At 39.5% G+C, this 115186-nt stretch overlaps 3 protein-coding genes and 2 long non-coding RNA genes across 7 annotated transcripts in view; 4 read left to right on the top strand and 1 right to left on the bottom strand.

The window, feature by feature from the left end:
* The window catches only part of LOC307004367, a 19325-nt gene extending 19116 nt beyond the window's left edge, over positions 1 to 209 (top strand). Inside the window, exon 3 of the long non-coding RNA XR_013799018.1 lies at positions 1 to 209. This exon is cut by the window's left edge and continues 3488 nt beyond it. This is a non-coding gene — a long non-coding RNA (uncharacterized lncRNA).
* A 32478-nt stretch (positions 210 to 32687) lies between these two features.
* LOC307004915 (uncharacterized protein) lies at positions 32688 to 50033 on the top strand. Of its 2 annotated transcripts, none has more exons than XM_079624512.1 (3): positions 32688 to 32757; positions 33321 to 33554; positions 46195 to 50033. In XM_079624512.1, exons 2-3 carry the CDS (start codon positions 33380 to 33382, stop codon positions 47580 to 47582), a joined length of 1563 nt encoding a protein of 520 aa, XP_079480638.1. In that variant the 5' UTR covers positions 32688 to 32757; positions 33321 to 33379; the 3' UTR covers positions 47583 to 50033. The 2 variants fall into 2 exon arrangements, with proteins under 2 accessions (XP_079480638.1, XP_079480639.1); XM_079624513.1 differs by having other exon boundaries at positions 32715 to 33197.
* Positions 50034 to 52702: 2669 nt separating this feature from the next.
* LOC307004219 lies at positions 52703 to 54455 on the bottom strand. Its single transcript, XR_013798944.1, has 3 exons — positions 54336 to 54455; positions 53930 to 54061; positions 52703 to 53566 (listed from the first exon to the last, which is right to left on the bottom strand). It is a non-coding gene; the product is annotated as an uncharacterized lncRNA (long non-coding RNA).
* A 7936-nt stretch (positions 54456 to 62391) lies between these two features.
* Positions 62392 to 83761, top strand: LOC307004919 (uncharacterized protein). Its single transcript, XM_079624518.1, has 10 exons — positions 62392 to 62521; positions 63109 to 63330; positions 71839 to 71949; positions 73094 to 73238; positions 75822 to 76011; positions 77277 to 77348; positions 78280 to 80359; positions 80584 to 80664; positions 83199 to 83237; positions 83321 to 83761. Exons 2-10 carry the CDS (start codon positions 63153 to 63155, stop codon positions 83542 to 83544), a joined length of 3120 nt encoding a protein of 1039 aa, XP_079480644.1. The 5' UTR covers positions 62392 to 62521; positions 63109 to 63152; the 3' UTR covers positions 83545 to 83761.
* A 6739-nt stretch (positions 83762 to 90500) lies between these two features.
* LOC307004071 (uncharacterized protein) lies at positions 90501 to 100681 on the top strand. 2 transcript variants are annotated; one of them, XM_079623013.1, is made up of 3 exons: positions 90501 to 90673; positions 91345 to 91475; positions 99057 to 100681. In XM_079623013.1, the coding sequence occupies exons 2-3, from the start codon at positions 91391 to 91393 to the stop codon at positions 99983 to 99985; spliced, it is 1014 nt and encodes a 337-aa protein (XP_079479139.1). In that variant the 5' UTR covers positions 90501 to 90673; positions 91345 to 91390; the 3' UTR covers positions 99986 to 100681. The 2 variants fall into 2 exon arrangements, with proteins under 2 accessions (XP_079479139.1, XP_079479140.1); XM_079623014.1 differs by lacking the exon at positions 90501 to 90673 and adding an exon at positions 90728 to 90857.
* Positions 100682 to 115186: the final 14505 nt, after the last annotated feature.

Consider the following 115186-nt stretch of genomic DNA (forward strand, 5'->3'; position numbering starts at 1 on the left):
GGCTCAGCCCTGCTTAGCTTCAGTGGGCAACCAGTCTTGGGCTACTGGGTGATATAGCTGCGGTATCTGATATGAATAACACATGTAGAGATTAAGCTGAATTCTTGTTTTTCTTTTCTTTATTTCTTTTGAAAACATTTTTTTAAACAAAACAGGTGTTTTTCTATTTTAATAAAAATCTAAATACAAATGATCTAATGATTTATTTTCTTGTGAAGTGTGTGGCATATCTCAAGTATGGTGAGGAGTACCTTTCAAATAATTAACAATGCTAACTTTCGTTAACCAATTACAGCAAAAGTTTTTCTTAAGAGAAAAAGAAGATCTGAAATTTGGGTCCATTTTCTTTAAAAAAGTTGAGGCTAAACTAAAACATTCCTTTATATCTGAAGGACAGCAATGTCAACACATTATCTAGAAATAATACAACAAACCTCAAGCAGCATATGAAGGCTTACCACAAAGAAACTGAGGAAGGTTGACATTTAGGTGGTAAAGGTTTTACTATGTAGGATATTTTATAGCTAAACCAAATCCATTAAGCCAGGGACGCTGAATCCTGTTCTTGGAGATCTACCAACCAGTGAGTTTCAACACTGATGTCTTTGGAAGCGGCAATAATAATCCTTTCCATTATAATTAGACGACAAGTTTTATTCATATCAGATATACATTCTGTAAGTAACTTTAAAGTTTACTCTATTCTTCTCCCAGTTCACTGAACACTTATTTTCATGTATTTTGGGAGAAGTGGATGAACTAACGTGTTGTACATCCTACAGATCCGATTCTCGGAACTTTGGCACAAACAAACATGGCGGCGCCAATGCACATACAGCTCAAATAACGTGATTGTTATAAAGGTGTTTAAACGAAACACATCCACTAGCACATATTTGACAATCGGAATATCAGATATTTCATGCTATAGCTAACAAATTTGTGAAGATTTTGAATGACATAAAAGCAGATCATCGTTCATTCAGCGCTGTTATGGCTGCAGTGTGTCACGTGACAAGCAATGACGCGTCACCATGGAAACATTAAAGTACACGTTCTAAATAACGGTTGCCTTGAAAAACTCACGCTGGAGGGTCAGCCAGAATATTTTAAACTTAGGTGTGTAATGCCTGGTTACGATTACACAATTGTTTTGTCTGTTACAATAGTCACTGTGTCAGATTACTCGATTTTGACTCCTAAAATCTTGTTGTGGACAAGAAACATGTCAGAATACACGTTGCTTCCTGACCAGTCATCGTGTGCCGTTTTTAAACGTCGCGCGTGATAACATCGAGAAGGCAAAACTAGTAGCAACTGACTTCCGGAAACGAACGTAACTAAACAGTGGATGAAGTGGTGAGTTTTGTATTGGCTGTCTTGTATTCAGAAAAACTCAAAAAAAGAAAGATACCGTACTCTGAGAGTATTGCGTAGCTAATACGCAGTGGGGGAAACTCCTTTTCCTCAAAATGAATAAAGACTAAAATGTAAAACGCATTTGCAGCTGCACAGCTAGCACAGAGAGTGTCTGGCTCACTCATTGGCTGTGCTGAGACACACGTCAGAGACCGCCAAATTGGCCGTGGTCTAGATCTATATTATCGCCCGAATAATGGTTATGATTCATAACACCATCATCTATAGGCTTAAATCACAATTATAAAAATTGCAATACCATTTCCTTGGCCTAATTTTTTTTGTATTGTTTTGAAGTTTTGCATTATGTCCCTTATGTGAAGGTTTAAAAGTTAAACATTGCTTTGGGCTAAAACCAAACAACAAGTTTTTTCTATATACACTGTAGGGCAGTGACAGGAAGGGTTTTCGTGATCTGCTTAGGATGGATGTGGAGGATTTCAGCTACTTGTTTGGCAAAGTTACACCATTTATCTAAAGAAGGGACAAAAAAACTGAGAAGAGCAATCAGTGCAAGAATGAGGCTGTCACTTACGCTACGATTCCTTGCAACCGGTAAAAAGTCCATTTAAAAAAATAATATGACCCTGGTTTCACAGACAAAATTTAAGCTAGTCCCAGACTAAAATGCTTGTTTGAGCTGTTTAAACTAAAAGCAATTTGCACTGACTTATCTTAAAATATGTCAGTGACAGTGTTTTGTCTCAAGATGCACACCAGTAATGTTTTTAAGGCAAGTTTATAAATGCCCTAATTAATGTAATGCCTAATCCTTGCTTAATCTTAGCCGTGTCTGTGAAACCAGGCCATGGTGTATTATACACCTTATACACATGCTCCCTTCCACTGGACAGGAGAGACGTTTAGATCTCTGAGCTTCCAGTAATGGATCGACCGTAGTACAGGTGCTGGTCATATTAGAATATCATCAAAAAGTTGATTTATTTCAAGAATTCAACTTAACAGGTGAAACTAATATATTATATAGACTCATTACATGCAAAATTAGATATTTCAAGCCTTTATTTGTTATAATTTTTAATCAAAATTATAACAAATAAAGGCTTGAAATATCTCAATTTTCAAAAATCAATTTTTTTTGATGATTATGGCTTACAGCTTATGAAACCCATGAAATCAAAATCCCAGCAACCTGGGCTCTCATAACACCTGAGCAGTGCCACAGACAGATCGACTCCATGCCATGCCGCATTGCTGCAGTAATTCAGGCAAAAGGAGCCGCAACTAGTTATTGAGTGCTGTACATGCTCATACTTTTCATGTTCATACTTTTCAGTTGGTCAGAATTTCTAAAAATCCTTTTTTTGTATTGGTCTTAAGTAATATTCAAATTTTCTGAGATACTGAATTTGGGATTTTCATTAGTTGTCAGTTATAATCATGAAAATTAAAAGAAATAAACATTTGAAATAAATCAGTCTCTGTAATGAATGAATATGATATACAAGTTTCACTTTTTGAATGGAATTACTGAATTAAATAAACTTTTTCCATGATATTCTAATTATATGACCAGCACCTGTACTATAAGAGAGATAGTAATGGATACTATGTCAAGCCTTGTATGGAATCTTAAAGGATGATCATTTAAAGGTAAGTCATTTGATGTAAATAACAGACAGATGTACATTTCACAACAGTGGCTGGACACACAAAGAGAAGCCTTTACTGGAGAAGTCCCAAAACCAAGTGTTTTAACCAGAGAGTCAAAAAATTTTTTTTTAACTATATCATAACCTCTGTAAAAATGAGAGAACATTACATGTATTAATTATATATGGTGTTTCTTTTTTCAGACTCCTACAATAACCTCTGTAAAAATGAGAGAACATTACATGTATTAATTATATATGGTGTTTCTTTTTTCAGACTCCTACAACGGAGGCAGAGTGGAGAGAGGTGGTAATGGGATTTGAAAACAAGTGGCAATTTCCTAATTGCTTAGGAGCCACAGGCTGCGTTTACACTTTGGCATTAACATGCGATCACCGTGATCATAATCCAATCAGAACACGGTGTGTTTACACCTGTCCACATCAAGTGGCTTCTGTATCTGGATAACAGATCGGATCTCACATCCAGTGGGAAAAAAAAAAGGATGGCTCCGGTGCAAAGTTGACCTGAAGTTGTGGGTTTTCTTTTAAAAACAGTTTTCAGTCTGGGGACATTTTACAAATTTAGCAAAATGAGGAGGATGAAGAGGCTGCAGGTAGGCTACTAATAATGTGTATGGATGCCGTAATGGAAACGGTACAGAGAAATGTATTAGTCCGAAAATGTTGCCAGCTGTAGTGGAAAAAATGTACGTTCTTTACAGAAAATGAATGGTGGTGGTGGACATGCTGATCGGATAACATTCTGATCAGAAACGCGTTTACATTCGTCTTTTCAATGTGTATGTGGACAACATCCAGATACAGGTCGCATGTTAATGCCAAGTGTAAACGCAGCCATAGATGGAAAGCACATCTACATCCAGCCACCTGGAAACTCTGGAAGTACTTACCACAACTACAAGTCCAGATTTTCTGTTGTACTCATGGCAGTAGTCAATGCCGATTACAAATGTATGTATGCCAATGTTGGCGTACAAGGAAGAGTGTCAGATGGAGGAATATTTGGCCAGTCAGACCTCCGAGCTACCATGGACAGAGATCTGCTTAATTTCCCACCCCCAGAGCCACTACCAGGGAGTAACATATCTTTGCCCTATGCATTGGTTGGTGATGAAGCTTTCCCTCTCTGAATCGACCTGATGAAGCCATACTCCTTCCGAAATCTGGACCATGGGCAGCAAATATTCAACTACAGGCTATCAAGGGCAAGGCGTACAGTTGTAAACGCATTTGGAATTTTGGCCAGTAGACTCTGGGGTTTCCTTTCCAACATTGCACTGGAGCCTGAGAAAGTGACAACAGTTACTCTAGCTGCACAACCTCCTGAGGAAGAAGGCATCAGATGTGTACCTGCCTTCAGCCTTTGCAGATGTAGAAGATGACAATCACAGCACAATCAGAGAGACAATTTAAAGGCATATTTTCTTTCACCTGCTGGATCTGTTTCTTGGCTGGAAAATATGATTTAAACATGGACACCAACTGATAAATCTTTTCAAATTGACTATTTTTGCAAGACATAAAGAACACTTGCTCAGAAGGACTTCCTGTTATTTTTTTTATTTTACACTATACACAAATCCGGTGAAACACGGAAGTAAAGCAGCGCCGCCATTACTGCGTGCCTTGCTGCTAAGGAAGTAGCGGAAGTAGCGTTGATCCCGTATGCGGCTGTAGCAGATGTTAGCTGTTACTGCACGAAATTGTATTTATTTATTTATTTATTTTTTAGTACGTATGCTGTCCAGTGATGCCGGGAAGAGCATGTTGTGTGGTTGGCTGTTTTAACAACAGCACAAAACTACAAGCCTGGAATAAAACTGTTCACGAACCTTTGCTGCACATTGACTGTCCATGTTTACGGCCATACGGATTACACAGAGTTCCTGGTCTAGCGGAGGACCAAGATGTGCGTCAAAAGTTTATACAAAATACACCATGCTCTTCTTCAAATTGACATTAATCCACAACGTCGCTCTAGATGTGTAAAAACAAGTGGAAAGCGCGGGCGCGTCGCTGTCTCCTTTCCACAAGCGCTTGCTCTCCCGTGGCGTCTGTCGTTGCTATGCAACCATGACCTGCGCTCTCCATGATGACAAGGAAGTATCAGCAAAAGAATAATTGATTTCTAGCCCTTGCATTAGCTTTACTACAAGATATATTTATGGAGATTAAAAATAATAAGGCGCCCTGATCAGCTGTTCGGCCGAGCATTCAATGTTGTTACGCTGCAAGCTGATCAGTTGGTTCGTTGCTGCCGCGCTCTATCACTCGCTCACCAGAGAAAATTTTTTTTTAATGTTTCAATTTCGTGATTAAAATGACATAATTTGGAAGCGGACAATTTATTCACAAACAGCTCATTATGACTCAAAATGTTAGAATGCCGCACCTACACTCGATAGTGTGAAAAAGATCAGCGCAACGCAGACCACTGCACTGACAGCGTGAAACATATGATCTGTCTACAGCCAGGGCTCAGCGGAAGACAGAGAATGCCGGTCCAGCGCTGATGGAGGAATTAAAATTAGAAAATAAAAGACAGTTTGACATCTTTTTTTCTCGCATCTGTGTATTTATTTTTTAATCATTTGTTCTGAGATGAAGCAAATATATTTGTGCGGGAATTTCTTGCACTATAAAAGCTAACCTTGCGGGAATGGTTTAAATTATGCGCTATCCCCGCATTCCCACCGAAATTCAAACCCTGCATTACATTTGGCTGACGCATTTTACATTAATACATTATGTTGTCAATAAATTACCTTTATCGTTAAGTTTTGGCCACTGCCTGACATCATCAACCCAATGTTCCGTTTTAAATTTTATTTCACCAGACATTTTCTTTCATGATCAGGATCCGCTTTCATTGAAATGTCATTAGAGGGTATTCTTCACCACACTTCGCAGGCACGCAGTAATGGCGGCAGGCAAGATGGCGGCGCCCATAGAGTTTGCGGCGGATTTGTGTATACAAATGTTATTAGTACAATATACAACCAACAGAAAGGTTGAAAACTTTAGTAAAATGTTAAGGGATAGTTCACCCAAAAATGTAACTCTGTCATTAATTATATGTCGTTCCAAACCTGTAAAACCTTCATTCATCTTCGGAACACAAATTAAGATATTTTTGAATATCTTAAATTGTGTTCCGAAGATGAACAAAGGGCTTGTGGGTTTGGAACGACATGAGGCTGCACTTTTATTAGAGTGGCCTTTTATTGTGGCCAGCCTAAGGCACACCTGTGCAATAATTACTGTATGCTGTCTAATCAGCATCTTGATATTCCACACCTGTGAGGTGGATGGATTATCTAGGCAAGATAACCCAAGATAACCCTCTGCCCTAACCCTTGTTTTTGCACGTTCTTGTGTAGGGGTAGGGTGTCCCAATACTCTTAAGAGCTAGGGGGAGTGCTATTCTCCCCTTAAAATCAACCCTCAAAACATAGTGTGGTTCGCTGCAGGCTTAAAACGAAGTGGAAGATGAAATTAGGATACCTTGCGGACTAAGCAAGCCGGTAATTTTTTTTAAACGAGATGGCGGACACCGCTGGAAAGGGACAATTGAATTGTAAGTATATTTTCGCAAATAAGCATGTTAAAATTTCTATGGAATATGGAATATGTTAGTTTGATGCACATCCAATGGTTTGTTAAGTTTTGAACACTAATGTTAGAAAATATTTCACGAAGCTATCTATCTGGCGATGTTCATGATATCTGCCGAGTGCTTCGAGAGAGTCTGCCCATCAAATATACATCTGATCTGGGTAGTTCATCTAATTTTATTTTCGATTTTGGCTTCCAAGGATTATAAAAAGAAGATGTGAGGTAAAACTATTAATAACTAGCCGCGTTCGTCTAAGTTAGTGTTTCATCTTTTTCTTCACAGCGCGCTGTCACTTCTCCCTAATGTTAAACCCAAACAGCACTGAACACAATCAGTGATTGTTGTAAAATGCAGTGTCTGCTGATTCTAAATTGCGGGAGGTGTTTTATTGTAAAAAAGAGCTATTATAAGCACAATGATCCGTGCAAGAGACGTTGACCCTGTTCCCATAGATGTGATGGCCGAGTGCGAGCGCGGGCAGTAATGCACTCACTATGTGTGTGCAGGCTGCGGGAGAACAAAACGATTAAATAAAAAAATATCTATGAATAAAACATATAAAAACTAATAAATTGTTATTCATCTGTTGCAGAAAAGCAACAAGAACAACTAAAACAAAATAGAAATGATTTACAGGCCAGAGTTTCCTTTTGGAACATGTTTGCAGCGTTGAGCGATGTAGCCAATCAGAGACATATGTGTTGATTTCTTGAACGCAATGGCCAATCAGAAGCATTTAAAATAGAATCCCCTCACCGCTCAAAGAATCCCCTCACCGCTTTTTGTTCAGTGCTGAATTCTGCATGCTGGCAAATCCTCGGATTATAAAAGATATTATGAAAGATGAAAGATCATTATTCAGTCAGCTTCATTGATAATAACAGAGATGTATGAGATTGCGATGAACTGATGTCAGCTTTTTAGGAATTATTAAGGGAGCGCGCATTCAGTCATGGCAAACCATGCACGCAGCCTGCTTGCTTTTATGTTAAGTTAACAGTGGTTTGTGAATGTTAATGCTTTAATAACAGATAATTTATCTGGAGCATTTATGCTGATGTGTATGGTGGCGACACGTAGGCTAACACAAAGTTAAGTTACACCTTAACTAACACATTTTCTGCGGGAAACCCTACACAATAGCATAAAGAACGTATACCTGGGAGGCTGAATAGGCTAAATTAACATAAGCCAGCGAGTACAACAAGTTACCGGTAAGCAAGTTCACCAAGCTCCCGATCTCATTCCACAACTCTGAATCCATTGAATTCTTCCTCGGTGTCGCTTCTGAACAACTGCGCTAGCTAGAGCGCCCTCTCACGGCTGGAGACGGTAATGTTTTCTCTTGGATCATCTCAGTCAGTATGAATTAATTTTGATATATAAGTCGCACCTGACTATAAGTCGCAGGACCAGCAAACCTATGAAAAAAAGTGCGACTTATAGTCAGGAAAATAAATTATTTTGTTCTAACGAGGCACTCAAGTACAAAAATAGATTTTTTTTTCACTTTTAGACTCAATGAACACACACACAATATTCACTCCACAAATGATTGGGATTTCACAGCAAACAAAATGCACTGTACACTCAAACACTGATTCACAACAATGGTAGGAAGAAGGATCAAACTGAGTTAAACAGGCAAAGGTGTAACACAGCCAGTCAGCCGCCTGTTAACTTGAGCTAACCACAGGTCCAATAAATCACTGGTCCCGTGTGAAAAGGGAGCCGGGTACTACGAAAATCCGTGAACAAAACGTACCGTGGAAAGCAAAAGCAAAGCAGCAGATGTTTGGCGCCGATGTCGCCAACTGGCGGCTGCACCCCGGCTAGATAGCAGCACTCCCTGAAATACACAGAATGTGTACTTATAAACGGATCCCACAGTAACATACAACTATTACTCAGTGTAGTCACATACCTATGATTAACAGCGTTGAGTCTTCGGCCTTCAGCTCTAATCGCCAATAACAGGTGCACACTCAGCTGGTAAAAGGGCTACTACAGCACCGGGATTCTAAAACACGAAACATTCCTTATAAGCCCAAGTTATAAAGTCAAACGAGTGGAAAGAGAAACAAAGCTAGTCATACCTGCGGCGCTACAATAAAATGGATGACCAAGGCAGACATCAGATCGCTAGGCAGGTAAACAAGACAAAATTTGCGTGTTGGTTATGTCATTTGTCAAAAGAAAAGTCCCGGTTTATAAAGGGGCTTAGCCATCGCGGTTGGCTCACAGTTAACTGCCCAGAGCCACTCACAGCACTTATACCCCTTTCCCCTTCGTCTTCCCCTAACCCTTCGCCTTCCCCTTCCCCTTGACCCTTGAAACAGAGTGGCAAGGCGTAGGGGTGAAAATATTCGTATTAGTATATATGGGGATGATTAGGAGGCCATGATGGACAGAGGCCACTGGGAAAATTTGGCCGGGATGCCAGGGCTACACCCTTGCTCTTTCGAAAGATATCCTGGGATTTTTAATGACCACAGAGGGTCAGATCCTCGGTTTTACATATACTGGAGCATTAGGACACACACAGACCACAGGGTGAGCGCCCCCTACTGGCCTCACTAACACCTCTTCCATCAGCAACCTGGTTTCCTCAGGAGGTCTCCCATCCAGGTACTAACCAGGCTCAGCCCTGCTTAGCTTCAGTGGGCAACCAGTCTTGGGCTACTGGGTGATATAGCTGCGGTATCTGATATGAATAACACATGTAGAGATTAAGCTGAATTCTTGTTTTTCTTTTCTTTATTTCTTTTGAAAACATTTTTTTAAACAAAACAGGTGTTTTTCTATTTTAATAAAAATCTAAATACAAATGATCTAATGATTTATTTTCTTGTGAAGTGTGTGGCATATCTCAAGTATGGTGAGGAGTACCTTTCAAATAATTAACAATGCTAACTTTCGTTAACCAATTACAGCAAAAGTTTTTCTTAAGAGAAAAAGAAGATCTGAAATTTGGGTCCATTTTCTTTAAAAAAGTTGAGGCTAAACTAAAACATTCCTTTATATCTGAAGGACAGCAATGTCAACACATTATCTAGAAATAATACAACAAACCTCAAGCAGCATATGAAGGCTTACCACAAAGAAACTGAGGAAGGTTGACATTTAGGTGGTAAAGGTTTTACTATGTAGGATATTTTATAGCTAAACCAAATCCATTAAGCCAGGGACGCTGAATCCTGTTCTTGGAGATCTACCAACCAGTGAGTTTCAACACTGATGTCTTTGGAAGCGGCAATAATAATCCTTTCCATTATAATTAGACGACAAGTTTTATTCATATCAGATATACATTCTGTAAGTAACTTTAAAGTTTACTCTATTCTTCTCCCAGTTCACTGAACACTTATTTTCATGTATTTTGGGAGAAGTGGATGAACTAACGTGTTGTACATCCTACAGATCCGATTCTCGGAACTTTGGCACAAACAAACATGGCGGCGCCAATGCACATACAGCTCAAATAACGTGATTGTTATAAAGGTGTTTAAACGAAACACATCCACTAGCACATATTTGACAATCGGAATATCAGATATTTCATGCTATAGCTAACAAATTTGTGAAGATTTTGAATGACATAAAAGCAGATCATCGTTCATTCAGCGCTGTTATGGCTGCAGTGTGTCACGTGACAAGCAATGACGCGTCACCATGGAAACATTAAAGTACACGTTCTAAATAACGGTTGCCTTGAAAAACTCACGCTGGAGGGTCAGCCAGAATATTTTAAACTTAGGTGTGTAATGCCTGGTTACGATTACACAATTGTTTTGTCTGTTACAATAGTCACTGTGTCAGATTACTCGATTTTGACTCCTAAAATCTTGTTGTGGACAAGAAACATGTCAGAATACACGTTGCTTCCTGACCAGTCATCGTGTGCCGTTTTTAAACGTCGCGCGTGATAACATCGAGAAGGCAAAACTAGTAGCAACTGACTTCCGGAAACGAACGTAACTAAACAGTGGATGAAGTGGTGAGTTTTGTATTGGCTGTCTTGTATTCAGAAAAACTCAAAAAAAGAAAGATACCGTACTCTGAGAGTATTGCGTAGCTAATACGCAGTGGGGGAAACTCCTTTTCCTCAAAATGAATAAAGACTAAAATGTAAAACGCATTTGCAGCTGCACAGCTAGCACAGAGAGTGTCTGGCTCACTCATTGGCTGTGCTGAGACACACGTCAGAGACCGCCAAATTGGCCGTGGTCTAGATCTATATTATCGCCCGAATAATGGTTATGATTCATAACACCATCATCTATAGGCTTAAATCACAATTATAAAAATTGCAATACCATTTCCTTGGCCTAATTTTTTTTGTATTGTTTTGAAGTTTTGCATTATGTCCCTTATGTGAAGGTTTAAAAGTTAAACATTGCTTTGGGCTAAAACCAAACAACAAGTTTTTTCTATATACACTGTAGGGCAGTGACAGGAAGGGTTTTCGTGATCTGCTTAGGATGGATGTGGAGGATTTCAGCTACTTGTTTGGCAAAGTTACACCATTTATCTAAAGAAGGGACAAAAAAACTGAGAAGAGCAATCAGTGCAAGAATGAGGCTGTCACTTACGCTACGATTCCTTGCAACCGGTAAAAAGTCCATTTAAAAAAATAATATGACCCTGGTTTCACAGACAAAATTTAAGCTAGTCCCAGACTAAAATGCTTGTTTGAGCTGTTTAAACTAAAAGCAATTTGCACTGACTTATCTTAAAATATGTCAGTGACAGTGTTTTGTCTCAAGATGCACACCAGTAATGTTTTTAAGGCAAGTTTATAAATGCCCTAATTAATGTAATGCCTAATCCTTGCTTAATCTTAGCCGTGTCTGTGAAACCAGGCCATGGTGTATTATACACCTTATACACATGCTCCCTTCCACTGGACAGGAGAGACGTTTAGATCTCTGAGCTTCCAGTAATGGATCGACCGTAGTACAGGTGCTGGTCATATTAGAATATCATCAAAAAGTTGATTTATTTCAAGAATTCAACTTAACAGGTGAAACTAATATATTATATAGACTCATTACATGCAAAATTAGATATTTCAAGCCTTTATTTGTTATAATTTTTAATCAAAATTATAACAAATAAAGGCTTGAAATATCTCAATTTTCAAAAATCAATTTTTTTTGATGATTATGGCTTACAGCTTATGAAACCCATGAAATCAAAATCCCAGCAACCTGGGCTCTCATAACACCTGAGCAGTGCCACAGACAGATCGACTCCATGCCATGCCGCATTGCTGCAGTAATTCAGGCAAAAGGAGCCGCAACTAGTTATTGAGTGCTGTACATGCTCATACTTTTCATGTTCATACTTTTCAGTTGGTCAGAATTTCTAAAAATCCTTTTTTTGTATTGGTCTTAAGTAATATTCAAATTTTCTGAGATACTGAATTTGGGATTTTCATTAGTTGTCAGTTATAATCATGAAAATTAAAAGAAATAAACATTTGAAATAAATCAGTCTCTGTAATGAATGAATATGATATACAAGTTTCACTTTTTGAATGGAATTACTGAATTAAATAAACTTTTTCCATGATATTCTAATTATATGACCAGCACCTGTACTATAAGAGAGATAGTAATGGATACTATGTCAAGCCTTGTATGGAATCTTAAAGGATGATCATTTAAAGGTAAGTCATTTGATGTAAATAACAGACAGATGTACATTTCACAACAGTGGCTGGACACACAAAGAGAAGCCTTTACTGGAGAAGTCCCAAAACCAAGTGTTTTAACCAGAGAGTCAAAAATTTTTTTTTTAACTATATCATAACCTCTGTAAAAATGAGAGAACATTACATGTATTAATTATATATGGTGTTTCTTTTTTCAGACTCCTACAATAACCTCTGTAAAAATGAGAGAACATTACATGTATTAATTATATATGGTGTTTCTTTTTTCAGACTCCTACAACGGAGGCAGAGTGGAGAGAGGTGGTAATGGGATTTGAAAACAAGTGGCAATTTCCTAATTGCTTAGGAGCCACAGGCTGCGTTTACACTTTGGCATTAACATGCGATCACCGTGATCATAATCCAATCAGAACACGGTGTGTTTACACCTGTCCACATCAAGTGGCTTCTGTATCTGGATAACAGATCGGATCTCACATCCAGTGGGAAAAAAAAAAGGATGGCTCCGGTGCAAAGTTGACCTGAAGTTGTGGGTTTTCTTTTAAAAACAGTTTTCAGTCTGGGGACATTTTACAAATTTAGCAAAATGAGGAGGATGAAGAGGCTGCAGGTAGGCTACTAATAATGTGTATGGATGCCGTAATGGAAACGGTACAGAGAAATGTATTAGTCCGAAAATGTTGCCAGCTGTAGTGGAAAAAATGTACGTTCTTTACAGAAAATGAATGGTGGTGGTGGACATGCTGATCGGATAACATTCTGATCAGAAACGCGTTTACATTCGTCTTTTCAATGTGTATGTGGACAACATCCAGATACAGGTCGCATGTTAATGCCAAGTGTAAACGCAGCCATAGATGGAAAGCACATCTACATCCAGCCACCTGGAAACTCTGGAAGTACTTACCACAACTACAAGTCCAGATTTTCTGTTGTACTCATGGCAGTAGTCAATGCCGATTACAAATGTATGTATGCCAATGTTGGCGTACAAGGAAGAGTGTCAGATGGAGGAATATTTGGCCAGTCAGACCTCCGAGCTACCATGGACAGAGATCTGCTTAATTTCCCACCCCCAGAGCCACTACCAGGGAGTAACATATCTTTGCCCTATGCATTGGTTGGTGATGAAGCTTTCCCTCTCTGAATCGACCTGATGAAGCCATACTCCTTCCGAAATCTGGACCATGGGCAGCAAATATTCAACTACAGGCTATCAAGGGCAAGGCGTACAGTTGTAAACGCATTTGGAATTTTGGCCAGTAGACTCTGGGGTTTCCTTTCCAACATTGCACTGGAGCCTGAGAAAGTGACAACAGTTACTCTAGCTGCACAACCTCCTGAGGAAGAAGGCATCAGATGTGTACCTGCCTTCAGCCTTTGCAGATGTAGAAGATGACAATCACAGCACAATCAGAGAGACAATTTAAAGGCATATTTTCTTTCACCTGCTGGATCTGTTTCTTGGCTGGAAAATATGATTTAAACATGGACACCAACTGATAAATCTTTTCAAATTGACTATTTTTGCAAGACATAAAGAACACTTGCTCAGAAGGACTTCCTGTTATTTTTTTTATTTTACACTATACACAAATCCGGTGAAACACGGAAGTAAAGCAGCGCCGCCATTACTGCGTGCCTTGCTGCTAAGGAAGTAGCGGAAGTAGCGTTGATCCCGTATGCGGCTGTAGCAGATGTTAGCTGTTACTGCACGAAATTGTATTTATTTATTTATTTATTTTTTAGTACGTATGCTGTCCAGTGATGCCGGGAAGAGCATGTTGTGTGGTTGGCTGTTTTAACAACAGCACAAAACTACAAGCCTGGAATAAAACTGTTCACGAACCTTTGCTGCACATTGACTGTCCATGTTTACGGCCATACGGATTACACAGAGTTCCTGGTCTAGCGGAGGACCAAGATGTGCGTCAAAAGTTTATACAAAATACACCATGCTCTTCTTCAAATTGACATTAATCCACAACGTCGCTCTAGATGTGTAAAAACAAGTGGAAAGCGCGGGCGCGTCGCTGTCTCCTTTCCACAAGCGCTTGCTCTCCCGTGGCGTCTGTCGTTGCTATGCAACCATGACCTGCGCTCTCCATGATGACAAGGAAGTATCAGCAAAAGAATAATTGATTTCTAGCCCTTGCATTAGCTTTACTACAAGATATATTTATGGAGATTAAAAATAATAAGGCGCCCTGATCAGCTGTTCGGCCGAGCATTCAATGTTGTTACGCTGCAAGCTGATCAGTTGGTTCGTTGCTGCCGCGCTCTATCACTCGCTCACCAGAGAAAATTTTTTTTTAATGTTTCAATTTCGTGATTAAAATGACATAATTTGGAAGCGGACAATTTATTCACAAACAGCTCATTATGACTCAAAATGTTAGAATGCCGCACCTACACTCGATAGTGTGAAAAAGATCAGCGCAACGCAGACCACTGCACTGACAGCGTGAAACATATGATCTGTCTACAGCCAGGGCTCAGCGGAAGACAGAGAATGCCGGTCCAGCGCTGATGGAGGAATTAAAATTAGAAAATAAAAGACAGTTTGACATCTTTTTTTCTCGCATCTGTGTATTTATTTTTTAATCATTTGTTCTGAGATGAAGCAAATATATTTGTGCGGGAATTTCTTGCACTATAAAAGCTAACCTTGCGGGAATGGTTTAAATTATGCGCTATCCCCGCATTCCCACCGAAATTCAAACCCTGCATTACATTTGGCTGACGCATTTTACATTAATACATTATGTTGTCAATAAATTACCTTTATCGTTAAGTTTTGGCCACTGCCTGACATCATCAACCCAATGTTCCGTTTTAAATTTTATTTCACCAGACATTTTCTTTCATGATCAGGATCCGCTTTCATTGAAATGTCATTAGAGGGTATTCTTCACCACACTTCGCAGGCACGCAGTAATGGCGGCAGGCAAGATGGCGGCGCCCATAGAGTTTGCGGCGGATTTGTGTATACAAATGTTATTAGTACAATATACAACCAACAGAAAGGTTGAAAACTTTAGTAAAATGTTAAGGGATAGTTCACCCAAAAATGTAACTCTGTCATTAATTATATGTCGTTCCAAACCTGTAAAACCTTCATTCATCTTCGGAACACAAATTAAGATATTTTTGAATATCTTAAATTGTGTTCCGAAGATGAACAAAGGGCTTGTGGGTTTGGAACGACATGAGGCTGCACTTTTATTAGAGTGGCCTTTTATTGTGGCCAGCCTAAGGCACACCTGTGCAATAATTACTGTATGCTGTCTAATCAGCATCTTGATATTCCACACCTGTGAGGTGGATGGATTATCTAGGCAAGATAACCCAAGATAACCCTCTGCCCTAACCCTTGTTTTTGCACGTTCTTGTGTAGGGGTAGGGTGTCCCAATACTCTTAAGAGCTAGGGGGGAGTGCTATTCTCCCCTTAAAATCAACCCTCAAAACATAGTGTGGTTCGCTGCAGGCTTAAAACGAAGTGGAAGATGAAATTAGGATACCTTGCGGACTAAGCAAGCCGGTAATTTTTTTTAAACGAGATGGCGGACACCGCTGGAAAGGGACAATTGAATTGTAAGTATATTTTCGCAAATAAGCATGTTAAAATTTCTATGGAATATGGAATATGTTAGTTTGATGCACATCCAATGGTTTGTTAAGTTTTGAACACTAATGTTGAAAATATTTCACGAAGCTATCTATCTGGCGATGTTCATGATATCTGCCGAGTGCTTCGAGAGAGTCTGCCCATCAAATATACATCTGATCTGGGTAGTTCATCTAATTTTATTTTCGATTTTGGCTTCCAAGGATTATAAAAAGAAGATGTGAGGTAAAACTATTAATAACTAGCCGCGTTCGTCTAAGTTAGTGTTTCATCTTTTTCTTCACAGCGCGCTGTCACTTCTCCCTAATGTTAAACCCAAACAGCACTGAACACAATCAGTGATTGTTGTAAAATGCAGTGTCTGCTGATTCTAAATTGCGGGAGGTGTTTTATTGTAAAAAAGAGCTATTATAAGCACAATGATCCGTGCAAGAGACGTTGACCCTGTTCCCATAGATGTGATGGCCGAGTGCGAGCGCGGGCAGTAATGCACTCACTATGTGTGTGCAGGCTGCGGGAGAACAAAACGATTAAATAAAAAAATATCTATGAATAAAACATATAAAAACTAATAAATTGTTATTCATCTGTTGCAGAAAAGCAACAAGAACAACTAAAACAAAATAGAAATGATTTACAGGCCAGAGTTTCCTTTTGGAACATGTTTGCAGCGTTGAGCGATGTAGCCAATCAGAGACATATGTGTTGATTTCTTGAACGCAATGGCCAATCAGAAGCATTTAAAATAGAATCCCCTCACCGCTCAAAGAATCCCCTCACCGCTTTTTGTTCAGTGCTGAATTCTGCATGCTGGCAAATCCTCGGATTATAAAAGATATTATGAAAGATGAAAGATCATTATTCAGTCAGCTTCATTGATAATAACAGAGATGTATGAGATTGCGATGAACTGATGTCAGCTTTTTAGGAATTATTAAGGGAGCGCGCATTCAGTCATGGCAAACCATGCACGCAGCCTGCTTGCTTTTATGTTAAGTTAACAGTGGTTTGTGAATGTTAATGCTTTAATAACAGATAATTTATCTGGAGCATTTATGCTGATGTGTATGGTGGCGACACGTAGGCTAACACAAAGTTAAGTTACACCTTAACTAACACATTTTCTGCGGGAAACCCTACACAATAGCATAAAGAACGTATACCTGGGAGGCTGAATAGGCTAAATTAACATAAGCCAGCGAGTACAACAAGTTACCGGTAAGCAAGTTCACCAAGCTCCCGATCTCATTCCACAACTCTGAATCCATTGAATTCTTCCTCGGTGTCGCTTCTGAACAACTGCGCTAGCTAGAGCGCCCTCTCACGGCTGGAGACGGTAATGTTTTCTCTTGGATCATCTCAGTCAGTATGAATTAATTTTGATATATAAGTCGCACCTGACTATAAGTCGCAGGACCAGCAAACCTATGAAAAAAAGTGCGACTTATAGTCAGGAAAATAAATTATTTTGTTCTAACGAGGCACTCAAGTACAAAAATAGATTTTTTTTTCACTTTTAGACTCAATGAACACACACACAATATTCACTCCACAAATGATTGGGATTTCACAGCAAACAAAATGCACTGTACACTCAAACACTGATTCACAACAATGGTAGGAAGAAGGATCAAACTGAGTTAAACAGGCAAAGGTGTAACACAGCCAGTCAGCCGCCTGTTAACTTGAGCTAACCACAGGTCCAATAAATCACTGGTCCCGTGTGAAAAGGGAGCCGGGTACTACGAAAATCCGTGAACAAAACGTACCGTGGAAAGCAAAAGCAAAGCAGCAGATGTTTGGCGCCGATGTCGCCAACTGGCGGCTGCACCCCGGCTAGATAGCAGCACTCCCTGAAATACACAGAATGTGTACTTATAAACGGATCCCACAGTAACATACAACTATTACTCAGTGTAGTCACATACCTATGATTAACAGCGTTGAGTCTTCGGCCTTCAGCTCTAATCGCCAATAACAGGTGCACACTCAGCTGGTAAAAGGGCTACTACAGCACCGGGATTCTAAAACACGAAACATTCCTTATAAGCCCAAGTTATAAAGTCAAACGAGTGGAAAGAGAAACAAAGCTAGTCATACCTGCGGCGCTACAATAAAATGGATGACCAAGGCAGACATCAGATCGCTAGGCAGGTAAACAAGACAAAATTTGCGTGTTGGTTATGTCATTTGTCAAAAGAAAAGTCCCGGTTTATAAAGGGGCTTAGCCATCGCGGTTGGCTCACAGTTAACTGCCCAGAGCCACTCACAGCACTTATACCCCTTTCCCCTTCGTCTTCCCCTAACCCTTCGCCTTCCCCTTCCCCTTGACCCTTGAAACAGAGTGGCAAGGCGTAGGGGTGAAAATATTCCCCTAAGAAATGGGACACCACTACTACACCGTTACACGTCGTCATTAGCGCGTCACAGGAGATGCGCCGATGTTTATCACAAACTTCCAAGATGCACAGGACTTGTTCACAGGACTTGTATTCTGTGGTGTTGTATTAACACATTGGAGGTACAGACCTATGTTAGTATCCATTTATTTATTTACTGTGTGAAATGTTTACAGGGTTTATACGACTGAATAACCTCTTGAAGTTACTCAATCGTACGTGATAGCCTATTGCAGTATTGTAAGTTGTGTTTACGACGGCAGGTGTGTTCAAGTCACTTTCATCGGAGTTTAATTTAAATTAATACACAAAAATACAGCAAGGGTTTTAAACTCTAGTTCTTAAAGAAAATCCCGAGCTTCCCACTCGTATTTACAACATTGCGTGGCGTTCATGTGCGTTCAACTCATAAATACGATCTTTACGAGATGACTTGAACGCACCAATAGCTTGTGTGCTTTGTTTGGGGGAGAGGAGATTTTTTTACAAACATTTCTTTGAAGGAACTGACCGTAAATATGAACACAAGATTGAATGTAACATAAAGCAAATCATTATTTTTCGTTAAAATACTTATTAAAGGCAATAATTCTTACATTTATGGGTCTCATTTTTTGCTTGGGCAGCCATTTTGTGTCTAGCCGGTGTATGCAGTGACACTACTCATACCCCTTCGTTTGAAGTGTGGTCCCGAAAAATCTTCGTTTGAAGGGCTATCTGGCCCTTCCCCTTAGCCCTCCCCCTCCAACCAAAAGAGAATCGAGACAGCCCTACCCCTTCACGTGCACGCGCAAAACAGAGGGGAAGTGGAAAGTGAAGGGGTAAGGGGTAGAATTGGGATTGGCCCTAAGTTAAATACCACTTGGGGAGGCATGAGCCAGACAGCTGCATCCTGCTACATAAGCATTAATCTATAATAAACTATGCTATGTTATTTTACATTTGATTACTTTATTAGATTTCTAGCATATTATTATGGATACTTATATCCTGATCATAAATGGGATAGTTATGTGCATGTATTCACACTCATCAGATTGTATTGACCAAAAATCTGTTTAGTTTTCTCCTGTTAATTTGCTATTTACTAAGCGGCAACTGGTCTCTTATTTCAGGGACTGTCGAGCAGACCTTTGGCCTCATCAGGTTCTGGACTGAGAATGAGGAGGAGAAGTTTACCAAAAAAATGTTTTGCCTCCAACCTGTTATGGGAGTGAGTGACCAGATTGTACAATTAAATAACTGATAACAATATCAATGTCTGATAATGTACAGGCAGCTACAATGCATTTTGACACAGCTATTCTCATATTTGTATTTTGGAAGGAAGGATTACATGAGAGAAGGCAGGCAAGAAGTGGGAGAATCTAAAGAAGCGTTACAAGGTAATTATTTGGATAGAGATCAGTTTCATGTCTTCATCACCTACATCTTACATCCTTCTAGGGCTGAACGATTTAAATAATTTAATTGCGATTATTCTTACCAATATTGCGATTGTGATTTAATATGCAATTATTTTTTAAGCTCTTTATCTTTTCTATTATTCAACAAAGGCAAGCAATAAATCATTGTAAAATATGGATGGGAATCTTTAGGCACCTCATGAGCCGATCAACTTTCTCATAAATTACATATGCAATTATAAGTAGGCTACTTTTTAAAATAATTACACATTAAAAAACAAAATGAATACAATTACATGTTAAGAATTTTAAACAGGCTATATAAATGTTAATCATCTGTTTCTCTTTTTCTTTTCTTTTTTTTTGTAGGACCTGAAAACACCAAAGACAGGCTCAGGTACAGAAAGCGGCGAAAAAGCAGTATCCAACTGGCGATACTTCGAGGCGATGCATGCCGTTTTTGGGGGGAAGGCCAGCGATAGATCCTCCCGTGATTGTGGCCTCTTTCAAGCCGGCAGAGGACCCCACATTATTGCTAAGTTGATAGGAGTAGGAACTATCACATTTTCAAAAATAACCTATAATTGGTGCAATACTTGTTCCCCCCATTTTAATACTGTATGAGCCAGCAAAAGGTTCTTTATATTAAAAAATGGCAGCAATGGAGAACAAGGCGAAAAAACTAAATTTCTCAGATACTGAAATAGAGGTTATTGTGACTGAGGTGGAGGAAAGAAAATGTATTTTGTTTGATAACTATAGCATTGGCATCATTAACAAACAAAAAAAAGTGTGGAATGGCAACATGTGACTGCAGTGGTGAATGCAGTTGGTTCGGCTAACAGGACGGCTCCTGAAATAAACAAGAAGTGGTCTGACATAAAGGTGGGGGCAAAAAAAAGGCTCGCCAGTCACCGACAGAGTGTGTCTGGGACCGGTGGGGGTCCTGCAACGCCCGATATGTCCCCCCTGGAGACCCGGCTGGCTTCTATAATAGGGAGACACAATTAAATAAAATAGAAATAGCACAATAGGTTATTGTGGCCTTGTTTTTTCCAGAGGGTGTGGGAGCACATGTTGGTGAGGAGACTGAGCGCTGAGTCTGCAGCAATTGTGGAGTGTCCGGAGGTCCCCAGCAGGATACCCATGACATGGTTGGAAGTGGCCGGGTGTTGACTGAGGCTGTCCTTCAGACAACTGAGGCAATTACAGTTATAGCAGATGAGCTAAAACAAATAAGGGTTGTGTTGCGTGACATTGCTTCTACATTAAAATATCTTGTTAAAAAATTAACCTTTGTGTTGTTGTCCCTTCAATAATGCAGTATTGTTTCCTCGCGGAGCCTTGCTCCCTGATGATGCCGTTCATGTTGGGGAGGGGGGTGTGGGTCAGGCTCCTCGTGCTGGAGGTAAGGGAGGTCAGGGGGGAGAGGGACACCATTCCTCTGTGCCATGTTGTGTAGAATGGCACATGTCATGATGATCTGGCAGACTTTTTTGGGTTGATATAAAAGTCTACCACCCGAAACATCAAGGCAATGCCATGTACACTTGAAGAGGCCAATGGCTCTCTCAACTACCGAGAATGAACTAATATCATTGTAATGCATTTGCTCTGCACTGGTTTGGAAATTGGGTGAGGAGCCAACATCTCAGGGGGTAACCACTGTCACCTGCCAGTCTAACATATTAATTTTCCAGTAGGCTTGAACTGTTAGAAAATAGACCACTATATGTAATTTTCACTTACCAAGAAGCCACCCATCGCGCACGGCACCTGCCTCAAGTCTATTCCCTACATGTGTTCATGTGTTGTGTCATGTGTCGTGTTGAACCAGGCTATCGCACCACAACATTTGTAAGTCATGCTGGCCTCGCAAATAACTTGCACATTTGTTTAACACATGGTTTTGATTCACAAAAATGAACTTGTTTTCATGAGGAGCCCTTATTGTCAGGATCCTGACCTGACAGTCTTGTCAGTCTTGTCCATGGTTAATGTGTCTATGTTTGTCTTGTGTTTGAGCATTGTCTCTGTATTTGTTTGTATTTGCCATGTGCTCCTCTTGTCTCGCCTTCTTGTTTCCTGTTACCACGCCCCCTTGTTTAGTCCACGGCTAGTCCTCGTTTCTCTAATTGGGCTCACCTGATCCTCATGTGCTCTGGTCCCTTTATATTGTGCTCCTTTCCCTCATGTCTCTGTTGGTTTGTTGCATGTGTGTTGTGGTTGAGATTATTGCTCGTCTACGGTTCTTTTAGACCAGGGGTGGGCAAACTTTTTGGCTCAAGGGCCACACTGGGTTTTAAAATTTGACAGAGGGCCGGCCCAGTAGCAGCAAACACATTTACATTGTGGGAACGTCTGCGCGACATTCAACAACTGAGAGACGACGTTTTGACAATAAATTTTTTATGCTATAGACAGGGGCGATTCTATAGGATTTTACACTTTAGTTTAGGCCTGGTCTAATGCTCACTATTAACTAGTTTCATTAACAGGCATATGGCAAGGTTTTATAATCACTGTCCTGAATGTGAGGTGGGCTAGTTAGGAAAATTTTGATTTCCACATATCTACATATGTGCATTTTAAGATGTTTTGAAGGCCAAAAAAATTGGATAACAACAGCTTTAAAATCATGTCAGTGGGCAGCTGATTATTTTTCTCTCATCAGCATCACACTCTTTTTTCTCTTTGGTTTTCTCTTGCCCTGGCTCTTCCCCTCCTAAAGCTGAGCTTTGACTGATAGGCTTTTATTTTTTTGTCTGTCAGTGAAGAAAGTAAACATATGGGTCAACTGATTGATTTTTAGCCTATGAATCATTTTCATTTAATTTCATCATTTTCTACCCGTTCATTTACTGAAAGCGACTAGGAAAGCTAGGTATATAACTTTATTAAATTAATTCACAATATAGGCTACACATTAATTATTGATCGTATATGCCTAATACAGGGCTTTATAATCAAATAGGTCCTAAATTTGAGGTTGTTGGGGGTTAAACATTTTTTATTTCTCTGATATGTGCATTTCAAGACGTTTGAAGGCCAAAAAAAGTATAAGAAATAGCTTTAAAACCATGTTAGCGGGCAGTAGATTATTTGTCAATGCCTGCTCTCTCCTCATTTCCATCACCCTTTCCTCTCAGTCTCCTCGTCTTGCCCTGTCTCTTCCCCTCCTAAAGCTGAGCTTTTTTTATTTACTGAAGGCTACAAATTGTATTATATTAATTCTCAATATGTACTCATTCATTATTAATCTTGTGCCTAACGTGATGAAAACGGCTTTGTTAATGTGTCTTTTCCCCTCATAATGACAGTAAACTAATTATTAGGCTACATTACATGAGTCACGTTGCATAGGCCTATTTTCAGTTCAAAATGGTGAAAATAGACAAAAGTTTATTAGTTTGCCTGATTATTTTTGTGATTCGTTTAAAGGACAAGTTCTGTATTTTACACTTAAAGCCCTGTTTTCAGATTGTTTCTGATGAAATAGAAAGGTTAAGCTTGAAATTTGGACACATGCTGCTGTCCCGAGAATTTTAGGTTTCTGTGGTAGCACCCCTCCACCTCCACAATGGCTGCATAGGTGCACTGGAACAATCCTTCCTAAAATGCATTAAACTTTCGTTTACAAAGACGTGAAACTCACCGAGTGGGGTGCTCACGTTAACCACAGAAACCGAAAATTCTCAGGCCAGCAGCATGTGTCCAAATTTCAATCTTAACCGTTCTATTTCATTAGAAACGATCTGAAAACAGGGCTTTACGTGTAAAATACAGAACTTGTCCTTTAACATTTATGACCTAAAAAAACTGTCAAATATGAAATGTTTAGTTTAGCTACTAACATCAATATCTCGCACTTGACCGTAAGCGCGTCGAGTCGCTCTGCTCAAATTCGCGCTCTGAAGCTTCTCTGAACATAAAGCCCGCCTACTTTGATTTGATTGGTCATCTCAAATATTCTGACATTGACGAGTAGTGACAGACCAATGAGGCTCATATGAACACACACACTGTCCTCTGTTTCTGACGTGCTCTGCGCCGCTGCGGATTGAAGATGAAGAACGCGCTGAATCTGATTATAACAAGACTGAAGCGAGTTCACTCGAATTTGTGTAGCCTACACTTAATCACAAATGTATATATATATATATATATATATATATATATATATATATATATATATATATATATATATATATATATATATAACGCAAAGTGTTGCAGGAAAAAGGCAAAATGAATGCGATCTTTAAGACAATTTTTTTAATACTCGACGGGCCGGATTAAACAGCCTAACGGGCCGTATGTGGCCCGCGGGCCGTAGTTTGCCCACCCCTGTTTTAGACAGTCTTCCTGCCAGTTCTATTTTGTGCATTTTATTGTTTTGAATTTGCTTTAGTCTAGTTCCAGTCATTTGTGCTAGGTAGTGGTGGGCAGATCGAGGCTTCGTGAAACAATGAAACAGTTGAAGCAAATGTGTCATATTGTGTCGAGGCTTCGTGAAACAATCCGACACCCGTCTCAACGGTGACACCTAGTGGTCATTTGCAGGTGTTGATCTGAAACAACCTTGATAACTAACCCATTAAAAAATTAGTTGTTTTTTTATTATTGTATTTTTATAATATGCGAAGCTTGTAACCTGTAGGCTCCTCACTGTGCATAATGTTATTTTGGTCATGACAAATGAATATTAATAAAAGAAATCAAGCCACAATGTCTAACTTTTTTATAGATTTTTATTCAAAAATATTAATTTCTCTGCTGTGGAAGGACTTAGCCTACTTACAGATAATTTCTCCAGCCTTTGAAAATATCCTCTCACAAGGGACACTTGTTGCTGGCATACAAATATATTTTTTTGCAAGGACAAACAAATGAGGAAGCCTATGTATCTATCTATTAATCTATGTATGTATCTATATATCTATCTATTAATCTATCTGTCTATATATTTCTATCTATGCATCTATTAATGTGTCACTATATGTATAATGTCTCTAGCCTATCAGTCAATGTGTAAATTTAAATGTAAGCCTAAATATAACATAACAAATCGCACTATAAATGTCACCATATCACCAAAAATCCGCTTTCTCAAAATCAAACTCCTCTCACAAAACCCACAAGGTCAAGATGCGTTGACTTCACTTTTATACAGATGTGCGCTTGTGTGTCAATCAAACGCTGATTCGGCGGATCACACCTGATGAAACACTTCGAGGCTTCGTTTGGCCATAGTCACGTGACATGGGTGTTTTGAATCACGCTTCGGATCAGTGTTTCGAAACATCTGCGCTTCGGGATCTCGCAAAGCTTCGGAACGACTGTTTCGCGTCAGCCACCCCTAGCGCTAGGTTTGTCAAGCCTTATTTTTTGGTTTCTATTTTGATTTGGCCTTTCTCTGTTGGTAGCTTCAGTTATTTATTCCTAGTATTTCTTTTGTTTATCATTTTTATTATTTTCTATTTTTAGTTAAATTAGTTAATTTCTTTTTGCTGTGCTGGGTCAGTTTTTATTTTGTTTAGCTTTTTCTTGTTGTTCTCTCTTGTTGTTTTTGTTCCTGTCCTCCATCCTGATCCATCCTGGCTGCTGCTTTCTAGACCAGGCAGTGAGACTTATACAGCTTCGGTTGCAGCTCAAAGTTTCCAAACTCTGGTTCCTCAAGCTACTGCCTAATCTCCAGTCATTATCTGGTGCTTCTCCATCTCCTCGATTCTCCTGCAAAGCCTTGCCCCTTGCTCTGACCTCATCTGTCTTCCCTTTCTCCTGTTGACTGCCCTGTCCTACTGTTTGGATCATCCTCACTCTTAACCATCCGTATTGTGAGTTGTCTTGTCAATACATTTCAACCCCTTGGTCATTCTGCATCTGGGTCCTCTTTCTCCATAAGACTTCTGTGACAACCTGACACTTATAGCAATATGAGTGCAGTCAATTGCACCGATTACATTTGGGAATCCAGACATTGCTGCAAATTGCCTTTTGATATTGGCCTGTTCCCAAATAGTATAAGGAAACTGTATCGATTTGTCATTGTTATAATCCCTTTCAAAACAGCAGGCATTAAGGAGCTCAGGGATGGCTGTGAAATCCCAGACTTATGTCATATGAACAGAATTCTAAGTTTCCACAAGAAGCTTTGCACAGAAAAAAAAAGCATCATATTTGTAAACTTAACTTGCCTATTGGCTAACTCCCGCTGGCCAAAAATCCTAAAACTGAAAGGACTTGGGTTGGTACCGGGATGGTGCGGTTTCGTGTAGTTGGCCTTTGTAATGTTGGCCCCAATTCAGCACACAGATCCAAGAGCATGGCTCTAGGGAACCTAAATCGGCTTATTAGCCAGTCATCATCGTGGGCCAGGAAATCTTCATGGTTTCTAAACACTCTTTCCCTCCTAAGTCTGCCATTGGCATAGTCCTCCAGCAATGCCAGTGCATCCATCATGCAATAGTACATTAGTACTACATGCAGAAGTGTCACCGTAGTATTTATGTAAACAGCGATCACATTCAATCCTTTACACCTTGTCATACCAATCAGACAATAGCTGTGTCCCATTGTGAAGGCTGCATTCTCCGAAGGCCGTATTTGAAGGCCGATTGGCCGTATTTGAAGGCCGATTGCGTCACTGCGGCGCAACGAAGGATGTCCCAATTCAAAGGCTGCACACTTTCAGAGGTTGCATTTAAAGGCCGGTTGCGTCATCGCGGCGCGACGAAGGTTACCCTTATTCAAAAGCGACGCCAAATGCACCCTTCATTTCCCCGTGAGAAGGATAAATCGCGCGCTGGTGACGACAGCATTTTTATTTTAAAAAATGGCTGCCGCGAGTTCTGTGGTGGGTGGAAAATTCACATTTAAATGCAAGTATTATGTTTTCATTTACTCAAATAGCTAGCGAAACCTTTCTTATACCTTTTTTCTTCCTTATAAACTTCATCTTAACTCCGTCACCATTGCGTGGATTCATTTGTCAGGTGTTTTGACGCAAAACTTGTGCTAATATTAGTTTAATAATTGTTTCAGGGAGCAAGGAGCAGACAGTTCAGTCCATCAAATTACGGTCGGAAAATTACCATTTATTTACCCGGGCGAAAAACTCCGCCAGAGTGGCTTGGAGGTAAGACAACAACCTATTTGCACTAGTCTGTTTCACTTGTGCCACCCGCAGCACCACGGAGAAAGCGGGATTATGAGGAGATGTTCAATTTAATAAGAGAGGACATGGCACTGCAAAGGGAGGCAGAGGAGAGCTCGAGAGAGCAGGGAGAGGATGGACATGCTTTTTGCTCTTCTTGAGTGAATGGTGGAGAAGTAGGTTTTTTTTTTTTTTGCTTTGTTTTTTTAGAAGAGGAAACTAAGTTCTGTACAGTTTATTTTTGTAATCTAAGTTAAATTAAATGAGGTATGTTATTTAAAATTAAATGAGAAAGCTAAGTTGTGTACAGTTTATTTAATTAGATAATAAACATTATTTTTGCTCCATTTCTGTGCATTGTTTATTGTTTAATAACTTCATGTGTTGGGATATGAAATAATATAGGAATAGTTCTGGACATTGCTTTTTTATTTATTTTTATGACAGGTGCAATTTGAAACAAACTTCAATAAAAAAATTGTAATAACATTTGAAAATTAAAATAAATGATATAGATAAATAAGTTTTAAAACTATTTAACTACCACACACCAGCCAGAAAAGAAATACCAAGGTCTCTATTGTTGCCGTTCACTTCTCAACAGGTCCAGCAGCGCTGCCAGGGCCTCCAGCTCAGCCGAAAATCAGGCCGTGTGTGTAACGGTCACCAGCTGGAGTGCCCTTGAGAGCCACCTGAGGGCACTCCACATCAAGACTATTATCATTCACTCACAGACTACATCTCCCATCATTCTCTGCCAGGACTCATCACCACTTGTCACTGATCACATTCACCTGTACCTCATTCACTGATTGCATTTCACCTGTGTCTCATCCTGTTAGTCTGTCTATTTATACCTTGTTCATTCATTCACTCACTGCGAAGTCTTGTTTTAGTGTCACACTGCATTTCTGAGCATTCTCCTGGTTTTCTTGTCTTTTGGTTTTTGGATATCTTGCCCTGTTCCCTGGATTACTCTCTTGCCTCTGGTCCCTGGATTACTCTCTTGCCTCTGGTCCCTGGATTACTCTCTTGCCTCTGGTCCCTGCCTGTTTTGTTTGTTTGTTTGTACGGACTGCCTTCCTGTGTTTGACCCTGCCTGTTCTTTGGATTTCCCCTTAAATAAAGCTGCGTTTGGATTCTCCACCTTCGTGTCTCGTCGCAGATTTTATTGAACTGGCACATCTCACGCCTATGAGCACCGAGTGCTTAATGATCTTTTTCCGCGGAGGATTATCTGAACCGCTCCGGTCATTGATGCCCGACCATGATCCTCACGGGACATTAGATCAATATATAGACCTGGCCCTGTTGTTGAGCGGTTCATCGTTTACTGTGGGCAAGGAGGAGAAGGAGCTCCGTGAACCTGCAGTATCCCCTCAGTCTGATCTTCACGTCACGTCTGCCCAGCCTGAGAATCTTCACATCACGCCAACCATAAAGCCTGCCACCAGATCGGTCAATGGGAGTCCAGGACTTTTTTCTAACATGACGGATCCACCGCTGATGTCAGTACGTACGGCCAAGAGGGCCGTCCGAACAGAGTCTCGTTCCGCCGAGACCACCATCCCAGGGTCTGGTCTTGCCGCGACCGCCGATCCAGAGACTGTCCACGTCACGTCTGCCGATCCAGAGACTGTCCACGTCACGTCTGCCGATCCAGAGACTGTCCACGTCACGTCTGCCGATCCAGAGACTGTCCACGTCACGTCTGCCGATCCAGAGACTGTCCACGTCACGTCTGCCTATCCAGAGACTGTCCACGTCACGTCTGCCGATCCAGAGACTGTCCACGTCACGTCTGCCGATCCAGAGACTGTCCACGTCACGTCTGCCGATCCAGAGACTGTCCACGTCACGTCTGCCGATCCAGAGACTGTCCACGTCACGTCTGCCGATCCAGAGACTGTCCACGTCACGTCTGCAGATCCAGAGACTGTCCACGTCACGTCTGCCGAACCAGAGACTGTCCACGTCAGTCCTGCCGAGCCAGAGCCAGAGCTTCACGTCAGTCCTGCCGAGCCAGAGCCAGAAGCCGATCCAGAGTCTCGTCCCGCCGAGACTGAATCTGTGCTTGAGCCTGAACCTGAATCTCTTCCTCTTTCTGAGCCTGTGTCTTCGGACAAGATGGCCGACTCCACGCCTGTGTCTTCGGACAAGATGGCCGACTCCACGCCTGTGTCTTCGGACAAGATGGCCGACTCCACGCCTGTGTCTTCGGACAAGATGGCCGACTCCACGCCTGTGTCTTCGGACAAGATGGTCGACTCCACGCCTGTGTCTTCGGACAAGATGGCCACCGCATCCCCAGAGCCCGTTCCTGAGCCGGTGCCTGTCCCTGTTCCGTGGTCTCCCGAGGGGTCGTCTCCGCCCCGGCCGCCCGAGGGGTCGTCACCGCCGTGGCCGCCCGAGGGGTCTTCACCGCCGTGGCCGCCCGAGGGGTCTTCACCGCCGTGGCCGCCCGAGGGGTCTTCACCGCCGTGGCCGCCCGAGGGGTCTTCACCGCCGTGGCCGCCCGAGGGGTCTTCACCGCCGTGGCCGCCCGAGGGGTCTTCACCGCCGTGGCCGCCCGAGGGGTCTTCACCGCCGTGGCCGCCCGAGGGGTCTTCACCGCCGTGGCCGCCCGAGGGGTCTTCACCGCCGTGGCCGCCCGAGGGGTCTTCACCGCCGTGGCCGCCCGAGGGGTCTTCACCGCCGTGGCCGCCCGAGGGGTCTTCACCGCCGTGGCCGCCCGAGGGGTCTTCACCGCCGTGGCCGCCCGAGGGGTCTTCACCGCCGTGGCCGCCCGAGGGGTCTTCAACGCCGTGGCCGCCCGAGGGGTCTTCAACGCCGTGGCCGCCCTGGTCGCCTGCACAGCCTGCTCCGCACTGGTCGCCTGCACAGCCTGCTCCGCACTGGTCGCCTGCACAGCCTGCTCCGCCCTGGTCGCCTGCACAGCCTGCTCCGCCCTGGTCGCCTGCACAGCCTGCTCCGCCCTGGTCGCCTGCACAGCCTGCTCCGCCCTGGTCGCCTGCACAGCCTGCTCCAGGCCCTCTTCCGCTCCACGGGCCTGGCCCTCCATCCCGCCCCCGGGTCCGCCTCCGCTCCACCTCCCTCCTGGACAGTTTTTGGAGCGTCTGGAATCCGCTCCTTAAAGGGGGGGCTATGTAACGGTCACCAGCTGGAGTGCCCTTGAGAGCCACCTGAGGGCACTCCACATCAAGACTATTATCATTCACTCACAGACTACATCTCCCATCATTCTCTGCCAGGACTCATCACCACTTGTCACTGATCACATTCACCTGTACCTCATTCACTGATTGCATTTCACCTGTGTCTCATCCTGTTAGTCTGTCTATTTATACCTTGTTCATTCATTCACTCACCGCGAAGTCTTGTTTTAGTGTCACACTGCATTTCTGAGCATTCTCCTGGTTTTCTTGTCTTTTGGTTTTTGGATATCTTGCCCTGTTCCCTGGATTACTCTCTTGCCTCTGGTCCCTGGATTACTCTCTTGCCTCTGGTCCCTGGATTACTCTCTTGCCTCTGGTCCCTGCCTGTTTTGTTTGTTTGTTTGTACGGACTGCCTTCCTGTGTTTGACCCTGCCTGTTCTTTGGATTTCCCCTTAAATAAAGCTGCGTTTGGATTCTCCACCTTCGTGTCTCGGAGCAGTTCATGACAGTGTGTCACAGTCATTAAAAAACCTGTCCAGCACTGGCACGCTCAGGTTTATCCTGCAGTACAGGGGTCTGGTCTGATTTAGGGAACCACACAAAAGAGAAATGGATTAGAGTTATGCCAAAGTAAATGTTGGAAGATATATCGTGACACTTTAGTAAACTACTTTTAGTAAGTATTAATGGCAACATTGGGGAAATATTACTAGTTATATTTAAAACCTTACTTATGTACAAGTGTTATAGGCCTATTGCATACTTGGACTGCATGTACTTAAGATATCAAGAGGAAAAGTAAAGTTATCTGCATTAAAAACCCTCCTTGTCATTTTTAGATATGATGTTGTTGCATTAATACTACAATTAATATTATTATATTGCGCTATGTGTATGTTGCATTTTAATTTGGAATATGTTGAAGGTTGTTCTATTTAAAGTGCTTTTCTGTCGAGTACTTTACTATACAACAATGCATCATATTGTAAAATACCATGTTTTTGTAGTGTTGCTCATAGATATCATATAATAAAGGCTATATGTCTCGTCCGCGCCACTGGCCAATGGAGGTCGACGTCCGCACATGGCAGCCATCTTGCCACAGGGGGCTTCCTCACTTGTAACATTGTTTTAATGGTGCAAGTACTTTTTGAATAACCATAACTTGCTCAATTTTCTACCGATTTTCAAACGGGTTGGTTTGTTATAAACGTCAGAGATGTAGTTATGACACAGCGTACTTATGAATAATTATAATATTATATATTTCAACATGTTCAAGCATCTAGAATTATAGCCACATTAATAATGTTTGTAAGAAACCAAACCGTTTGTAAATCTGTCAAGATTTCAGGGAGATAAGAGTATTTGTGTTTGTGAAGATCACACCTTACAGAAAGCTTCCCTGTGACAAGATGGCCACCGGGTGATGCCGTTCGAGACTCCGCCGTAAGACATCTAGCCTTTATTATGTATGTCTATGGTGTTGCTGTCCTGTGTGAGAGAAAAAACCCTCATGACTTCACATTTGTACGTGAATACTTAAATGTACTTGCTTACAGTCAACCACAGGTTATTTTGAAAATGAAACAAGCACAATTTATTGTCACAATATTAAGGAATTGTTGCTAACTACAGATGCGCCCCATATGAAAGGCTGCACCCGAAGGCGAGCGGGAGTACCGTTGCAGGATTGTTACAAAAAAGAGGTATATTTCAGTTTGTTTATTTATTGTTTTGGGTTTTATGCTTCAACTGCGTTAAAACAAAACACGCTGGAAACATGCCTAAATAAGATCACCAAGATCAAGAGAATAAACTCCATAAAAATCGCATCTTCGTAAGGTAGCCTATAAGTGAACATTTGAACAGCTTTATGTGTATTTTGTATTTTATCATTACATTACTCAAGTACACCCAATACTTATGTACATTTTAAAGTGTACTCTAGCAATTAAGGATGCAACTTCTGAATTGGGATGCAGCAAACCAGTTTACCTTACCTGGCCACGGTCTTGACCAAGCCGGAGATACATCACCCGGCGGCGGCTTCTTCTTCTTCTTTGGTGTTTATTGGCGGTTAGCAACCTAGCTTATTGGTGCATTACCGCCACCAACTGGAATGGAATATGGATCAGGTTATTTGCTTTTATACAAAATATAATTAGACATAAAAACCAAGCAAAACAAAAAAACATACTGGAAATTAAACAGAATAAATAAACAAAACGCTATATTCTTTTATATAATTTACTTTCTTTCACAAATTTAATAATTTCATCATACAATTTACTACTGTTTCCCTTAATAGACCTGATAAAGTAAAGTCATGATGTTTAATTTTCTTTACTGATTGAATAAGGTGACATCTCTCTTTGTTATATTTCCTACAATTGATTAATACATGCTCAACTGTTTCTTGTTGGCTACAGTGTATGCATTCCCCAGTTGAGTGTTTTCCAATTTTATATAGTACTGTTAAGTCCAGTATGACCTATTCTCACCCGAGTGATACTTCCTTCTCTTTGATTCCTGCTCTCACCCGGCGGCTTGATAGGGGGGACTTTTATTTTGGTGCGGAAATATGACGTCACATGTACGTGCCGCGCTCCTGCCTCTGTTGTTACCATACTGTCTATGGTTGTTACTCGGTTGAAGAAAGGTTTGAGTTTTAGACATTAAAGTGTTTAAATCGATGCAGACTGTTTGATCAATCTTATAGTTTTTAAGCAATGTGAAATGAACTATATTTTTTTGTTAAAAAAGTGCATTGTGAGTAACGGAAAAGGTGTTTCATTTCTCTTCATATGAATCATTTCATTATAAACACGTATTCAGTCTCTGGCAAGTAACGTTAGTGAAGGAAAAACAGCTTTTCTAAACTCTGGAGTCTAACGTTACTGGATCAGATATGCGTCTCAACATGATTCAGTGATTCGCACGGACGAAAACAGTGTACCGGTTAACGTTAACGTAAATGCAATAAGGACACAAAACATCTGTAATGACAACTTTAACAAACCAACTACTAATGTTCTCATGAAAACGTAATCTATTACATATATTATATAAATCAATAAATACCAAACGGAAAGAAGAAATGTAAATATGAACTTTATATATTTGTGTTGTTGTTGTTAATCAGAACTACTGAACTAGAGCTGGTTGAGAGGTACACATTTTGGATTTATTTTTCTTTCTGTTAATTATTCTCCTCTTAAACAGGACAGACACAGAAAAACTCCTGGTGAAGCGACTGAGATCCACGAGACACTATTATAAAGATGGCGTTTATTAAAGAGGAGATGGAAGACATGAAGATTGAAGAAACATTCAGCATAAAACAAGAAGATACTGAGGAAGAGGAACAAACAAAGATTGCATTTATTAATAAGGAGAGTGAAGACCTGAGAAGCGAAGTATTCAGTGTGAAACATGAAGATACTGAGGAACAAACAGGTGGGTTTCATTCTCAAAGCTGAACTCAGTCATTTGATCCTTATTGAAATGTCCAGGAAAATAATACATAAGTAGTATTATTTTGAATAAATTAAACCCAAAATGAAAACCATTAATTTCACTGACATTTTAATGAAAATAATGCAACTTCCGTTTAATGGCTGGCTAGAAATATGGCGGTGGCCACGATCAAATCTCACGTCAGGGGCCTCATGTATAAGACTTTAGTAGATTTTATCCTAGAAGTGTTTGAATGAACAGAAGCTAGATTTCAAACCGGTCAATGAACCGACCGTCCACAGAGCGAGTCCACAGATGCGAGTTCTGCTATGTAGAACACAATTTAAAGCAGAATTATCATGCGGCAAGCAATCCTCACTGTAGTTAAAACATTAAAACAGCAAGGGTTCAAAAGCAGCGCATTCACTACTTTTATAAATCAATATTTCTATAAAATATGAACATTTTTGGATAATATAAAAAAATCTGGATAATGAAATTTCAGTGCTAAACCTCAATTAATGGGTGGCATATTTAATCTAAATGTGTATGTCTGATGTAAAACAGAGTTTGAATCATTCTGTTTACTTCATTACTTCGCTTACTCCAGTAATATTGTATTAGACCTGTTTTATAATTTCAATAGGATATTAATTGATATTACAACCCCAATTCCAAAAAAGTTTGGACAGTATGGAAAATGCAAAAAAATAAAAAAGTTATTTCACCCTGTAATATATTGAAAACAAATTATTTGATGTTTTACCGTGTGAACTTAATTTATTTGTGAAAATATGCATTCAAAACTGATGACTGCAACACACTACGAAAAAAAAGTTGGGACCTTCTATCCATCTATCTATCTATCTATCTATCTATCTATCTATCTATCTATCTATCTATCTATATATATATATATATATATATATATATATATATTATAAACATTGTTTACCCGCCAGACTGATTGTGTACATTAATGGCTGGAAAAATGATCTACTAGCTTACTCATAAAGACAGTCCCTTGCTGCCACCTAGTGGCTTATCAATGTAACAAGCATATCCCTACTACTAACAGACTGATTTTCAAGGTAGGCCACTATTTATTTATTTTTATATATATATATATATATATATAAAAAATATAATTTATTGAACAATAATAGCCATTATACAAGTATAAAAAGGTTGTTAAAATATGAAATAGTCAAGAAAAATATGTAAGCAAATAAATCATGTGCTGATTAATCTAATCACAAATCAAAAAGATAATTTAGGCTAAAATACACACACAAACAACGGTTCTTTCTGGTTCTCGAATTTGATTGGCTGAGATTCTTTTTGAGCCATGTACGATGATATATGTTCTGTGTGTGTTTTTCAGTGCAATGCTTTGCAGGATTCGTGTTCTCCTTTACACAAATGATATCCTCTGACATCGGCTTTTTACAAAGATGCATATGTTATGTGATTTGAAAGCATAACTAAACTTTCAACAAAACGTCAATCAATTTAAAATAAATAAATAAATAGAGCTTAGTAATGCTTGACACGTTTTTTATCATTCAGTGTTTCTGTTAGAAAAAACTAACAATAATACTACTGCTAATTCTACTACTATTAGAAATATAAAATTCACTAAGGCAGTGGTTCTCAACTCCAATCCTCAGGACCCGCTGCTCTGCACTTGTCTCTCTTATCTGACGCAGGCTGTGTTTACACGGAAACAATCTGAAGAGGAAACGCAAAAGTGGTGTTGCGTTATCACTTTTTATTCTGCGTTTAGACGAGCGTTATGGGGGAAATCTGTGTGCATATGGTGACGCAAAAGTGTGTGAAATTCGGCGGCTAGGTGGCGATGTGAAGCACTGAAAGAGCCGGTAATACGGTAAAGCTGCTGCTTTAACCCTCGGTGCTCTTCGCGTGTCGCTCTTTTTTTTTTTTTTTTTTCAATGAAATTAATGCTATATTTTAGTTTGATAATGTTTTGTTATATTCCTGTACTGGCGCATGCCTGTGACGTTAACGCGTACGCGATGAGAGCAGATCGGTGCCTTCACTGTTTAGCAGACTTTTGCGTTTTTACCCTTTAGACGGGAACGCGACGTTGGAGCGTTTTTAAGATTTCCACTCTGGAAGGTGGTTTCACTTTTTTGCATTTTTAAGCCCCAAAAACCGGCGTCGCCGTCTAAACGAAAGGCACATCCGATAACATATTTGTACGTTTTCACCCGCGAGCGTTCTTGTGTAAACAGGGCCTTGGTTCAGTTCATGGAGCTCTCTCCTAATAAGCTTATGATCTGAATCAGGTGCGTTAAATAAGGACAACACAAAAGGTGCAGAGCAGTGGGTCCCCAGGACAGGAGTTGAGAACCACTGCACTAAGGTATGATAAGCTACTGGACTCTAGAATATTAATAATGTTGTTTGCATTCCCTTGAACTGATTTGCGAAAATTAAGACATTGATGTAATTGGTTAACGCTAGCCAACGGGATTGCCACTTGAGCATTAGCTCTACCCACTATCGAAAGAACCAGCAGCCAGTGTCTTTTAGTGATGGGAAGTCCAGTTCTTTCGGACAGTTCGTTTCAAGTTATTTTACGTCCTCAAGTAATGACGTCAATTCTATCATCCCGGCGGATACAAATACATTCAAATAAAAGCATTTGTAATCATAACTAAATAAAGAGTGCTCATCGTCATAATCATCTTGGATAAGTTTCTTACATTTACGTTTTGCAAATGAACCCTGTAGCCTACAGGCGATGTGCAAACCCAGCAAACACAGAACGTTGGCACAACGTACCCAACCTTTTAACAACGTTTTAACAACATGGCCAAAAGGTTGCTATAACTACGTTGTGTGGTGAAGGTTGTTACAGAGTTGTCACAATGTTGGCATTAAACCACCGTTCAGGGTCATTGCTTAAGGTTGTGCCTAGGGTGTCTGGACAACCACTGGACTACATCTATACTCGTCACTGCCTTGAAGCGCAAAAATCAGCCTTTTAAATTTCATCCGCCCGTTGGGCACATTGTGTTGTCTCTCATTCTTCGAGCAAGGATAAGCGAGTATTGCGTTTCTTTTAGCCTACCTCAGCTAAATAAGATACGTAATTATTCAAACACGACCTACAACTTCATTTTCTAATGTGACTAATGTAGCCTCGCTCGCACAGTTTAGTTTTTCCTTTGATTTGTCTGCTATTTAGGCCCTGTTTACACGAGAGCGCTCGCGGGTGAAGACGTAAAAATATTTTATCGGATGTGCCTTTCGTTTACACGGCAACGGCGATTTTGGGGCTTAAAAACGCAAAAAAGTGAAACCACCCTCCAGAGTGGAAATCTTAAAAAACCTCCACCGTCGCGTTCCCGTCTAAAGGGTAAAAACGCAAAAGTCTAAGTACACGTTTACGTCACAGGCATGCGCCAGTACAGGAAAATAACAAAACATTATCAAACTAAAATATAGCATTAATTTCATTGACAAAAAAAAACAAAAAAATTCTGTCATTTTTGAGCGACACGCGAAGAGCACCGAGGGTTAAAGCAGCAGCTTTACCGTATTAAACATGAAAAACTGTGTCAGCGGCTCTTTCACTTTCAGTGCTTCACATCGCCACCTAGCCGTCTGGAGTGCACACTACATCGAATTTCACACACTTTTGCGTCACCATATGCACGCAGATTCCCCCCCATAACGCTCGTCTAAATGCAGAATAAAAAGTGATAACGCAACACCACTTTTCTCTTCAGATCGTTTCCGTGTAAACATAGCCTTAGTCTCATATATCAAGAATATAAAGAAATCTAGTTACAGGATTGCAAACTTGGGGCAAAAAACACAAGTGCTTTTTCCTATTTTTTTTTTACTTTCACTGTTAGCATATAATACAACAAAGATTGTATTATATGCACATTCCGAACTTATATGGTTGTAGTTAAAGAATGCTTTGGAATATAGATGTAAGATGGTCTTGTTTTAAAGAAGACATTTGGCAGACTTTTGTAGAAGTGAATTAAATTAAGTTAAACAGAAAAAAATGTATCGAAGTTTGAGTTTATGAAAATGTACAATGTTAAAAATTTAATTATTCATATTTTATATAAAATATATATTTTCAAAACCTGGTGGACTCTAAAAATGCAAAAAAATCAAATCTGAACAAGTTGTGTTTCAAATTTTAGGTTGATATCTAAAAAAATAAGCTTTCAGTGAGATTTAGTTTGGGCGCAGTACGCGTTCACAGAAAATCAGGTACACAGGTACGGCAGCTTTAACACCGCTATCAGACAATCATTTGTTTGACCAGAGATCTTACGGCATTAGACACTATGCTGCTGCGTCCCGATAAAGATTCTAGAGCGGGTTTTTTCTAGGCCAATTCAGCGCAACTCCAAAAAGGAGGACAAATGAGTGTCCGGCTTGAGGCTGCGCCGGACAGGGGGCTTAAAATCCGGACATATAACCACCCTATTTTAGTAACTTGTCAGACCTGCCAACCTGTACACATTTTGCGTAGCGGGTACGCATTTTGACCTCAAAATACGCTGGTACGATTTTTCACTCTAAACTACGCAAAAACCTGGTGACGCCTCAATGCACGCGTAGTCCTCAAAACAAACAATAGCTAAAGAAGCGGAGTTCGACCAATCATTGCGCTGGGTTCATGTTTCACGTGACGTCACATTGCTGCTTCGCGAGACAGATGGCGGGCAGGAAGTGAAAGAGCTGAGGATCTGCCGTCTGAAAAAACGCCCATGTTTTGTGTAGTTACGGCTGCTCCAATCGTTCTAACCGAGTAAAGGGAAAGGGGTTTTATAGAGTGCCAAAGATTGTCGTTCATAAAGGTGAGAAATGTAAAAAGCTCCCAAAACAACGCCGTAAAAAGTGGATTTTAAACGTACGTCTGCGGTTGGGAGGAGCAGAGTCTGCTAATGCCTGTGTCAGCAATGACCACTTCGTTGGAAGTTTGTTAGCTAGCTAACTTGGTTTTTGTGGCTGTGTTTATATAGCATTAGGTTGTGGTTAAATGCCCATTTATTTAGTAATGATTATTATAAGTTACCGGTAGCAGACCTGCCAACCTGTACGCATTTTGCGTAGCGGGCACGCATTTTGAAGTACGCTGGTACGATTTGTCACTCTAAACTATGCAAAAACCTAGTGACGCCTCTGTGCACGCGCAATTCTCCAATCTAACAACAGCAAAAGAAGCGGAGTTTGACCAATCATAGCGCTGGGTTCATTCCCCAAATAGCAAGCAGGGATGATTGACATATGCGTGAGGCTTATCATTAAAAAGAGACTGAAAATCGACAGCAATAAAGAATTTTTCAGCCATGTAAATTATAAAATGCTCAAGTAATGCTGAACAATAAATATAAATAAATTTGAAATCACTGTGGCTTAGTGATTATGAAAGTGCTGTGATCTGGGAATCTGGTGAAACAGGCGTTTATTTATTCATTCTCAGTGTTGAGAAACGTAGCCTGCATGTGTTGCGTTATTGTGCTAATAACTAAAGTACCTAATTATGTTACATATTTATTGTGTATGAAAACTAGCGCGTTAGTTACTTGTACCGTTGTATCAGTGCTGCGCGAGCTTTCTCACAAACACGGACGCGCACACAGAGAGAGAGGATAATTGTAAAATGAAAATTAACAGGCTAGTTTAAATTTGGTTCTTGCTTGTGTTTTTTTTTTGTCAAAATGTCAGAAAGCATTTTGTATTATCCATCCGTGTTTTTAAAATGTGTTAAATGTCGGGCGCTTTACCGTTAACACAGCCCTCATTATATGTTGGATTCGAGGATCGATTGCTCCTGTCTGCCTCGCTGTGATTGCTGCTGCTGTGAGTTTGTTTGCTGCGTCTAAGCCTCGTATTAGCTTCGTATTTCTTTCTGTTTTGAACCATCATTTATTATAAATTCTAGTTGTTTATACTACTAAATACAGCTTACTCAACATCTCAGATTAACCTGACATTGCTAGCTTCCGTTATTGTCAGCACAACACGCTAACTCGCTAGCCTTTTAACGCACCACCCGTGCGCTCAGTTATTTATTTTTCTCTCGCGCGCCCGCGCCTTTGAGTTCATAAAAGCCCAGGTGAGTAAGAATCAGTCAACAAACACGGTGAGTAATGTCTTCTCCTGTTATTGTCACCTGCACTTCATGTCACATGTTTACCATAGCCTTCTCTGTCGGCAATATAGGATTTATATGTGATAAATGCAAGGAGACAGTCAGGCTGACGGAGAAGATTTCAGAACTAGAGACACGCATCCAAACTTTAATCGAGAATAGTAAGAAGAGTGCTAGAGCTTTAGATACTATTTTGGATGCGCCTAGCCTAGTGAACTCTTTACACGAGTCAGTTCCGGCTGAAGTAGAGCCCGTGCAGCAGGGCAGATGGGTGACAGTGAGGGATCGCTCTAGTCGCGGATCAAAAAAACACTTTTCCGTTCCGATAACAAATCGATTTGCCCCGCTCAGTGAAACACCCACTGAGAATTATTCTGATTGTGCCCTAGTTATTGGCGATTCTATTACACGGAACGTGAAAATAGAGACACCAGCCACCATAGTCACATGTTTGCCGGGAGCCAGAGCGCCTGACATCAAAGCAAATTTGAAAGTGCTGGCTAATGCTAAACGTAAATTCTCTAAGATTATTATTCACGTCGGCACTAATGATGTTCGACTCCGCCAGTCGGAGATCACCAAAATTAATATTAAAGAGGTGTGTGAACTTGCAAGTACGATGTCAAGCACTGTAATTTGCTCTGGCCCCCTTCCTGTTCGCCGGAGTGATGAGATAGTTAGTAGATTGTGTTCACTCAATGGCTGGCTGTCTGGGTGGTGTCCACGAAATAATATAGAATTCATAGACAATTGGAAAAGTTTTTGGGGCAAACCTGACCTGTTGAAAAGAGATGGTATTCATCCCTCCTGGGATGGTGCTGCTCTTCTCTCTAGTAATTTGGCTCATAGTCTTAGAGATAAAACATGACAATCTGGGGCTCAGGTCAGGAAGCAGACAGACTGGCTTAACCGACCGTCTGCTAGCGGCCTCACGTCACCAAGGTCAGATAAATCCCATCACATAGAGCCTCTTTCACCTAGATATCATCATATAGAGACTGTGTCTGTTCCCCGAACTTGGAAATCAAAAATATGTTCAAACCCATCTAAGGTTAAAATTTTTATTGATCTTCAACAAATAAAAAATAGATATAATACAAATGAGCAAATGATAAAGCTTGGGTTGCTGAATATTCGATCTCTTACTTCAAAAGCGCTAATAGTTAATGATATGATTACAGATTATAACCTAGATGTGCTGTGTTTAACAGAAACCTGGCTAAAACCAAACGATTACATTGCTTTAAATGAGTCAACCCCACAAGATTACGGTTATAAACATGAACCTCGTCTGAAACGCAAAGGAGGAGGTGTTGCTGTAATTTATAGTAATATTTTCAAAACCACTAAGAAATCTAGTTGTAAATATAATTCTTTTGAAGTGTTGGTGCTTAATGTAAAAATATATAGTGTAAACGATAAATCACGTTTGAAAATTATGCTGGCTACTGTATACAGGCCACCAGGGCACCATACAGACTTTATCAAAGAATTTGCTGACTTTCTATCAGAATTAGTATTGGCTGCAGATAAAGTACTAATTGTTGGTGACTTTAATATACACATAGATAATGAAAAAGATGCATTGGGATTGGCATTTAAAGACATTATAAACTCAATTGGAGTTAGACAACACGTGTCAGGACCGACTCATTGTCGTAATCATACTCTAGATCTAATACTATCACATGGAATAGATGTTGATGCCGTTGAAATACTGCAACAGAGTGATGACATCTCAGATCACTATCTAGTCTCGTGTAAATTACATTTAGCCAAGGCTGCAAAGCCGACTCCGTGTTATAAATATGTTAGACCGATTACTTCTGCTACTAAAGATTGCTTTATCAATAATCTTCCTAATCAGTTTCATCATCTCAGCATCCCGGATAGCTTAGAAGAACTTGATATTGCAACAGAAACTTTTAACTCTCTCTTTTCCAGCACTTTAGACACAGTTGCTCCGCTGCGCTTAAAGAAGATTAAAGAACATAGTCCAACGCCGTGGCACAACGAGCACACTCAGGCCCTTAAGAGAGCAGCCAGAAAAATGGAGCGCAACTGGAAGAAAACAAAACTAGAGGTGTTTCGGATTTCATGGAAGGAGAGCTCGATTGCTTACAGAGAGGCTTTAAAAGCTGCTAGATCTGCTTATTTTTCAACCCTATTAGAAGAAAATAAACATAATCCTAGGTATTTATTTGAAACAGTGGCTAAACTAACGAAAAAGAAAGCTTCAAGCCCAGAAGCTTCCAAGAAACACAGCAGTAATGACTTTATGAACTTCTTCACTTATAAGATCGATAATATCAGGGACAAAATTATAACTATGCAACCTTCTAATACAGTATCGCATCAGGAAGTGCATTGTAGTCTCCCTGAGGGAAAATTTGATTCATTCATTGCTATAGGAGAGGAAGAATTTTGCAAACTCGTCAAATCATCTAAATCCACAACGTGCATGTTAGACCCTATACCGACTAAGCTGCTGAAAGAGATGCTTCCAGATGTCATAGATCCTCTTCTTAATATCATTAATTCATCTTTGTCTCTAGGATACGTACCAAAAACCTTTAAGCTAGCTATGATTAAACCGCTTGTTAAAAAACAGCAACTTGATCCTACAAAACTAGTCAATTACAGGCCGATCTCTAATCTGCCATTTCTGTCAAAGATATTAGAAAAAGCAGTATCCTCACAACTGTGTTCCTTTCTTGAAAGAAATGATATCTGCGAGGATTTTCAGTCCGGATTTAGACCGTACCATAGTACCGAGACAGCTCTCGTTAGAGTCACAAATGATTTGCTCTTATCATCCGATCGTGGTTGTATCTCTCTATTAGTATTACTGGATCTTAGTGCTGCATTTGACACCATTGACCACAACATCCTTTTAAATAGACTCGAACATTATGTTGGCATTAGTGGAATTGCACTAGCATGGTTTAAATCATACTGATCTGACCGTTATCAGTTTGTAGCAGTAAATGAAGAGATGTCTTATCAATCACAAGTTCAGTATGGCGTACCACAAGGCTCAGTACTAGGACCGCTGCTGTTCACTCTGTATATGCTACCATTAGGAGATATCATTAGGAAACATGGAATTAGCTTTCACTGTTATGCCGACGATACTCAGCTGTATATTTCTTCAAAACCTAACGAAACCTACCAATTCACAAAATTAACGGAATGCATAGCTGATATAAAAAATTGGATGACTAGTAATTTCCTACTACTAAATTCAGAAAAAACAGAGATTCTAATTATTGGACAAAAAAATTCCACACGTAATAACCTAGAGTACTGTCTAACACTTGATGGCTGCTCTGTTAAGTCTTCGTCGTCGGTTAGGAACCTGGGTGTGCTCTTTGATACCAATCTTTCATTTGAAAGTCATGTGTCTAGTATCTGTAAAACCGCTTTCTTCCATCTTAAAAATATATCTAAATTACGTCATATGCTCTCAATGAATAATGCAGAACAATTAGTTCATGCGTTTATGACCTCAAGGCTAGATTATTGTAATGCTCTACTGGGTGGCTGCCCTGCACGCTTAATAAACAAACTACAGCTAGTTCAAAACGCAGCAGCTCGAGTTCTTACTAGAACCAGGAAGTATGACCATATTAGCCCCGTTCTGTCAACACTGCATTGGCTGCCTATTAAACATCGTATAAATTTTAAAATATTGCTGATCACTTACAAAGCACTAAATGGTTTAGCTCCGCAGTACTTGAGCGAGCTCTTAACTTATTATAGTCCTTCACGTCTACTGCGATCTCAAAATTCCGGCCAGTTAATAATACCTAGAATATCAAAATCGACTGCTGGCGGTAGATCCTTTTCCTACTTAGCACCAAAACTTTGGAACAGTCTTCCTACCATTGTCCGGGAAGCAGACACACTCTGTCAGTTCAAATCTAGACTAAAAACACATCTCTTCGGCCTAGCATACACATAACACATTATAGACTTATATAATTAGGCTGCATAGTTTAGAACAGCCGGGACCGGGAACACTTCCCGTAAATCCTGATGTACTTGGTACATCATAATAAGGATGGCGTCTACGCTAATATTAGTCTCTCTGTCTATCCCGAGGTTTACTGCTGTCCACCGGAACCAGGCCGTATCCAGATCTGATGAAGGACCAGCGCCAGGACACGACGACGACGCCGCTGACCTGAAGTGTCAACCAGTCTCTCCTCCTCTCCACTCCGACTTCAACCAACCGAACTGGACAAATACTCTGATTCATTCTGAACTTCATACACTGTTCACTCATTGGCCAGAGGAGAACTGGCCCCCGACTGAGCCTGGGTTCTCCCAAGGTTTTTTTTCTCCATTCTGTCACCTGATGGAGTTTTGGTTCCTTGCCGCTGTTGCCTTACCTTCTGGCTTGCTTAGTTGGGGACATTTAATATTCAACAATATTATAGATCTGCCTTAAAGGTGGATGATGATGAAATTGTTTTTTTTTGTATTATTTTCATGTTATCACTGTGAAGCTGCTTTGATACAATCTGTATTGTAAAAAGCGCTATATAAATAAAGATGACTTGACTTGACTTGGATTCGTCTTATTCAGACTTATATTTGATAATCATTTTAGAATAAGTGATTCGTTTCGCTATTATCGTTTTGTCTATTCATTGTCAACTGTTTTCTATGAATATGTTTGTATTGGCTAACGTGTATTCAGCTAATGTGTGTCCTGTTTAAAATGTGCAATGTTCAAATGCAAAGACAACACGTCACAAATAGAAGCCCTTTTCCCTGTGGGATTTAGTATCATATTTTGATATTGGAATAATAAATTAAGTAGCCAATTTAAAATAAATCACATGTACACTACAAACAATGTTCCTTTTTTTTTTATACTGTTTTCAAGGGATTTCTTAATTTTAGACTAGTTGACTTGCACACATTATATGCAATGCAATATTAATCATGGATAAAAAAATGGTGTTGAGCAGGACTTGCACTGTATATTGCAGTGCAAGTGAAATTTTGGATTTGGGTCGAATTATAAAAACTTTAGAAGTCAAAACTAAAATTATGAAGATACGCATGTGTTTGTGTGTGTCTTTCATTCGCAAAATGCAGAATTGACTTGCACAACAGCTGCTAGCAAAGACATCAACGTCAGTAAAGCTTGTAATTCGTTATCCATGTTGCAGTCGCTAACGTTACGTAGTCCAGGCTGTTTTTGTGTGTTTTCTTCCCGGGGACGGGTCATGTGATGGGTGTCTGACGAATCAGGGAAGGATACGCCATGACTGATGACACCCAATCATAGAGCCGAGCGTGAGCCTCTGCGTCATCGTTTGTAAAGTCCTCCGTTTTGACCGTCTTCACTAAAACGCCCTCCGGAGATTCAAAAAGTCTTAAGGCTCTGATATACTCACGGCGAAGTTCTTTGCTTATGGGTAAAAAGGAAGTATGAAATACAAGACCAACGGAACACTGCTAGTGAAAATCCCGATGTGCTGCATGCTTTTCTCTCAATAACAAGATAAACACACAACAGTAATGACAGCAGTTTAGAAAGAGATATGTTTGCACAAGCTCTGCAATTGGACAGATCAGTAATGTCATGTTAATTTATATAACACTTTAAACAATACATTTCTTTAAAGCAAGCAGCTTTATAGTATTATACGTGGGGGGGAAAACAGTGACAGTGTCGTTTTCAATTAGAATTACAACTTAATTCTACATTATAAAACGGCTCTCAATATGTGTACTCATGGACATCTGACCTCGATGGACCAAACAGATGAAATGGAGGAAAAGAAAAGAAAAGAAACTGGAGAAAAAATGTACACATCAAAGAATACGAAGCTTCAGCGCACAATTACCTATTATGTAATTGCCACTGGTAGTTTGAAGGTGTTTACCAGCTAGAGCGAACTTTTCCACAAAGTTCCCGAAACTATCTCCAAACGAACTTCGTTATGGCCTGATTTTGCTTCAATTTACATCACACCAGTTTGATCTTCGATTTCACTCTCAGGGTCTTTAAAGGCTGATTTTTTTTTTTTTTTTTAAACAAAAGTAGTCATTTTCAAAAGGGGAAAAAATCACGAAAGATTATCACTTGCATGTCGATTGTAAATTATGTGGCATTTAAGACTTTTCCATTTGCATGTGTGTGAGAGAAACACAGATTGTTCTAAGCCAAGCCGTGGAAAAACAGAGGACCTAATACTGAGCCCAGTAGCACACCATCCTTGTGTTTGATGAGATTTGCATTGTTTGATGAGTGGTAGCATTTAGATAGGACTTAAATCATGGAATTTTTTGTCCACAAATGCCAACATAATTCTCAAGCTACTCAAGATAATGCCATGGTCTGTGTTGTTGAAAGATCTAATAGCACTTAAAGAGAGCTGTAACGTTAGTGCAGTTTCTGTATTATAGTGGAGCATACATCTTTGAAGCCATTAAACTGTGGTTAACTTGTATTTGTCTCTTTCACCTTAGACCTGATGCCATTGAAAGAAGAGATTGAAGTTCTGAATGAAATGGAAGAGAAATATGACGATTTCATAACTGGAGACAAATTGTTTAGTTGCTCTCAGACTGAAAATACTTCCTTACTAAAAAGAGCAGAAAAGACAGGACCTTGTATTGATTTTACCTGCTTTCAGTGTGGAAAGTTTTTCAGTCAACGTGGAAACCTTACAGCTCACATGAGAATTCACACTGGAGAGAAGCCTTTCACCTGCCAACAATGTGGGAAAAGTTTTGCTCAAAAAGGAAACCTTAAAGTCCACATGAGCGTTCACACTGAAAAGAGCTCATTCACATGCCGACGGTGTGGACAAAATTTCAAGGAAAAAGCAAACCTTACAGTCCATATGAGAGTTCACACTGTAGAGAAGCCTTTCACATGCCCTCAATGTGGATTAAGCTTCGCTCAAAAAGGAAACCTTAACAAGCACAGAAGGATTCACACCGGAGAGAAGCCTTTCAACTGCAAACTGTGTGGAAAATGTTTCCTTCATAAAGGAAGCTTTGAAAGCCACATGAGAGTTCACTCTGGAGAGAAGCCTTACACCTGCCCTCAGTGTGGAAAGAGCTTTACACATAAACCAACTCTTAATTCCCACATGAGAATTCACACTGGAGAAAAGCCTCACACTTGCAAACTGTGTTGGAAGAGTTTCACTGAAAAAGGAGGCCTTAAAGTTCACATGAGAATTCACACTGGAGAGAGTCCTTACACCTGCCAACAGTGTGGACAGAGTTTCACTCAAAAAGGAAACCTTAAAAAACACATGAGAATTCACACTCGAGAGAAGCTACACGCATGTGAACAGTGTGGAAAGAGTTTCAGATTAACCCTTAATTCCCACGTGAAGATTCAATGCGGAATGAGTTGTCCAGACATGAAACACTTCAACAGGCACAAAGTTATTCACTCCAGAGAGATGCCTTTTAAATGCCAACAGTGTGGAAAGAGTTTTCTATTCAATAAAAGCCTTGAGATTCACATGAGGCTTCACACTGGAGAGAAGCCTTTCATGCATCTTCAGCACGAAAAGAGCTTCACATATCAACGAGACTTGAAACATAATTTCCAAACTCATTCTGCAAAAAAACGGCAGTGTTCTGAGGGTGGTAATACGTTTAGAAAAAGGAGCAATAATCACTTGCACATTCACTCTGGTGAAAGGCCATTTAATTGTGTTCAGCGTAATAATTATATTTTGCAATCACACTTACAGATACACCTGAAAAGTCATGCAAATGTGAGACCCTATTCTTGTTCTTTGTGCGGGAAGAGTTTCAAATGGCTTGGCCATTTAAAATGGCACCAGAAAATACGTATATGTGTAAAACTAAGACTGCGTTCACGCCGCTGCTGAATGTGAGCCAGATCTGAACATTTCTTATAGTCACGCAGCCTGTTTCAAGTTCTGTTTTCAGCCTGTATAAAGCACTATTATAGTGTGAAAATTAACTTGCATTAGTTAACAGAAGCACACAGTTCCAACAAACTACTTGCACAGCCACTGCTCATCAAGAACCACTGATAGCTGATGACAGCTTATGGTTCTTCTGTATTTTGTGTGTTTAGCTTTCAGAGCAAAAGAAGTTACCTCTATCCATTTAGCAGTTTTTCAATCTTATTCTGTCAAATTTAAATATGAACGGTAACATTTTGGAATAAGGTCTCATTTTTTAACATTAATGTATTAACTAACATGAACTAACAATGAGCAATACATTTGTTAGAGTATTTATTCAACTTTAGGAGCTTTCGCACCGGGTAGTTCTAGCCACCAGGGCGGTTCCCCGAGAACTAATGATTCCCTTAGGAACATTTTCTGATTGAATTCGCAACGCCAGTAGGAACTCTGAAGTGACGTACGCCACGCTTGTTGTTGTGACTTTTATTTTGACGGCGCTGAGATCGCCAGTGCTCACATTCTCCTGTCTAACAGTCCTGTCTAAAATGTTATTAGAAAGAACTGTTATACATAGAAAGTAGACAGTAATGAAAAGTTAGTTGCGTATGGCGTGTGGTAGATGTCCAGTGTTGCAGAGCAGAAATACATAATCATGTTTCTCCTGGTCCCCTCAAAGTTGCGTTGGACTTTCTCCTTAGCGTAAAGGTTAAGGAGGCCCATCTATCACTGTTTTCCATGTTTGTATAGTTAGTTTCTGGAGTAAATATATAGGTATTAATCTGTGTGTTTACACAGCCTGTTTAAAGTGCTGTTTTGCGTGCGTTCGGCCAATAAGCAAACACTAACGTCACTGGTAGTTCCTATAGTGCTGGTATAGACCCGAGTCTGAAGTAGGAAATTAGACTTCCGGTATGTCTCGTGGTGAATAGACGTGGTTGGAAGTCGCTCCGTGAACATTTATTATTTTTCTTTTCAGCAGTGCTATTTATTTATTTTTATTTTTTTACCAAATATTTGATTCTATGATACATTAATTAAGAACAATGCCAATACCAGGAAAATCGGGGCGAAACATTGTAGAAATACTGACTGACAAAGGGAGCGACCAAGCTGCAAATGGCTAATGCTAACGCTTCAGTACAGGTGGAGGAAGAGATCACGCCAGCTTCTTTGAAGGACTTAATTTCATCCACCATCCGTTCACAAATCTATTCACTACGGTCTTAATTTTTTTTTTTTTTACAAACAACCCTGTCATCGCAAGCTCAGCATATCGCTAACAAATTTAGCGACTCAGACGGCCGGTTGATGGCGGTGGAGAAACTGCAGCACGCTGCAAACAGAAAACACCAGCCTCAAACTCAAGCTGGACGACCTGGAGAACCGGTCACGGAGGGAAAATCTAAGGATTATTGGAATACTAGAGGGCTCGGAGGACCAAAGTCAGGTTGCTTTTTTATGGCCTCATTTTTTACTGAACTGTTTGGAGACGCCGCCTTTAAGCGACCTCTGGAAATTGATCGAGCTCATCGTGTCGGGCAAAAATCTCGAGAGTTACTGGGGCATGATCAGAGATGACTATACTACCATAAGAGGAAGACTTTACTAAAGGAATACGTTTGCTGCCAATGATAAAATAATCGATACGTGAATAAGTATGGTGAACTGGAGGGAAAAAAAGAACGTTTTAGAAGTGGGTTTCAAATGACGCCATATATCAGTTATACCGTATGTCACAGTGGGGCTCTGTGATATGTGTGTGTCAATGATTGTGTATTGTTTAAGTGCTGTTCCTGACCTCACCATGTCCTTTTTCTTTAGTTTAACATTTATGGAGTTATTAATTTCACTGTTGTTTTATGTATTGTGTTAAGAATTCGAACAAGTCCAGTTACCGTAATATAAATTGTCATACTTGCGTACTGGAAAATGTTCCCATACCGAACAGCTGAAACCCAGTCACAGTAACTGCCACCATTTTTAAATATCTATTTCCCGCCAATAGAAGGCACGTTTAATTGTTCTCATGTCTGAGGGGGGATCGGTGTTCTGTTTGTTTCTTCCTTAAACATTAATAATTAATTGAGTTTGTTTTGTTTCCAATGTTTATTTATTTTTTTATTATTCTAACAGTTTATCTTTTTGTTACTGTTAAATACTTTTTTTTTTTTGTCTTTCTTAAATTTCTTTATTACCTTTAACTACTTGATGGTTTAGTCCAAGTGGGAAGGGCTTATACTTTTTAAGAGGGCCTCTCAGTTTTGCGTGAGGCTCGTAGAGTTGGTTGCTGTTTTTGGATCAATTTATTGGCATAGCCAAGATTTTGTTTGCAGTTAGCTTTGAACAGTTTGTTATTTTTGTTTCTCTCTTCTTTTCTTTTCTTAATAAACACTGAACTTTGACTTCATCAGCACGTCACTTCATTTTTTTTACGCCCCCATCTGCCGGTACATTCAGAGCAGTGGTGCTGCTACTGTTTGAACATCTCTGAGGCCTCTTTGTGGCAGTTGGCACACCCCTGACTCTGTTACACCGTGCCATTCAAAAAGCAGTTAATTGTTTTAGAGGATTGGGACAAGGGAGCTGGTCTGGGGGATGACCTATCTAACACAGTATTCAGGACACAATTAAAGTCGCCTCCCATAATCAATTGGTAAAAATTCAGGTCCGGAAAAATTAGAATAAAGTTTTACAAAAAAAGTCTGGATTATCCCACTTAGGGGCATAAACACTTGCTAAAGCAACTTGATTACCATAAAGAGTGCCTGAAACGATCACATATCTACCATTGGGGTCTGAAATAACTTTAGAAGGATTAAATGGAGTATTCTTTTTAATTAAAATGGCTTTACCTCTAGCTTTACAATTAAATCCAGAGTGGAAAACTCTACCACTCTCACTGGTAGGTAGAATTAATGCCATAAAAATTCATATTTTACCCAAATTGTTATTTTATTGCAAAATATTCCGGTATTTATACCAAAAGCATTCTTTAAGATCAAATGATTTCAGATTTTATTTGGAACGGAGTCCCAGTAAGAATACAGAAACTATTCGTTCAGCAACCCAAAAGATTAGGTGGATTTGCACTTCCATATTTCTTATTTTACTACTGGGCAACAAACATTCGTAGCATTTTATATTGGAGTCGGTTGCATTATGGTCTTTGTCACTGGGTGCCGGCATGGGTTGAAATAGAGTGCGATTCTTGTAGAGTCTCTTTACATGCTTTGTTATGTTCTTCTATTCCAATAAAACTTTCCCACTTTTCTTCAAACCCTTTAGTTCTGCATAGTCTAAACATTTGGCAACAATTTAGAAACCACTTTGGCTTTCAGAGAATGTCGGGTCTGTCTCCTATATATAAGAAACTTTCTTTTTTACCTTCCATTTCAGAAGGAGCCTTCGCATCATGGGTTAGAAGGGGCATTGTAAATATTAATGATCTCTTCCACGATAATACTTTTGTAACTTTTTCATTTCTATCAGACAAATTTAATCTTCCGAAAACTCACTTCTTTAGATACCTTCAGACTCGCGAATTCATAAGAAATAAATTCTCTCACTTTCCTCATGCACCTCTGAAACAAGAGATTGATCAAGTTTTAGAGATACAAGTCTCTAAAAGGGGCTGTTTCCAATATTTACAAAACTGTTTTTTCATTTATTTTCACCCATGTCTAATATAAAGCAGAATTGGGAATCCGATCTTAATCATGTCTTTACTGATGAAGAATGGTCAAAGGCCCTTTGTCGAGTTCATACCACTTCTATTTGTGCTCGTCACTCACTAATACAGTTTAAGCTGTTACACAGAATACACTGGACGAAAGCTAAACTGTCTAAAATATACCCGGATCTCGATCCTACGTGTGACCGATGTCGACAAGCCCCGGCTACTCTCTATCACACTTTTAGCCCAGCATTAACCTCTTTCTGGACTTCAATCTTCAAGTCAATCTCTAATGTTTTCATGTTAGATGTTGAACCCTGCCCTTTAGTGGCACTATTGGGTCTTAATCACGCAAAGGTATCCTTATCATCTTTACAGACAAATGCTTTTGCTTTTTGCTTAATAATTGCCAAAAGGCTTGTACTGATGAACTGGAAAAATCCTCTTCCACCCAGCTACTCTCATTGGATGCATGAGCTGTTGCAGTTTATTCAAATATAATACATTAGATTTACAATGATTGGCAGAACAGAACAATTTCATATGATTTGGCAACCTTTTCTTTTGCACTTATAGTAATATTTTTTTCTATAAATAACCATTTATGTAACCACTCCTTTGCACTTGACCCTAGCTGTTTTTGCCCCCTCTCTCCCCGTCCCTGTTTGTTTAAGAAGCAGAGTACATAATAAAAAGGGAAATAAATTGTATTTGGTTTTCTTGACAGATGGTAGTTAAAAAAGGTGTAAAGTTTTTCTTTTTCTTTTTTCTTTCTTTCCTTAGTAATATTTACAGTTTTGCTGTATTGTATATATATTGCTACTATATTGTACGCATACTACATTACTAGTATTTCTTGTATTATTGTGTAATGTACTTTGAAGCAAGCATTTATAATCCTTCTTTTTTCTCTTTTCTTTTATCCTTTTTATTGAGTCAGAGAGTAAGAAATACGTCTGTTTAATTTCATCTGTATTTTTTTTTTTTGGGCAATATGTTGAAACAAACATTGTATTGTCTTTTTTTATCACCTCTCTAATAAAAAGAGTTAAACTAAACTAGCAGAAGTGGGAGGGCTAACTGGATTTACGCACCGCCGTCACCCTCCTGTCGTCATGTGTCTATTACGCTGCTTCCTGATATCATGTGCGTGAAAACATATAACCTATATTTATATATTAAAAAAGTTAAATCCGGTCGAGCAATGTATTAATTAAATTCAGATTGGAATATGTTGGTAATAGGCATTTACCTAACGCTAAAATAAGTTTCGTGCGTCTGACAAGTGCTTTCGATCTTCTTTTTGATCTGAATGGTATGAGGAAAACACGAGTTTTGCCACAGACTTCACTGTTAATTATTTCCCTGTTAAATAACAGGAAATTACTGGCAGCAGGGTTACCATTATTTTCCTGTTATTTTAACAGTTAATTCCTATTAATGTTTTTTTACAGTGCACCCCCCGTAATGTTTTTCAACAGGAATTTACTGTGAATCACTGGCAGCAGTGTTACCATTATTTTCCTGTTAAATCACCATTTATTTTGTTTCCATTAAATATTGTGAATTATGGTTAGCATAGTAACGTGTACCACTGATTGTTATAGACACATTCTAGCTTGAGTTAATACAAGAATAGGCATAATCCATCAGATAACACTTAAATGAAAGAAAACTAATAGTTCCGTGTTGAAATCAATTTTTTTTATTGTAATACAAACACTGAAAGGTAAGTACTTACAAATGTAGGCACACATGGATCAGACCAATCACAGAAATATACTGTATAACATGTTCATCGCTGACATCTGTGGTCGCTGGACGAAAGATAAAAACTGCGTCTGTCTTAAACTAGCAAAGACACTTGCGTTTGGCTTTGCGCTGCGTCGGTGCAAGATAGGGCCCTAAACCTCAACATTTAATGTTCCCTGAACTGCTAAAATTAATCAAATAAAACACTGTGACTCCTGGTCACATAAAAATGTTACACATAGGCTCAGATTAATCACAAACAAATCTCATTTTCTCATGTTCATGGCTTAAAAAGTAGCAAATACATTTTTAAACTCAAATACATTGTTCATTATAACAAAATACTGAACCTCAACACGAATTCAACATGTATGAATACATTCAAACCAATACTTAATACTTAATGGAACTGTTCATCAATAAAGAGCAATAAACAATAAAAACACTGTCACTGCTTAGATCACTAACCAATTTCTCAACGCACACAATGAGGATCCTTTGCAAAGTCTTAAGTCTGTGTATGAGAGAGAGAGAGAGAGAGAGAGAGAGAGAGAGAGAGAGAGAGAGAGAGAGAGAGAGAGATGAGTTTCATAATTTAAAATTTTTAATCCAAAATGATATCACATGGCTTGACCTAACAAAAGCTAATTTTAGAAACAGAGCACAAAACAGACAGAATAACGTAAAATAATAGAAAGTGTGAGGAGTACAATTCAGTGAAAGAACAAAAAAAGAATGGCAAAAGACTAAGAGCATGGAAGAGGAGTTCAGCATTCTAACTTTGAAAGGCAGTTGAGAATAAACATTAGAATGAATTTACCCAACCTCCTGAGTCATTGCTGTTTGAACATATGTTTAATGTATACATCTTACTCACCATGTTCAAATGAAATCCCACTGAAAGTCCATGAGCTTGCGCAAGAGGCTGGCGACGTGTGAATTGACAGTTCTTCTTTTTTTTTCCTTTGCAGCCTTTGTCCCTTTTTCTGGGTTTATACCCACAAAGCGTCTGAAAAATTATACACTGGTTAAAAATCTAGTAATTCACAGACTAACAGCACAACAAAGACAACAAATGTACATGAACTATCCTCAACATGCATTATCTTCTTGACTCTGTGAATATTGTAAGTTGCACTAAAACTTTCTAAATCAAAGTTAATTGCTAAATCCCATCACCAGACCTGTTGAAACCATGCTTGAGCCACAGCTAAACCAGAAAAAATGTAGATGTTAAAGGGATAGTTCACTTTGAAATAAAATTTTGGTATGTTTTAGCTTACCTGAAGTGCATCCAAGACGTAGGTGTCTTTGTCTCCGCAGTAGTTTCAATTTTTATATTTTTAGGTCAAACCGTTCTTGTCTGTCAGTCATATAATGCAGGTATATAGGTACTGTCTCCAAAAGCATGCAGAGATGTTTATCCGGGATGTTTAAAACGATGTAAAAAAACACATTTACGTAAGCTCGCTCAAACTCATCCGGGAGACCACTTCCGGAGCATTCCGGCGCTCTACGGCGCTTGCGCAGACTAAGTAAACAGATCACTTGGACGTGGTTGTGTAAAAGAGATAAAAACGATATAAATACTGTTCGTTTTATCACACAAACCGCTTGTTTCGTGTCTTAGGCCATCAATGTGCACTTACGATGGGGAATTTTTTAATTTGGACTTTTCTCTGCATGCTATTAGAGACATCTCTGCATGCTTTTGGAGACAGTGCCTATATACCTGCATTATATGACTGACAGACAAGAACGGTTTGACCTAAAAATATCAAAATTGAAACTACTGCGGAGACAAAGACACCTACATCTTGGATGGTAAATGGACTGCATTTATATAGCGCTTTCATAGACCCATGGCCACCAAAGCGCTTTACAATTTGCCTCTCATTCACCCATTCACTCATACATTCATACACCGACGGCGGTGTCAGCCGTTCAAGGCGCCACTCAGCTCGTCGGGAGCAGCTGGGGTTAGGTGTCTTGCTCATGGACACCTCGACACTTGGTCCAGTGGAACCGGGGATCGAACCACCAACCTTTCAGTTTGTAGACAACCTACATGAACCACTGAGCAACTGCCGCCCGATGCACTTCAGGTAAGCTAAAACATACCAACATTTAATTTCAAAGTGAACTATCCCTTTACAGTTTTTCTCAGTCGCTTTGGTGCATTTTTCACATCATCCCTAACATGTGCAAAATAATAAGTGCATTTCTCAGAACAATTTGTACAAACTGCAACATACAATAGATATGTTTCTAAAGCTAGTCAGTCACTAAAAATCTTTAGTACATCTCGCAAACGTAAATATTCATGCCAATGATCATGTCAGTGTCATCAGAATGATAAGTCATTGAGTCATTGTTCACGAACAAGGTCTTCAAAATGTTTAGGCATGTTGTCAATGTAACTGTGTACTTTGACAGTATTACCTGATGTAAACTTGGTCTACAGTTTGGATGACAGTTACTGTATTGAAAATGCACAAGGCAGCACTTCTATGGCATATCAATTTCAACAGTACTATTTACATATTACTGTATGTGGGTTATTGACTGAAAGAGACTGGACAGGATTTTGTTTTTCACAGCTTTTACTAGTGCTACTTTATGAAAGAAAAAAACAAAATAATTTACAGTAAGAAAAAGACAAGGGGCACAAAGAAAAAAAAAACTAAATTAGAAAGAAACACAGGAAACACCCCCTTTGCCCGCATCACTGTTCTAGTGCTGTATCTACACATCCAGACGTTCCTGTCTGTCGGCCCACATGTTCTCATCCACATCACACCGGATATTCCCTTCCAATGCAACGTAGAAAAGAACCTCCATGCTGAAAAGAACTCCTCAATTGGGTTAAGGAATGGTGAATAAGGTGGGATGAATTCTATGAGCATCCTCAGGTGGGTCACACATCATTGCCTTATGATGTTTGATCGATGGAAACTCACATTATCACAAATGACCACATACTTTGGCAAATCCTCTCTAAACAGACCCCTCTCATCATCAGGGATGACAGCCCTGTAGAGAGTCTCTAAAAAGTTGAGGAGATGCTGGGTGTTGTATGGCCCTATAAGGGGGATATGGGTTAGGACACCATGCTCCGAAATAGCAGCACACATGGTGATTTCCAACTCCATTATACGCTATATCCCAGAACACACAGTTGAATTTGTTTTGTGTAAATGTGTAATATGCTTGACACTTTATGACAAATAGTTCAACAATTTTGCATGTAATGGCTTATGCAAGGAAATAATGCCTAGATGTTTTGAGGGGTAAGACTATTCAACAGAGAACCATCTACTATATTTTGATCAACATGACATGAGCAATTGAAAATGTGGAAAAAATGTGACACTTGTACATTATCAATTGCAATATATACAAAAGCAATAGCAATTTGTTCAAAGGAATAAGACATTGCTTTAATGATGTGCACAAGTGACTAGATGATTTGGAATTTGTACAAGTAGTATCAAGAATTGCACTTTTGACCTAAGAAATGCACCAAAGCGACTGATAAAAACTGTAACAGACAATATCTTACCTCTGGATGAATTCAAGCGTGCATGCTGCCTCCTCTTGGTACTGTAGGTTAAAGATGTAAAAACAGGAAAAAAAAGACGCCAGCCCTGTCACAAAGGTGGACTGGATCCCTTCGCAAACGATTTGGCCCTCAAGGCTGAGCATCCAGCGCTGGAAGCGGCTTCCCGTTTCTCCTGAAACAGAAATGTTTTAACTGTCCAATTTCTGTTTTAGTTTTCATTTTGAATACAGTTTAGTTTGATACCATTGAATTCACTACATACAACACTAAAGCCAACTGTCCTATCTAAAATCAACTTACCAAGAAGTATCAGACGAGGAGTTGCAGGTATAGAGAGTGAACTCTCAAGGTCAGCTGCAGTGGCATATCCCTAGGACATAGAACAAATTAAACACAATATGAATGACATAAGACTACCACTGAGTGAGATAGATAGATAGATAGATAGATAGATAGATAGATAGAATGAGAGATAGATAGATAGATAGATAGATAGATAGATAGATAGATAGATAGATAGATAGATAGATAGATAGAATGAGAGATAGATAGATAGATAGATAGATAGATAGATAGATAGATAGATAGATAGATAGATAGAATGAGAGATGGAGAGACAGGAAGAGATAGATAAAGAGAGAGAGGGGGATATAGATAGAGAGATAGAGAAAGATACAGAGAGAGACAGTGATGGATAGATAGATAAAGTGAGATAGATAAAAGAGATAGAGGGAAAGAGGGAGAGATAGAGGTAGAAATAGAGGAAGATATAGGGATAGATTGATGGGGAGAGAGTGATAAAACAGAGAGATAGATACAGGGTAGGTAAAGAGAAAGAGGGAGATAGTGAAAGAGATAGGTAAAGATAGAGGAATAGATAGAGATAGAGGCAAAGTGAGGGAAAGATAGATGGTCAGAGAGGAGTGTGTGTGTGAGAAAGAGAGGCAGAGAGAGGTGTGTGTGTGTTTGTGTGTAGGGGAACTTACATCTGCAAGAACAATGAGTCCTGAGCTTAAGAACAGAGCAAGATTCCTCAAAAAAAGTGAATTTTCAATATTTTCTGGGCTAAACTCTAAATGGTCTGCATTGTCAGCAGCATCAATCTCCACATCACACTGTGAATCACTGTCTCCATGAGGACCACTAGATCCACTTACACCAGCCAGACTGATAAAAGAATCCATTAAATTACCCTCTTCACTTCTTTTATGTTTTTTTGACAAATGAGATGTAAATGTAGAAACCACAGTAAATGTTTTATCACATTGCTTGAAGGGACAAACAATAGTTCGTCCTTCTTTGATGTGCACCTTAAGATGAGAATAAAACTCAGTCAAGGAGTCACATTTGGCACGGCAGGAGGAAACATGACACGTAAGATCCACTAGCCTAATCGATCTTGGCTGAACAATACTATCCTTATGATGTCTGTAAATATGTCCCTTCAGACCAGCACATTTTTAAAATGTCCTTTGGCAATTAGGCATACAGCACTGCAGTACTAAATTGGGTATGTTGCTGTGAATTTTTATGTGCCTCACATAGGCCAAAGAGGTGGCTGACTGTTGTCCACAAATTTGGCAAGAAAACATTATGTAAGCCAATTATACTTATTGATAGATTAGCAGTAAATTGCTAGATTAAAGCAAGTAAGAAACCATTCAAATTTCCACCTGGTTCTGAGATATAAATCCTGGGATATCATCTTGAACAGCAGTGTGATCAGGGATGGTACCCTGCATCTGCATCTGTAATAAAAAAATAAAATAAAAAAACACAAATGTAAACATTGATCTACAACTCAATGATAATCAAAACAGCAAAAAACTCAAAATAGGGTGCACTATGCCAATGCAATTAAAAGAGAATAGCTGTTCACATAGCTAGATAGCACTAGCCCGATCAATATAGCTGTTTTTGCTGGATTTACCTCATTGATAGGCTAAAACCTGCACATAAAATAGTCACACCAGCATGTCTGGTAGCCCAAACAGCTATAATCTATCAAAGACGAGCAGCTGACATGAGTTCATCAAATACAGTCTTAGACCAACTATCTAGCGTCATAAACAGCTATCAGTAAATAGATTTATGTTAGCCGTTTGATTTTCAGGATGAATCTGCTTTAACCAGACGTGTATGGCAAGAATGCCACACAAACTTGACCACGGGAATGCTAATTAAACGTTATACAGGCCTAACGTTAGCATATTGTTTATAGATTATTTAGATCGTATACATAAATGGACATTAAAATAAGATAATTGTTTTTAAAATGAATGGACAAACTATCGAAATGTAGCGTGAATCTGGCTCATTAGCAGGTTACTTCATTTTATATGGTGTAAATCGTGGCGTTTAGTATACATTAGTGATGTTACGTATGACACTGAAGCTTCGATGTGCGTATCGCGTATGCGACGCAATTTCTATTGAAGCTCCGTATCGGGGTGTGTATTGGTTTCCCAGAGTGCGCGTTTCGCTTTGGGTGTCAGAAGGCTCGAACCCCAGACTTACTTAACGAGTCGTTGTTGGCTCAGTCTGGTTCATGGGTTTGTGAGGAGAGTGCTGTACTTTGAAAGTTAATCAATACATTACATTTAAATAACCAAAACTACTTATTCTTTTTTGTAGTTGTTGTGTCTTTTTGTTTTTGTAAAATCTTTGCACTTTTGGTGTTTTTTTTTTGGTAATTTGGTGATGGTATTTGGGGTTAGGGTGGGTTTAGGGGAGGGTGTTGGTGTTTGGTGAAGGGTTTGTATTTAGAGCAATGGCAACAGCCAAAAAAAAGGAAGACTTCCCCTATCTGGGAATATTTTGAGTTCATAGCTTCTAATGTATGCATTTCTAAAAAGGAAGAATAACAAATAAATATTTATTTCTTTATTTATTATTATTGTATTTTATAATTGTTGACCGTTGATGTGTCTTATATTCAGTCAATGTACATGTACAGTCACTCCCAATCAATTTTTTTTCTGCTCACACTTCTGAGGTGGAAACCTTTGGCTTCTGTTGAACAGTGTGTAGACCAGCACAAACAAAGCTCAAAAGCCACTTTTGATGCGATCGTAGAAGTGGATAAATACTTTACAGAGACAAACATACAAAGAGCTGAAGATCCACTTGAATACTGGAGAATGCAGTAAACATGTCTACCACCATCTATATACATTGGCATTACAGAATAATTAAAACTTTATCACCTTTCTGTCATACAGTTACATAAGCACGATCACTGCCAAGTGTCATAGGCACATTTAATAACAGATGATCCTATCACACAATGTCCTTATTCAGTGTGTGTGTGTGTGTGTGTGCGTGTGTGTGTGTGGAGAGAGAGAGAGAGTATGGCCTACATTAGATCTTATTGAATCAATCATAAGCTCATTTTATATTTTATTGTCACACTTTAGTTGGAAAAATAATTTATTTAATGGACAAATCAAACACAAACGTGTAAGGCTTTTATTTGTACACATAACATTGAAATTATGGAGCGTGTTGTGGTTGCTTCATCTGACAAAGCTTCTTACAAAGGCTTCTGGCTGCTTTATTTTAAATAAACACCAGATGGCGCTGTTCTCGACACTCTCGAAGCTTTGAATCTTTTCCCGGAACAGTCAGGGGAAAGCCTCATTGCTTCATGAGGCTTCATTTCCCCATCCCTAGTATACATCAACATCACTGATAGATGTTAAAACAATGCATGACTTTCAAGAAACTCTTTAATCTCACCAGATTATTGTGGTTTTGGTCGATGAAACCAAACCACCGCGATCTTCAGACATGGATCTGTTCGTTGCAGCTGCTGCAGGTTCAAATGCCGCCTTCTACGCTTCTTCGCAGAATATAAAAAATACTGTATATGATCATGTTATTTCAGATAGTGGCGCCAATAGACCTAATAAAGTGGCGCATGCGCGTGTCATATACGGATATTTACACCGTGTTCAGAAAGAACGGAGGAAACACACACACACATTGGGAGCGCAGTTCCTCATGTATCTCGTCTCGCGTAAAATCCGGAGTGTATTAATAGGGTATAAAAGGCTATTACACCCACGATAACAAACACATTTGCGCATGCACAGAAAACACCGCAAACTTTCTTATTTCTGACTGTGGAATAGGCTGCAAGATTATTCTTGATAACATTTGCAGTAGAGAAATCAGGTGTTTAATTAGCCTAATCTTCATTCAGTAGCCTAAGCATATATTTAGTTTGTTAGTAATGGATTGCACCGTCGACTATTGATTGAATCAGTTGTTTAGCAACCTAACAAATACGAAATGAAATTCTAACTTCTCCACTGATAACTAATAACTTTTTTTCTAAGTATAAAATTGCATATCGGCATTTATCTCCAAACTTACGCTATCCTACATCTTTGCTTGAGTTTTCGATTTTGCGGTTAAATAACAAAAATGAGGTGTTATTTAACAATGAGGTGTTATTTAACAATGAGGTGTTAAATAACAAAAATGAGGTGTTATTTAACATATATTTCCTAAAATTAACAGTAAGGCGCAGTTATTAAAAATAACAGGTTAATCATGTTGAAATTTGGGTGTAAATTAACAGAAACATTTAACAGTGTTAATTGTCCCACCGTCTACAACTGAATGCTTTTTCAAGGGCCATACTTCAAAACCGCGGTAGTATTACATGATAGCCTGGGTTTCCCCATACTGCCTTTGCGCAGCGCGATTTTATTTATTTAGTCTCAACGAGAATTGGGTCTGGCGTTAGCCAGGCTAATTACATGAGGTAATTTTTCCAGACCTTGTTACAGAAAATAAAAGTTGCCATTATCTTTCCTGACATTTGTCCATAATGATTACTGATGGTACATTCGGACGGGACTAAAATCACTGAGAAACTCTGGTAATAATTATTTTACCCCACCTCTCCATGTTAAACTAGTCCGTCAGAATAAGGTTTAGGACAATGAGTGCTGTAGAAACTCCAGAGTCTGAGCGGCTTATAACTGCTTACATTCTTTGCATGCTTTGTTTGCTTTTGTCTTTATACCTGTAAGGACGGCCCCCTGAAATCTAAATAAAACGACAGTGTTTCACTGCTTTAATCTGACTTCAGGTGTAACTGGATATTGAATGTATTTTGTTCTGTAACTTTACCAATATAAAAAGTACGTATACCATTTATTATTTGGGTAATAAAATCATGTTTGGAAATCAGTTTCCAATGAGTACCTGTTCCTTAATCTAAGAGCTAGATACATTTCAGCACAAATTCCTTACCACCAATTTTATAAAATAAACCATTTTAACCAATTTAATTTACGTTTTCCCCTCAGGCAGTCAAAATCAATTGTTTAAAACCCACCCATCAGTGCAATCCTTTACAGTCATGACCCTTTGATGATATGCACTTTAATCAGATAAGATTTTGATTTTATTTATTGCCATTATATTCCGTGGAGAAACTGAGATGGAACAAAATAAAAAATAAGGATTCAGTTTAGTTCATAAATTAAATAGTAGATCTCTCTGCAATCACAATTTTTATTTTTAACTACAAATTCTTAATGGGTTTGAAATATTCAAGTTATTTCCAATAATTTGTAACATTAATACTTTACTTTATTCATGATTGAGAATATCACACATGCTTTGTACTTCATATTATAATTGCATCAGATCACACTTTCTTACATTTAGAATTAAACCAGAAGCTTTTGAAAAAATATCAGTGGTATTAATAGCATTGTGAATCTGTGATTTTATCCACTGAATCAATCATTTATCTTTTCATTTGAATGTGTTTTCTGTATGAGAATTTCTATTATTTGTGTCTTGTGAACGGGACTTTTATTTTGGTGTGGCGACATGATGTCATAAGACTGCGCCGCGCTCCTGCGTCTGTGATTCGGCTGAAGAAAGGTTTGTGTTTTGAATCATTTAAAGTGTATAAAACGATACAATCCATTTGTACAATTTTATAGAGAACTTGTAAATGAAATAATTATTGTGAATGTAACATTATAATGTATCTAATATGAATGATCATAGTGTTTATGCATCCACACATGAGTAATTTAAAAGGTGCGTCTCATTTCGCTCCGTATGTTGTGAAGCAGTTTATCGTAAACACGCTGTTTGGTCACTGACTAACTTACTTGCAAGTATTAATGATAGAGAAACTGAGCTTTTCGAACAATTTCAGATTCTCACATGATACATGTGTTTTCAGATACATGTGTAATAACTTCTACAAATCAACTGCCAATGTTTTAATGAATGTGTAACTTAGTCTATTAAATATAATCTACAAATCAATACTGAATGTAAACCATAATTGCCTGTATAAGTTAATCTGTGTTCCTTTATTCATTTGTAATGCTAGTTTTGTGGGTGTGTTTTGTGTGCTAATCAGGTCATTTAACTCTCAGTAGTGCACTGAACTAGAGCTGATTGAGATTTAGTTTGAATTAATTTCTCTTTCTGTTAATTATTCTCATCTTAAACAGGACGATATGTGTAAACACTCAAACTCCTGAAGCTGCTGAGATCTATGGAGCATATTATAAACATGGCGTTTATTAAAGAGGAGAGTGAAGAATTCAAGATTGAAGAAGTATTCAGTTTGAAACAAGAAGATACTGAGGACCAAACAAAGATGGCATTTGTTAAAGAGGAGAGTGGTGAAATAAAGATGGAAGAAACATTCACAGTGAAACAGGAAGATACAGGTTGGTTTCATTCTCAAAGTCTTTCTTCAGTAATTCTGCTTCATGCTTCTCTTTACTTCAAGTAGCCTAACTCATGAAAAAAAAAATTAATCACATGTCACCGATTAACCTTTTTGAGCGGTACGGTGAGCCAGAGACAAACTCGCTTTTCATGTATCACAACTATACAGTGTTTTCAGCCACTGTTTTAGGGTTCAGACATTTAAATACACAAGCACTAGCTAAACAATACATTTCAGGCCTCGACATTAAGCCTTTTCAAGTAAATCTGTCATTCACTTGTCCGAGTAAAAAAGTAGCTTGTCCGGAATTTTTTGTGTGTGTGTGTGTTGTAAATATAATTTACTCTGAAACAATATTCTCATCAGTGTTAAATCAGCTTTGATATATTTAAATCTGCATGTTGTAGAATCTGCACCTTTAAAATCCCAATCTTATTAAATGTATGTATCTTTCATTTTAAATTCCTAATTTTCATCAATAAATACAATTATTTAGAATAATAAGACTCTATAGGGCTGTTATCTTAGGTAGGGCTGATCAAATTAAATAATTTACGCTGGAAAATTACTATTGCATTAAATAATGTTATGATATTGTTTTAAATGGATAAATAAGAAACGGAAAGAATGATACCTTTAAACATACACTAAACCGCCAGTAGGTGGCGGCAGGCGACCGTCTTAATGAGCGAGTCATTGAGTCATTCATCCAAACGATTCATTCAAATGACTGATTCATTTGAGAATAAGCAGATGTTTATGAATGGATCATTGAATCTTCGACTCAACCAATTCGTTTAAAATGCTGAATCATTCAGTAATGAATGCTTTGTGAGATGCGTTACGCAGGGTTCTCAAGTTTTATCAAAAGCTTGGAGTGAGATCACATGCGGTTAGGGGAGTAGCCCTAATGGAGCCCCGCCCCCACCCCTCAATTTTACCCATTGTTCATAATTAACCAGCACAAATAGAAATTTTAACAATTGGTAAATCTGATAAATGACAGAGCAATTTATCACATCAAATATACTCTTTAATGTTATATTCAAAATTACAAATATACAAAAATGACAAAAATATAACATAATATACCCTTTGGTGCCCAGAATGATAAAATACCTTTTTGCTTTTTCCCTGACATCTTTGAAAAATACAGTGCAATGGCAATGATTAATGTATGTTTTGACAGGATATAAAATATTAACCAGAGCACTCTGCTTTAATACATGTAGCCTTGGCTTAATGTAACTAGAAAGGCTATTAATACAGTATAATATACAATTTAAAATAAAATGAAGAAATACATTCACTCCTTCCTTAACATTTCCCTTAGTTTCAGATAACGTAAGCTAGCCAAACTGAGCCAAAGCTTCTGACCAGGTTGCAAAGTAGTTGTAGAGCTTTTGACTGCATCAATAATAATGTATATGGGCTATATATTAAATGTTCTAGGCTAAAAATGTTACACAAGCTTTCTTCCAACTTACCTTCTCCATCACGTGTGTTCGTGCGATGTTGTTGGTTACCTAGTAACGAACGTACGGTAGCCGAGAATGTTCCGTCAACTTGCGTGTGTTCGCGACTTCGCGCATCCATGTTGCCTAGTAACGAACGCAATCTGGCCGAAATACGTGCGGCCGGCAGGAAACTTCACTTTGTGTGTCTGCGCCTTGTGTACAACGTTATATATAAAGTTTACAGGACAACTTGGTTGGCATTGCTTTTTCAGCGTGAGAAATACACGGTGTGGTGTGTGAGCGTGTGAACTGGTTGAATTGCGTGTGTCTCACGGCCAATGCGTGAGACTTGAGAACCCTGGCGTTACGGTTCTGCTGTGATCTTTGTTTGCAACAATTTTCGCTGCTGAAACAGAACAAAGACAGCAGTCAATATTGCATCTAAAATGTAAGTGACTTAATTGTAACTGTTTATTGAACCGTTGTATGAAATCAGTCACATTTTCAATCGTGATGGTATTCTGGAAAACATCAGTCGTCGTGTGTGGTTGCTTAACTGTATCATATGTTAAAAATAGAAAAACTTTTAAATATAATATATATATATATATATATATATATATATATATATATAAAAAATGATCTGCATTATGTTGTTAAAGGGTAATTGAACCTAGGCTATTTTTGTTAATCTACCCGAGTCAAACATTCATGTCAAACATTAATGTAAAAGCATAATTAGAATTGAAACGCCACTTTTAAGTTTGACCGTATTAGCATCAAAAGCGTGATAGCATCAAAATCTCTTTAAAACACTAAGGAGGCTCGACACAACATAAAACTCTACACATGAACTTGAGCATTGACTACATTGTTTGTGTACACAAAAAAGAAAGGTTTTGTACAAATCACTTTATCAGTTAGTGTTTCCGGTGGCTGGAATTTTGTCAGTCAAAAGTAATCGATCTCCGAATGCAACGTAACATGAGGAGAGATTCAATAGGCATTTTGACCGAAAACGGAAATAGTCAACCTTAAAAGTGGAGTTTCCATTCTAATTATGCTTTTAAACGAAAGTTTGCCTCAGGTAGATGAACAAAAAGAGCTAGGTTAAATTTTGGCGAGAGTTATCCTTTAACTGAGTTTCTTTTTGTGAGTGCTGCGCTCATTTGTTTAGATTTCTCCTCGAGAGGCTGCAAACCTCAACAGCAAAACATTGTTACCGTCAGTAATACATTTATTATCCACTATCGATCACAACTTACAATAAAAGTAATTAAAATCAGAATCATTCTCTCGGTTTAGTGATTCCCTAGTTATTTTTTTTGTTATTGACGTTCGAAAAAGAACTGATAAGAATGTAAATGTGTCCTTGAAATGCAATGTAATAATACATTGAATAAAAGCTTCTGCCAAATGCATAAATGTAATCTGACTAATTATCTTTTACTTGTCCCGGCCAAGCGTTAATGTCGAGCCCTGCATTTATAGTTTGTAAAATACACTCTGATGTCTATGGAAGCGGATAATTATAATTACAATAATAATCCATTCAAATGTAATTTGCTGACGTGTTTTATTTATCAGAATATATATTTTTTTTAGATTGTTTGTATTTTATTTACCGTATAAGACGACCCTGAATATAAGACGACCCCCCCATTTCCAGACTTATTTTTTGGGACAAAAATAGATTTTTGTGGAAAAAATCTGGTTTTCAACAGAAAATAATTTTATTTGAAAATTGCACTGATAATTCATTCTCTCTCTTCCTGCACGCGCGCGCATGGCCGTGGGAAGTAGGGGTGCTGCATGTGCTGCAGCACCCCCGTTGGAAAATGCAGACATTACAGCACTCTCTGACAGATGCAAATAAATAAACGTATTAAAACATTTTTTTATTTTTTCCTGTTTGTTATTAACCTAAGAAGTTTATGCACGAGGAGGTTTTGAGTACAACTAAATAATTATTGACCCTTTCGCACGTACGTACGATCACACCGGTGTTATCAGTCTAGGCTGGTCCCAGTGCATGACGTGATCAACTGCTAAATTCAAATGTGCTTTCCTTGTTGGCTGGCGCTGAGCCAGAGACAGGCGCGTTCAGAGCTGTCATATATCACAACTTTTCAGTGTTTTCAACCACATAATGTTTATTTTAGGTTTCAGACATATAAGTACTAAAAAAAAAACACAATACATTTAGAGTTTGTAAAATACACACTGATGTCAAAGGAAGAGGCAATAATAATCCTTTCCATTATAATTAGACACGTTGTTTTATTCATATCAGATACACATTGTGAAAGTAACTTTAAAGTTTACTCTATTCTTCTCCCAGTTCACCAGCCACTTAGTTTTATGTATTTCGGGAGAAGTGGATGAATTCACATGTGGTAAATCCAACAGATCCGATTCTCTGAACTGCGTCTGCGGCACAAACTAAGATGCCGTCGCCCATCGCGCATACAGCTCAACTAACGCGATCGTTATAAAGGTGTTTAAACAACAAAACACTTCCACTTGCATATATTTGACAATCGGAATATCAGATATTTAATGCCATATCTAACAAATTTGTGAATATTTTGAATAAAAAGGAAAAATGACATAAAAGCATATCATCATTCATTCAGCTCTGTTGTTGTTGCGGTGTCACGTGACAAGCAATGACGCGTCACCATGGAAACCATAAAGTGACACATTCTAAATAACGGTTTCCTTGAAAAACTCGCCCTGGGGGGTCAGCCAGAATGCATCATTGTCAACTGACCTCACGTTGAACGTCAAGGCGAAGACGTTGCAACAGTGAAGGTATAAAAATAATAATTAAAAAAACATGAAGGTATCTAGATATCAAAATGGCACAGAAAAGAATTTTGGATTTTTTTGGTACACCAGCTTCTAAAAAGAGCACGACGGAAGTCCAGAGAATACAGGAAAGCATCCCGACACCGACCAGCTCTTCGCCAGAGCCTAGTAGGCCTGCTAGTTTTGCCTCAGAGACCGCCAAGACCTGCGGTAACAACCCTCACGAGCCTGCCGCTCCTCCATGCAATGCTGCTAGCACTGGTGGTGGATTTAGCACGCTAGCTGCATTTGAGGAGCCTTTCCAGCCATCTAACTTTGTTTTTCCTAGTAGACATTTTGGAACAGAAACTTTCAATCGTGCATTCACACCAGCTTGGTTTAACAAATGGAAGTGGCTGCATTACGTGACTGAGACCAATCGAGTTTTGTGTTTTGCTTGTCTGAAAGCAATAGAAAAAAAACTTATCAATGCAGACAGTTTTAGGGTAGACAACCCATTCGTGTCAGGCGGCTTTGGAAACTGGCGTAAAGCCACTGCAAAATTCAAGGAACATGAACGATCAAAGTTACACATGGATTCAGTTCAAAGACACGCTGCTTTGGGTAATGTGCCTATCAATGCCCTCCTGTCTAATGCTCTTGCCGAACAGCAGGGGACCGCTCGACATGTTTTGGAACTACTGTTTAGATCCATCAGATTCCTGGGCAGCAAGGGGATGCCGTTCAGGGGTGACACCACACGTGATGGAATCCTTTACGAACTGATGTTGGAACGCACCTATGATCTCCCTAAAGAACGAGAATGGGTGATGAGAAGAGACAACTGGATGTCCAACACCATACAAAGTGAAATTATCCAACAGTTTGCCCATGCTATTCAGAGGGATATTGTCGCCCGTTCATCGGAATCCAGATTTTATGGATTAACAGCTGATGGGACTACTGACGTGAGCACAACAGAGCAGTTCTCGTGTAATTTGCAATTTGTTGACGGCAGCCTGGAGTCTCACTGTTTATTTTTGGGATTTTATAATGCACAGGACAGCACTGGAAAAACTCTTTTCTCCTGCATCAAGGATGTGTTTTTGAGACTGAACATTCCAATCGAACGCCTTGTAGCATACTGCTTTGATGGAGCCAGTAATATGTCCGGGTGCTTTTCAGGAGTGCAGGCTCGCCTCAAAGAATTGTGCCCTCAGTCAATGTATGTGCACTGTAACAACCACGCGCTGGACTTGGTGCTCCAAGAAGTTGCTTGTGAAGTGAGCCTTGTGGCCGACACTTTGAATTTTGTACGGGGTGTTGCTACTGTAATTGGAGAATCGTCAAAGCGCAAACAGCTTTTTGAGTCGCTTTTCGGTTGCGATGAGGTTGCGGTTAACATCCTAGGCCTTTGCCCGACGAGATGGTGCGTCCGCGCCACAGCCATCAAACGCGTCTGTTTCTCTTACAGTACTCTTCTGGCTACACTCAATTTGCTGAAAGAGGACAAGAAGCTGCTCAGAGGGGACAGCAGATCAAAGATTGGGGGACTGTGGAACCAAGCCCGAAAAGGGAGAACATTTTTCGGTCTTCTCTGTTGCCAAGCACTGTTCGAACCCTGCGAGGCAGTGGCCCGGGGCCTGCAGAGCTCCAAAGCAAGTGCCCTTGGTGCACTTGAATGCGCAAATGTGCTCAAAGATCGCATAGCGGCACTTCGTGATGATGACATTGTGGAGGAGATGGTCCTCAAGGTTGAAGCATGTGCCTCAGAGATGGACCTGAAAATGCCAGACACCACCGCAAGAGTGAGCAGAACCCCGGGCCGCTTTCGCCAAACCAAGGAACCAGAGGCAGTGGCGCACAACGCAGCAACAGTGATTTGGCGACATCAGTTTTACCAGGCTGTTGACTTGGTGTCAGCGGAGCTGAAGAGACGGTTTGACCAAGAGAGTATGACTATAGCAGCGAGCCGAGAGAGGGCAGTAATAGTGGCAGCAGGAGGAGGAACTGTTGATTTGGAGCCCCTTCAGCTTCCCAAGGAGCTGGACATAGACCGCCTTAATCTCCAGCTCAAAATGCTTTGCGATGTCACCAGAGAATCTCAATGTAGCACAGTGAGAGATGTAGCATCATGCCTATCTAAGCTCCATCCTCAAACGAGAGCTCTGTTTACTGAGGCTGAAAAACTCATACAATTGTGTCTGTGTTTACCTATATCAGTGGCCTCATCCGAGCGATCATTCTCCAACTTGCGCCGATTAAAAACATGGTTACGGTCCACCATGACACAGAAGAGACTCACACACTTGTCCCTGATGAATGTCCACACAGACATTTTGAATGCTTTGGACATCCATTCCCTCATGAGAGACTTTATCTACTCAGCTCCTGAGCGCCAAGCCACATTTGGAGTAATTTAACAGGAGCACCCTGCTCAAGGTAAAACGTTTGGTTTATTATGAGCTGCAGTTGAGCAGTTTAACATAACATACGCATTAATTTCACACTGATAAATTTGCTGCAGAAATGTATTTGGTTATATTATTGTGTGCTATGCAAATTGGGCTTTTGAAACGGCGAAAATGTGCCTATATTTGGATATGTTCGTTTGCGCTGTCAGCCTGTGGACCGTTTTAATTATTCGTAGGCTATTTTTATGTTCTTATTAGCTGTGTTCTGTGAGTGTTTGTCTGCGCCCTGACAGAGCCATAAGTTTAAATAACGTAGGCTTATATGTGCTGTTAAAAATATTTGCTTTTGTGGATGTTCTTGTCCGCTGTGCGCGACAACCTTTTGGAGCTGTTTAACTATCTTGGCTATTTGTACGTGTCTGCTGTGTTCAACGGAGTCTGGTTACAAGATTGGTATAAATATGGTTCATTCTTATTAGTGTGTGTTTACTTTGTTAATTATTAACACTTAGACATTAGACATTATTAAGAGGTGTCCACCTGACGCGCAAAAAATGCACCTCCCACTACAGCACCCCCAACTTAAAACCTCTTCCCACGGCCCTGCGCGCGCGCACCTTTCTCTCTCTCTCCCGCTCTGCGTCTCGCGCGCACTTCTCTCTCTCTCTTGCTCTCGCTCGCTCTGCGTCTCGCGCGGCAGAGAGGAGCAGCGTTTTAATTCAGTTAAGCACAGATATTATGTTGCTTCTCTAATTTTACATGCGAGTATAGCCGAAATCTCAGCACAGATATTGTCTTTATCTTATGTGTATTTGATTTCATCAGACGACGGCTTGATTATCAGGATTTTTGTGCAGATTAACATCTTGGGAGGGAAAGCTGGTTTTGTCTTAATGGGTTGCGTTTCAGTCACTATTTCATATTAATTCGTTCTTTCTCCCTTTCCTTTGTGATTTTGTCTATATCGCGAATATAAGACGACCCCCCATTTTTTCAGCCTATTTTTAGAACAAAAACCTCGTCTTCTATTCGGGTATACACGGTACAACACAATCCAAATGTATAACGAAGGACATTATTGGCACATTATTGCACACACTGATCTAAACAGAAGAGACTTGAACAGGCACACACCTTTGTGTCTTTCCTGAAACAGTTGCTGTTCAACATACCTGTAATTTCAAAGGTATTTGCTTTTTCATTTGCCAGTCAGTGATGGAACTTATTTGACCATGTTCATGTAGAATATCAGTCCAGTGTTGCTTGCTGATGTTGGTACAGCGCTCTTACTAGAGACTCGTGTGAAAGTTAAAGTCAGCATGACTCATCAGTAGCATCAGGTCCCTGAAAAAAAAAAAAAAAAGGTGAATAACTGCTGATATCAGGAGAAACTAGGGCTGCATGATTTAGGGGATAAATCTAATTGCAATCTTTCTGGTTAATATTGTGATTTGCAATTTAACATTCCCCCAAAAAATGATAAAGAACACTGCGTGTACAGAGCCAGATAAGACCCTGAAGTAGGTGCAGAAGGCTACTCAGACTTGGCCAATCTGCCTTTGTCTCTATGGCATATGGTTGTTATTGTCTAGCTGTACGAAAAACTCTGAACGTAGTAGTGTTCGGTAATGTCTCTTTCACAGACTGGCGGCTCAGAACGTGGTCGAATCTTTTACTGCCTCTCAAGCTGTTGACCCAGATCATACAATCTGTTGTTGTCTCTCAAATTGTGTATTTATTGATATAGACTTCACTACAGTCTGACAATAATGTACTGTATATAAAGCATATAATATATATATATATATATTAATACATACTCATTGTTATATGGAATGTTTTCAGTCTACATGGTAAGAAAGAAGAGAATAACACCTGAGCAGGATGCAAAAGACCACATATTGTCAGGCAAAGACAAAGCCTTCATTGAGGGACGACAAATCAACGCATTTAAAGGTAAGTTTATGTTCAGACTGCAGGCAAATCAGATTTTTATCTCCTCAGATCAGATATTTTCAGGGAGACTGTCCTCACTATTAATTGCAAGTGATCAAATGAGTTGTCTATCCAGAAATAACCAACCTATCTGCACTATAAAGGAAGAGTTCATCCAAATATAAAAATTCTGTCAATCATTTACTTAACTTCAAGTTGGTCCAAACCTGTATACATTTATTTGTTCTGCTGGACACAATATTTTTATTGTATATATTTAGTATTTTTTTCCACTATGGAAGTCATTTTAATTTTCATTAAAGGGGTCATGACATGAGAAACCAAATTTGCCTTGATCTTTTAGTATATAAGAGGTCTTTGTACCATTAAAACGTCCTGCAAGTTTCATAGCTTAAGTTCAGTCGACGGACAGCGAGTGGGTCTGTGTACAGGGAAATTACGATGCCACAGATGTGCTGTTCCTGGCTGTGGACAAACAACATCTTTGAATACGCTGCGAAAGATCCAGTCGTCAGGGAAAAATGGATGCACTTTATTTTTTGCGGACGTCTCAGTCACGGCAGTGTTAGTTTAAGCGTTTGTTCTATACATTTGAAGGATGACTGTTTTGAGAACAAATCCCAAAATGATGCTGGCTTTGCCAGAAAACTGTTGCTCAAAGATAAGTCCTTGCCGACTATTCTGGGCTCAACAACGACGACGCAAACTGTAAGTAATGTGTTTAAAACTTTAAACTACTTTTTAAATACGCTGAATCCGCACAGGTTCTGGCTGAGGGCGTTAATAATTGATGCATAGGCACTGACGTTAGCCAATCATAACAGTGGGCGTTAACACTGAACTCTTAAAGGGGAAACACCCCCAAAACAGACTGTTTGAATCAGAGGATGAGAAACAGGGTGGGAAAAGGTCATAAATCACTACATTTTAAAAGTTTTTTGTAAAAAAAAAACTATAGTAATACTATATTTGCACCTAAGGGAACATAATAATAAAATTAAAAAAAACATGTCATGACCCCTTTAACTGCACTTCATAATATTACATTACACAGTTTTAGAGGATTTAACTCTTTAAAATAAGTTGGTTAGTTGTGTAACAAATAGGTGCACTTGGGTTCATGTTTTATTTTTTGTCCTTTTAGGGAGAGGTGTGTTTGCACTTGAGCACATTGAACCATCCACCTTTGTTGTTGAATACCGTGGGATTCTCTCTCAAAATAAACATGCTGAAGATGCTCACAGCAATGGATACTTGTTTGACTTCACATGGAATGGAACACGTTATTGGTAAGCTGGTTGTTTTTTGGTTTATTTATTTTTGGTTCATAATATTCAGAGCAAAGTAGTTGTATGTGTTGCATGTCATTCTAATAAAAACTAAAATAATTACTGTATTTTCCGGACTATAAGTCGCATCAGTCAAAAAATGCGTCATGAAGAGGAAAAAAACTTAAGTCGTACTGGACTATAGCATTTATTTAGAACTTTATTTCACAAAATCCAAGACCAAGAACAGACATTTAATCTGGAAAGGCAAGTTATTCAACTACACAACAGCACACAGAACAACAGGCTGAATAGGTGTCCAGCATGTTAACGTAACACAGGGTTTCCCGTAGCACTTTGGAACTAAGGCGGCCGCCTAAGCAACACATGCCTGCCGCATTAACTACGTCGTCAACAAAATGTATATGAGTGATATCCGCCGTGTTACTCTGTCCTGTTTAGAGCTTAGATTCTCTGCCCAAGCCCGATATTTCCCGCCGCTATACTCGGGCCGGACCCGTGATCTAGAGACGTGCGGCGTGGGACTAGATTTGATGGCCAAGTGCGAGCGCGGGCGGTAGCCTAATGCACTCACTATGTGTGTGCGGGCTGAAGGAAAATAAAGCGATTAAAGAGAAATATATATGAATAAAACATATAAAAACTAATAAATTGTTATTCATCTGTTGCAGAACAAGAACAAAATAGAAACGATTTACAGGCCAGAGTTTCTATTTGTAACATGTTTGCAGCGTTGAGCGATGTAGCCAATCACAGACATATGTGTTGATTTCTGGAACGCAATGGCCAATCAGAAGCATTTAAGATAGAATCCCCTCACCGCTCAAAACTGACTTTTTGTTCAGTGCTGAATTCTGCACGCTGGCAAATCCTCGGATTATAAAAGATATTATGAAAGATTCATTATGCAGTCAGCTTCATTGATAATAACTGAGATGTATGAGATCGCGATGAACTGATGTCAGCTTTTTAAGAATTAGGCTATTAAGAGATTCACATTCATGGCAAACACGCAGCCTGCTTGCTTTTATGTTAAATTAAGAGTGGATTGTGAATGTTAATGCTTTAATAACATAATTTATCAGGAGCATTTAGGCTAACACAAAGTTAAGTTACACAGTTATCTGCTGATTGTTTAAGGCAGGGGTGCCCAATCCTGGCGATCGACTGTCCTGCACAGTTCATCTCCAACCCTAATCAAACACACCTGAAGCAACCAATTAAGGTCTTCAGGGCACGTCAGGATCACTTGAAAATTAAAGGCAGGTGTGTTTGATTAGGGTTGGAGATGAACTGTGCAGGACAGTCGATCGCCAGGAGCAGGATTGGACACCCCTGGTTTAAGGTATATGTGCGATGAAAGGCGCTGCTGCCGCGAGCCGCGAGGCTAGAAAGCTCCTGGCTGTTCTAGAAAGGAGACTGAATCAATGCAGCAAAGATATATAATGGCTAAAGTCCGTAGTATAGCCTATTGGCTCTGTTGTATCCCAGAATTCCGATCGACGCACAGGGACAAAAATATATAAGTATTTTCACAGAGTACATCTTCTCTACGAAATGCAATGCAAGAGATCGCACGGGCGCCTCCGCGTCCTGATTATATTTGCTTCTTATTTATTAATTCCAGGCAATTGGTTGATGAAACATTGATTAAAATTAAGATATAATTTATACAAAACGAAATTCGATTTAAAGAAAGGCTTTTTACAAAACAAATCTTAATAAAGTGGTCAAAATAATCTCTGGCCCATCTTATGATCCTACTCATGCTGTTCACCTTTCATATACCGGTAATCAACATAGATTAAATTAAAATAATAAAACAACATTATATTATGTAAACATAAATATAGAATATAATTTAATTTCTGCCTGATGAAAATTTTACTATTTCAAAGTGTGCTCGTTTTTATTTCCGAGGTAACAACATTTAACTCAAAGTCTGTCTAGCAAAAAATGTAGGCCTAAACCATAGCCTATATTTCGTTTTGCCAGCACTTTATTTAGACATCATTCCATTTCTGTTCTAAATGTGAAATAATAAATGTAAACGTTTTCCTTATTATGTTTAATTGCCTTAGCCTCTGATGTGTGCGCTGGTGTTTGCATGAAATTCTGTTGTTGAGGTGTGGGAGATTTAAAGCGGTTTATTTATATACGGGGGAATTTCTTGCTTTTCAACCACGGTAAGAAAAAAACCATAACAGCCCTAGTAGACGGTAATGTTTTCTATTAGTTCATCTCAGTCAGTATGAATTAATTTTGATATATAAGTCGCACCTGACTATAAGTCGCAGGACCAGCAAAACTATGAAAAAAAGTGCAACTTATAGTCCGGAAAATACGGTAAGCTTATTACGATAGCAGCTTTGCTAGGGTTCTTATAACATTAGGAACTTATAAGTTAACATAATAACATGGTTATTGTTCAATTGGGTGATTCCTAAGGAGGGATTCCTATTAAATTCTTAGAAAGGGAAGTTAACTGTCACAATGTGTTTTTGAATATAGGTTAAAACCCCAGAAATATATAATGTTCAGTTAGAACTGTTTAAATTTCTTACTGCATTATTTTTCTCACAGCATAGATGCAACAAAAGAGGACGGTTCACTTGGACGACTGGTGAATGATCACAGAAATTCAAATTGCAAAGTCAAGACAATAATTGTTGATGGAAGGCCACACCTGTGCCTATTTAGTATAAGAGATATCTTTCCAGATGAGGAAGTCACATACAACTATGGGGATTCCTCTTGGCCCTGGCGTTTAAGGGTGAGTCTCTTAAAGGGGTCATATTATGCCCTTTTACGAAGTCTTGATTTTGTTTTGGGGGTGTATTAGAATATGTTTTCATGCTTGATTGTTGAAAAAACATTATTACATTATTATGGCTGCTCTCTCCCCAGTCTGGCTCAAACACACCGATTTCGATGAAGCCCCTCCTTCCGAAATACGAAATGTGCTGAGATTGGTTAGCTGGCCTAGTGTGTTGTGATTGGCAGCATTTAGCGCGTGTTTGGAACATTTTTCCGCCTTTCCATAACTGCGAGTTCTTCTCTAGTGTAAATATTGAGAATGGCGTCAATTTCAAAACCAATTCGAAGCCGATTCAGACCCTGACAATGTTAACGAACAAGATAATTGTCTAAAACAGATTTCACGCACAGACTTTGCAAGCACAGATATCAAAGGACGTTTCAGAGCGGTATGTTTTTTTTTCATTTTCGTATACATTATAGATACGATGTTATCCACCATTTAATAGGCTCTTATCCACCATTTAATAGGCTCTATGCACGATCGCTTCCGTGTTTTATCTCAGCCTGCCCAGTTACATCCGGTGCTGCGTCGGAAGCCGTTTTTTGCATTAGGTGGAGATAATGGCAAATTACACACGCTGTTTACAAGAACTTCCAGCGGTTAACGTGAATGATGTTAACAATATTGTGAGGCAGTCAGCTCTCGCACCTAAGAGTAAGAAAGAGAAGGGCTTTAAATTATATATTTCGAGCTACTTCGACAACTTTGTGGGTGAGTATTCTCTCATATCATGCGAAATCCGACTAGCGAATCGGTTTCTAAAATCGTTGTCTCCGTTTCTGAGAAAATGTATTTTATAAAAGTTTTGCCGCTAGTACACTTTGCTATAGAACGCGCTATGCGGAAGTAAAAACGCTGGCTGAGATTCTACCGGAAATACGTCAACAGCGTTCGTGCATAGAGCCTATCGTAACATTTGTAAACTAAGGTAATACAAACAGTAATCGATCACAAAACCAAGGTTAATTTCCCTAAGGACCTTTTTATCACTGAAAAGTCAACTATGTTGCACTGTGTTTGTCATTTCATGTAATTTTTTTGTTTTTTTCTATATCATGCAGATTATGGAAACATTTCTGCATGTCTGCTTTGTATACGACATAGCCATGAAAGTGACAGTAGATATTTAGACTTTGGTTGATTCTAGAATTAGTTGTGGTGGCCATCTGGCAAACATCCTTGCATCAGTTTTGTACATGTCTTTCTCAAAATTACAGGAATTGTGTGACGAGACATCAGTGGCTGTGACTGAATGCAGTGTGAATCCTTCCTCATCAGTTAAAGATAAAGTAAGTGAGACTATGTTCCTTAATTGTTTACTTCTCTTTGACAGTGGCAATGTTAACGTGTAGTATGGTTGGGCATCATAATATCAAATACTAGCAAAATTCTAATTATATTAGAATTCTAAAGGCAATACTTAATGTTAAGAGGAAATAAGTACTGTATTGTCTCTCGTGCCACAAGAGAGCACAAGCGAGTGCAATAAGCAAATATAAACCAAATCAAGCATTGCGTCTTTTATTGAAATGAAATGACATTCACTTTTTAAAGTGCATTAACTTTTGAAACAATAGTAATATAATTAAATTAAATATAAACTAAAAATAAAATATAATTTCTTTAGTGTGCATGCAAGGAAAATTATAGGTTACAATAGTGCATAAAACTGTTCGTGCATCAGTAACCTGAGAAAACACGCTTCAACAGACAACGTAATGTACTACATGAACACAAACTGCCATTCAGAAACAATCTACTCACTATACATCTACATATTGTTCGTCAAAAACACCAGACGGTTAACTTGATCTGCAGTGAGTGCGGAACGCTTTTCGTTTCCAGCTGAAGAAAACACACACACACTCAGCTCTGACCGAGGTGCCAGTTATTGTCAAGTATGTCGTTGCATGATTTTTGCCACCAACTGAGAGGGTTTTCGTCAGTAGGTAGCCCTTTTCATTTTTCAAATTAACAACGTAGCCGCACCGCGCGCGATATACTGGATAAGCTAACAAAAACAAACCGCGTCAGTTACGTCCTCGTGCACCTCTTGACACACCAAAAATTTTAATGCACTTTTTAATTTTTTTTATTTGACAGGCCTAACACATTTTCAAGTTTGTTACATCAAAACTGTGCAGGACTATAAACGGGGTATATTATTTAGTGTTTTTGTTTTTATTTTGGTATTAGTTCTGTTGTCTTTTTTTTTTTTAGCTAGATGTTGAATGTTCCAGTTTTGAAGAATCTAGCTCTGATGAAGGGGATTCTCCTTATGCTGATGAAAACACTGAAGAATCCTCCTCTGATGACTTCAGCCTGGACTCTAGACAAAATAACAACAGTGATGATAGGCTATCTGTCAATACAAGGAATCCACCATATAAGTCAACACCAGCTGGTTCAGAGTCTTCTATGAGGGCAGAGAGTGTGCCACCACAACCCATTCATTGTTCTTCCACTGAGCAAGAAATGGTTAGTGACCGATCCAGTTCTGCTCAAGACCTCATATGTGATGATCATGATACTACCACAAACAATATTGACATTCAGAGTTTTAAGAAAACACCGGCAGTATCTTCTTATGAACGGTCAGAGACTGGCAATGTGCCAGAAAACACTTTTTCCACCCACAAAAACTACTGTTATGTCTGCAAGACACCTCAGTCTAAAATTGCCCGTCACTTTAAAAACCATCAAGACAGTGAGACAGAAATTGCAGCTGCATTCTTGCTCCCTAAACACTCCCAGGACAGAAAAAGGTTACTTGAGAAATTACGAAACCGAGGCAACTATGAACATAATCAAGAGGTTATGGGAAGTAAAAGTGGACCACTGAAAGTTAGAAGGCGGCCAGGAAGATCAGAGTTTGAATTGAGTGCCAAAACATATGTGCACTGTGTGTACTGTAAAGGCCTGTTTGTTCGCAAGGAGCTGTGGCGCCATACACATAGATGCCCTTCAAACACGTTTTCAGAGTCTAAAGCAACTGGTAAGTCCAAAGTCTTAGTTTTGGCTGATATCGCAGAGTCAACATTCTCCCACGCAATATCTCCAGTGGTGTGGAAGATTTTGGGACATATGAAGAATGATGACATTTCATCTGTAGTTCGAAATGATTTCCTCATACTGCAGTTCAGTCAGTGTCTTTACAACAAGCTTGGAAGTGATCCAACAAGATGCGAATACATCAAACAGAAGGTTCGGGAAATGGGCAGACTCTTGCTAAGCTTGAGAACAAAATACTCCATATATAATTTTGAAGATGCTGTGAAACCGAACAATTTTTGCAAAGTCGTTGAGGCTGTGAAAGATGTCGCTGGTTACGATGAAAAGAGCCAATCGTATAAGACACCAAGCCTTGCGCTGAAGTTAGGACGTTCACTCAAGAAGATCGCTGACATCATTCTCTGCAGGGCCATCGCAGCAGAGGATGATGGTATAACAAAAGCAGCCGAGCGATTCAAACGACTGTGCACAAGTGAATGGGCAGAACAAGTCTCCCATGCGGATCTTGATACTTTGAGCGAATCAAAGTTCAACAAACCATCAACTATACAGTTCACACGTGATGTGCAGCTTCTCAACCTGCACCTAGAGAAAAAATCAGCTGATGCTTTTGAAAGCCTAAAAAATCATGAGTCATCACAAACATATGCAGAACTTGCCAAAGTGACACTTGCACAAGTAATAATCATTAATAGACGTTGTGCAGGAGAGGTTTCAAAAATGACGCTTGAGTGTTTCAGGAAAAGAGACCAGACTGAGCTCCATGATGACATAGCAATCGTTCTCTCTCCTTTTGAGCAAAAAATGTCCAAGAATTTCAGCCGAGTGGAAATAATGGCCAAGAACGGGGGAAAAGTTGCAATTTTGTTAAACCCTGAACTTGTCAGAGCAATAAATCTTCTTGTGGACAAGAGAGATGCATGTGAAGTAGACCGGGACAACACCTTCCTATTTGGAAGACCGAAGTGCTCACCCACCAGCTTCTTCAGGGGACAGGACTGCATCTGGCTTTTTGCAAGTCAGTGTGGTGCACAGCACCCAGAATACCTCAGGTCTACACAGCTCCGTGAGCAGGTGGCAACAGTGTCCCAGATTCTTAATCTTAAGGATAATGAGCTTGATCAACTAGCCAACTTTTTGGGCCATGACATTCGGGTCCATAGAGACTATTATCGGTTGACCGATGCAACAGTAGATCTTGCAAAAATTTCAAAGCTTCTCTTGGCAATGGAGAAAGGTACTCTTGCAAATTTCCAAGGAAAGTCTCTCGATGAAATTGAGATAGAAGGTATGTGCATGATTTTATATAATAATAATAATGTTACAGTACAGTAACATGACAATTCTAAATTACTTGTAGAGAAATACTTTGGAGCTAATTTGTAGTTTTTAAAATGTTACTCAGAAAAATATGGTTTTGAGGTGAATGAGAGTACCTCTTATTTCTTTAGATAATGGAAGTTAAGGAATTATATGTGTAGTAATGCATGTGTTGGGGTGTTTTTTCCATAGATGAAGTTAATCTGGAATTAGATGAGGAAGAAATAAGCGATGAAGATGACGAAGAGTCCGAGCCTGTCCCTGGAGTAAGAGGTATGTAATGAATTTAATTCCAGTGAGCATCAGTGGTGTCCACAGGAGTAAATCATGCACATCTTATTTTCAAATACGGGTGCTGGATCACAAGTATGATCCATGTAGTAGTAAGCATCAGTGGTGTATCAGGTGTCTGATGATCTGGAACAAAGTATTTGGGTTGTCAAGTTTAAGTATTGTTTTCATTTTCTAAGGCCACATCCACACGAAGCCAGAGCTTTCCCTATCCGATGTTTTTTTTGCCTCGTTCTAAAAAATAATTCCGTAAACACGGCGTCGTCTCAAGAAATATCTGCGTACACACGAAACCACTGAAACCGACTCAAAACGATGTAGTATATATCCCAGACCAGTATGTAGTGCTGTAATTCTGCCATATAGATACAATAAAAACGGAGAAGAAGACTTTGAGCATGCGCATAAACCTTGCGCGCTGTATACAATAATATTACACAGTAGCTTCTTCTTTTCTTTTTTTTACCAAGAACTTTATTAAACAATATGAACAACCATAAATGGCCTGGTACAATAGGGATGAGTCACGAATCACGATATTCAATTAGATGTCGGACTCATAAAGCTTGCCACAAAGAACCGGCAAAAGTAATGAATGAGTCAAATATAGCAAGGAGACATTTTAACAGTTTAAAAGTAGACATTTCAAGCATTCTATATATTTCTGAGTTTCGGTTAATTTATGAGACGAGTTCCAGTTCACGAGCAATGCAAGTTATATTGCGCCGGCGCGTCCATGTCATGATTATATTGTCAGCTATATTTGCTTCATATTTATTAAATCCAGGCAATTGGTTGATGAAACTTTGATTAAAATTAAGATACAATTTATACAAAACGAAATTCACTTTAAAGAAAGGCTTTATACCAACCAGCTTTATATAAAACAAAACTTAATGTGGTCAAAATTATGTCTCCCGCTATATTGCGCATCTTATGATTACTCATGCTGTTCACTTTCATAAATCAACATAGATGAAATAAAAAATAACATATTATTTAAACATACATATGAAACTAAATACATTTTCTTTAATGGCTACAACAGGCTTACTGAGAAATGTAATGTCGGAGTGGAATTTGAGCGAGCGCCGTGCCTGCGAGCATGTGCGTTTTTTGAACAGCCTAATAATAATCAAATAATTCCCAGCAGGGCAGGACTTAGGGTGGTGGGGGCCCCTGGGCTTGAGTCACTTTCGGGCCCTACCGTCTATACATTACTCATTACATTACATTACATTCCCAGTGATCGTCGAATATTTTTTTTAGTTTGAAATGCCCATCCCTACAAAATACAAAATGTCTTAATCAGACAACAGACCAGCACCATAGCATAATAAAAATATAAAGAAATACAATAAAAATACATTTAAGTAAATAATATATAAAGTAATAAAAGAGGCTCAGTAGCTTCTGCAGCATTATATTATATTTTTATACAAGCAGTCGGCAGGTGTTGTTGCTGTTACGTGACTAGCAGTGTCCGACTAGTCGACATGACATCATCGTTTCACAAAATATACGGATTGGCTGTACTCACGAAAACGCAAGCGTGTCGTTTTCAGATTTATCCACTTTGGGACCCGGTTTCAAAAAATAGCGGTTTCAGTCTCTCAAAACGCCGGATCCGTGTGGACGAAACGCCAATACGACACAAAATTTGTCCGTATACAGCTAAACGCGTCTCCGTGGGGACAGGGCCTTAATGTATGAAATAAAAAAGGGATAGAATTGACCCAGGATGAGACAGAAAGTTCCAACGGTATGTTATAATGTAGCCTATATTTACCAGGGCTTAAAAAATGGGGAAGAAAATAAAAAATCCACCAGTTCACTCCAAGCAGAATCAGTATTTTAACATTTCTGTTTGTTCGTTCCTTCTGAAACATTATCGTTCCGAAAACAGCTTGATTAGAACGCATACTGGTAAATACCTAATTTGTTTGTTTGTTTGCTTATACTTTATAAGATAACTTGAATTGAACTTGATGCTAAGAACTTATGAATAAACCTTGTAACTTCAGTGCATCCTCAAACGCAGCCACTGCTACTTTATTACAAGAGTTCCTTGAACTAGTATGGTGAACTCACTTTTGTTGCCAGGTATTTTGACAATAATGGCTGTATGTTGAGTTATTTTCAGAGGACAGTAAATCTATACTGTTAAACAAGCAGCACATTGACTACTCTAAAATATATCCAAGTTTCATTTCTATAGTATTGTCCCTTGAGAAGATATACTAAAATGGTTGCTGAAATCTGAGGGGTGTACCGGTACTCACTTTTGTGAGATATTGTGTGTGTGTGTATATATAAATATAAACACACACACACACACACACACACACACACACACGTGCGCTTCCACAGTAATTCAGTGTAAATGTGGTCCTTGTCATGTTACTCCGGATCAGAAACTAGTTTTCCATGTGTTATCAGCTGATATTTGAGGCGTTCTGAAACCGTTTGGATTGTAGGGCTGGAATACATTTTAATTGTTGCTTTTTTTCCCTCAGGAAAAAGAAAAAATCAGGATGAAACTGATAACGGCAGAGGTATTTAAACATTTGGGTATATAATAGTTATTCCAAGTACATAAATGTATGTATATATTTATTTATGTTTGTTTGTTTTGCAGAGACCAAATTGAGAAAAATTGTGAGAAGGCCATGGAGCGCAAATGAAGTGAATGCTGTCATGAAACATTTTCAAGTCCATATTTCTAAGGGACACCTCGCAACAACGGCAGAGTGTGTGCGGTGCAAGACTGCAGAGGACACTGTTCTGAGAGAAAGAACGGTCCAGAATATAAGGGATTTCGTGAGGAACCGAGGTTTGAGGTTGAAAAATAAATGTTACTAAATATTTAAAAATAAATGTCTTTAGAGAGATCAGTGTCGCCTTTTGATGTCTGTGGCTTTTGTTCTGTAAAGGTCTCTAAAGTGTTGCTCTAAAGTCTTCTTAAGCAGAAGAGGCTGACTCAGGACTATACTTGGTGTCGAAGACATCTTTTTATTTGCTTTTGTTAAAACATAGTTTTTATAGAAATGTACAAATAAATGCATTTTTATTGGAAGGCAACATCATTTGGTTTTATTTCCACTGGTACAGTGTTGCTGAGGTCATTTTGAGGCCCATTCCCAGATGCACTTTAGTTCCATAAAGGTCCCGATTTTTATATCAGTTTTTAATTATTTTTTTATTGCGCTTTCAGTTCAATTGAGGTTTTTATTGGTTTCCTAGTTTTATTACTTCATCTTATTGACCTTTTATCCTGGTTGGAGAAAATTCAGTCATCAAAGAACAGCATGCTGTACACTTCAGACAAAACTAGTTAATTTAACTTGCATTTTGCACCTAATGGCTGATATAGCAACACACACACACACCTAAGGAAATAGTGCAACAGTGTGCTATTACTTTTGCAGGTGTAGTGGCAGCAAAAAATATGCACAATCATTTGTGAATTCACTCTTCGATGTAGATGAGCTGATTTGGTTTAGTATGGTTAACTCTAATACAAGTACTCCTGTGGAGTAAATATAGACTGATGTGCAGTTCAACCCAGATTGTCCTCATAATTAAGCGTTAAGCCGGGTGCACACTATGCGATTTATAATGGTTCTTTACGATTATTGCTTGTCAGACTGTACGAACATCATCATCATTGTAAGCCATGTCACACTGTGATCTCAGTTGTCATTAAAGGGCACCTATTATGACATTTAAAATGTTCCTAATGTTGTTTTGGGAGTCCCCAACAACAGTTTTACATGCATGCAATGACAAAAAACACTTTTGTTGTCGTATAATATGCATTTATTTTTACCTGATTTGCTCACCGACTCCCAAATGATTCGTTCAACGACTCATTTTTCCAAACCCCTCCTTTGCGCGACGCTAATCTGCGATTGGTCAGATGACCCAGCAGTGTTTACATAGATAATACTTATTGTTTAACACGGAGTACAATGATGCTTTTATCAATTAAATTGTGTTATAATAATGATTATAGTCCACTGCTTTGTAGTTTGTAGTAAAAAACTAAAAATAAGATAAAGAATTTAATGTTATGTTAGCACGCATAGCCCAGAGTTCATATTGTAAAAGCAAAATCAGTCTTTGTTTGCGTTAGCCCTATGCATAAACATAACGTTTTTACAAAAAAAAATAAAAAAAAATGTAGTTACGTTACTACGAGGTATTACTCTATTCTTTAAGACAACTCCGAAAACAACGACAAACACTTCACATAGGCTATCTCAATACAATTGTCATTGAAGACCTAGAAGCTAAACGGTGCTTACACAACAAACAAAATACTTATTAAGCATGCTACATAAAACATAAAAGCAACAATTATTAATAACACTTACAGGTTGTGATACGGAGGAGGAAGCTGATGCAAATACACTTGGAACTGAACCTTCCTTCAATATCATCCGGCTCGCGAATTCAAGTTTGATTGCATTTAAGTTGGTAAAGCAATCGTCTTCAAAATGGCGCGAACAAAGCACAAGGCTCGGACTATACTTCGGTGGTTACAGTTATATGAATTGTAGCCACTTAGTCTTCAAATGCTCCTCCTTGGGCAGATGAAAAAAGTTGGCTTTTGAGTCGCACTTCAGAACACAGCGTCTCGTCGCCATGATGTTTTCCCCTGGCCTTGGAGCGCAATAAGTGGGCGTATCGTATTCAAATAACTTGACAAGTTGACGTCATCTAGTCAGAGAAAAAGCTTCGGTCTTCTAACGATTCATAAAAATGACTCGGGAGTCGACTCTCACTTTTGAAAGACAATAAGTTTATATACGGTGCACTTTCATATTTCAAACTTTGCAGGATGTTTTTGTTCACTTAGATCTTTGTTACACACTACATGAAAGGTAAATTACAAAATTCCATAATAGGTGCCCTTTAATGTCAGACTGTACGACTGAAGACACGTTAATAGCGGACACGCAAGAACTTGTCCGTAGTTTTACATCAATCAATGACACGTACATTCACAGTGAGTTGCATTACAGTCGGGATTGAAATGGTGGCTACAAAGAAATCTCTAATGCTAATTCTGGTCATGGCTTGTCTTGAAAAACGAAGACAATTTGACGGTCGTCGTAGTAGAAGACAAATGTGAGTCAAATCATCCACAATTTTGTTGGAGAATAAATTTGATCAAAGGGAACAGGATACTTTTAGGATTTGCAAAATTCCTCTCAGACGGCCAAATTGTGGCAAAAATCGCTGTGTGTGTGTCCAGTTAAACCCAAATGGTCAACATTTAGATACCAAGTCTTGAACAATCAAACTCTTTTCACAATAACAAGGAAACACCATCAAATCCCAATATTTTGCTTTATTAAAATTTTCAACAAAACTACTTAAAATGTAATGAATAAATTAAGACAGTGACACGTTAAATTATAGTCCAAATATAGTACAATTATGAAAAATACTTATTTAACTTTATGAAACCATAATTTCACTGTTCAGTACCGGGGAGTGACCGGGGAGTGACTGCATCCACTCTCGTGGATAAAGTTAATCCACTATGATGCTCATGTTTAATGATTTCTGTGCTATTAGGTGATGTCCAGATAAATCAGGGTAACCAGTCCTTATAATAATAAAAATAAATCAGGAAACGCCCACTCCCGCTCTGTCTTACGGTGCTTTAGAATTTCAGGTCTTCAGATTTCCAGATGGTTTCACTAGAATTGAAATCTGTGCAGTCAAATTTTATTTTATTTTTTACCCCATTCCATAAAGAGCAGTTTAATATTTCTTATTAATCTCTATGACAAAGGGAAAGGTGGGTCCCCATAAATCAGGATGGAACTTGTTAGGGGGGAAAAGTCATTATAAACCACCCGTACCTGTGTGTGTGTGTGTGTGTACATGTTTTTCTATCCCAGTGGGGACTTCAACCTGAATATAGTAGAATTTACAGTTTGTACAGTATGAAAACCATTACGTCTATGGAGAGTTCCCACAAAGATAGTGAACCAGTGTGTGTGTGTGTTGTGTAACTTGTTCAAGGTAAAACATTTCTCTGAGTGCATCCCATTTATACTTTATTGGAACATCTGGAAAAAAAATTAGTTCTGTGTCTGTAAATTCAATTCCACATTGTGAAGGACCTAAAGACGGACACACAACAGTGTCATTAATATTTCTGATTAAAAAAAAAAGCATAATGAAAAGTAAAAGTAGCAATTTAAAAGATGTATTACTTGATGTTTGAATGGAGGCTCTGCATAAGATGATGGGGACTAAGTTGGAGTGTAATTTTTCTTTGCCACTCTTTTTTCCAGAATTTGGCAAACATGACTGTTTCTTCTTCTTCCCCTGTCTAGCCTGAACATCCTCCTTGAGGTTTTCTTTGCTCTCTAAAGGGACAAAAATACTCATGTAGGCAATACATATATTTTATATCATGACTGAGTCTTGTTTGCTGTACTTTTTTACCATCAATGTCTATAATTGTGGCTGGTGAACTTTCATCTTCATAGGCCACATCCACAACATGTCAGTATGTCCACTTTAGGGTCCTCCCTCCATTCCACCAGAACCCATGTTATGTTCATTTTCTAATAATAAATAAATAATAAAATGTACAATTGTATGTCAACAAATGCATTCACACACTAATTATATATATTATATTTTATTTTATATATTATATTATATATATATTATATAATATATTATATATATTAAACGAAAGATCTACAAAACTCCATGGTCTCATCATTCACATTCATCTGTTAAAAAACAAAACAATGTTTTTTGATAACGCATAAAGCTTTCTTAAAATAAGTTTTGACATAGGTGATATATGGTCTTTGCACCATATAATCTTTATCTTCTAATCTTTTTGGCTCTATACACCACCACAATGGATTTGAAATGAAACGAACAAGATGTGCTTTAACTGCAGACTTTAATTTGACACAAGTCGAGAAATTACCGTATAGACAGGAGGAGAAGCTAACAAGCAATCGTAGGGATGTGGCATAAAGTCAAGGGAGAAGCCCATAGAGAGTGATAAAGTTGATCCTGCTGCTAGCTCATGGACAGCTAATGCTCACGCTCTCCGTCTCTGCGAGATTCGGAAGGGAATGATTCAGATTTCTCTCGGCACAGCTACTAGAAGACTTACAACTGTCAGACAGGTTGCTCACGTCACATCTACATCGTCAAGCTCAGTTTGAGCCTGCGCAGTACGCTCAGCCATCAGGAAAGTGAGTGCTTCTAATTGGCTTCTCCGTTGAAACCTATGGGGTTGTTGTGTCCATCTTATATACTGTCTATGCTCTACAGATGCACAACTCACTTTTGTCAAAAGTCTACAACTCTTAAAACATTTCTCTCCATGACTTCAAATTTACTGATACACATGTGTGGCTATTCTCTACAACTACAAATTTCAGTCACAGGCGTTCAGTTAATTTGCACCAAATATACATACGAGGTGCGCATCTCTGCGAGCGGTCTAGTAGCTTTTACTTTCACGATCCACACACAGGAAAGGTAAGATCCAAAAGCAGTTTTATTTGGGGTAATCCGTACTCATAAATCCAGTTCAGGCAAGGGTCAAAAACCATAAAAGCAATCCAAAGCATGAAACAGACGAGAAACAAACAAGAACAGACCTCAAGAAGTGGTGTGGCATTAAACAAGGACTCCGTAACAAACACTAAAATAAAAAAAAGGGTATTTATACACAGAACCTAACAATGATGATGGGGAACAGCTGAGTAAATTGGACAGTGATGAGTGCAGACAAGGATTGTGGGAAATGTAGTTCATAATGTGAATGGCACTGTGGGGAAGGAGGAGGTGGAATGGTGGAGGATCAGGGGGCGGGATGGGGTCCAGGTTCATGAAGGGGAACAGGGGGTGACGGCTTAGCCGGCGGCCAGGGCGAAACCGACAGTCCATCGGGCGGCCAGGGCGAAGCAGGTCGTGCAGGCGGCCAGGGTGAACCCGGAAGCTTGAGTGGAGGGGACGGCCTCAGGGACGACAGCGGGCTGCTCGGAGGGGACGGCCTCAGGGACGACAGCGGGCTGCTCCGAGGGGACGGCCTCAGGGACGACAGCGGGCTGCTCGGAGGGGACGGCCTCAGGGACGACAGCGGGCTGCTCGGAGGGGACGGCCTCAGGGACGACAGCGGGCTGCTCGGAGGGGACGGCCTCAGGGACGACAGCGGGCTGCTCGGAGGGGACGGCCTCAGGGACGACAGCGGGCTGCTCGGAGGGGACGGCCTCAGGGACGACAGCGGGCTGCTCGGAGGGGACGCCCTCAGGGACGACAGCGGGCTGCTCGGAGGGGACGGCCTCAGGGACGACAGCGGGCTGCTCGGAGGGGACGGCCTCAGGGACGACAGCGGGCTGCTCGGAGGGGACGGCCTCAGGGACGACAGCGGGCTGCTCGGAGGGGACGGCCTCAGGGACGACAGCGGGCTGCTCGGAGGGGACGGCCTCAGGGACGACAGCGGGCTGCGGACGGCCTCAGGGACGACAGCGGGCTGCTCCGAGGGGACGGCCTCAGGGACGACAGCGGGCTGCTCGGAGGGGACGGCCTCAGGGACGACAGCGGGCTGCTCCGAGGGGACGGCCTCAGGGATGACTCAGGGGTGTCGGGGTCCATCTCGACCACCTCCTCCCCTGCGGCCTCCATGGGTCCCAGAAAACCTGGCCAGATGGGTTCCCTCAAAAGATTGTCTATTGGCGCTTTTCACTGCATGGTACGGCTCGGTACGGTTCGACTCGGCGCGGAACGGTTCGGCTCGCTTCGCTTTTCCACTGCGTGGTACGACTCGACTTGGTACGGCACGGTTCGGTTGCTTTTCCACTGCAGTTAGTACCGCTTCAAAGTGGGTGGGACTGATTGTTAATAGTTCTAGGTCCAGTGGTAGCCGTGTGCGGCTAAGAGCTGTGCTACTTCCGCTCCTCGGCAACCAATGAGAGGAACATCTGCACCTCGTCCACTGACCACGATTCAGCCATTTATTGTTTGATTTTTTTTAAAATACTCTAAAAACAGGTGCTACCGCGTTGGCTGTTGTCTGGGCCTCTAGTGGACACCCGGGATACACAAACCAGACACTGTGACACTTACTCAGTTATATCAGGTGAATTCAGAGTGATTACGTTTTGTGAGCACTTTTTGCCATTGATATGACTTGGAAAAGGTGTCCTAATCAACCTGAATTCATCATTACAAAAAAAAAAATATTATGTAGGCCTATCTGTGTTTGCTTGGCGCTCGGTGATCCATTGAATCCATGTTTTTCAGATTTATTCAAATTGAGGATTTTGTTTGAGGATTTTAAAATTGTTTAGGGTGATGACGTCATAAAATATGATGACAGACATCCAAAAGCTTCAGATGTAAATATGACATGATAAAAATGACATTCGGTACAGTCTAGAATGTACGGTCAGAATGACTGCAATGTCAATTACTGACTTGTAATGTACTAATAACACAAATAAGGTATTCTTTAATTTCACTAATCAAGCATATAATTAGTTCCTACACAGGCACATACTTAAAGTACACTAAGTAGGCTATACGTCTTGAAATATTCGTCAATTAAATTGCAACTACCGGTATATACTTAGTATAAAATTTATTGTTTCAAAATAGCCAACTTGAAGTAAACTAATTCTCAATACACTTGAAGTATACTGATCATTGGTCTGAAAAGTATGCCAACATTGAAATACTTAGCATGGTTATTTTATTTTTTTACCAGGGCAAACTTTATCTGCAAATATTACTGTTTTGCCTTTTAGACAAAATCGTAATGACCAAGAATAAAACTTTGAATACCTTGGACATCTAATTGTATGTATTTAAAATAAAAAAATTGCTCTCTTGTGATTTTAGACAGCAGCGTGTGGACGGGACTTTTATTTTGGTCTGGAACTATGACGTCATAAGGGCGCGCTGCGCTCCTGTGTTGTGATTCAGCTGCAGAAAGGTTTGTGTTTTAAAACATTTAGAGTGTTTAAATCAGTGTAAAACAGTTCAGGATTTTTTATATAATTTTACAAGAACTGTGAACTGAATTAATTAGGTTTGAAAGTACTATTGTAATACTTATCTGACATTAATGAACGTTATTTTTGTGAGTAAAGTGCATCCAGACATGAGTAACAGGAAAGGTGCGTCTCATTTCGCTCCCTATATATCGTGAATAAAAATAAATAAATAACGTTAAATGAATTCGGTCACTGGCAAATGGTGTTGAGAGAAATGGGGGTTTTGAAACTTCACCTCATTTGAATCAATTGCTTCCTAAAATGATTCAGTGATTCGTAAAGCTCGAACACATGCTGGTCAAATTGGTGTATAACTGTTATATAACAGTAGCATGTGAATAATGACAATGACGTTTTAAAAGAGATCTACAAATCATTAAATACCAAATATAACTCACAAGTAACTAAGTATGACGTGTTTGTATAGCTAATGTGTGTCATTTTATTTATTTGTAGTGCTAGTTTGGCTAATCAAGCCATTAACTAGGTATCACTCTTTTACCAGTTCACTGAACTAGAGCTGATTGAGACACACCCAGAGATTTAGTTTGGATTTACTTTTCTTTCTGTTAATAATTCTCATCTTAAGCATGACAATTTGTCCAAACAGAAACACTCCTGGTGAAGCGACTGAGATCCATGACACTATTATAAAGATGGCGTTTATTAAAGAGGAGAGTGAAGAAATAAGGATTGAAGAAACATTCAGCATAAAACAAGAAGATACCGAGGAACAAATAGGTGGGTTTCATTCTCAAAGCTGAACTCATTTGATGCTTATTAAAATGCCAACCTCTATAGAAATGAATGACGTGTCACATTGAATTATTAAAGGGCCCCTATTATGGATTTTTGAAAATGACCTTTCATGTAGTGTGTTACATAGCTCTAAGTGAATGAAAACATCCTGCAAAGTTTTAAATCTGAAAGTGCACCGTATATAAAGTTATTGTCTTTCAAAAGTAAAAGCGACTCTGAGTCCATGAAATTAATTGTTTTTCAAACAAATCATAAGCTGTTTCGTCGCGACGTCAAGATGTAACATTAGCCGGTCCACTAATTGTGCGCGCAGACACCAGGGAAACTTAAACCTCAAAACAGCAGCTGATTCCTGTGGACAGCATCATGTCGAGGAGACGCTGTGCTCTACAATGTGACGGTAAAGAAATTTTTGTTCACTGCCCAAGGACAAGCATGTGAAGGATCTGTGGTTAAAATTAATATTTACCATGATACTACAGCAGTATAATCCTAAACTTTTCCTTTTAACTTTATTTTACTGACGACTGCTTCTCAAATATCGGAGTTCAATGCAGGATTCGCAAACTGTTCGCTCTTGAAAGATGGTGTTCAAAATACTAGTTTTGAGTTTTATATTGTGTAGGTCTCCTGCTAACTCATGTCATCACTGTCTTAGGCCTCATACACACTACTGCGTTTTAGTTTAGAAACGGAGAATTAAAACGAATACGATCTCAGGCCACCAGCGTTTTAGCTGCGTAGTAGAATTGATCTCCGTCCACATTAAAACGAATGAAAACGCGGATCACGTGACCATTCACCAACACTGGGCATATGCGCGTGCCGGTGTAAACAGGCACATGTAGGCAGTTGTAACGTTGTTAAATGCAGAATTTACTTGCACAACAGCTGCTAGCAAAGACATCAACGTCAGTAACGCTTGTAATTCGTTGTCCATGTTGCAGTCACTAACGTTACGTAGTCCAGGCTGTTTTGTGTGTTTTCTTCCGGGGGCGGGTCATGTGATGGGTGGCTGACGAATCAGGGAAGGATACGCCATGACTGATGACACCCAGTCATAGAGCCAAGCGTGAGCCTCTGTGTCATCGTTTCTAAAGTCCTCCGTTTTGACAGAGAATGTCTAATAAGGGGAGATCTGCCACTCTCAGTAAACTTCCGGCTTCTGAACTGATTGCAGTTCCACAGGAGATGCAAAGAAATGACACATTGCTGGGTGTTAGATTTTTCAGAGTCACTTACTTGCTTTAAAAAGTCTTTTAAAATGTCAATGACGTCATACACATCGTACGACCAGAGATACTGCTTTACGGCAATCCTTTTGTCACTTTGTTGCTTTCACGCTCTGCACTTTCTTTTCTCTCGAGGCATTGACAACACAGGTAAACACACAACACAGCGGACACAGGTAAACACACAACACAGCGGACACAGGTAAACACACAACACAGCGGACACAGGTAAACACACAACACAGCGGACACAGGTAAACACACAACACAGCTGACACAGGTAAACACACAACACAGCGGACACAGGTAAACACACAACACAGCGGACACAGGTAAACACACAACACAGCGGACACAGGTAAACACACAACACAGCGGACACAGGTAAACACACAACACAGCTGACACAGGTAAACACACAACACAGCGGACACAGGTAAACACACAACACAGCAGACACAGGTAAACACACAACACAGCGGACACAGGTAAACACACAACACAGCTGACACAGGTAAACACACAACACAGCGGACACAGGTAAACACACAACACAGCAGACACAGGTAAACACACAACACAGCGGACACAGGTAAACACAAACACAGCGGACACAGGTAAACACACAACACAGCTGACACAGGTAAACACACAACACAGCTGACACAGGTAAACACACGACACAGCTGACACAGGTAAACACACAACACAGCTGACACAGGTAAACACACAACACAGCTGACACAGGTAAACACACAACACAGCGGACACAGGTAAACAAACAACACAGCGGACACAGGTAAACACACAACACAGCGGACACAGGTAAACACACAACACAGCGGACACAGGTAAACACGCAACACAGCGGACACAGGTAAACACACAACACAGCGGACACAGGTAAACACACAACACAGCCGACACAGGTAAACACACAACACAGCGGACACAGTTAAACACACAACACAGCGGACACAGGTAAACACACAACACAGCTGACACAGGTAAACACACAACACAGCGGACACAGATAAACACACAACACAGCGGACACAGGTAAACACACAACACAGCTGACACAGGTAAACACACAACACAGCGGACACAGATAAACACACAACACAGCGGACACAGGTAAACGCACAACACAGCGGACACAGGTAAACACACAACACAGCGGACACAGGTAAACGCACAACACAGCGGACACAGGTAAACGCACAACACAGCGGACACAGGTAAACGCACAACACAGCGGACACAGGTAAACGCACAACACAGCGGACACAGGTAAACGCACAACACAGCGGACACAGGTAAACGCACAACACAGCGGACACAGGTAAACGCACAACACAGCGGACACAGGTAAACGCGCAACACAGCGGACACAGGTAAACACACAACACAGCGGACACAGGTAAACACACAACACAGCTGACACAGGTAAACACACAACACAGCCGACACAGGTAAACACACAACACAGCGGACACAGGTAAACACACAACACAGCTGACACAGGTAAATACACAACACAGCGGACACAGATAAACACACAACACAGCGGACACAGGTAAACGCACAACACAGCGGACACAGGTAAACGCACAACACAGCGGACACAGGTAAACGCGCAACACAGCGGACACAGGTAAACACACAACACAGCGGACACAGGTAAACACACAACACAGCTGACACAGGTAAACACACAACACAGCCGACACAGGTAAACACACAACACAGCGGACACAGGTAAACACACAACACAGCTGACACAGGTAAACGCACAACACAGCTGACACAGGTAAACACACAACACAGGTAAACACACAACACAGCGGACACAGGTAAACACACAACACAGCGGACACAGGTAAACACACAACACAGCCGACACAGGTAAACACACAACACAGCGGACACAGGTAAACACACAACACAGCTGACACAGGTAAACGCACAACACAGCTGACACAGGTAAACACACAACACAGCTGACACAGGTAAATGCACGTGCTAGAAGAGTTTTTGCTAGAAGACATTCTGGTCCCGCTTCGGATGCCACGATGCCATCAAGCGGTATCTCTGGTCATAATCAGTGACCAATCAGCGTTCATTAGCAGAATGCTAGCGTGTTATGGGCAACAACAACTCAACCTGTAAGAAATCGAAATGACATAAGTACTCGTTCATTCAACTTTCGACCTATAACCCATGTTGAACTTGCTAAACCTACAATCAAATCTGAGATTTCTCAACGGCAATCGGGTGAAAGAGACAAATTTAGCCGTCTAGCTCCATAGACTCCCATTCGTTTTGCACTCGGGCGATCGCCCCCAGTGGAACTCTGGTGGAACTACAACCGAAATTCGGTACAATAGGACTTAATAGGGAGTGGCCAGGCTCTCCGTAGACGGGCTCTGGTTTTGACCAGTCTTCACTAAAACGCACTCCGGAGATTCAAAACGCAAAACGGGGTTGGCAGCGTTTTTAAACTTCTCCGTTTTAGGTCTTCGTTTTAGTCTGGACGGGAGGTGCAAACGCAGCAAAAGGTCTCCGTTTCTAAACGAAAAAAAATTCTAAATTTCTAAATTTCAGTATTTATTACTGAAATACTTCTGCTAATCAGCTGTGGGCCACTATTACCTAAAACTCTGTCTATTAATGCAGATTGTCTGTCGTTTTCACTACTTTGAGGAAAGATTAAGCATGGAGCAAGATTTGTTTTACCAATGTTTATGTTACATCAGTCATTCACGCTAGAGCTCGGCTATCTGATGCAGTTTCCACGTGTTCACCGCAATATATTTGAAACATACTCTGTAAATAAACTAGTACAAGTAAAATAATCGGTTGATGGACATGCACTTGTTAATGCTGATGGAATTATACAACTGAATACAACTGAAGAATTACAGTTGCAACATCTCATAATGTTCCTCAAACTCAGTAGCGAATCAATGAGACGTCCTGCTTGAGTCGTCCTTGCGATGGAGGTTCGGGTTCAATAACTAGTTCTTCTAGTGTTTCATCATCGCACTCGCGCTCGCATTGATATGGTCAAATCGACGTCATTGTTCGTTACTGTGTTTAGTTTACGGTGTAGGAAGCCTCATGATAAACAGAGCTGCCGTTGTTATGGCAATGGGAGTTTTTGTTTTCCGGTAAACCAATCACAACAGACTGAGCTGTCTGGCCAATCAGAGCAGAGTAGCTCGCGGAAAGGAGGGATTTAGAGAGATTGATTCATTTAGCGAGTCGTTTGAGAATCATTGAAAATGTGGTGATGTATATTATGAGAAAATTAAAAAGTTTTTTTTACCTTTGATGCATGTAAACCTGTTGTAGGAGACTCAAAAACAACATTAGGAAACTTTAAATATCATAATAGGGGCCTTTTATTCTTTAAAAAGAATATAAGTAGCCTGAACTAGAACAATGAAACCATGATTAAAACATTAAAAACCACTTAATCACTTAATTATGCAATAGTATCTAACAAATACACTAATTTTACATGAAGCAAACAATTACATGTAACTGATCAACTTTATATTTGTTGTTTATCGGTTACTTTTTTTCCTCTCATCATCCAAATCGCTCGCTGTATCAAACCGGCGGCGTCTTGTAAACACGGCGTTGTTTCCAGATGGACTTATTAAAAACACCTTTTACTCCTGGAAATACTAATACTAACTTTTTTTTTAAAAAGGAAATGAGATTGGAATACATTTGAGTGTCAATGGGAGAGTCATCTATAAATGTTTATTTATTTTTTAGAAGAAAAAGCACTTAATGTCGTTTTTATATATATATATATATATATATATTTTTTGTGTGCAATCCACATAAAAGCAACAATATTTAGAGCCTTCCGATGGTCAACAAAATTAGTTTCCAAGCAAAATATTACCATATTAACATACCTGAACATAAATAGCAGTAAATACTCAGGCAATAAATAAGTAAGAAACACTAGCCTACTAAGAACTGCGTATGTATTCATGAAGATGTCCGGTTTTCACAGTTTTTTAAGCGTTTACTTTAAATTGACTGGCGCTTGCCTTTGCACACAAAACATATGAAAGCAGCTTCGGCTCCGCCCCGTCTTGTTATCAGCGCGCTCCTCAATCTGCAGCGGCTCCAAGCAGAGAGCACGTCAGAAAACAGCTGTGTGTGTGTGTGTGTGTGTGTATGTGTGTGTGTGTGTGTTCATCTCAGCCTCATTGGTCTGTCACTGCTCGTCAATGTCAGAATATTTGAAATGACCAATCAAATCAAAGTAGGCGGACATATGTTCACAGAATTTTAGCAGCGTGACTCGACGGACGCTTCAGTTTACGGTCAAGTGCGAGATAAGATGCAAGTAGCTGACAGCGTAAAAAAAAAAGACCAAATGTAAATTCACAGATGATTTACAGAGAAAATTCGTGTGTTTTTGGTTCGGTCAGGATCCTTGTAAAGCCGAATGCACTTATATAAAATTTTTATTGTTTTTTTATTAAATAGTGTAACCTATGGCCATGAAAAGGAATAGTGTCATGTAAAAGGTGTTAAAAGCTAAACAATTTTTAAAATATATTCTATTGTTGCGGCCCAAACGTTGAATGGAAAGGATGTATTACTTTATGTATTAAAGTACAATAACATAGTTGCAAGGTTGTGAATGCAGATTTGTCAAGTATTTTTTTGATGCATTCACCTCTAACCTTCTTCTTTTGTTTTATTCTCGCTACAAAACAATAAGTATTGATACTAGTTTCCACTACACAGCATGCATTTGTTTACATCCGTTTCCCGTAAGATTGCGTGAGGTGCTAAATCTGGCATGATAATCTAAAGAATATCTTGTAGTGTGTGATCCGCCAGGATTTTAAAAATCTTGTAGTTTGTGGACGGTTAAGATTTGAAAAGAAAACTGTTATGAATCTCCTTGTGTGCGTGATGCAACCAGATTTCACTTAATCTTAATCTTTCGAGTTTTTGATCTGGCAAGCAAAAGGAGTTTCACAGATGTGCATCTCAAACTGTGGTTTGTGTGCCCATGTGAGAGTCCAGCTGCAGCGCTAATTATCATCATGCCGTGGTAGTTTTCTAGAGTACCACTTTTTCTTTTGTCAAATAAATCCTGGTTTTATTGTGGTGGATGGAGATCAAAAACATCTGCGAATAAAGGACCAAGTACTTTTTTTGAACTAGCAATGAGTGCACCTGGGTTATTGGGTTAAGATGCAAACCCTGTAATTTTCTTCATGTGAGGCTTTTATGGTAAACAATTCTCTTGTTAGATGTTTGTTTCCCTTTTTTGCCTCGTCTTGCCAGATACAGTTGTACATTGAACCATACTTACCGAACAAGGCCAATTACAGTTTTTGGTCATAGCACGTCCACTGTTCTTATTAGGTCCATGTCTGGAGGTGAGATCTAGGAATGATGCTGGCTAATGTGTTTCCAGTTTTGACAACAGATTTGACAATATTACTGGAGTTAAAGGTAGCGCCCCTCAGGATGTCAAACTTACTTTCAAATATCTGGTGAAAGTAGCAATCATGGCCGTATAATTGGCAATCAGATAAGTCTGGCTGTTTGCATTCTGAAATACAAAGTTCTGCAATGAAACACTAGATGGCGGAGTTGTCATGACAGAACTGATGTATTAAATGTCCATTGGATCTATTGAGATCTCCTGCTTCAAACGTGTCATAATCCATTTGCCTCTTCTTTTTTTTTTCAATTATCCAATCTTTGAGAAGTGTCATTGCCCATAATGTAGCTTTTTGTGTTCATTTCATAGCAGTCGTCCTGCGTTTTAATTTCTGTCTCATTCAGCTCTTTGTGTCTCGTAGTTGTAGAGTTTAGTTTTTTTTTAGCTAAATTTTTAAAGGGATAGTCCACCCAAAAATAAAAAAATTGTCATCATTTACTCACCCTCATGTTGTTCCAAACTCATAAGACTTTCGTTCATCTTGGGAACACAAATGAAGATCTTTTTGATGAAATCTGAGAGATTTCTGTTTTTCCATTGACAGCTACGCAACTACTACTTTGATGCTTCAAAAAGTTCATAAAGAGATCGTAAACCTAATACAGATGAATTAAACGGTTTAGTCCAAACTTTCTGAAGAGACAGAATGAATTTAGTCTTTTTATTCGTATATTTTATTATAAATTATTGTATATTATTACCTGCTCCAGCAAGGTTTGTGTTGGGTCCTGCAGGATCCTGGGTTTTTGATAAGGGGTTTGATTAGAATATCATCATGTCTGGTGCTTTTTGCCAATTAAACTGAGGTTAACTGGTATTTGTCTATTTCTGCCTTAGACCTGAGGCTGCTGAAAGAGGAGTGTCAAGAACTGAATGATTTGGAAGAAAAATTTAACCCGGGAGAGAGCCTCTTCACCTGCCAACAGTGTGGAAAAAGTTTCACTCAAAAAGCAAACCTTAACAGGCACATGAGAATTCACACCAGAAAGAAGACTTACAGTTGCCCTCAGTGTGCAAAGAGTTTTACACAGAACAAATACCTTAATGCCCACATGAGAACTCACACTGGAGAGAAGCCTTTCAAATGCCCTCAGTGTGAGAAGAGTTTCTCACTAAAAGGAAATCTTAAGACTCACATGAGAATTCACAATGGAGAGAAACCGTTCAAATGCCCTCATTGTGTAAAGAGTTTTACACACAAAAAAAACCTTAATACCCACATGAGACATCACACTGGAGTGAGTCCCTACTTATGCGATCTCTGTGGCAAGAGCTTCTCACGAAAAGAAAGTTTTAAGACTCACATGACTATTCACACCGGAGAAAAGCCGTTCATATGCCAGTGTGGAAAGAGTTTCAGATGTAAAGAAAACCTTAATCAGCACGTGAGTATTCACTCAAGAGAGAAATGTTGTGTGTGTCATCAGTGTGGAAAGGGTTTCACAGACAGGAAACGCCTTAAGAGGCATGTAAAAACTCACATCAGAGGGAAGCCTTTCATGTGCCATCACTGTGGAAAGTGTTTCGCAAAGAAAGCAAACCGTGAGGATCATGTGAGGATTCACACTGGAGAGAAGCCTTTCACCTGCTCTCACTGTGGAAAGAGTTTCACAGTTAAAGGAAACCTTAACATTCACATGAGAGTTCACACTCGAGAGAAGCCTTACAAGTGTCTTCAGTGTGAGAAGAGTTTCACATATCACACAATCCTGAAACGTCATTTGCAATCTCATTCCGGAAAGAAAATGCAGTGTTCCTTGGTGTGACGAGGTTTAGAAAGACCAGCAATTTCAAAAATCACCTGCACATTTACTCCGGAGGAAGACAATTCAATTGTGATCAGTGTAAAAAATGACTTTTTTTTGCCATTCACACTTACACTCGTATGCAAATGTAAGATCCCTTTTGTATTATTTGTTAAAGAGTAAGGCAACAGAAAATGCATATCTGTGTCAAATTAGCTGCAGCTGAATGTGGGCCATATCTGGTTGTCTACCTTTATGACCACTTATATTATTTGCATCCTTCACCTCTTTATACTTTGACTTTAGGCTTTTTATTTTTTTATGTGCATATGTAATCCTCTGGCCCCACCTGACCTTCATCTTTGCTATAGTTTCAAATATTGAGCGTTTGCGGTAGACATCCTATAATTTCGACTGTAGAGGCATCACTCAATTCTAGGGGTATAACAATATATCGTGTCACAATATATCGCAATACAAAAATGCAACAATGTATCGTGGATGGTTCACCCAAATTCAAGTTTTCAGAATTTTAGTGTCAGTAATACATTAAACTTCTATATATAATGTTGAATATAATGTATAATAATGCTATGGGGGAATATTTGTGGGTCCTGATAATGCCAAATGTCTGACGTTACCAGTAAAATGTGCCTACATTATTTTAAATATATCTAGTCAGTGACAGAGTGCAAGCATATTCGTCTAAAATAATTACCGGTATGTATTTTCAGCTTCAGAATCATGAATATTTTTATTCTGGTGTCACCATTGTCCTGTAGCCTGGTCCTACCAGACTCTCATACATTTCACTTGTACAGTGATTCTGGCCTCTCTCCATTGACAAGCGTTAACTTCCTTGAAGCCGTGTACTCTGTTGAAGTTTAAAACTATTGGATCTGCCATAACGGTAACGTTTGGTTGTGACGAAACTTCAACTCAAACTAGCGTACAACCTCAACGTCATCGTTCTCAGCCACTCCCTCTGTTCACTGATTGGACCGGTAAAAAATTGGCCAGAGAAAACCCGCGAATATACCGCAATCCCAGACGTAGGACTGAAGGAAAATTAAAATTGAGCGGAAGTACGTATGAGGGCGGAGCCAGGCTAATTGTCCTGTGCATTGGGTTTCCAGCACCAAGTACAAGCCTATTAATTTACACCCACAATGTAATATCAAATTAGCATTTTAATCAAAAGTAAATTTTTTGTTAACATTTTATCATATGTCTTGGAGTATCGCAATAGCATTGTATCGTTAGTTCAGTATCGTGATATGTATCAAATTGTGACATGAAGGTATCGTTACACCCCCTACTCAGTTTCATTTATTGATGCCTCTGAATCTAAATATAGTTGAACTTCTGTCTTGCTGTGAAATGCCACAACAGAGACATAATAAAGGACATAAAGAAAGAAATATCGCAGTGTTTCTTGACCCTGCTCCTGGAGGACCCCCAACACTGCACGTTTTGTGTTTCTCCCTAAACAAACCCCCGATTCATAAGAAACTACAGGACCTGTCAGACAGAGGAGACTTTCAAGATGTGCAGTGTTGGGATTCCTCCAGAACCAGGGTTAAGAAATTAAATTTGCATTAATTGTTTCTGCTGGTTATGTTTCTAGCTTATTTATTAGTCAAGTCATTTATTTATTTATTGTTGTAATATCTGAATTTCCTGACTTTATTTTTTACATTTTTAAATAAATGTTTTTCTTTATCAGCACAGTTGATTCTTTGTTGATACTTACTGTTTCCTTTCAAATCAATTTGGTGCAATAAACAATCCAAAGCAGTTTGACTTTTGGCCTTTCCTTGCTAAATATACAATAGAGCAGCGGTTCTCAACTAGTTTGGCTAAATGTATTGCTCAAAAATGGTACACACACACACAAATTGTAATGAATACACTGATAAATAAAACAGTATGGGCCCTATCTTGCACCCAGCGCAATTGACTTTGTACACCGACGCATGTATCATTCCTATTTTGCATCCGCGCACAGCGGACTCTTCCCTCCACAGACGCACGTCGGTAAATTAGGGAATGAACTTGCGCTCGCGGGGGCGGTTCAGCGCAAAGAGGAGGCGTGTTCCGGGCTAAACTTCCCTGGTGATATTTTCCAGTTTTAGAAAGCGATTGCGACACTGACCAGGAAAAAAACAGTCTAAAGACAGTGGCGCGTTGCGCGTTAGTGATATGGTATTTTAAGGGCGCGTGCTTGGCCATAATGTAGTGTGTTAACGCACATCGACTTTGATTATCTAAACAGACGCAGCAGTTTTCATTTTTGCAAATCATACATTATTACAAGGAAAAAGATTAACACACGAGGGAAATCATTGTTGTGTCCGTGAAGATGTGAAAAAGATCTATCTAGATTTTAAAAAAAAAAAAATCTAGATTAGGCTACACATTTACCCAAATTATACGCCTGTTTAACCGAAGCTAATTTGGGTGGGTTTCTCCCATCATCCCCAATGTCACTTCTCTGTGTTTTACGGTCCTGACGAGAACGTCGGTCTACTTGGCTGTGTGTGAACCACTCCTGGTGTGCGCCGGCAAATCCGCCGTTATAATAGCAATCCGCCATGGAACAAGCGCGCCGGCTCTTAAAGGGAATGTGAGCTGACGCTCTGATTGGTTTATTTCACGTTACGCCCAAACCACACCTATAAATAATGAAGCTACTTCAGACCAACACATTTTAGATTTGCGCCAGGCGCAAGAGGCATTTATTCCGCCGGGAAAATAGCAACAGCGCCGGGATCCGCCCACAAAGTTACTTGCGCTTTGACACTTGCGTTTCAGATCGTTAAAATAGGGCCCTATAAGTTAAGGCTATTGAATAGCAGTCCCAAACATATTTTTTGCCAATACAATAAAGCTAGTCAGCTGGTATAAGCCAACACAGTCATAAAATAAAAAAATGACACAATGTATAATTAAAGTGATATTTTGGGTTAAAGGAATGGTTCGGAGTAATTTCAACCTAGGGTCCTTTGCACCATGACCTCGAGCCAAACACACCCCAAGAAGCTTTTTTTCCCTTGGTCGAGCATTATTAAAGTTAGAGCTTATTTATAGTTATCAGCCAAATGGCTTAGTGCAGGCACTAATGGAAATACATCACAACACTGGAGAAAAGTTAAATTTATTAATTAACATGAATTAATTTTAATGTAATTGGAGAATTTTAGTAAGATTCAATGGGAATCAGAATGCCAAATCCTGATTGACGAGAGGAGCTGGGGATGGAGGTAATTGGAGGAGGGATGGTGATAATACTGAAGGAGCTTATATATGTATACGGTGATCGGCGTCGTATTCCTATAGGTAAACGTGGATGATCCGGTGAATCAGCTGAGAGTCAGCTGATGCGAGCTTGACTAACGTGACCTGCCAGAACTGACGCTTGATTTTTGGGTGGACTATATCTTTAAAGGGGTCATAGACTGAGACTTCAAATGTTCCTTGATCCTTTGACAGTTTAGAGTTCGTTATCTATAAAAAATACCCTGTAAGTTTCAAAACTTTCTTGATTTTCCAAAAACTGCTTTTTGGCCAGGAAACGACAGGATCTAAAAAGTGGAGACTTGTGACGTCACAGGGCAGCTGTAGACCGCCTTTGCAGAAGAATATCAACGCCCACGTCTACATCACCGTGTCTTTGGCCCCCGCCCCCCGGGAGCGTTAGTAAACCGTGACATGAGAACAAGAAAAGAAAAACGACACAGGATCAATACCATTACCTACCAAATGATCATAATGCTAGAATAGTGGGGTTTTTTTTGGTGTAGGCCTATTTTCGATTATTTGGTCAATTTCGGCGCAGGCTTTACAAACAGACTAACATAACAAATAGTTATGTGTCCAATTTTTTTTACTGGTACTGAACATACTATATATACACTATTGCAGCATAATTATAATTTTTTTTAATATAATAAAGTCCTTTCACGTCACCATTTCGGGTGTTTTTGTCAGCCAACACTTCACATAAAAGGCCTGTAGGTGGCGCCTGGGCTTCATTTAACCACCTATGATAGTTTGATCAAATTGTAAATGGCAGCTTTAAATAAATATTTATGTCAAAAGCTAAAAGAAAATTTTATTTCTCAGTTCATCACCCCTTCAAACAGTAGTTGTTACATTTGACACTGAAGCTTCAAAACGTGTATCGAGTATGCAGCGAAATTTCTCATGAAGCTCCGTGCCGTATTGTTTTCAGAGAAACACATGATCAACGAAAAACGCAATGAATGGAAGAGGCTTTTGAGTTTGATGGTCGTCATTCGAACCCAAGTATACAAACGAAGAACTAGCCTCACACTCTTCACACACACGACGCTCCTCCATGTGTTCAAAATCTTCTATATTCTCCATAGTTACGTTACAAACCATTTCTTCTTCATTTGTGAGCAACTCCGATCATCACTCTTCACACACACGATGCTCCTCCCACCTGCACACTGCTATTTACCTTTTCCCGGCTACAACGGGAGTTCCCACGGGACTTCAGCGCGAGACTACAGCTAGCCGTCTGAAACACTATTTAGGTTCATTTAAACAATGGCTAAGTTGCTAAACGCATCTTGTTGTCATGTAAGGACCCTGTTCATGTTGGACAGACATTTTAACTGGATTTTGTGTCTGTTAAGAGGCACAAAAACACTCTTTATGAATATGCCCCCATAACTGCCATTTTAGCTGAGTGGCAGCTCTGGGCATTAGCGGTAGCAGCTCCGTGTTGCAAGCACAAATCCGGTTCGGTTTTTTCTTCTATAGACAGTACTCACAAAGGTATAACGATCAAGATTAACTTAAAAATTGCCCGGAGTTCTCCTTTAATGCTAAATCCTGAAGTATCCCTTTAAGTATTGATCATTTATTTTCTTGCATCAAACTGTTTTTTGTTGTAGGTCTTGTATAAGATTTAAATTTTAGAGAATTTCTCAATTTTTAAAGGATAATTCCGGGATTTAACACCTTGAGTCTATATTGTAGTTTGTTTTGGATGAACAAGAGTGGTGGACAAATTTTTTTTGACAATGGTTCCTCTCTCGAGTTTTTGACTATAAAAGAATTGGACATGGACCCATTTAACATTGGAGTCAATGGTCATGTCCGAAAATGTAATTAAAACAACCTTTAACATTAGTTTTCAAAACTGTGCAACTCACCGAGTGATTAGTGATGTTAGTTGATGTTCCAGAAACAAAAAGTGTGAGAAATACAGTTTCTGTCGTGTTTTATTCGTCATTTTGTAAAATCCCATTGAATTCTGTTGAAGGACTGAGTGCTCGTTAATATAAATGCGCTACCGGAAACGGAAAGGGGGCTGTTTACATTTGGTCGATGTAGTCTTTTTGCTCGCTTCCGTTTCTCATAAGGCTAGCGAGCAGAGCAACTGTGCTCCGGGAGAGTAAGCGAAATAAACAAACAAAACCTTGAAAATATTGAAAGACGTGACCACTGACCAGTGCAATATGAAGTTGAACTCGACTGTGACCGTGAGTGTCCCGCGAGACATAAACATCGGTTATCGCCATAAAGTGGTCGGGAGTGTGCTAACGCTTGTAACGCTTTTGTTTAAATAAGGGTGGCCGGATAGCTTGCCCAAATGGTTGTAGTCAGGTGTAAGCAAAGACGCACGTAAGAAGACTGATATTCCACAGTGGTGTTTTATTATCAGCGCCGTCGTCGATCCCACGCACACATGGGCAGTTTGCAAAACACTAACAACAACTTGCGTTACTTAATAGAAATAAACATCAGAAATAATAAAACGGCTTGCACACATACATGCGATGTTCACCGCTCGCGCTTCTCATAACGACTGCCCACTCTGAGAGAGAGATTAACAGAGTGCGTTGCACCTTAAAGGCACAGTACCTAATTCTACTTGTTACAGATTCCCCCCTGTCAAATAAAGGCTGACCCCAGCCGTACACAACCAGGGAGCATTACTGTTTCACTTAACAACCATACATACATGCCACAGTTGAAAAGGTGTTACAGGGTGAGAAAAACTAAAATAATGCACAACCCGTACAGTCCCACAAATCTGTACATTGCACTTAAATTCCATAAAACAAAAGAAACCTGTGTGCAACCCCCACATATGGAATTTTTTTTTTTTTAAACATCAAACCTTGAACATTTGCCAATAAACAACAAGTGACAAAACAAAACCATTGTTTCATCTCTCCTTACTGAACTTCAATCTTGCGTGTATGATATGGGTTAGTCCACCTATTAACTGTCCAGTCAGAAGTAATTCTGGGGTTCGGTCTCGGTCTCAAGTTATAACGGTCAGTACCCTGGAACGGGTCATTTGTGTCAAATCTGTGAGTGGCAAAGTCACGTCTCATGTCAGAGTACTCCGTGTCTGAAAAAACAGCACCGTCAAGTGTCTGTTCAGGTAAGCTTTCTGAGGAAACGTCATTGGGCAGTTCGGTCAACCAGTCTCCAGCAACACTTAAGGCAGTATCGTCAGATTCTTCAAGCCCGTTTTGGATAGAGGCACCTTCATCCCATGATTGTCCATTGTCACAATTATCAGAGAGTTTCTGTTTGGACAAAGCAGTATTCCATGAGTGAAATGGCTGAAGGTTCACAACGTGAAACACACCAACATCCTCTCCAGTATCGACTTTTTCCAGCCTGTAGTTAACATTGGACAGTACTTTTGAGACCCTGTATGGACCAGAGTATACTGGAGCCAGCTTGGCTGTAAAGTTTGCTACTGCATTAGACTTTGGGTGTGTTTTCACTCTAACCAGATCATCCACAACATAAGAAACTGAACGCCGTTTTAGGTCATAATATCGTTTCCTACGTTTATGTCCTTCCTCTAGAGCTACTCTGGCGTGATCATGAGCGTCTTGTAAGGAAGCTCTTAAATTCTCCGGGTATGTTACATCCGGGTCATCCACTCCCTCCACATTCGGTTGTGTGACCAAATCCAGTGGAGTTTCAAGCTCACGTCCATACAACATCATTGACGGTGACAGGCCTGTACTCTCATGTGGCGCAGTACGAAGAGCGAAACATATCTGAGGTATGTACCTGTCCCATGAGGTGTGTTTGTCCCCCACGTATGCACGAATGGCTGTCTTCAAGGTACGGTTCACCCTTTCCGTAGCGTTTGTCTGTGGGTGATATGCCGTAGTCAACCTGTGTTCTGTACCCAGGGCGGCCACCACATCCTCGAAGAGGTTACTCACAAATGGTGTGCCACGGTCTGAAATCAGGTAAGTCGGTGCACCGTGTCTGGCAAAGATTTCGCTCAGGAACTTACTTGCAGCAACTTGCGCTGTCGCTGTTCTGACTGCATTTACTTCTACCAACTTTGAGAAGTAGTCGACAAACACAAGAATATACTCATTTCCACTCTGCGTCCGAGGGAGAGGGCCCACAAAGTCTACTCCAGTGTATTCCCAGGGCTTTTGTGGTTTGATTGGGACCATCAGACCCGCTGGTTTCTTTTGACTAGGCTTTGTCAATTGACACACGGAACATGAGGTAACGTATCTCTTCACATCCTCTGTCATTTTTGGCCAGAAGAACCTAATCTTCAGCCTGGTCAATGTTTTTGTAATTCCGAGGTGTCCAGCAGTAGGGTGGTCATGGTAGTATTTTAACAAAGCACCTCTGATGGATGTAGGCGCGTAAAATTTGAGCTGTTTCATTGGATGTAGTCCACAAGTCACTTTAGAGTCTCTGATATACAGCAAACCGTCCTGAATGACATACTTTTCATCCACATCCTCTTTTCCGGCACTGTTAAGGGCACATATAAGGTCACTGACCACTGGGTCATTTTCCTGTAATTGCTTCAACTGTGCTTTGTCTGTCAGCATGACTGAGGACAGGCTACGGAGATCCATCCCCCCAATGATTGCATAATCTGGCAGAATGTCTATTGGGGCAGCCTCGCACTGAATTGGGTTGCGGGACAAAGCGTCTGGGACCTTGTTTTGAACACCTGGCTTATGCACAATATTAAAATCAAAGTCCTGCAGGCGTAAGGACCATCTCGCTAGACGTCCTGAAGGGTTTGGGCGATTCATCAGCCATCTCAGGCTATTATGGTCTGTGTAAACCGTCACATGCAGGCCCTCTACATAGGGTCTAAAGTACTCCAGAGCCCAAATCACTCCCAAACATTCCTTTTCAGGCGTCGAGTAGGGTTTCTCAGCCTTGTGTAGAGTTCTGCTTGCAAAAGCCACCACAACATCTCGTCCCATGTCGTCTTTTTGCATTAGGGCCGCACCAAGACCCAGGTCGCAAGCGTCTGTGTGTACATAGAATGGCCGTGTGAAATTTGGAAAGCATAAGATTGGTGCTGACGTGAACAGGTTGAGCCTGGGCATATGGAGTGGAAGAGGAAATTGGACCATTTCGTGCAGGTAACGGGTTTGAAGCTGCTGCGGACATGTTCTGAGTGTAATCGTCAATCATACCTCTCTGCAGATCAAGGGACTCCTTTAAGCATTTTCGCAGCACTGCTACTTCAGTCCTTAGCGACTCAACCTGTGTCTCCAGGCAGATAGTCGGCTTTGGAGCTCTCCTCCTAGGCTCAGACTCAAATGGTAAAGTCAGGTCAGTCATATCTGTCAAACCATGCACATATTTAGCCATTATGTTCAATATAGGCAATATTAAAAACCTATGTTATGCAGTAATTTCAGTAAAACCGTAAATTATGCAGTTTTCAACAAAAGTCAACAATTGTCACCACTTTCACATTATGACAACAATGATGGACGTAAAATGGTCTTAATTTTTTTCCACTCGTCAACCTCAGAGCATCAACAAAGAAAAAAAAAAGAAAGAAAAAAAGTTTATGTTTCTCTTATTGAGTCAGGAAAACCTTTTCAACAATATAACATATTTTTTTTCACAAAGGAATCACAAAACATCACATATATATGTGAGCTTTTATGGCAAACCTGTTGAACAGTTCTGATGACGCTGTGAACACGGAATTCCAGTTCGAATCCCGGTCAGATTCAGATGAATCAGTCAATTGCGAAACAAGATACAATCAGTGTTCACGGTATTTGTCCAACTCATTAACAGTCTATCGTCCAAGCCAGAACATGTGTTTTTTTGTTTGTTTGTTTTTTTACAGTTGAAACCCTTGAACGGTTTTATTGACCCGCTGATGAACCGATGACTCCTTTTATGATTCGAAACACGTACCAGAATGATTCTCACGTGCCTGAACGAATCTCACGTGTCCGAACGAATCTCACGTGCTTTCCGGAGATTCGGCGTGGGCAAAAATGTCCATAAATCCACAACAAAAGATAATATCCTCGATCGACAATTCCAAAGGTCCGATCCGAGGCCAGAGACAAAATGTTCGGGCGCCACTTGTAACGCTTTTGTTTAAATAAGGGTGGCCGGATAGCTTGCCCAAATGGTTGTAGTCAGGTGTAAGCAAAGACGCACGTAAGAAGACTGATATTCCACAGTGGTGTTTTATTATCAGCGCCGTCGTCGATCCCACGCACACATGGGCAGTTTGCAAAACACTAACAACAACTTGCGTTACTTAATAGAAATAAACATCAGAAATAATAAAACGGCTTGCACACATACATGCGATGTTCACCGCTCGCGCTTCTCATAACGACTGCCCACTCTGAGAGAGAGATTAACAGAGTGCGTTGCACCTTAAAGGCACAGTACCTAATTCTACTTGTTACACGCTTCAGATTCAAATATTGAGCGGAAGTTACACGGTGGTGAAGTGTCTGAAAAAATTGTTCCACTATAGCAAAATAAACGGATTGGAATCATATATTGCGACGATATATTGTTTATAATCATCAATGAACATGTGGTGGCGATTTTATGATATTCATTGATCTTTAGTAAAATATGGATGATTCAAAGAATGTCACATGTGTGACTCTCACTTGTAGTGAGAGAAGATTCTTTTTATGTACCTGGGGAGGCAGAAGGGAGAGACACTCCAGAGAACAGACGAACAAGGACCTCTGACCTAGATGTCAGAAGGCCATTTGATGCAGGGAGTTGGCCCTGGTGACGAATCGAAACTAGTGTTATGGCTTCCTGGTCTATGGAAAACTACTGAATGGAAGACTACTGGGAGGATGGCTCTGGGGGGGGGGAAGAAGACCTTGAAACTTAGATAAAAGCTGGTTCAGTCTGTCTGGGGGTGTGTCACTCTTCTGCACAGGGTAACAACTGTGTACTAGACTGCTCCTATTCTTGCAAGAATAAATACTTCTATTTTATAATTTGACTCTGAGTCTCCCTTACGCAGTGATGTTTGTTTGATGAATTTTTGCCACAACAATTTGGTGTCAGAATAGTGGGATTCCTTGGACGATGCCTCCTGGACCTGAGATCGGACGGTGTTTGGCCACCTGGACTGAGTAAGTTCCAGCTCTACCTCGTAAACTTAAGAGAGAGAGGCCGGCCGATGTCAGAGCCCGGGAGAGTCGACCACTGGGATCTAAAGAACCCGCGTGTGGCATGAAACAACGTCTCTGGTAAGGGTCATTTAAATTCGGTTTAATTGGGGGAAAGAGTGAAATTGAACCATATTGGCTGAGAACTGTTTCTGTGGTATGTAATCTGAAATTAATTGAGATCTACGTACAGATCAAGATATTTCAAACAGATACAAGGAAAATAATCTGAAATTAATTGATGTCTGTGACAGAACAAGATATTTCAAGCAGATAAATAATCTGGAATTAATTGAGAACTGTAACAGACCAAGACATTTCACACAGATAGGTACCTGGAAATTAATTGTTTCACCACGGAGCAAATTATTTTTGGGTGCTGAGGCTAATTAGGGGGAGCCAAGAAAATCGTAACAGATTTTTTGGTAAACCGTAATTAGGAGGACACTAATAGTGTAACCCGTCCGATTTGGGTTAAAAGAAAAATCGGATTTGTCGAGGGACGCCTGACAAATAAAGAGAACGCGCGTGAAAGAGAAATCCACAGAAAACAGATAAGCGGCCAATATGGGGAAGTCTCAAAAGCAAGCTTGCGAAATTTGGTACACCGGTGTTTTGTCAAATGAGATAAAAATTAAGGGCAGAAATTTATGATATTGAGAAACAAAAGATTAAAGATAGTGCGGGAATCAGTTGAACAGGGCAGTGAGAAACAGAAAGGTTGTTGTGTCTGCGTTCAAAAGGGTGAAAAGACAATGAGTTGTTGGCTAGAATGTATTTCCATATAGTAAGATTGAATATAACTGATAAAAGGGATTTTATTTTTCATCCATTAGATGGATGCATGACATTAGATGTCAGAAGATTTTGTTTGTAACAAAAGTTGAAGTAGCAAGCAGCAATAAGGCTGTCTTTGTGAAGGATTGAGATATGAGTAATATGATATTTTGGTTTCTGTAAAAACAGTAGAGATAAGTGGGACAGAGACAGTAATGATAATACTTGTTGAATCTGCAGACTAACCATTTTGAGAAGAAAACAACTGTAGAAAATGTATGTTATGAAAATAACATTTCTGATCAAATGTATGAAACTATTTATGAACGGCTGTTAAGTCAGATTAAGAAATGGTATGAAAAGTGAGGTTCAGATTAAAAATAATAATGATAAGGTATTGAGTATGATTAACAGGGATTAACATGATATAAAGATAATGAATGTTTCATTAAGCAAAATGGGGAACAATTCTATATTTTAGTGGTAAAATAAAGAGTGAAATTATGTTTATTTTTGGTTTGACAACCATTATCTTTTGAACCTAAAGACTCCAGCTATGGTGGGAGTTCAGCAACAGCGCGTGCTTATTCAGCCCGGCTTCCGGATGTTAAATGTGTACTTGCAATTGTAATCAGTGTTGGTGATAATAATACCGAATTAGAGAGAATGTTTTAATTGTGGTCAGCTGCGTTTAGCAGTAACTGAAAATGACCACTCAGAAAGGTGTAAAAGAAAGTTGATGGAATGTGAAAGTGACGTATTAATGTGGGTTTGAAAGTAGAACAGGATTTGAATGACGATATTAAAGGTTTCGTCTGAGAAAGAACCAAGAATGTGAATGCAGGGCTAAGGGAAGTGAAAAGAATGTGAAGAGAAAGGAAAGTTGATAGATGGAAGTCGTAAGTAGATTGAAAGAGAAAAGAAAGTTGATAGATGGAAGTCGTAAGTAGATTAAAAGAGAAAAGAAAGTTGAAAGATTTAAGTCGGAAGGAAATCCTTTTAAAAAGGAAAAGGAACTAAAGTACCAGTAGATGTAAATAGCAGATAAGCAAAATATTTGTAAAATAGTGGTAACTAAAAAGATGATTGTCTTTTAATGAAACGCTTAAAAAAGGTTTTGGAAGATCCTAATTGCAGATTGGTAAACCCCTAGAGAAAATATGGTAAGATATGGTAATTAATTGAGAAAGACAACTAAAATTTAGATGTGATAATGAAACGTTATTGAGAACTAGAATAACTATTTGTATTTAAGATCATTTAAGCAGAAGCAGTAGCACTGGGTTTAGAGTTGCTAAATGTAAAAAAATGTGTAGAAAGGGATCTGTTTAAACAAACAGCTTGGTGTTGACCATGAAGGAGCTAAAAGCTGATGTTTTGGTTTCAAAAGATAAGCTTTGGGACTTGACTGAAACTGCCAGTGTGGCAGACTCATATGAGTGGAACATTTTTAATGTCTAAATTCCCTGATGTATGGGCAAAAGACAACATTAAAATTATTTTGATATTGAAAACGTATGTAATTTCTGGCAAAGGTGCCTTAAGCTGGGCCAGAATTTTAAAAAAAATAAAGTAGAGAATGTTTAGAAACAGTGTACCAAGTCCTGAAGGCCTCAGAGTCTCTCTCTCATTCAATGTCAGAAGGCTGTTATCTTAGCCTGTCATGACGATAAGCTATTTATAGTAAAGCACAGTTTCAGTTGAAAATTATAGACACAGATGTTAAAAGAAATCATGTTAAAGGAAATCATTGCCATTCAGAGGGCAATTTGTACTTAAATATTTTAGATTGTAAAACGGAATGACTTTAAAGAAGTCTTTAAAATAATAATGTAGACCTGAATGACAGAAGTGACATTTTTGTACTTGTTATTTTAGGACCAGTAACGTCTTTGTCTGATCTTAGCCTCCACCATGACACAGGACCGATGACCATGGCTATAGATGTACATGAATAGACGGATGTGAATAAAGTTCACTGAGATTTTGTTGATTCGGACAGGTCTAACAGATTTGTTATTAAATACTGTTGTTATTTACCTGTCTCCCTTAACATTTATTAGGCAGTCCAGATGGAGGTGACTCTTAAATGTGCCTTTCCTAAGCTCCAGAAAACAGCTGAGTTCTGTTGAAGAAACTGATTGTGTGATGGGAATGAGCGGGTCACCAGTGGGAGTGGCTACTCAAGGACGAATAGATCTTCCTGGCCAGGGGACTATTTAACGCAGGGGGTCACAAACACGGACATCTCCGGATAGAGGTGTTATGTGAGAAAGGTATGAGAGTTGAGCGCTGATTACTGGGGGGCCACTGGGGTCAGCATAGCATTGGGAGGTGAGGTGCGCTGTGAGGAGTCACGGCCTGTCTCTGACCGAGAAAAATGTGAGTTCCTCTATACCACTCACCAGAGAAAAAACCGCAAATCACTGTATGGCTTGTTTTCAATTGTGACAAGTCTGATGGAAATTATAGATAAAGAGCTAATGTGAATGTGCTTTCAAGAGTCAGCTAAGACCATGGGGTGATTGTCCTTATTTGTTGGGGAGACAGTAACAAAACTTATTAATTTATATCAGGAACATGTTGCCTTATGGGCAAGGAAAATTAAAGAAGTGTTGATTTTGAACTAATATGTCTATAGGATGGTTTTAACTCCTGAAGGTTAGACATGGTGGTGGCTAAAGATTAAGACAGTTTTTGTAGAGTTTGGATAACAAAGGTGAATTGAGAATTTATACAAGTATTCAAACTAAAGACAATCTTAGGAATGCTCATAGCATAATGTATTTTAGATTATTGTAATGGTTCTAATTTGAGTTAAACATTTGTATATTAACATTTGTGAACTATTAAGGGTTCTAGACTATGATTAATTAAGTTTCAGTCTTAGGAGGCTGTTTGAAAAGCTTATTTGTGTATAGTATGAGAGACGGCTGAGTGGAGGAAGGGATTTGGTACTCTGTCTGTCTTTCTGTTATCAGGCCTGGTAAGGCAAGTTTAAACAAAATAATGATAATGAACCAAAACAACCCAGCTGACTTTTCTAAAGACAAAATAATGAACATTTGAAACGGTTTGAAAGGCCATGTAAAATTATATAAAAGCTACAGAAAAATGTGAAGTTTAAATCTTATTTAAACCTTAAATATTATAGTTTTAGAGTTAATAAAAAAAAAACCGAACAGTGGAAATGAGCAGTTAACATATGTGTGTCTAGCATAAGTGTGTGTGATGGGGGCAGCACTTTATGTCTTGTGTTAGTTTAGGGCAGCTATTCCGCCTGAATAGTGAGTATATTGTGTCTTTAACCTCTGGAGAGTGTTTTATCATTACAGATGAGTTAAGGCAAGTGACAAATTGTAAAGAAGGCAAATACTGAGTGAATCTGATGAGAAGATGATAGAGAACATGGGACGAGCTTTAAGTTGATTGGTCATCACGCTCCGTCTGGTAGTAATTACTTTTGTCATTTATGATGTGGATTTGAATTACTTTTGGATAAGTTTAGGTATTTATATAAATTGGAATTGTGGAGTTGTAGATCATGGGTTGAAATAAAAGAAGATGTTATAGATTTGACAGCAACAACAAAGATGTGACATATTGGCTAAGTCAATATCAAATTATGCAGAGAGCCATTTATGATTATCGTAAACAGGAGGAGAATGTTTTTTTGACTGACATTGACCAAGTCTGTACAGCACGACCTGACGACTTTTAAAAATGGTTGCGAGACAAAACAGCAGGCCTGAAAAGCAGGATACGCAGGGAGAATGAGGGCCGTTGCCCTTCAAATACTTCGATAAGAAAATGAAATTGTGGCTTTAAGTGAAGAATGTAATATTTTTGTTTCAGAGACAGAGAAAGACGTCTGGAGGAAATTTGTCTGAAGACACTATGTTAAATGTTATGTTAAATTGATGGTCGAGTTGTGTCGACCATCAAAAGGGGGATGGTATAACAATTGCCAAATATGGGTTATTAAGGGGTA

Source organism: Phoxinus phoxinus (genome assembly GCF_949152265.1).
Source record: "Phoxinus phoxinus genome assembly, chromosome: 9".
Taxonomy (NCBI): domain Eukaryota; kingdom Metazoa; phylum Chordata; class Actinopteri; order Cypriniformes; family Leuciscidae; genus Phoxinus; species Phoxinus phoxinus.

Coding starts and splice junctions, on each gene's coding strand:
- LOC307004915 (XM_079624512.1), top strand. CDS start 33,380: ATGGCGTTTATTAAAGAGGAGATGGAAGACATGAAGATTGAAGAAACA. Junction 33,555..46,194: donor AGATACTGAGGAACAAACAG/GTGGGTTTCATT, acceptor CTTTCACCTTAG/ACCTGATGCCATTGAAAGAA.
- LOC307004071 (XM_079623013.1), top strand. CDS start 91,391: ATGGCGTTTATTAAAGAGGAGAGTGAAGAAATAAGGATTGAAGAAACA. Junction 91,476..99,056: donor AGATACCGAGGAACAAATAG/GTGGGTTTCATT, acceptor TTTCTGCCTTAG/ACCTGAGGCTGCTGAAAGAG.
- LOC307004919 (XM_079624518.1), top strand. CDS start 63,153: ATGGAGCATATTATAAACATGGCGTTTATTAAAGAGGAGAGTGAAGAA. Junction 73,239..75,821: donor TGGAATGGAACACGTTATTG/GTAAGCTGGTTG, acceptor TTTTTCTCACAG/CATAGATGCAACAAAAGAGG. Junction 83,238..83,320: donor TGAAACTGATAACGGCAGAG/GTATTTAAACAT, acceptor TTTGTTTTGCAG/AGACCAAATTGAGAAAAATT.